At 55.8% G+C, this 127,577-nt stretch overlaps 3 protein-coding genes and 1 long non-coding RNA gene across 10 annotated transcripts in view; 2 read left to right on the plus strand and 2 right to left on the minus strand.

Annotated features, from left to right (window-relative positions):
- Positions 1-2,944, plus strand: part of LOC112545503 (uncharacterized) — an 11,896-nt gene extending 8,952 nt beyond the window's left edge. For 2 of the 3 annotated variants that reach the window (XR_012902426.1, XR_012902427.1), the window contains exons 3-5: positions 764-882; positions 1,483-1,561; positions 2,708-2,944. This is a non-coding gene — a long non-coding RNA (uncharacterized LOC112545503). Of the gene's footprint in view, positions 1-504; positions 649-763; positions 883-1,482; positions 1,562-2,707 lie in introns of those variants that run through there. The other variant, XR_012902425.1, reaches the window with a different exon arrangement.
- A 56,831-nt stretch (positions 2,945-59,775) lies between these two features.
- CTSB (cathepsin B) lies at positions 59,776-92,346 on the plus strand. The gene is made up of 11 exons (XM_075923233.1): positions 59,776-59,928; positions 60,627-60,735; positions 76,450-76,599; positions 78,581-78,666; positions 80,218-80,332; positions 80,948-81,066; positions 86,587-86,672; positions 87,944-88,090; positions 89,033-89,149; positions 90,972-91,100; positions 92,118-92,346. Exons 3-11 carry the CDS (start codon positions 76,474-76,476, stop codon positions 92,213-92,215), a joined length of 1,023 nt encoding a protein of 340 aa, XP_075779348.1. The 5' UTR covers positions 59,776-59,928; positions 60,627-60,735; positions 76,450-76,473; the 3' UTR covers positions 92,216-92,346.
- A 4,195-nt stretch (positions 92,347-96,541) lies between these two features.
- On the minus strand, positions 96,542-121,602 carry LOC102453483 (squalene synthase-like). 2 transcript variants are annotated; one of them, XM_075923232.1, is made up of 8 exons: positions 121,443-121,602; positions 117,543-117,640; positions 107,333-107,516; positions 106,998-107,126; positions 104,724-104,915; positions 102,900-103,076; positions 102,513-102,665; positions 96,542-98,707 (listed from the first exon to the last, which is right to left on the minus strand). In XM_075923232.1, the coding sequence occupies exons 1-8, from the start codon at positions 121,542-121,544 to the stop codon at positions 98,486-98,488; spliced, it is 1,257 nt and encodes a 418-aa protein (XP_075779347.1). In that variant the 5' UTR covers positions 121,545-121,602; the 3' UTR covers positions 96,542-98,485. The 2 variants fall into 2 exon arrangements, with proteins under 2 accessions (XP_075779347.1, XP_075779346.1); XM_075923231.1 differs by lacking the exon at positions 121,443-121,602 and having other exon boundaries at positions 117,543-117,933.
- Positions 121,603-122,993: 1,391 nt separating this feature from the next.
- NEIL2 (nei like DNA glycosylase 2) overlaps positions 122,994-127,577 on the minus strand; it is a 5,025-nt gene continuing 441 nt past the window's right edge. For all 4 annotated transcript variants that reach the window (XM_025181102.2, XM_006115825.4, XM_025181101.2 and 1 more), the window contains 4 exons: positions 126,320-126,516; positions 125,005-125,351; positions 124,407-124,603; positions 122,994-123,682 (listed from right to left, as the gene is read on the minus strand). In XM_025181102.2, coding sequence (XP_025036887.1) covers positions 123,354-123,682; positions 124,407-124,603; positions 125,005-125,351; positions 126,320-126,457 — 1,011 coding nt within the window. In that variant the 5' untranslated portion in view covers positions 126,458-126,516 and the 3' untranslated portion in view covers positions 122,994-123,353. The remainder of the gene's footprint in view (positions 123,683-124,406; positions 124,604-125,004; positions 125,352-126,319; positions 126,517-127,577) is intronic.

Genomic DNA, 127,577 nt, shown 5'->3' on the forward strand with positions numbered 1-127,577 from the left:
GCTAGAACAGCCGTTCTTATGTTCTTATGAAAGACCTATTCCGCATCTTTTGAGCAAGCCCATTTTTTTCGAAATAGAGCAGGTTTGGTATTCCGACACCCCTGTAAAGTTCGTTCCAGTACGGGATGTTTTGGAATAGTGCTCTATTCTGAAATTAACTCGAGATAAGCTACGCAATTTGCATAGCTCAAATTGCATCGTTTATTTCAAGCTCCGGGTGCAGTGAAGATGCACCCAGAGCGAGAATCGACGAGCACAATGGAGCCTTCCTGGCCTCAAAAATTATAACTATATAAGTCCAGGTGGAATATAGTTATCCCATCCAAGAAGCCGAAATACACATGTGCCGCCGAAAGGCCAATGGTGATGAAGTAGCACAGAACTCCCTTGCAGCCAATCAGCAGGGAGTCATTTACATATGCAATCTGATTGGCCAATGCTGCTCCGGAATGTAGCAGGAGGTAGTTTAGACAAACAATAAGAGAAACAAATCTAGACTTGCCCTCTGCCTCTTTTCAGCCAATCACAAGGCAGGATTGTGTTTGTCTCTGTGACAAGCAGGTTCCGAGCCGGTGGCTGGCAGAGGCGCCGTGGGCACTGCCGTGGGCACACCGCAGAGTGGGAGCCAGGCTGTGCTGGAGGCACCAGGTGACCCGAGGGCGCTAAGGCTGTGAGCGTTGCTGGAAAACGCTGGCTGCATTCAAGGGCCCTTGGCCTTAACCTAAGCCAGGCTCAGCATCTCCCTTGCTTCCCCTCCCTGCAGGTGTCTGGGGGTGGCCGCTGCCCCCGTAACCTGCCACGGCAGCTGGGCGTGGATCTGCTGTGGCCACCGGAGCCACTGGTGTGAAGCAAGTTGGGAGGGTGCTGAGCTGTGAGGACCAGGTGACGCCAGCTCAAGTCATCGCCTTCATCTGTGTGTGTGTCCCGCGCTGGTGGGGGGGGGAAGCACCCTCGGAGGGGCTCAGGGCTCCTGATCCCAGAGCTCACGGCCCCCCTGGGGACGGAGCAGGGGGAGGCGGCAGGGAGCAGGGGGGGCTGTAGGCAGGAGGACGGGGACCCTACAAGACGCCCGTAGGGGGCTCAGTTTGGGGACGCGAACGGCCGGGTGGGATGTGGGTTGGCGATGGGGGAGGTGCCGGCCTTTGCATGTAAACGGGAAACGGGCAGGTGTCAGACGATGACGAGGGTTGGCCATTGCTGGGGGGAATCAAGGCGGAGATGAGAGATCGTTACAATTAGTGTTACCATGGCGCCTGGGAGCCCACGTCATGGGCCGGCCTCTGTCATGGCTCCGGGTCCATTCACATCCTGCGCGTCCCTGGGCAGCCGGCGCCAATTGGGAGATCCGTCTGCATCTTGCCAAGCACCTCCGCTCCGGTTCCTGTCCGCCCGCCTGTCTCTGGGTCTCTCTGTCTGTCTGTTTGTACGGCACCGGGGAGGTTGTGTGGGGGCCAGTTTTGTCTTTATGTCTCTTCTCTCCAGCGTCCCAGCTGACTGCAAACCATGAGGCTTCTCCCCCTGCTGCTTGTGCTGCTCTTAGGGATCTGCCTGGCCCCTGCAGGTGAGATGTCCGTACTGGAGCCGGGTTGTATCGGACCCTAAATATTTCCACTGGGGGGTGACGGGGGAGGAAGAGGGTCAGCGGTGCAGCAGATCTGGCCCCGAGTTTCACGTTGCATAGCAGGTTCCAATGGAGAATTCCAGAGGATCTGTGAAAACCGAGGCCGTGAAATCCTGGCCCCATTAAAGTCAAATAACAAAATTTCATTTGACTTTAATGGAGCCAGGATTCACCCTCAGTGCTAGCTTGGGGCCGAGTGACCATCCCTCCGGATGGCAAGGTTCGAACCCAGAGCCACAATTCCTGCCCAAAAGTAATGGAGAGGGAGGCAGGGTGGGATTCCCTTGAGAATCTCCAACCTAATCTCAAACCCAGCCCCAGAGACAGGTCTATTCAAGTGCACAGTCATAAGAACATAAGAGCATCCAGACTGGGTCAGACAAAGGTCCATCCAGCCCAGTGTCCTGTCTGCCGACAGTGGCCAATGCCAGGCACCCCAAAGGGAGTGAACTGAACAGATAATGATCAAGTGATCTCTCTCCTGCCATCCATCTCCACCCTCTGACAAACAGAGGCTGGGAACACCATTCCTACCCATCCTGGCTAATAGCCATTGATGGACTTAACCTCCATGAATTTATCTAGTTCTCTTTTGAACACTGTTATAGTCCTAGCCTTCACAGCCTCCTCCGGCGAGGAGTTCCACAGGTTGACTGTGCGCTGTGTGATGAAGAAACTCATCTGGAGAGGAGTCGATCAGCCCAATCCAATGCCCCCTGAACTCTTCCCATTGACTGGAATAGGATCTTTGGTTTCCCAAAATTTAGGGAAAATATTTGGGCACCTGAGTAGTCCTGTTAAATTCAGGGCCCTGGGTCTCCTAATGCCTACGACAGAGCCCGACGGACGGGGTGAACCTTGCCTCTTGTTTCAGTCTCCTCTGGTGTGTACCTGGGATCTGAACGGTCCGCGTGTGGCTGGTTTTCTGACATGTGGTCATCTCCAGAGCCGCTTGGAGTCAATGGGGAAGAGTTCAGGGGACGCTGGCTCGACTCCGCTCCCCAGGAGTTTCTCGAGCACACGGACATCACGGTTGAGCTCGTCCTGCCTTTGCACCCGCAAACCCAAACTCTGCTCCTTGCACAGCACGTGGCCAGCGCAGGTCTCGGGAGCTCAGCCAATGCCTGGAGAGAGGCGGGACGTGCCGCTATAACGACTGTGATGATGGTGAGACGGAGATTGGCACCTGCTACCACCATATCATGATATGCTGCCGGGATTAGGAGGCGGTGCTTCCACAGAGACCTCCCCTTCCGGGATGTGCCCCTGCCACCAAAAGTTCTGCTCCTCGTCCTCTGTAATTAAAAATCAGCTGTTGTTAAATGACGTGTCCTTCATCATCAGAATTGAAAAGGTGCATGTATCTGGGGAGCACCCGGCTGGACCTGTGAGAACCGTGGTCTGGCTCATAGAATCGTAGAATCCCAGAACCCCAGGGCGGGCAGAGACCTCAGGAGCCATCGAGTCCAGCCCCCTGCCCAAGGCAGGACCAGCCCAACTCAGTCATCCCAGCCAGGGCTTGGTCCAGCTGGGACTGAAACACCTCTAGGGATGGAGATTCCACCCCTCCCTAGGGAACCCAGCCCAGCGCTTCCCCACCCGCCTAGGGAAATGGTTTGTCCTAATCTCCAACCTAGACCTCCCCCACTGCAACGTGAGCCCATCGCTCCTTGTTCTGCCACCTGCCCCCACTGAGACCAGCCTCTCTCCAGCCTCTTTGGACCCCCCGGCAGGGAGTTGCAGGCTGCTCTCAAATCCCCCCTCACTCTTCTCTTCTGCAGACTAAACAAGCCCAAATCCCTCAGCCTCTCCTCGCAGGTCATGTGCTCCAGCCCTGAATCATTTTGGTTGCCCCCCGCTGGACCCTTTCCAATGCGTCCACATCCTGTGTGTAGTGGGGGGCCCAGAACTGATTGCAATATTCTAGATGTGGCCTCCCCAGAGCCGAATAAAGGGGAATCATCACTTCTCTAGATCTGCTGGAAATGCTCCTCCTAATGCACCCCACTATGCCATTAGCCTTCTTGGCTACCAGGGCACCCTGTTGGCTCATAGAATATTAGGACTGGAAGGGACCTTGAGAGGTCATGGAGTCCAATCCCCTGCCCTCATGGCAGGACCAAATACTGTCTAGACCATCCCTGATAGACATTTATCTAACCTGCTCTGAAATATCTCCAGTGATGGGGATTCCACAACCTCCCTGGGCAATTTATTCCAGTGTTTTACCACCCTGACAGTTGGGAACTTTTTCCTAATGTCCAACCTAAACCTCCCTTGCTGGTGTTTAAGCCCATTGCTTCTTGTTCTATCCTCAGAGGCCAAGATGAACAAGTTTTCTCCTTCCTCCTTATGACACCCTTTTAGGTACCTGAAAACCGCTCTCATGTCCGCCCTCAATCTTCTCTTTTCTAAACTAAACAGACCCAATTCTTTCAGTCTTCCCTCATAGGTCATGTTCTCTAGACCTTTCATCATTCTTGTTGCTCTTCTCTGGACCCTTTCCAATTTCTCCACATCTTTCTTGAAATGTGGTGCCCAGAACTGGACACAATACTCCAGCTGAGGCCTAATCAGCGCAGAGCAGAGCGGAAGAATGACTTCTCGTGTCTTGCACACATCAACATATCCAGCTTCTCATCCACTATAATCCCCAGGTCCTTCTCTGCAGACCTGCCACCTAGCCAGTCGGTCCCCAGCCTGTAACAATGCTTTGGGATTCTTCTGTCCCAAGTGCAGGACTCTACATTTGTCCTTGTAGACTCTACTCTTGTCCTCATCCAATTGGTTGGTTGGTTACATGGTTATGTAAAAGAATAAACCCTGATTGGCTGCAGAGGAGAGTCGACAAGGAAGATTTGTCTTTCGACATCCTTGCTCCCGGAGTTTTCCTCTGAGGATGCAGCCACTCGACAATACTGGCTTATCACCTGACTCTTTGCAGCCAATCACAAGAGAAGATTTTGGTTCTGTAGTCAACAACTACCGAATGTGCTGGCTGTGTCTGTGGGCAGCACGACCACAGGTCCAGAGCAAGGCTGATGGGCGGTCACTGAGCTGCCATATTGACCGGGGAGAAACGAGTAACTTCAGGGAAAGCGTTGCTGTTTCCTGTTACCCACCACTTAATAAATATTAGTACATTGTGGCAGCAAGGATGTTCTCTAGGCCTCAGGATATTAGTAAACATAGGTCTGTCTCCACATCTGTTCCTTCCCGTTACTGAGGTATTCCACCCTCTTCCTCTACAATACGGCCCAGGCTGGTGGCTAACGAGCACTTCCAAAGTACACCGGCCGCCAAAGATGCACAGGGAACCAGCAGCTCCACCCAATTTTAGGCCGTCCGGCACGCTTGGTTGGAGATGAACAACTTTTTGTTGATTCTAGGGTTGCTACGTGTCTGGTTTTCTCCCGGACAGTCTGGTAATTGCGTCTTCTGTCCATGTCAAATGTCCGGTATTTTCTGTTTTTCTCTGATGGAGGGCGAGGGGAATGGTGAGCGCGGGAATTTAAAGACTTTTTTTGCTGTTGTTCAACAAGTTTGCTCCCCTAGTTTTTTTGGTTTTGTTTTGCTTTTTTCGCTCAGCCAATTTTTTCCCCCGCCATGTTCGGGATGTTTTGTGAACGTACCTGGCAACCCTCGTTGATTCACAATGCAAAACGTGGCCCATTTCTCCGCGCAAGGGAGTAGAAAGAGTATGCGCCGGACTCGGGGTTCCCTCTAATTTTTTTATGCCCATGTGCAGAAGGACTTTCCGTAGGGCAGGGGTGAGCAATAATTTTTGACGGGGGGGCCACTCCAAGATTTTGGAAAGTGGTCAAGGGCTCCACCCTTCCAGGATATGAATGAAGAGGTGCAGGGCCTGGGATGGAGGCTGGGTGCAGAAGGGAGCTTGGGGTAAGGTACTGGGGTGCAGGAGGGAGAGTGGGATCTGGGAGGGAGTTTGGGTGAAGGAGGCAGTTGTGACCTAGGGTAGGAGGGGATTGTGATCTGGGGCAGAGGATTGGGGTGCTGGATCTAGGAGGGGGTATGGGTGCAGGTGCGGGACAGGGGGGTCAGGTATGTTGAGTGGGGGGGGGCAGAAGGTTGAGGAAGGGGAGGGCTGAGGGGAGTCAGAGGCAGGCTCTGGCCAGGAGACTTACCAGCCAGCAGCCCAAGCAGCCTGCCTGACTGCAGAGCTTAAAACATTTCTCAGCCAGCCTGCCCTGCACCTACACAGACCGCACAGCCATGTGCTTGTGTGAATAACTGACCGGGGCGAGAGGGGCATGAGGTGCTTCATGTGCTGCCTGTTATTCAAACAGGCAGCTTGCATTGGTCGGTTTCTGACCAGAAAACGGCCAATGAGATTGTGCTGGGGGCGGGAAGTAGCACCTAAAGCCTTCCCCCCTCCCGTCTGGGCTTACAGTCCTTAAAGAGAAACAGGCCTGCAGCTGCTTTCCTGAGCGGTGTGCGGGGTGAGCAAGGGAGCCTGCTGGGGGCTCCCCGCTGCGTATTTGGCCCAGGTCTGTGTTAGGGGCACCACATCCCAAAAGTCATTCTGCAGCGTCAGACAGAGTGTGGAGGAGGGCGATGAGGGTGGAGGCTTTGAAGGGGGTTTGGCTCTAAATGGGGCGCCGGGCGGGGGCAGGTAGTTGGGGTGCGGGAAGGGACGAGGGCTCCAGCGAGGGGTGGGTGGACTCTGGAGAGGGGTAGGCACCAGTAGGCTCCGTCTGCTTTGTTATGAGGGTTTGCTTTGCATCCCCAGAGCAGTGCAGGGGCGCAGGGGGGCCGATGGGTAGAGAGATGCACATGTCCCATGCACTGATGAGCAGCTCTGTGCAGCACCCACAGTCTGTGTTTAGCTAGCAGCAAGGGTCAGGGGGTTTTACACCAGCTGAAGGGAAACTATTTACATTCAGTCCAAGGGGTGTCATGTGGGTGGAAACCACACGTTCCTCCCTGCCTCGCCGTGCAAGGGGGGTCACAAGGGTGAGAACCACACGCTCCTCCCTGCCTCGCCGTGCAAGGGGGGTCACAAGGGTGAGAACCACACGCTCCTCCCTGCCTCGCCATGCAAGGGGGGTCACAAGGGTGAGAACCACACGCTCCTCCCTGCCTCACCACACCAGGGGGGTCACAAGGGTGAGAACCACACGCTCCTCCCTGCCTTGCCGTGCAAGGGGGGTCGCAAGGGTGAGAACCACACGCTCCTCCCTGCCTCACCACACCAGGGGGGTCACAAGGGTGAGAACCACACGCTCCTCCCTGCCTCGCCGTGCAAGGGGGGTCACAAGGGTGAGAACCACACGCTCCTCCCTGCCTCGCCGTGCAAGGGGGGTCACAAGGGTGAGAACCACACGCTCCTCCCTGCCTCGCCGTGCAAGGGGAGTCACAAGGGTGAGAACCACACGCTCCTCCCTGCCTCGCCGTGCAAGGGGGGTCACAAGGGTGAGAACCACACGCTCCTCCCTGCCTCGCCGTGCAAGGGGGGTCACCAGGGTGAGAACCACACGCTCCTCCCTGCCTCGCCGTGCAAGGGGGGGTCACCAGGGTGAGAACCACACGCTCCTCCCTGCCTCACCACACCAGGGGGGTCACAAGGGTGAGAACCACACGCTCCTCCCTGCCTCGCCGTGCAAGGGGGGTCACAAGGGTGAGAACCACACGCTCCTCCCTGCCTCGCCGTGCAAGGGGGGTCACAAGGGTGAGAACCACACGCTCCTCCCTGCCTCGCCGTGCAAGGGGGGTCACAAGGGTGAGAACCACACGCTCCTCCCTGCCTCGCCGTGCAAGGGGGGTCACAAGGGTGAGAACCACACGCTCCTCCCTGCCTCGCCGTGCAAGGGGGGTCACAAGGGTGAGAACCACACGCTCCTCCCTGCCTCGCCGTGCAAGGGGGGTCACCAGGGTGAGAACCACACGCTCCTCCCTGCCTCGCCGTGCAAGGGGGGGTCACCAGGGTGAGAACCACACGCTCCTCCCTGCCTCGCCGTGCAAGGGGGGGTCACAAGGGTGAGAACCACATGCTCCTCCCTGCCTCGCCGTGCAAGGGGAGTCACAAGGGTGAGAACCACACGCTCCTCCCTGCCTCGCCGTGCAAAGGGGGTCACAAGGGTGAGAACCACACGCTCCTCCCTGCCTCGCCGTGCAAGGGGGGGTCACCAGGGTGAGAACCACACGCTCCTCCCTGCCTCGCCGTGCAAGGGGGGTCACCAGGGTGAGAACCACGCCGTGCAAGGGGGGGTCACCAGGGTGAGAACCACACGCTCCTCCCTGCCTCGCCGTGCAAGGGGGGTCACACGGGTGAGAACCACACGCTCCTCCCTGCCTCGCCATGCAAGGGGGGTCACAAGGGTGAGAACCACACGCTCCTCCCTGCCTCGCCGTGCAAGGGGGGTCACAAGGATAAGAACCACACGCTCCTTCCTGCCTTGCCGTGCAAGGGGGGTCACCAGGGTGAGAACCACACGCTCCTCCCTGCCTCGCCGTGCAAGGGGGGGTCACCAGGGTGAGAACCACACGCTCCTCCCTGCCTCGCCGTGCAAGGGGGGTCACCAGGGTGAGAACCACACGCTCCTCCCTGCCTCGCCGTGCAAGGGGGGGTCACCAGGGTGAGAACCACATGCTCCTCCCTGCCTCGCCGTGCAAGGGGAGTCACAAGGGTGAGAACCACACACTCCTCCCTGCCTCGCCGTGCAAGGGGGGTCACAAGGGTGAGAACCACACGCTCCTCCCTGCCTCGCCGTGCAAGGGGAGTCACAAGGGTGAGAACCACACGCTCCTCCCTGCCTCGCCGTGCAAGGGGGGTCACCAGGGTGAGAACCACACGCTCCTCCCTGCCTCGCCGTGCAAGGGGGGTCACAAGGATAAGAACCACACGCTCCTTCCTGCCTCGCCGTGCAAGGGGGGTCACAAGGGTGAGAACCACACGCTCCTCCCTGCCTCGCCGTGCAAGGGGGGTCACAAGGGTGAGAACCACACGCTCCTCCCTGCCTCGCCGTGCAAGGGGGGGTCACAAGGGTGAGAACCACACGCTCCTCCCTGCCTCGCCGTGCAAGGGGGGTCACAAGGGTGAGAACCACACGCTCCTCCCTGCCTCACCACACCAGGGGGGTCACAAGGGTGAGAACCACATGCTCCTCCCTGCCTCGCCGTGCAAGGGGGGTCACAAGGGTGAGAACCACACGCTCCTCCCTGCCTCGCCATACCAGGGGGGTCATGAAGGTGAGAATCGCATGCTCCTCCCTGCCTCACCACACAAGGGACAGGCAATGAAATGCCACCGAGGCAAAAATCAACTCCTCCAAGCAAGTGTTGTGGCTGTTGGAAGAGAGATTAAAAAGACGGGGACTTTTCAGCTTAGAAAAAAGGAGACTAAGTGGGGATAGGCTAGAGGCCTGTACAACCATGGCTGGTAGGGAAAAAGCGAATAAGGAAAAGTTATTTACTTAATCCCACAACATAAGAACTAGGGGCCACCCAATGAAATGAACAGGCAGCTAGTTTGAATCAAAGAAAAGGAAGTTTTTCTTCACTCAGTGCACAGTCAACCTGTGGAACTCCTCGCCAGAGGATGTGGTGAAGACTAGGACTTTAACAGGGTTCAAAAGAGAGCTAGATAAGTTCGTGGAGGTTAGGTCCATCAATGGCTATTAGCCAGGATGGGTAGGAATGGTGTCTGGGAATGGATGACAGGAGAGGGATCATATGAGGATTCCCTGTTGTGTTCCCCCCCTTTTGGCTTTTTTTGCATCAGCGTTGCACTATTGGCTTGTGTTTGACACATAGATGACGGTGAAGTGCTTAGATGCTGTGGCTCTAATGAAGGAGAGGGCTCATGTGGCATCCCACAGGTAGCGCCCCCCTTGGACGAGTGGCTCCCGGGCGGGAGGAATTGGTGACCTCGTGGGATGGAACGTGCCGTCGGCAGAGCGGCTGGGGCTTTCGGCCCCGATCCAGCCAAACCTCTGACTCTTTTCACGTGTAGCGCCTCAGAGGCACAGTCATGGAGCAGGACTCCCATGGTGCTAGGTGCTGTACAAATGGACAGTCCCCAACCCAGCGAGCCGGCAGTCTAAGCAGCAACCCCCTTGAATTTTTAAATGCGGGTGGGGTCTGAAGAATCAGCTCCAAGTCGTGAGACTTGTGATAAGCTCTTGAGACTTGGCCCCAGAGTTTATCCGCAGCGGACAATCACAGTTTGAGGTGGGAGGTGCTTATTAAAACTAATGGAGATTGCCTATCTCTTAGAACTGGAAAGGACCTTAAAAGGTCATCAAATCAAGTTGAGTCAAGTCCCCTGTCTTCACAGCAGGACCAAGTACAATCCCTGACAAATTTTTGCCCCAAATCCCTGAACAGCCTCTGCAAGGATTGAACTCACAACCCTGAGTTTAGCAGGTCAATGCTCAAACCACTGAGCTATCCCTGCCCCCAGGAGCCTGGAAGCCCCCAAAGGTTGGGGACCGCTGCAGTAGATGTACCTGTACCCTGACTTGGCTTTAAAAACGCAAGGCCATTCCTAAACGAGTGGTGTGGTTTTCCAACAGCAGGTGGCGATCTTAGCTCACGTCTCCTCACTCAACAAGCTAGTATGAGAAAGCTAACATGAGAAAATACCAGGCTTAAAAGCTTCTAAAACCCCTTGGCTACGTCTAGACTGGCATATTTCGGAAATGCTTTTAACGGGAAAGTTTTCCCTTAAAAGCATTTTCGGAAAAGAGCGTCTAGATTGGCACGGATGCTTTTCCGCAAAAGCACTTTTCGTGGAAAATAGTCCGTGGCCGATCTAGACGCGCTTTTGCGCAAAAAAGCCCCTGATCACCATTTTCGCGATCGGGGCTTTTTTGCGCAAATCAAATCTGAGCTGTCTACACTGGCCCTTTCGTGCAAAACTTTTGCGCAAAAGGGACTTTTGCCCGAACAGGAGCAGCACAGTATTTCCACATGAAGCACTGATTTCTTACAGTAGGAAGTCAGTGCTTTTGTGGAAATTCAAGCGGCCAGTGTAGACAGCTGGCAAGCTTTTCCGGAAAAGCGGCTGATTTTCCGAAAAAAACTGGCCAGTCTAGACACAGCCCTTGTGATTCCACAGACTTTAAGAGAAGGGGCCAGGTTTCCAGGGCTTAGGTAGCTGCTTGTGTTTTCAAAGTCCTGACCTTCACAGCAATGAGACAAAAGATTAGAAACTCAGCCCCGCTAACCACAAGTGCTCGAAAATCATGATCTGAAAAATCAGATGTTTTTTAATTTGTCTGTGTTTTCTGAGTCTTTTGGGGGCACACATTCTCCAGCTTTTTCCTGCAGCCACAAGAGACAGAACCTTTAAAAACAAAATGTAGCTGGCCGCTGAGAATAGCAGGGACTCCGGGAGGAGGGCTTTACGAAAGAAAACGAATCACCCCAAGACTCGTGATAAAATTACTAGGTTTGGCAACACTGCTTTCTAAGCTCGCGCACCTAGCAGGAGTTTGGGACTATTTTCCTTCCAACGCTGGAAGCCATATTTGTCTTTGGGGCGATTCAAGTTAAAAGGAAATTTGGGGTAGAGACTCAGCTATAAATCAGTGTAACGACAAGAATTTCAGCAGAGCTGGGCTGAGTTGTGACGCTGAGTGTCTGACCCCCATCTTCGAGCTGACGGGCAGCTCGGACTTCTTCTGTGTAAGAAAGGGTCTGTCTACACTAGCCCCCTAGTTCAAACTAGGGAGGCTAATGTAGGCATTCGAAGTTGCAAATAAAGCCCGGGATATTTAAATCCCGGGCTTCATTTGCATGTCCGGTCGCCTCATTTGCCTCGAATTAACGAGCTGATGTAGACATACCCAAACAGAAGAACCCCCGGAAGCAGATCCACCTATGTGCGAGAAACATATGCCCATCATGACTTCCTGGTGTCTGTCTGCAGGTGTGGTTACAGGAGGGTAGCTACCCAGCCCACTGAATTAGATGTCAACATGTCCTTGTTTATACCCACCAACAAATATTTGTGGACCCAGAACTGTAGAGGAAAAAGGTGTCTGTGTTAAATGTGCTTTAAAATTCAGGTTCATCGAATTATCTCGCCCGCGGACAGGAGAGGGGAATGGAAATTGGACTAATTCCAGGGGAAATGGTCTTTCCAGTAACCCCCAGCAAAATGTCCAAGTTCCCGACAGAACCGGGTAGGTTCCCCCGAAGGTTAGGGCGCCCCGAGAACATGCCACGTTCTTCCTGCCACCAGCGACGCTTGTGTCCCCTAAAAGAAAGCAATCGACTCTCATGCATCACGGTACAATGTGATCGTGGCGAGGGTGGGTCGGGAAGGCGCTTTGCCCTTTCATTTTCACACTGCAAGTTTGCCTGGGTGCATTCGGAGTGGTGAAGACAATGACTTTGCAGAGCGCGACTTTGCTTCCGCCCTGGGAGTAAAAGGAAGGCAGAATCTTTTCCCCGGGAAGGGAGAGGCATGGCTGACTCTGACAGGCAGAAACAGAACTAGGAGTGATGGGATGAAACTGAGACCGAGGCGCGGTGAAAACATCAAACCCTTAAAAAAACCAACCAATGATCCTGCAGCACCTCAGAGACGAACAAAACGTGTAGCTGGTTTCATGAGCTTCCGTGGGCGCAACCCACTTCCTCAGATGGCTGGAGCAAGGGGTCCAGAGGCAGGAATACACAGCAGAGGAGGCTTCCTGGCTGGGTGATGCATTCGGCTGTGAATGGGTGTGACCACGGAAACGCCACGGCCGAGAACTTTTAAAGCCCGGTCTGGACAAAACCCTGTAACATGAATCCTAGGGAGCAAAGGGCAGGGGGTGGGGGAAGGGGCGATGGACCAGTTACTATAAATTGGTTTCAAAGGAGCTACATCGGTTTGCACCCAGTGCGAAGAACATGGGCCTAGCTCCGTGGCAGAGCTATACTGATTTAGACCACCTGACAGTGGCATGGCGGGGGGTGGGAGTTGCCCCCGGGTGCCACGCTAGGGGGGTGCTCCCTCCACTCCCCCTGTCATCCTTCCGCTCGCCTGCTCCTCTTCCGCCCGCAGCCGCCAGCCGGACCCTCCTCTTAGTGCATGCAGGGGTCCGGCTCCAAACTAGATGGGGTGGGGGAAGACATGGTACAGCGTTCCCCTCCCACCTCCCCAGCTCCTCCCAGGACTGAGCTCAGCCGTGTGCCAGGTTCAGGGCTTTGCCACGTGGCAGCAGCAGCAGGGGGGATGCAAATTTTGCCTTTGCCCCCGGGGGCATAACACCTTCGTTATGCCTCGGCCACCGGAAGAGTCTCTCTAGAGCGGTGGCGTGTGGCCTGCCAGACATTTTCTTTACTGTTGCCCACTTTCAGGGTCACCAGAGTCCGCTGGTTTCGGTCCAGGCCGTTTTCCCCCTACCGCTGTGACTAAAGTGACGCGCACGTGGAGCAAGGGACGGGCTGATTGCGCACGACCCTGCCTGGGAGCGCCGGGCGCTCCCTCTGCATCCAAGCCTAGTGCTTCTACGGTTCCATCGCCCCCGCTGCGAGTTCTAGCATCACGAGCACAGTGAGCAAACCTGACCTATCCCGGGAGCCCGTCTTGGTCACGACAATCTTGCGCCCCACTGGGTTGGAAGAGGGTCCCTCGTTAGCCTAGGTTGCCCATCATCACTGGTCTATACTAGGGATGTGAGCGTAGAGTCGTGTAAACGATTAGCCGCTACGCCTGGTCTTATCGATTAATCCAAACAACTATATGCACTCCACCACTCCCTTGCTGCCTCTGATACAGAGGCAGCACCGCGGGATAGCAGGGGGCACCCCAGGAGCGCACTGGCTGCCAGCCTTGCCACTGGGGGCCATCGAATAATCGTGTAACCGCCAAAACTTTGTGCAGTGACACGATTATTTAATTCAACGACATCTCCCATCCCTAGTCTATACTTGCAGCTCTCAAAGCCAAATACGGGACTTGATTTCATCGGGAGGTGTGGGGTTATATCCCTTAGGCTATGTCTAGACTACGTCGAATTTTCGAAAGGGGATATGCAAATGCCACAGGAATTTGCATATCATTTTCTAACCTCACTTTCAAAAGAGGATCTTTTGAACCAAGGAGAGACTGTGACTGTGGGAATGAGTTTTCAACTTCTTTGCCTCCAGGGACCAGGTGAAGCAGGGGCTGAAATTAACACAGAGGACTTAGGGCACCTCTAAACTACGGGGCAGTTTTTCGAGAGAGGCTATGCAAATTCTGCGGGAATTTGCATATCGTCTTCCGATCTCACTTTCGAAAGAGGTTCTTTCGAAAGTGAAAGTATTCTGGACTGGTTTTTTTTTTCAGGAAAAAAAACCCTTTTTTTGAAAAAACCACTCTTCCTTTAAAAAGGAGGTTTACGTGGTATTTTTTTCAAAAAGGGTTTTTTTCCCCCCGGAAAAAACCACACATCCAGACTACTTTCACTTGCGAAAGATCCTCTTTCGCAAGTGAGATCAGACGAAGAAATGCAAATTCCCGCGGAATTTGCATATCCTCCTTCGAAAAAAAACCCAACGTCGTTTAGAGGTGCCCTAAGTTCGCTGTGTTAATTTCAGCCCCTGCTCCACCTGGTCCCTGGAGGCAAAGAAGTAAAAAACTCCTTCCCACCGTCACAGTCTCTCCCTGGTTCTGCTCGCGTCTTTCGAAGGGCTGTTGTGTTGCTGGGGGGACGGGGGAGCGAGCCAGGGGCCTGCAGCTCCCGGGACTCACTCAGAGGCAGATACGCCGCCCTTTGATGACAGGAGCTGCTGGAAAGAGCCTCCAGTTTTCCACCTTTTTGAAGTCTGGCTGGTGACGCTTTGCAGAACTTTGTAACCCTGCCGAAGTCACCAACCTGGGGCCCAGCTTTCGGGCGTCCTTCCTCCCCCGCGCTCTTCCTCCCGCCCCGCTCCGCAGGTCCCTCCGCCTGGGGCAGAGACCGGCGCTGAAGCACACGGATGATGTCATCTGTTGGGGGGGACCGTGGGGGTGCAGGCCTGGCTTACGCACGTCCGGCGCTGCCCATTCCGACGCCGGGAACAGCAGCGAGCCTTCCTTTCACCGGCCCTTTTGCGCCTTATCACCGCGGGGAGGACCTCGTCAGGCAGGGCGCGGCGGGCGGGCTGCCCGGGACGGGGGCCGCGGCTGGGAACCCAGGCGCGCCGGGGGGGGGGGAAGGCCAGTGTCCTGCCGCAGGACAAAGCCAAGTGTCCGCCAGAGCGAAGGGAGCGCGGCCACAGCAAAGTCAAAGCCCATCAGGACACACTGCTCTGACTCCGTTCCCATGGGACCCAGGTGGAAGCTCTATGCCACAGCCCCAGGCTGCCCCACCTGCCCTACCCCACAGCCTCTTAGTTCTAATGGCCTGCGGCCCCACGTAGCCACACCCCTTGCTCCTGATTGGCTGGACGGCAGCGCTCTCATTGGGTGCCCAGACTATATAAAGAGCCCAGCTTCCTGGTCGCTGTCTAGGCTGCCCTGCTGCCTGGCCTGACCTCCCCTCCCTAACCTGCTGGCTTGGCCCCATCAGGACCCCTCTGACCATTGCCCCCTACTGCCTCTGGTCCCGACTGAGCTCCCGGCTCCCCCGCTGCCCAGGCTGGACCCCGCGTGCCTTGGCCACTGGGCGTCACACCTTGAAGTCTAAGGGGGTGTCAATGGTTACGTCCCCCCACAAGGTGGAACAGCCAGGAACGGGCGTGGGATGGTTGGGCGGAGCACTCAGGAGAAGGAGCCAGGGCCTCAGAGCAGAGGGGAAGGATGCGTCCTGTCCCGTCCTCCCTCTTTGTGCCTGCTGCTGGCTGAGGGTGATCTCTGAGGCTGGCTGGGGGTTGTGAAGGCCAAAAGGATCCCTGGGTTCGAAAGTCCAAGGTCAGGGAGGGTAGGGCCACCAACGGCTGTTAGTCAGGATGGGCAGGGGGTCAGCCCCATGCTCTGTGTGCCCCTGAGCCGCTCTGACAGCCAGACGATGGGGCGGGACGCCAGGGGGATGGCCCACCTGGTAACTGACTTGTTTAGTTACTCCCCTTTGAAGCCCCGGGCATTGGCCGCTGTTGGAAGGCACGGCTAGTCCAGCTGTTCTGTACGCCGGGTTGGGACTGGTCTGGCAACGCCACGGTGGGTTTTCTTAAATTGTGGTTTTCACTGACTGACATTTTTGGCAGAAAAAAAGTCTGTTTTTTATGGAAAATGTAGATTGTTCTCAGGAAAAAAAAAACCCAGAACACTCCAAGACCACAAAAAAAAAAAAAACCCCAACCAAACCAACCACCAAATTTCCACTGAAAACAGAAATATCATACCCCAACCAGAAATGAACCAGACTTCATCTCCCGCCAAGCACGCTGGACATACAACTGCCAGCATGTGCGGTGTCCCCTCACCGAGGGTGCGTCTACACTGCGCCCGTACCTCGAAATAAGCGACGCAAAGAGCTGATTTCGAAATTCAGCATGGTCTCCACAGCGCCAAATTTCGAAATCAAGCGCCATTCCAACAAGTCCCTTCACCCCTTGCAGGGATGCCGGAATAGTGTGCCCGTTATTTCGAAAGTTATTTCAAAATAATGGGAGCATTCTGGTACCCCAAAATAGCCCTGCTTTCTAGAGGTAATCTAAGAGGCGAGACTCTGGTGTACCATGGGAAATGTAGTCTGACCAAGGAGCCTGTCCCATGGAGGATAAGGAGAGCACGAGGCATCAGAACTACATTTCCCATGAGCACCCTGGACACGTTTCAGAATTGAACTATTTTCAGAGGGAACACTTAGATCTTGGAAGTTTTACTGAAAACTCGAACATTTTCCCTGGGGGAAAAGAAGAATAGATCCAGCCCTGCTCTGGAGATTGTAGCCCGTGTTGGTCAGTCGAGCTGTTTTTTATTCTATATTAATTATACACTTGCTTTTCAGATAATGGCCCCTAAAGCATGGGCCTTTAAGGGTCTGGGTGTGGTGTTTGCTTCCCTTCCCAGGCTGGATAAGAGGCTACCAGCTCCCCTTGCCCTGCAGTATGCTACGTGGTTTACTGCAGCTGCACAAAAGCACAGAGATCATCAAAATAAATGCAGCATTTGGGGACAGAATCCTAGAACTGGAAGGGACCATGAGAGAGAATCTAATCCAGTCCTCCGCCCTCACAGCAGGACCAAGTGTAACCCACACATCTCGTCTCGTTCACTGTCCCATGGAGTGGCACAGACCACTTACAGCGAGTGATAAGAACAAGGGAGATCTACAGTTTAAGCTGGGAGCCAGCTGGTTTTATAGCTCAAGCCGTAGAGATTCCTACACTAAGCTCCAGAGATCCCAGGTTCAGGTCTGCCTGGTGGTGGTTACACAAGCACCATCTAGATCAGTGGTTCTCAAACTTTTTTGGATCATGCCCCCTTTTTGATTTTTGAGAAACCCTCATGCCCCTCACCCCACCAAAAGCAGGGCCAGCTCGAGCCATTCCTGCGTCCCGGGCAGCAGGCGTGCGACGCATGCGTGGCTCCACCCCCGGGCGCACAGCGCATGCACAGCCCCGCCCCCTGGCACGCTGCGCACCTTACAGCTGCAATCGGGTGCACGGCTCCTGATGGAAGCTCTAAGGGGTGCTGCGCAGCAGGGCACACAGCACCCCTTACAGCTGCCATCAGGTGCCCCCCATAGGTCGGTGTTCCAGGCAGCTGCCTGGCTAGCCCCCCCCCCCCCTTAATCCAGCTCTGCCCAAAAGAATAGCAGCAAAACTTGTTGAGAAAAAAAAAAGAGTGTTGCCCTTTTAAGAGCAGAGCAGGGATTGCCCTTTTAAGGCCCCCCAGTTTGGGAACCTATGATTGATCATCCCTGACAGATGTCTATCCAACCTGCTCTTAAATATCTCCTGTGATGGGGATTCCACAACCCCCCTAGGCAACTTAGAATCATAGAATCATAGAAAAATAGGACTGGAAGGGACCTCAAGAGGTCATCGAGTCCAGCCCCCCGCCCTCAAGGCAGGACCAAGCTCCGTCTACACCATCCCTGACAGATGTCTATCTAACCTGTTCTTAAATATCTCCAGAGAGGGAGATTCCACCACCTCCCTTGGCAATTTATTCCAATATTTGACCACCCTGACAGTTAGGAATTTTTTCCTAATGTCCAATCTAAACCTCCCCTGCTGCACTTTAAGCCCATTACTCCTTGTCCTGTCCTCAGAAACCAAGAGGAACAAATTTTCTCCTTCCTCCTTGTGACACCCTTTTAGATATTTGAAAACCGCTATCATGTCCCCCCTTAATCTTCTTTTTTCCAAACTAAACAAGCCCAGTTCATGAAGCCTGGCTTCATAGGTCATGTTCTCTAGACCTTTAATCATTCTTGTCGCTCTTCTCTGTACCCTTTCCAATTTCTCCACATCTTTCTTGAAATGTGGTGCCCAGAACTGGACACAGTACTCCAGCTGAGGCCTAACTAGTGCAGAGTAGAGCGGCAGAATGACTTCACGAGTTTTGCTTACAACACACCTGTTGATACAACCTAGAATCATATTTGCTTTTTTTGCAACAGCATCACACTGTTGACTCATATTCAACTTGTGGTCCACTATGACCCCTAGATCCCTTTCTGCCATGCTCCTTCCTAGACAGTCGCTTCCCATCTTGTATGTATGGAACTGATTGTTCCTTCCTAAGTGGAGCACTTTGCATTTCTCTTTATTAAACCTCATCCTGTTTACCTCTGACCATTTCTCTAACTTGCTAAGGTCATTTTGAATTATGTCCATATCCTCCAAAGAAGTTGCAACCCCACCCAGTTTGGTATCATCCGCAAACTTAATAAGCGTACTCTCTATCCCAATATCTACATCATTGATGAAGATATTGAACAGTACAGGTCCCAAAACAGACCCTTGAGGAACTCCACTTGTTATCCCTTTCCAGCAGGATTTAGAACCGTTAACAACAACTCTCTGACTACGGTTATCCAGCCAATTATGCACCCACCTTATCGTGGCCCTATCTAAGTTATATTTGCCTACTTTATCAATAAGAATATCATGTGAGACCGTATCAAATGCCTTACTAAAGTCTAGGTATATGACATCCACCGCTTCTCCCTTATCCACAAGGCTCGTTATCTTATCAAAGAAAGCTATCAGATTAGTTTGGCATGACTTGTTCTTCACAAACCCATGCTGGCTATTCCCTATCACTTTATTACCTTCCAAGTGTTTGCATAGGATTTCCTTAATTACCTGCTCCATTATCTTCCCTGGGACAGACGTTAAACTGACCGGTCTATAGTTTCCTGGGTTGTTCTTATTCCCCTTTTTATAGATGGGCACAATATTTGCCCTTTTCCAGTCTTCTGGAATCTCCCCTGTCTGCCATGATTTTTCAAAGATCATAGCTAAAGGCTCAGATACCTCCTCTATCAGCTCCTTGAGTATCCTGGGATGCATTTCATCAGGACCTGGTGACTTGCTGACATCTAACTTTCCTAAGTGACTTTTAACTTGTTCTTTGTGAATCCTATCTTCTAAACCTACCCTCTCTCTGCTTGTATTCACTACGTTAGGCACACCTCCAGACTTCTCGGTGAAGACCGAAACAAAGAAGTCATTGAGCATCTCCGCCATTTCCAAGTTTCCTGTTACTGCTTCTCCCTCCTCACTAAGCAGTGGGCCTACCCTGTCCTTGGTCTTCCTCTTGCTTTTAATGTATTTATAAAAAGTCTTCTTGTTTCCCTTTATGCCTGTAGCTAGTTTGATCTCATTTTGTGCCTTTGCCTTTCTAATCTTGCCCCTGCATTCCCGTGTTGCTTGCCTATATTCATCCTTTGTTAGTTGTCCTAGTTTCCATTTTTTATAGGACTCCTTTTTTATTTTGAGATCGTGCAAGATCTCCTTGTTAAGCCAAGCTGGTCTTTTGCCATATTTTCTATCTTTCCTACACAGCGGAATTGTTTGCTTTTGGGCCCTTAACAACGTCCCTTTGAAATACTTCCAACTCTCCTCAGTTGTTTTTCCCTTCAGTCTTGCTTCCCATGGGACCTTACCTACAAGTTCTCTGAGCTTATCAAAATCTGCCTTCCTGAAATCCATAACCTCAATTGTGCTGGTCTCCCTTCTACCTTTCCTTAAGATCATGAACTCTATTATTTCGTGATCACTGTCCCCTATACTGTCTTCCACTTTCAAGTTCTCAACTAGTTCCTCCCTATTTGCTAAAACCAAATCCAGAACAGCTTCTCCTCTGGTAGCTTTTTCAGCCTTCTGAAACAGAAAGTTGTCTCCAATGCAGTCCAGAAACTTATTGGATAGCCTGTGCCTCGCTGTGTTAGTTTCCCAACAAATGTCTGGATAGTTGAAGTCCCCCATCACCACCAAATCTTGAGCTTTGGATAGTTTTGTTAATTGTTTAAAAAAGGCCTCATCCACCTCTTCCACCTGGCTAGGTGGCCTGTAGTAGACTCCTAGCATGATATCACCCTCGTTTTTTACCCCTTTTAGCTTAACCCAGAGACTCTCTACACAGCTATCTCCTACATTCATCTCCACTTCAGTCCAAGTGTGTACATTTTTAATATACAAGGCAACCCCTCCTCCCTTTTTTCCCTGTCTGTCCTTCCTGAGCAAGTCGTACCCTTCCATACCAACATTCCAATCATGCGTCCCATCCCACCAGGTTTCTGTAATACCAATGATATCATAGTTGTATTTATTGGTTAGCAATTCCAGTTCTTCCTGCTTATTACCCATACTTCTCGCATTTGTATATAGGCATCTAAGATACTGATTTGATCTTATTCCAGTGTTTCACCTCCACTGGGGACTTTTGCTGGTTTGCAAGGAACAAAGCCCCACGCAGCCAGCGACAGGCTTCGGAACAAGGGATCTCATCTTTTCACAGCAGATATCTGAAAAACGACAGAACCGGAGAGACACCAGGCCTGCGGGTGCTTTCCATGACCCAAGAGGGGCATCGCGTCCACTCCCCTGACTTCAGGAAGATTGATCTCGACTCACGCAGGCCACAGGGGCGGGATTTGGCTCAGTGGTTGGGATCCGCGATGGGGTTTAATGGCATGAGGGTGCCCGAATTCCACAGCCTCATGCCCTACGGCTCCTCCGAAGATGCACAGAGTCTACGGAGCTGGGCGGGGGGGGTGGGGGCTGTGAGCCACCAAGGCTTCCAGCAAACACGTTGGAATCCAGGGCAAACCAAGACGCTGGTACTCCTAATCGTAAGGGTTTCCGATACAGGGCGGGGCATGGGGGTGGTTTTTGGGGGAGGGAGGATCTAAAATTTGCAGCTCAATCCAGGTTCGTGGTTGAAATATTGGACGAGGTCAAGGAAGCTTTGCGGCCGGTGCTGTGTGGGCCCCGCCTTGGTAGGGAGAGCTGTGATCATGCATAATAATAACCAGTTGTGTACCCACTAGGGATGCAAAGGGGTAACCGGTTACCCGGTAAGCATCACCTTACCAGCATGCTTATGAGAGTTACCAGTTAGCCAGCGCCTGGCCTGGTTGGAGCAGCCAGACTCAACCCCATGCTCCTGGCTGGTGGGGCCCACTCAGCCAAGCCATGGGTGGGGGGTGCTCCAGCGGCTCCCAGTGGCTCAGCATGGTGGGCTGGTCCATCAGTTAACCGGAGTTAAACTGGTGAACGTTTGGAACGGGATTTTGCATCCCTCGTTGCCGCCGCATCCACCAGCCCTCCTCGCAAACTCAGTCCCAGAGGGTGAGGCGCGCCGGCAGGCTGGTGCTAGGCACGGGACACAGGTGCTTGCAGTCTCAGCGTCGGGCAAGAAACAACAGGTGGATACGGACCGGCGGGGCGGTGCAAAGAGACAGATACAAAGCTGCTCCGATCCCTGCCCCTCGGCCGACTGCCCGTCCCCACAGCACCGAGGAGGCATTCGAAGACCCTGATGGCAGGGTGGCTGTTCGGGGAAGCTCCGCCCGAGCAAGAGGGACAGTCCGGGGCTTGGTGGCCAACGTAGCAAGTGGCCAAGCGAGGGCTGGCCTGATGGATCCGCCCGTGGGGGGGCACTGCTAGCGAGCCGGACGGAGCACCCCCCACCCTGTATCGGAAAGCCTTACGTCTAGGAGCTCCAGCGTCTCGCTTTGCCCCTGATTCCAGTGTGTTTGCTTGAAGCCCTGGGGGCTCACAGCCTTTTGAGTTTTGCCCCCCCACCCTTCGCTTGGCGTCTCCCCAGAGAAACCGCCAAAAGACGTGGCCGGGGAGACAGAACTGACCTCGCCCCTGGCTGAGACCACCCCTCCAGGTCAGAGGGAAAGCCCACGACCAGGGAGACCCTCAGCCCGTACTCGTCAATATCACATCCATCACCCCCAGTCATCTGTCAGGGATGGTCTAGAGCAGGGGTTCCCAACCTCTTTCGGTCCCCGTGCCCCCTTGGCTTTTAGTAAACCTTCCCGTACCCCCTATTCAACAGGAAAGGGAAGAAATTCTAAGGCTCTAGAATCCAGAACTTTTTTCACTCACACGACTACTTTGGGAATATTTCAATTAGGAGAATCTAGTTATTTACCAAATATTCCCTGTACCCCCTTGACAAGCTTCTCGTACCCCCTGGGGGTACCGGTACCCCAGGTTGGGGATCCCTGGTCTAGACCGTGCTGGGTCCTGCCGGGAGGGCAGGGGACGGGACTCAATGACTCTCGAGGTCCCTTCCGGTTCCAGTGCTCTAGGATTGTAGGAGGGGGGTGGGCAGGGCGGAGTGGGCTGGTAAGGGAGTTTGTTCCCCTCCACCGGTGAAAAGCGAGAGTCTGGACCCCTCAGAGATTCACATACCGCCCTCCGAGAGCAGGGCGCCCATTGGCTGCTCCCTTTTCCGGTTACGGAGACCAGCCCAGGCCACTGCGTGGCACCGAGCCGCCGCGGTCTGAGAAGGGACTGCCCTTGCAGGATCACCTTCCAAGACCACCCCGGGGGTGGTCCCTCTGCCACCTGCACAACACTCGGGGCGCTTTGATCCTGCCCGGCTGCTTCTGCGCAGCCACCTCCTCCCGGCATCTGGGACGGACGTGAAAGCTGTCAGGAGGCTTTATTGTCCAGATCTGCATCCCCCCCTTATCAGCGACTCCCACACGCTGGAAATGAGCGAGGCACCGCAGCAGTTTTCCCATGGGCCGGCTTATCACCGGGACAAAGCGGCTCAGGAGGGTTGGGGTGAGAAGGAAGCAGGGGCGCAAACATGCACCCGTCACCTCCCCAGTCCTGCGCCGAGATCTCCTGTTCTGCTCGAGCCGGCATTAGGAGAAGGGGCCAGCGGAATCGTAGGGTTATTTAGCTAGCTAGTCCAGCAGCTGTCCTGCTGGTCCGGACACCTTTGTCCCGCATCCCTTAGTGCTGAGTTTCTAACAACCAAGCCGGAGCCCATGTACATGAGGCCAGCCTCTGCCGCGACGCTCTCTGGACTAAAACAAGCAAGTTGATCCACCCTCAAGCTTCAGGGCTGGGGTCCAGCTGGGGTCAGGAATTAAGGCTTTGGCAGGCAGAACCATCTGCAGAACTGTTCATGATAAGCCCACAGAATCCATGGCCAGACAGCACTAGTGTACACACAGACACAGCACACGCCCATTTGCTGCTGTTAAAGTGGCCCCGTCTAACAACTTAGATACTGCCCCATGCCCGGCATCGTAGGAGGTGGACCAGGGGTCCCCTGATGGCATGAATAGGCGGCTGGTTTTAAACAAACCGAAGGAAGTTTTTCTTCACACAGCGCATCGTCAACCTGTGGAACTCCTTGCCTGGGGAGGTTGTGAATTGTATAACCAGCTTCAAAAAAGTATTCGATGAATTCACAGAGGACAGGCCCATCAACTGCTGTTAGCCGAGAGGGTCAGGGATGCAACCCCATGGTCTCTGTGTCCCTACTCTCTGACTGACTGTCAAAAACTGGGAATGGGCAACAGGGGAGGGATCACCTGATTATTCCCTGTTCTGTTCACTCCCTCTGGGACCCCTGGCACTGGCCGCTGTCGGAAGACAGGACTGGGCTAGATGGACCTTTGGTCTGACCCAGTGTGGCCGTTCTGATGAGCACTTTGCCAACGTCCACACGTCCATTCTCGACAGCCCAGAGAGACAGACGAGTGCTGTTATCCCTAGCAAGGATCAGCTGCACAGAGGTTACGTGGGTTTGCCTGTCTGTATCTGGATAAATCCAGCCATCTACACCAGCCGTGATGTTTGCGGCTACGTAGACCACACAGTGCACCCCCCTTACTCCATCCACGCCCCTCAGCGTCCCCTAAAGCTGGCAGCTGGGACCCCGCATGCAGGGAAGTGGCCAGGACTCGGAGTAGCAAGTGCAGTGTGGGTCACGTACAGCACTAGATAAGAACAAGAGATCTCTCCAGCGCAAGCTGCGCGGCAGCTGGCTTTTTAGCTCAAGCTGCAAAGAGGTTTCTCTCCTAAGCTCCAGGGGTCCCAAGTTCAAAGCTACTTGGTAGCAGTTACATGTGCACCAACCTCCAGTCACCAGTAGGTGTCACAATTCTCACACTTACCAACTGTAATAGAGAGGTAGCTGCTAGTCTGATCTTGCTAAAGGAAAAACTACATAGTATTTTAAAGACCATCAAGCTGGCTTAATAGGTGATGAGCTTTCATGGGCCAGACTCACTTCCTCCGATCATATTCTGGAAGAGAATTGGCATGACTGTATATACCAAAGGAATGCAATGAAAAAAGTGAACACATTATTAAACTGACAGATCAGATATAGAACAGAAGGTGGAGGGAGGGAATAGAATCATAGAATCATAGAATAATAGGACTGGAAGGGACCTCGAGAGGTCATCGAGTCCAGCCCCCCGCCCTCAAGGCAGGATCAAGCTCCGTCTACACCATCCCTGACAGATGTCTATCTAACCTGTTCTTAAATATCTCCAGAGAGGGAGATTCCACCACCTCCCTTGGCAATTTATTCCAATATTTGACCACCCTGACAGTTAGGAATTTTTTCCTAATGTCCAATCTAAACCTCCCCTGCTGCACTTTAAGCCCATTACTCCTTGTCCTGTCCTCAGAAACCAAGAGGAACAAATTTTCGCCTTCCTCCTTGTGACACCCTTTTAGATATTTGAAAACCGCTATCATGTCCCCCCTTAATCTTCTTTTTTCCAAACTAAACAAGCCCAGTTCATGAAGCCTGGCTTCATAGGTCATGTTCTCTAGACCTTTAATCATTCTTGTCGCTCTTCTCTGTACCCTTTCCAATTTCTCCACATCTTTCTTGAAATGTGGCGCCCAGAACTGGACACAGTACTCCAGCTGAGGCCTAACTAGTGCAGAGTAGAGCGGCAGAATGACTTCACGAGTTATGCATGAGTCAATGACTGGCTAATCAGGGGTGATAAGTGGGGAAGCTATCTTTGTAATGTGTACGGTAATTACTATCTTTGTTAAGGCCCATTCATAAAGTGTCAGATTTAAGCATGAATGAAAGTTCTGAAGTTTCTCTCTGTAATTGGGTGTTAAAGTCTCTTTGAAATAAGCTGCATGTAGTAAGAGTGTTAAGACTATGTCCAGGTAGGTTGAAATGAAAACCAACTGGTTTTTCCTTGTGAAGATATCTGATGTCTGATTTGTGGGCATTAATTCTTTGGCGAAGTGTCGGAGAAGTCTATCCAATATGCATAGCAGAAGGACACTGTTGGCACATAATGGCATAAATTATATTTCTGGATGAACAGGAATATGTGTTCTTGATCTTGTAACTGATGTGGTTAGGTCCAGGGATGGTGTCACCAGAGTAAATATGTGGACAAAGCTGGCAACGGGGTTTATTGCAAGGGAAAGTTCCAGGGTTGGTATTAGTGTGGTATGTCCTGTGGTCGTTGGTAAGACTCATCCTGAGGTTAGGTGGTTGTCTATAGGAGACTATGGGTCTGTCCCCCAGAGCCTCTTGGGCTATGTCTACACTGGCGGATTGTTGCGCTAGAAGTATGCAAATGAGGCTACGTGTGGAATATTGCCAAGCCTCATTTGCATACCTAATGAGCCGCCATTTTTGCAGAAGAGGCTCTTGCGCTAGAAGGAGCTGTCTACACGGCCCCTTCTTGCGCAAGAAAACCCCTCTTGCGCAACGCCGTTATTCCTGAAAATAATCAGCGTAACGGCATTGCGCAAGAGGGTTTTTCTTGAGCAAGAAGGGGCCGTGTAGACAGCTCCTTCTAGCGCAAGAGCCTCTTCCGCAAAAATGGAGGCTCATTAGGTATGCAAATGAGGCTCGGCGATATTCCATGCTTAGCCTCATTTGCATACTTCTGGCGCAACAACCCGCCAGTGTAGACATAGCCTTGGAGTGTAGTATCCTGTTCCAGTATAGGTTGTAGGTTATTGATAATGCCTTGGAGGGGTTGAAGTTGGGGGCTGTAGGTGATGACAAGTTCTGTTCTAGTGTTGGTTTTCTTGGGCCTATCTTGAAGTAGATGGTTTCTGGGTATTCGTCTGGCTCTCTCAATTTGCTTTTTTATTTCCCCCAGTGGGTAATTGAGATTTACAAATGCTTGGTAGAGATCTTGAAGTTTCTGGTCTCTGTCAGTGGGATTAGAGCAGATGCGGTTGTACCGAAGGGCTTGGCTATAGCCGATGGATCGTATGGTTGGACACTAGTGCTGGGTGATGGTAAGGTGGTTGTGTAGGTACACCATTCCTACCTGGACTGGCCTTACCATGAGGTGAACTGAGGCGGCCACCTCAGCTGCCAGACCGTGGGGAGGGACACCACTAGGACCCAGAGCATAGAAAATTGTGTGTTGCTGGTGAATTCTCTCTGCTCCAGATGCACAGAGATGGGGGGGTGCTGTGCTGGAGGACGGAGGCAGAACTGAGACCTTTCAAAGTTTGGGCCCAAGCGAGGGGACATGGGGGCGTCATTTGAGCTCCCCGCCTCAGGTGCCACAATGTTGCGGGCCGGCCTGGATTCCTACCGCCCCGTCATTCCCCGGGTCTGAGAGAGACAAGCTGGGTGAGGTGATGTCTTTTACTGGGCCGACTTCGGGGGGGGAGGGAGATGTGTTTTCACATGTACCCGGAGCTGAAGAAGAGCTCCATGCGGCTCAGTGGCTTGTCTCTCTCCCTGGCAGACACTAGTCCTATAAAAGCCATTACCTCACCCCACTCCCCCGCAACCCCGGTCTCTCGGAAGAGACGACAGTCGTAAGCTGGGCCGTGGGCAGTATGGCCAGTGCTAAGAGGGGGCAGCTGGTTTTCTTGGAGCACCGCGAGGCTCCAGCCACCTCCCCAAGGACTGGATCCACACAGCCTCCGCCCTGCGCAGCTCTGACTTTAAAGGAACCCGATAGGCCACGTTTGGAGGGGAAACAGAGGCACGGAGCGGGAAGCCAGGAGTAGAACAATCGCCTGACCTACAGACACACTCTCCCCACGGGCCCACGTGGCAGGGGACATGTTCGGGAGGCTTCCCCAACGTTGCTCCATAGCTGCAGCCCTATAAGGAAAGTTGGGGGTGTTTGCTGACCCCCCCTCCTGCCCACTTCCCTGCCCTGCGCGCCGGGGGGCGGGCAGGGCTGCCGGAGGCCGCTGTAGCCGGCTCTTTTCAAGCAAGGGGTGGGTTCAAAACAAACCAGCGCCCCCAAGCCTCTCTCGGCGGGCAAGAGAGAGAGGAAGACTCTTCTGGTTTCCCTCAAAGCCAGCCGTTTGGCTGCACTATCTCGGGGCCATTTGGGAGGGGCTCACAGAAATCAATAGCCTGTCTGGGAGCGCGGGGAGGGGGGGCTGGGGTGCTCCTGGCTGGAGCGGCTTATCTCCCTCCAGAGGACAGTTATGGATGGGCACCCTGAAGGGGGCTGGCCGGGAGGGGGGGGCTGAACGGTGCCAGCGGGGGAGTAAAGACAGGGCTTGTGTGGGTGGAGGGGGGGCTGTGACAAGGCACTCCCTCACACACGGGAGCGTCAGCCGTCTCCTCACACGGAGCCCACTGGAAGCGGGCCCAGAGGGGCGGCCGACCCAGGGCTTGAACGGGAGCGAAATGCCCGCGCAGGTGCAGCTGGAGCGCACAGTGTGTACGCTGGCAGGAATTCGGCACAGGCGGCAGCCGACCGACTCACCTGAGCGTGGGACCGATCAAGCGAGCCCCACCAGCCCCTCCGTCATGATGGCCCCTCTAGGACCGTGCGTGGGGCTGCGGAAACGGTCCAGTCCCGGGGGAAGCACCGTGTAGCACGTCCACGGGGCCGCCCACTGCGGGTCTACAAGCCTCATGCTCTGTGGATCAGGGCGTAGAACACGCACGGCCCTGTGGGCTAGGTACGCACCGGTGTGTGATACAGATTCCAAGCCCGGAAGGGGCCGTTTTCATCACCGACCTGCCCCCCCTGCTTAGCACAGGCCAGAGGGCTGCGTGTGGCCGTTTGCGTGGATTGGGTGCCGCGCTAGGGAGAGTGAAGGGAAGAAATGGAGCCTGCACGCTGGCTACGGCGATTCCAGAGGCTGAGAAGCTGGAGAGGAGTCAACAGGGCGCCCTGGTAGCCAAGACAAAATACAGGACTATGTAGCACTTTAAAGACTAACAAGATGGTTTATTAGGTGATGAGCTTTCATGGGCCAGACCCACTTCCTCCGATCAAGGTAGCCAAGGGTTCGGTATTTTTTCTGAAACCATCTGGCAACCCGAAGTGGGGCACTGAGGCAAGGTGGGTCTAGGGGAATTGCGGGTTCCTTGGGAGGGGAGGATGCCAGAGTGCCGCACCTGATAAACACCGTCCCAGAAGGGGGTCGAGAGACCCTAGAGTGGGCACTACCGGAGGATCGTGTCCTGAAGAGGACCCTGCGGTCTGAGAGTGACGTGGGTCCCAGCTGGAGCATAGCACAAGGACACGGAGGGGCACCCAGCCAGAGGGAGGCGCCCTGCAGGCTAACAAGCTAATTCCCGGGGCTGCCAGCAGGAGGCGCCGTGGTGCTGAGTGTCTGACACCCCCTTTTAGATACCTGGCCTGAGGGAATGACTTGGGGAATTGTTTCCACTCGGGTCGCTTTGCTCTGTAGTGTGTGATTTCTACTGACCTGTAGCAACCTCATGTGCAGGCCTCAGTTTCCCTGGGCACTGCACCCATACCTCAATGGGGATGGGACCGCCTTCCCCCCCTTATACAATGGCCCCTCTATCACCCTTGGCCCTGGGCTCCCTCTCTCCAATATGGATGTACCTGGCTGCTCCGGGTGCTGGTGCTAACATGTCTGTGCTACGCTGTGTCTCTGGGGTCTCATAACCCTGCTGGCTGAGTTACCTCTGACTTTGGATGGGGGTGCAGGGCCCAGGGGATCCTCCCCCCGGCTACGGGAGTAAAGAGCACAGGGCCAGGAGTGACTGGGGGGGGGGGAGGGCTCTTTCGCTGACCCACGGCGGGATCTTTAGCAAGCCTCAGGGGCACCACTTGCATGTCTCTAAAGCAGGGGTCACGACTGTTTAGGGAAAACTCCTCAGATGAAAGGAGCAACCCAAAGGCCAAGAGGTTTTTTTTTTTTTTTTTTTTGCAATTTGGCCTAAGTTACCTCTATACGGGGAGCTGGGCTGGTGGAAAACTTGCTGCCAGAAGACCGGGTGGACAGAAAACGGAGTCTTCCACCAAGCAGAAGTCTCTGCTTTTGTCAGAAAACTAAAAAAAAGTTGCCTGAAAACTATTTTTTTCCCCCTCTCCCTCCTTTTCTCTGCTGTAAATGTGGGAGTTTCTCTCCTTTGTGCTCCACACATCTGAGGAAGTGGGTTGTGCCCATGAGACTATCGATATATTTTTGTTCGTTTCTAAGGTGCTACAGGACCACTCGTTTAAGTTGCAGACTAACGTGGCTACCCCTCTGAGGCAGAACATTTGCCAAAAGTTTTCTGTTTTTTAAAGCACAGAGGCTGCGTCTAGACTGGCAGGTTTTTCCGCAAAAGCGGCCGCTTTTGGGGAAAAACGCAAACTATCTATACTGGCCACTTTGAATTTGCACAACACTAATGATCTAATGTAAGATTGTCAGTGTTCTTCTGCAAATACAATGACTCTCCCGTTCGGGAAAAAGCCGTCTTGCACAAATGCTTTTGCGCACGAGGGCCAGTGTAGACAACTGAGAACCGTTTTGTGCAAAAAGCCCCGATGGCGAAAATGGCGATCGGGGCTTTCTTGCGCAAAACCGCGTCTAGATTGGCCACGGACGCTTTTCCACAAAAAGTGCTTTTGTGCAAAAGCATCCGTGCCAATCTAGATGCTCTTTTCCACAAATGCTTTTAATGGAAAAACTTTTCCGTTAAAAGCATTTGCGGAAAATCATGCCAGTCTAGACATAGCCAAAGAGTTTTGATTTTTCATTTGCTACTGAAAATGTGGATAGAAAAAAATCAAATCACGTTCATGGACAGTGATATTTGCCAGGGGGGGTAAATACCCTTTTCCTAAGAAGTCCTCATGCGCTAGCACCCCTTCTGCACCCCCTTCCCCCCGCATGGCAGCCCTTTGGAAGATAAATTGCTCGAGAAGAATTAGCCATAGCCCCTGTAACGGCAGCGCCTGCAGACTGTCTGCCTGGCTCCCCACCTCTCCTTTTCCCTCCTCTCTAATGGGCCTGAGGAGGCCGTGGGAGCTGGGCTCCCGGGATCCGGTCCTTATCACCGCTAATGGGTAGCTTGTCACCGATCCCACTTTGCTCCGTGACCACGATACGACCCCGAGGTCAGGCCTGTCTCCAGGGGCCCGGCGCTATCTCTGTGACCGGCTGGAACCTTGGCAGGCGCTCAAGTTTGCTGGTGACATAGTCTCTTCCCCCTCCCTCTCGCCTTTATTCCCTCGGCCCCCGACTCCTCTCCGGTGTCTGGCACGGACCCGGGGAAGGCTCCGCGCGTACTTACTGAAATAGCAACACGGATAAGTGCCCCGGACAGAAATGCGCTGACGAATGGTTGTTCAGAAAACACCCCCCACCCACACACACACACACCCGCTGCTCGTCCCAGCTGTCTGTCAAGCTCCTGAAGGAAAACACGGCTGGCAGTGTGATTAGGACGTCCCTGCTAAGCCCCACCGCGGACTCCAGCCGGGCAGAATCAAGCCCATCCTACAGCCTATGTTCCCCGAGAACCTTGGCGCGCATGCAAAGAAGACACAGCATCACCTGGGGAAACTGAGGCACGGTGACTTGCCCAAAGTGGGATGAGAACCACAAACCCCCCCCAACCCTAAAGAGGCGGCCACCCAGCCATGTGTGGCTTCCTGTGGGGCTAAGACGCTCGCCCAGACAAACAGGCTGCCGTCCCATACCTTCCCCGCAGCATCGAGCGTTTTAAAAAAATGAGCCGTCCTCCCGCCTCTTAGGGTACGTCGATGCTGCATGGCTATTTTGGGACACCAGAGAGATCTCGAAATAGCTACCCTACATCTACATTAGTCGCCCGCTATTTCGAAATAATTTTCAAAATAATGAGCGCACTATTTCGCCATCCCGGTAAACCTCATTGCACGAGGATTAAGGGATGGCTTGAAATAGCGCCTTATCTCGAAATCTGGCATTGTGTCAATGCGCCAAATTTCAAATTAAGCTGTTGCAAAATAGATTCAAAATGAGATACACAATGCGCACTGCACAAATTGTGTATCTTATTTCGAGTTTAGGGTGCAGTGTAGATACACCCTTAGGCTGTGTCTAGACTGCCCACTTATTCTGGAAAATCAGCCGCTTTTCCGGAATAACTTTCCAGCTGTCTACACTGGCCCCTTGAATTTCCAGAAAAGCACTGACGATCTACTGTAAGAAATCAGCCGCTTTTCCGGAAATACTATGCTGCTCCCGTTCGGTCAAAAGTCTTTTTCCAGAAAACTATTCTGGAAAAGGGCCAGTGTAGACCGCAGAGATTTCTTTTCTGCAAAAAAGCCCTGATCGCGAAAATGACGATCGGGGCTTTTTTGCGGAAAAGCGCGTCTCGATTGGCACGGACGCTTTTCCGCAAAAAGTGCTTTTCCGGAAAAGCATCCTGCCAATCTAGACGCGCTTTTTCCGAAAATACTTTTAACGGAAAACTTTTCTGTTAAAAGCATTTCCGGAAAATCATGCCAGTGTAGACGTAGCCTTTGGGTATATATAGATTACATGCCTCTGCCCGACATTGCAGGAGGAATACCAGCTAATTTGAGTTAGGGCTTTATTTCGGAATCCCGTTTTACTGCCGCGTGTAGATGCGGGCAGTTACTTCAGGATAGTCAATTTCTAAAATGGCGACCGGCCGGGAACATGCAAATCAAGCACAGGATATTTAAATCCCGCACTTCATTTGCAATTTCGGTCACCCTCATTAGCCTCCCTAGATCGATCTAGGGGGCTAGTGTATGTCAACACAACTGAAATGTGGAGAAAACAGAATTTTTGTTTCAGTTTTACAGCGCTTTATTATTTCTGTGCTTTTTACACCCAAAAATTTCATCGCCCGCCTGGCTCCGAATACGTTGTTTAAACAAATGTGTCGTAATGGTAGGGAAAAAAATTGTGTGTCTGAAAACTGTAGGTACTGGGGGGACTTATAATTTTTTTTAAAGGGGGTACTTTATAAAAAAAAAGTTGAGAAACACTGGTCTACACCACAGAGATTTTTAGGAAAAATGGCCATTTTTCTGAAAACGCCACTTAACATCCACACTGCAATCGCATTCTTCTGAAAGAAAATCGAAAGAACAGGGGATTTTTCTGACACTGGTAAGCCTCATTCTACGAGGAAGAAGCCTTTTTCCGAAAGAGCTCTTTCAGAAAAAGGCGCGTGTGGATGGGGAAGAGGGAGTTCTTTCGAAAGAAGAGGAAAAAGCACAGGTGCCCCGGTGGCCACTCCGTTCGTAGTAATCACAGCTGAAATGTGAGAGAGCATCCACACTGAATGGACGCGCTATCTTTTGAAAATGCAGATTGCTGTTTCGATGCGCTTTGGCAGTGTGGACGCTTTCTTTCGGAAGAAGTTTTTCCGGATGATCTCTCCCGGAAAAGCTTCTTCCGAAAGAAGCCTGCAGTCTAGACTGAGCCTAAAGGTGCCACAGGACTACTGGATATTTTTGAAGTTACACGCTAACACACATCTGACGAAGTGGGTCTTTGCCCTCGAAAGCTTATGCTCCTACACTTCAGTTAATCTATAAGGTGCCAAAGGACTCCTCGTCGCTTAAGCTAACATAGCTTCCTCTCTGAGACTTTTCAACTAGGCTGTGCCTAGACTGGCCAGTTTTTTCGCCAAAGCAGCTGCTTTTGCGGAAAAACTTGCCCGCTGTCTACACTGGCCGCTTGAATTTCAGCAAGAACACTGACGATCTCATGTAAGATTGTCAATGTTCTTGCGGAAATACTGTGCCACTCCTGTTCAGGCAAATGAGTTGCGCAAGAGGGCCAGTGTAGACAGCGCAGTACTGTTTTGCGCAAAAAAGTCCCGATCGCAAAAACGGCGATCGGGACTTTTTTGCGCAAAAGCGTGTCTAGATTGGCACAGACACTTTACCGCAAAAAATGCTTTTGCGGAAAAGCGTCCGTGCCAATCTAGATGCACTTTTCCGAAAATGCTTTTAACGGAAAACTTTTCCGTTAAAAGCATTTCCAGAAAGTCATGCCAGTCTAGACGTAGCCCCTAGAGTTTGGTGATGTTAAAGCAGAGGCAGGCTAGAAAGAGAGGATGAGAACCAACCTGCTTTAGTGACTGAGATGTTTCATCTGGGATAACAGCTCAGGCACTGTGCCGGGGGGTATTTCCTGCCTCTGGGTGATATTTACCCCTCCACGGAGGCCCTGTTTGTACATGGCTGGATGCTACTTTCATCCCCTCCATGGCCAGGTCGGAAGCTGGAGGTGAGCCGTGCAGGGCGCTGGCTGCTCGCAGCCGGTGAAAGCTGAGGGGAGGGAGGACCTGTCTGTAAAGAGGGCGGGGCGGCAGAGGTCTCAGGGACCAGCAATCTGGAGGAGCGATGTCCCGGCGCCAGGCCGGAGCGTGTCAGTCTGGGTTGCTATGGGTAGAGCCAGATGCCCCACCTGCCCTGAGGGGCATGTTCCAGCAGGTGGGCACGCCGGCAGGGGGCTACTCTCGTGGCCCCCACCAGGACTTCCTTCTCTGCTGCTGCTGGATCCAGCCTGGGGGAAGCTCCACTCTGCCTTCAGAGCGGGGCAGCAGGAGAGGGGAAGCTACAGGGTGGAGTGGGGGGAACTAAGACATATTTTGGGGTGTCAGTAGCCCCCACAAGCCTCCCCCTCCTACCACCCCTGGTTTGAGGTGCTAGAGAAGGGGGAGCGAGGGGCAGGATGCAGAGAAGGGGGTGACAAGGGGAGCAGCCTGCCTTTGTCGAGGCCAGAGAGAAGGACATTACAGAAAATGGGACGTGAGTTAAGGACAGCAGAGCAGCCAGACTGGGTCAGACCAAAGGCCTATCTAGCCCAATGTCCTGTCTGCCCACAGTGGCCAATGCCAGGTGCCCCAGAGGGCGTGAACAGAACCAGGAATCCTCACGTCATCCCTCCCGTCACCCATTTCCAGCCCCTGACAAACAGAGTCTAGGGGCACCCTGCCCAGCCTGGCTAATAGCCATTGATGGAGCTGTCCTCCATGAATGTATCTAGCTCTTTTTGGAACCCAGTTAAAGTCCTAGACTTCACAACCTCCTCTGGCAAGGAGTTCCACAGGTTAACTGTGCACTGAGTGAAGAAAAACGCCCTTTGGTTTGTTTGAAATGTGATGATGAGGGCCAGGCCGAGAGTGTTAGCTGTGCAGACGAACAGGAAAAGCCGCACCCTAGTGATGTTATGTCGAAAGAGCTGGCAAGAGCCAGACTGCGCCTGGTGTGAGGACCTAGAGAGAGGTCTAGGTGGAAGACGATGCCCAGTTAACAGGGCGACGCCCAGTTTACAGGAGCAACAGGCGGGGCCCTGGCATTGTCCACCGTGATGGAAACAGGGGGTGGGTTCTGAAAACAATCTTGCAGAGGGCACTGTGGAAGGCCAAGGAGCGTTACTCAGGATGGAATCTGGCAGGACACTGGGCCTTGTCAGGGAGGTTTAGGTTGAATATTAGGAACAACTTCCTGCCTGTCAGGGTGGTGAAACACTGGAATAAATTGCCCAGGGAGGTTGTGGAATCTCCATCCCTGGAGATATTTAATAGCAGCTTAGACACCTGTCAGGGATGATCTAGATCAGGGCTACTCAACACACATCCCGTGGGCTGCATGCGGACTACGGCCTGTTTGCAGTCCGCAGTGCGGTTTGGGTTCACCCGGGGCTCAACACGCAGCCCGCAGGTGGAAGCCAAAACAAAAAAGGAGTCAATATCATGGTCTTCTGCTGAGATGCGTTTTAGTCTTTAAATTCCTGGACTGTCATTGCTCATTAAAAGTGCTGTCACGTGTGGAAATCGGGTGAATGCTGCAATTTATTAATAGCAGCAGAACTCACTTACATGGGGCCTGTGTGTTGTGTAGTCTTGCCTTCATCTTTGTATTCATGCCCGTTAGTGTGAAAGAAGCTATTTGCATAGATTTGCATATGCAGTAATTACTCGTTTAACGTGTGCCCGTAACACGTTTTCACAATAACACGATTTTTTTTTAGGGAACGTTTTTTGAATAACACGACCGTCCCCGAAATAACATGAAAATATTTAAGTGGAGGATTACTTTGTGCAGCGGTATAAGTCGGTGAAAACAGTGGTAATATGCATGAGCAGAATACTATTTCCGCAAGAAGCTCTGATTTCTTACAGTAGGAAGTCAGTGCTTTTACGGAAATTCAAGCGGCCAGTGTAGACAGCTGGCAAATTTTTCCGGAAAAGCGGCGATTTTCCGGAAAAACTGGCCAGTCTAGACACAGCCGTGGTCACAGCGCTCCTCCGCTCACTCACGTGTTGATCTTTGTGTTTTAACAAACTGCAGCGACTTGTGTTGCTAGATATCTAATGTTGACATTGACGACTCAGCACCAACAAAAAATTGACTTTACCACCACCACCTGAAATGCAACCCCCACCTTTTCCATGATTTTTAATGGGAAAATTGACCCCCCGCTTAGCACGTTTTCACTTAGCACAAACATTTTCAGAAACGCATCTAGGCTGTGTCTAGACTGGCAAGTTTTTCCGCAAAATCAGATGATTTTGCGGAAAAACTTGCCAGCTGTCTACACTGGCCGCTTGAATTTCCGCAAGAACAACTGACGATCTCATGTAAGATTGTCAGTGTTCTTGTGGAAATACTGTGCTGCTCCCGTTCGGGCAAAAGCCCTCTTGCGCAAATCATTGGCACAAGAGGGCCAGTGTAAACAGCACAGTGCTGTTTTCCGCAAAAAAGCCCCGATGGCGAAAATGGCGATCGGGGCTTTTTTGCGGAAAAGCGCGTCTAGATTGGCACAGATGAGTAGCCCTGATCTGGATGGTGCTTGGTCCTGCTGTGAGGGCAGGGGACTGGACTCGATGACTTTCGAGGTCCCTGCCAGTTTTAGGATTTTGAGTCTGACCCCCCCAATGGAGACAGTTTTGGATCTGCTTCTTCCAGCGACACAGAGTCTGCCGTGTGAGGAGTCAGGATTTCCATGGTCCCCTTTATTCTTATACCATCTCTTCCCGGCGCTTTCCCTTATCTCCTGCCTCTTTCCTGTTTTCCAGTCTGAGCTGGGCCCCACCGGTCTCGCAGGCCGCTCTGCCATTGGCCACTGTCGAGAAGTTTCCTTCTCGGACAAATGACTTCCCCAATATAGCCCAAGCGGCGTCGCGGGACAGGGACGGGGGTCGCCTCTGGCCTGCCGCTGGCAACCGCGCGGACCCTGGAGGAAGAAACGAGCCACCTCTCTCGGAAGCCAAAAGCGAGGAGGTCAAAAGCTTCGGAGTCCTAGGCTATCTGCACCAAGAGAGCTGCCCTGGGTCTACATGTCGGTGGAGATAAGCAAGGAGCATGCTGGGCCGGGTCAGGGCTGCTCCTTTTGGCTGCGGGTTCATGTTCCGGCATAAACAACTCCCCTTTCTTTCCCAGCACGTTCCTGCGTCTCCGTCGGGTTCTCGCCGAGTGTCTTCCAGCTGGCGAGCGCCTTCGGCCGGCAGGGTCAGCAGGGGAAAGATGCAATAGGGTGTCATGGGATGAAAGTGCTTTGCAAACCCTCCGGGCTAAGCTTCAGCCCCCAGCCTGCCCCTAAATAACAGCTTGCCAGAAATAGCACCAGGACCCCTTCTGAAGTAGGGCGAGAAAGGAAAGGAAACGAATCTGGCTCCACCTGTGAGGTATGCAAGATCCATTTTACAGATGGGCAAACAGATGCAAAACCTGGATTTTTAAGTGACTTGACCAAGGTCATGCAGCAAACCAGTGGCAACGTCCTGAATTGAGCCAGGAGTCCTGGTTGACATTTCCCAGCTTTAACCACTAGACCACACTCCTCCCTTCCATAAGAGCTAAACTTTATTTTCTGAACCGTCGTAGGTCATGGCTATGCGTGTCCTGGAGCCAGGGAAAGACACTCCTGAAGTTCCCAGTTCTGGCGGGGCTGGGAGGCAAAAACGCCAGACACTTTGTAAGTCACTCTGTCCTGTGAGATTCCCTACACCTTTCTGCAGCCTCAGAGCTGCTAATTTTATAATGGAGATTGCCTATCTCCTAGAACTGGAAGGGACCTTGAAAGGTCATCGAGTCCAGTCCCCTGCCTTCACAGCAGGGCCAAGTACCATCCCTGATGAATTTTTGCCCCAAATCGCCTCCGCAAGGATTGAACTCACAACCCTGGGTTTAGCAGGCCAATGCTCAAACCAGAACGTGCCTGCACGGTGCATGTTGGGTGAAATCCTGGCCCCCACAGAAACTGGGGACATCACGTGGAAACATACCACAGATGCTTGTTTCAAACCTGCAGGGCTGGATTTGGATTCTCCCTATGCCTGTGCAAATCCAAAGTAAGTCCATGGAAGTGGCCGGTGCGAGGAGGGTGGGAGGAGGGTGGGAGCGGGCACACGTGCGAGGAGGGTGTGCATGGGTGCATGTGCGAGGAGGGTGTGCGCGGGCGCACGTGCGAGGAGGGTGTGCGCGGGCGAACGTGCGAGGAGGGTGTGCGCGGGCGAACGTGCGAGGAGGGTGTGCGTGGGCGCACGTGCGAGGAGGGTGTGCGCGGGCACACGTGCGAGGAGGGTGTGTGCGGGTGCACGTGCGAGGAGGGTGTGCATGGACGCATGTGCGAGGAGGGTGTGCGCGGGCGCACGTGCGAGGAGGGTGTGCACGGGCGCACGTGCGAGGAGGGTGTGCGCGGGCGCACGTGCGAGGAGGGTGTGCGTGGGTGCACATGCGAGGAGCGTGTGTGCGGGCGCACGTGCGAGGAGGGTGTGCATGTGTGCACATGCGAGGAGGGTGTGTGCGGGCGCACGTGCGAGGAGGGTGTGTGCGGGCGCACGTGCGAGGAGGGTGTGTGCGGGCGCACGTGCGAGGAGGGTGTGCGTGTGTGCACATGCGAGGAGGGTGTGTGCGGGCGCACGTGCGAGGAGGGTGTGCGCAGGCGCACGTGCGAGGAGGGTGTGCGCGGGCGCACGTGCGAGGAGGGTGGGCACGGGTGCACAATGAGGTGCAAAGCAAGGATCTGTACCCCAGCCTGGTTTTCTTTTCTCTTCCGCATCTGAGGAAGCGAGTGGCTGCTCACGACGGCTTGTGCGCTAATACCCTCCTACGTGTGTTCGTCTGGGACGGGTCTCTGGACTCGGCTGGTTTTGCTGAAACCGACTAACTCGGCTCCCCCTCGGCAACCTCCCATCGCACCAGAAATCCCCAGCGTGGCCACAAGGTGGTGGGATATAGCAGGTTCGTAGCTGAGACTCCTTTTCCGGAGCACCAGCTGGAGGCCTGTTGCAACCAGCACTAAGAAAAAGCCAGCGGGACAGATTGACTTTTCCTTCTACACTTAAAGGCTTTGTCTACACTAGCCACTTATTCCGGAAAATCAGCCGCTTTTCTGGAATAACTTGCCAGCTGTCTACACTGGTCCTTTGAATTTCCGGAAAAGCACTGACGATCTACTGTAAGAAATCAGCCGCTTTTCCGGAAATACTATGCTGCTCCCGTTCGGGCAAAAGTCCTTTTTCCGGAAAACTGTTCCGGAAAAGGGCCAGTGTAGACAGCACAGTCGTGTTTTCCGCAAAAAAGCCCCGATCGCGAAAATGACGATCGGGGCTTTTTTGCGGAAAAGCGCATCTACATTGGCAAGGACGCTTTTCCAGAAAAAATACTTTTCCGGAAAAGCATACTGCCAATGTAGACGTGCTTTTTCCAGAAATACTTATAATGGAAAACTGTTCCGTTTTAAGCATTTCTGGAAAATCATGCCAGTGTAGACGTAGCCAAAGGGTATGTCTAGACTACATGCCTCTGCCAACAGAGGCGTGTAAAATAGGCTACCTGACAGTCAATGAAGCCGGAATTTAAATATCCCCGGCTTCATTAAAATAAAAATGGCCGCCGCGCTGTGCCGGCTCAGCTGATCGTCGGCACAACACGGCAGTCTAGACATGGATTGGTCGGCAGGGAACGCCTTTGTCGATCGCTCCTGCAAACCTCATTTTACGAGGCACAAGGGAGCAGTTGACAAAGGCTTCCCTTGTCGACCGAGCCGCATCTTGACTCGCGCGCTGTGCCGACGATCAGCTGAGCCGGCACAGCGGGGCGGCCATTTTTATTTTGATGAAGCCGGGGATATTTAAATCCTGGTTTCGTTGACTACATCGGGTAGCCTATTTTTCACGCCTCTGTCGGCAGAGGCATGTAGTCTAGACATACCCAAAGCGACGGGGAAGTGATCTTTAGGAGGATGGTGGGTTTTGATTGTAAATTACTCGAACAAGCAATTCCTGGCAGGGTAAAAGGATCGAGAGGCAGGAGCAGGTGTTCGCGTCTGTGGATCACTCGTCTATCTCAGAGCCCAGACTGCAGACGTGTGGGCAGTAGGGGTCAAAGGGGGGGCTGCTGCACCTCCTGCCTTGAAGCCGTTTCCTTTATATGTGGGGTTTACAGCAGGGGCGGGGAGCATGTTTTGGGCCAGGGGCCGCGGACCCACAAAAAAATCAGTCGGGGGCCACACACAAGAGAGAAGCAACATACAAACAGTCGTGGTCCCCGACTGATACAGAAAAAGACCCCTCCTCGTTCCTCCTTCACAACAGTCTCGGGGGCTGAGGCTAGTAGGGTCTGGGTGCTCCAGGGATGGTGGGAAGCTGGAGGACCAACGCAGGCTCCCCAGGGCTGGGGGGAGCCCTGAGCCTCGGGGGCTGGATCCAAGCAAGCCGGGAGTCGCATCCAGCCCCTGGCCCTGACGTTCCCCACCCCAGCTTACAGTTTGGTTCAGTGATTTTCCGTGCCCCCCCACTCCACAAATTGTTCTAGGTCCCCCCGTCAGACAGGTGAGAAGAGTCCAAGGCCACCCTTCCCGGTGCCCGCCGATGTCCCTGCATCCGTCTTTTCGTTTCCTGCGGTCCCTGGCTTTCCTCCTCCCAGCACTGGCTGCCGTTTCATTTTGAGCAGCAGCTGTGGACTCTGCGCTGCTAGCTCTGTGGGGCTGGTTTCTCCTTGCGCCAGCCGGCTGCTGTTGCACAAGCTTGGTCCTGCACGCAGGGGCTGACGGGGATGGTGCAAGAGGAGGAGGCTGGCTCAGGGCCTTTAGCCACAGGGGAAGGGACGTAGACAGAGGTTGCCGGCCACGGCCCCTCCCGTCCGGCTGGAAATTGTGTGAACGAGCTCTGTGAAGGGGAAGAAGAGAAGCTAAAAGATGCATTTGGCTGAGCTTGGTGGTTCAGCATCGCTCTCTTTCACTAGAGCACGGGGCCTAATTTTCCTCTGACGCTGGCGTAAACCAGGAGTTTACGTGGGACTGAAATCAGGCCCTGACTCTCTGTCCCCAGGATTCCACGGTCTATGTCCAACAGAACGTGTCAGACACAGAGGCCCAGATCCCAGCGGGGTTGGGCACCCAAAAATTCGGGGCACCGCCCGGTCTGAATGTCCACCCACCTCCTTCTTTCAGTGCCTCTGTTGTGGCTCTGCTTCCGCCGTGGAGGATCTAGCTCACTTAGCGGTGAAATAGCCTGCCCGAGCTATTAGCAAAACTTCAAAAACAACGTGGGGGCCTGTAGCATCTTAGGGTGCGTCTACACAGCACCCGAAACTTGAAATAAGAGATGCCATTTGCACAGCGCAATGGCATCTCTTATTTCGATTCTATTTTAAAATAGCGTCTCCACAGCACCACATTTCGAAATAATGCGCTATTTCGAGACATCCCTTAACCCTCGTGGAATGAGGGTTCCCGGGATGCCGAAATAGCATGCCCGTTGTTTCGAAATATTTTTCAAAACAACGGGCAGTTTGTTACGACGCGGGGTAGCTATTTTGGGATACTTCCAGTATCCCAAAATAGCCAGCAGTGTAGACGTACCCTTAGAGGCTCCCAAAAATATATAGATAGTCTCGTAATAGAGAGGTAGCCGTGTTAGTCTGGTCTAGCGGAAACAAAAGGCAGGACTATGTAGCACTTTAAAGACAAACAAGATGGTTTATTAGGTGATGAGCTTTCGTGGGCCAAACCCACTTCCTCAGATCAAATTGTGGAAGAAAATTGGCACGACCATATATACCGAAGGGATACAATCAAAAAAAAGTGAACACATATAAAAAGGCCAAATCAAATTTCAGAACAGAAGGGGGATGGGGGGGAGGAAGGTAAATGTCTGTGAGCTAATGATATTAGAGGTGATAACTGGGGAAGCTATCTTTGTAATGGATAAGATAATTAGCATCTCTGTTGAGACCCTGGCGTAAAGTGTCAAATTGAAGCATGAACGACTTGATTACCTGCATCCTGCTTCGAAGACATTTTAACACCAGCCTTGAAAGAGAAACCTCTGAACTGTCATTCATGCTTAAATTTGACAATTTTCTTCCACTATTGGATCGGAGGAAGTGGGTCTGGCCCACGAAAGCGCATCACCTAAGAAACCATCTTGTTAGTCTTTAAAGTGCTACATAGATAGTCTCGTGAGCTTTCGGGGGTGCAGCCCACTTCTTCAGATGATGCGCGGGGCAAGAGGGGCGCAGAAACCCAAAAATGTGACGCAGAAAAAGAGGGGCGAGGGGGAGGAGAAAACCCCCGTCAATTAAAGTGTCCCTGCTAAATGAGACTACTGGAGTGGGCTGAAAGTGTCCCATACTTAGCCTTTGCTGTCCTGGGGTGTTGAATATTACGGCCTATCCACACCCTGGGTAAACGTGTCAAATTTGCATATGAAGGCCAGGTCCACAGTCTGTCTCGCTAATTGGTTCCTGAGATTACTTTGTAAAGAGCGGGGCTACTTTGAAATCAGTGATTGCTGCTCCAGGCAGGTTACAATGTTCCCCTGCGAGTTTCTGTGTGTGACTGTTTTGAATATCTGATTTGTGCCCCGAGACTGCGGTTTGGCCAGTGTGCCTGGCAGAGGGGTGCTGCTGGCTCTTGATGGCGTACCTCACATTAGAGCAGGAAAGGGGAACCTTTTTTGGGTTGGGGGGGGTCATTGATCCCCAGAAAAATCTGTCGGGGGCTGCACGCAAGTGAGAAGTAAAAAAAAACCAAACCCAAAACACCCCCCAAAAACAAACCCCAAACGCTCGCTGATGTGGTTTGAGAGGGAGAAAGACCCTCCCCACATTCTCCTCGCACACTAGAGCCGGGGGGGGCCAGGCTAGATTTTGTGCGCTCCAGTCCCGCAGTGGGGGACCTGGAATGCCAGCACAGGTTGACCAATGCTGAGGGGGCCAGATCCAGGCAAGCTGGGGGCCGGAGGTTCTCCCTCCCCGCCCCCCCCCCCCTCCCCGCCTTAGAGGATGTGCAGTTGTATGAGCCTGTGATGTGCTGGTTTCTGTGGGTAGGCCCTCGGATGATGTGGTTTGTGGGGACAGAGCTGGCACCAGAGTTGATTGCAGGGGTGGGCGTGGACACCCTAGGGGGAAGGAGGCGCGTGTCCGGGAGACTGGAATGGAGGGCGTGCACATCGCCAAGGGGCGAGGGGACCACGCTGGCAGTAGGAGGTGTAGCCGGGGCAATGGGGCAGGATAAGGAGAGGTTAGAGGGTTTGTATTAGAAGAGCCAGCCGGGAGAGAGAGAGAGAGAGAGGAGATCACAGAAGCAGGACGGGAGGGCGGGGGGGGGGGATTAGCAACCATGAGTGATGAACATAAGAACGGCCGGACTGGGTCAGCCCAAAGATCCATCCGGCCTAGTGTCCTGTCTGCCCACAATGGTCAGTGCCAGGTGCCCCAGAGGGAGCGAACAGAACAGGGAATCATCCAGTGATCCCTCCCTTGTCACCCATTCCCAGCCCCTGACAAACAGAGGCTAGAGACACTATCTGGGCCCATCCTAGCCAGTAAGTATTGATGGACCTGTGCTCCATGAGTGTATCTAGTTCTTTTCTGAACCCTGTTAAATTCCTAGTCTGCACAACCTCCTCTGGCAAGGAGTTCCACAGGTTAACTGTGTGCTGCTTGAAGAAAAACATCCTTTGGCTTATTTTCAACCCCCTCCTTTGTGATTTCATTGCGTGGCCCTTTGTTCTTGGAGACGGGAAGGTTGGGGTGGGCAAAGGAGGCCTCCTCGCTTTGCCCTGCTGAGTTCAAGCTGGCAGCCTCCAGAGCGCGATGCTGCAGACAGGGTGGGAACAGGCTGGCGTGGGAGGGGTGGATCTGGGATTCGCGCTGCGGAGCTGCCCCTAGAGCCTGGGGAGCAGATGAGGGGACCCAGAGACCAAGCCAGGCCCAGGAGAGATGAGATGGCTCAGCGGGCGAGGAAGGGGAATGACTCGGGGCAGTGGGGAGATGAGAGGGAGAAGGAGCAGCACTCCAGGTTGGGAGAGGCAGGAGAAGGAGCCCAGAATTTGGCCGGGAGGAGATCACTGGCGGCCATGGCCAGGAAGAGGAGGTGCAGGGAGCAGAATGAGAACTGCGAGGCCCGCAAGAGCGGGAGCTCAGAGCACGTCATGCAGCGGAAGGAAGGCCACCAGCCCCCCCAGGGAATCACGCAGTGGCTTTTCGGGAGGGAGGAGAGTGGAGCACGGTCCAGCAGGGCCACATCCACAGGGCCCTGCGGTAGCTGGAGTCCCAAGACTCAGGCTTCCTCTGCCCCGGAGGAGAAAAGAACGTTTGGGCTTTGCGGTTATTTTTCAAACCGAGGGGGCCAGGTGTTGCTTGTGGTCCTTGGGTTGCACCAGCTGGCCTGGGGTAGGATTCGGCTGGGGGGCTTTTGCGCTGCTCACGGGCTCTAAGGCTGAGATGCTGGGATGGGGGGGGAGAAGCCTGCAAGGAAAATTCCATTGGCTGGAGCGTAACGATCCTTTATATGGGACAACCAATGCGAGGCCCCGAAAAGAGCTTTTCTTGACAAGACGGACGATGCGATCACGGCTGGGAAGGAGCCGCTGAGGCCTTGATTTCACAACTCAGCCACATTTGCACCCGCATGCGAAACGTCCCCCTTCTCTCCCACCTCCTCCCCTCCCCAACATCAGCAACGTGCTGCTCAGATGCAGCCGTTTATCGGAGCAGATGAGACGGCCGGGGGAGTGAGCGTCAGTGTTACGCTAATAAAGAATTTGCTTGGCCAACTTTCTGTTCTGTTATTCTACCCCTCGCGGGGCAAAGCATCTGCTTTCCGCTTGATTTCCTTTTTTTTTTAGAGTCAGGAAAACAGCCAGGGAAGAAAGAACAAAAGTAAAGTCTCCAGCACAGCAAGGTGGGAGCATGTCTTCTCTGTTACAGGACTGCTGTGACTGTAAGGACTAAATGGAAACTTTCGGAGCACACAGGGAGACCGGGTAGGAAAAGCGAGATGGTGGTTTCACAGCTGCACAGACTATCCAAAGTGCTTTTGGATAATTATGATCGTAATTAGAAACGGACCACAATGTTCAGACTCTGTGTTTGCCTACATTTCCATTCACCCCCCTCCCCTGAGGGGAAGTGGTGTGGCCTAGTGGATAGAGACGTGGTTCCATTCCCAGCGTAGCCACTGGCCTATGGGGTGATATTGGGCATGTTACAATGCTGCTCCGTGCCTCAGTTTCCCCCATCTGTAAAATGGGAATCATGCCACTGAGCCAAAGGCACCAGAGAAAAGGAGGCCAGAGGTACTCTGGAAGTGCAGTGTCCCCTCCTCTCCCCCCCCCCCCCCCCCAGCTGGTCCTGGGGATCCTCCAGACATGTCACGCTCCCTGCAGGGCTTGTGGGGCAGCCTTCTGACAGAGGAACGCAGGGGGCCATGTGCCCTAGGGCGGTGCTGCCTTGTCTAGGCACGATCCTGCCTCGTGCACTTTCTGCCCCGGCCGAGGGGGACCTGCTGGGCGGGAAAGGGGTGCTGGGCTGAAAGCGTGCGGGAAGCAGTGTGCCCACGCTGACCGAGTGGTCCCTCCGCACCCTGCAGCCGGCGCTCGTGTCACTCCCTGGTGGGTGTTTCTGACCCCCGGGGCTCTGCCCTGCTGCTGAGCTGAACCGGGAGCTGACGCTGCCCCGCCCGGCCCGGGCCGCGCTGGGGGGAACCGATTCTTGCTTGCGCCCAGGCTTCCTTGTTTGTCTCCTGGTGAGTCACCCCTTCCCTGAATCACATGAGTGTCACCAGACTGCCCCGGCCCAGGTCCCTGCCCGCCGCAAACCAGCTGATCACCGGAGGGGGGAGGGGAGCCGCTTCCTGAATGAGGGAGGGTCCCCGCATTTCCCAAAGGGGAGCCCCACTTGGTGTCCTGCATCCGAGGTACCGCTCCGGAGCTTCGTCGTACGGCTCCCTCCGCCGAGTGGAAGGAAGCCGGGACACACCCCACAACCATCTGCCCTGACTCCTGCACCCCCACCCCCTTCCCCATGTATTCCCCCCACACCCCACCCCCTGCCCTGACTCCTGCATCCCCCCACACCCCACCCCCTGCCCTGACTCCTGCACCCCCACCCCCTGCATCCCCCCACACCCCACCCCCTGCCCTGACTCCTGCACCCCCACCCCCTGCATCCCCCCACACCCCACCCCCTGCCCTGACTCCTGCACCCCCACCTCCTGCATCCCCCCACACCCCACCCCCTGCCCTGACTCCTGCACCCACACCTCCTGCATCCCCCCACACCCCACCCCCTGCCCTGACTCCTGCACCCACACCTCCTGCATCCCACCAAACCCCACCCCCTGCCCTGACTCCTGCACCCCCACCCCCTGCATCCCCCCACACCCCACCCCCTGCCCTGACTCCTGCACCCCCACCTCCTGCATCCCACCAAACCCCACCCCCTGCCCTGACTCCTGCACCCCCACCGCCCTGCATCCCCCCACACCCCACCCCCTGCCCTGACTCCTGCACCCCCACCTCCTGCATCCCCCCACACCCCACCCCCTGCCCTAACTCCTGCACCCCCACCCCCTGCATCCCCCCAACCCCCACCCCCTGCCCTGACTCCTGCACCCCCACCTCCTGCATCCCCCCACACCCCACCCCCTGCCCTGACTCCTGCACCCCCACCCCCTGCATCCCCCCACACCCCACCCCCTGCCCTGACTCCTGCACCCCCACCTCCTGCATCCCCCCACACTCCACCCCCTGCCCTGACTCCTGCACCCCCACCTCCTGCATCCCCCCACACCCCACCCCCTGCCCTGACTCCTGCACCACCACCCCCTACATCCCCCCACACCCCACCCCCTGCCCTGACTCCTGCACCTCCACCCCCTGCATCCCCCCAAACCCCACCCCCTGCCCTGACTCCTGCACCCCCACCCCCTGCATCCCCCCACACCCCACCCCCTGCCCTGACTCCTGCACCCCCACCTCCTGCATCCCCCCACACCCCACCCCCTGCCCTGACTCCTGCACCCCCACCTCCTGCATCCCCCCACATCCCACCCCCTGCCTTGACTCCTGCACCCCACCCCCTGAATCCCCCCACACCCCACCCCCTGCCCTGACTCCTGCACCCCCACCTCCTGCATCCCCCCACACCCCACCCCCTGCCCTGACTCCTGCACCCCCACCCCCTGCATCCCCCACTCCCCACCCCCTGCCCTGACTCCTGCACCCCCACCTCCTGCATCCCCCCACTCCCCACCCCCTGCCCTGACTCCTGCGCCCCCACCCCCTGCATCCCCCCACACCCCACCCCCTGCCCTGACTCCTGCGCCCCCACCCCCTGCATCCTCCCACCGCCTGCCCTGACTCCTGCGCCCCCACCCCCCTGCATCATCCCACACCCCACCCCCTGCCCTGACTCCTGCACCTCCCACCCCCTGCCCTGAGCCCCCACACCTCCCAACCTCCTGCCCTGACTCCTGCACTCCCCGCCCCCCCCCCCCACTCCATCCCACACTTACATTTCTGACCGGTCCTGTCCTAACAACCCCCCAGCCCCTTGGCCTCCCTCTGGGGCGGGGAGGTTGCAATAGGGCCGCACCTGTAAGTAATGCGAGTTACTTTCACGCCTGCCCCTCAGCCTGGCGGCATCCATGTCGATAACATGGCGGCCGGTGCCGGGCAGGGGTCTGGCTGGGCCCACCATGGGCGAGGGGTTACTTGAGCCCAGCCAATCCCCGGCCCATGGGATCCTGTTTAAGGGGTTAACCGGTTAATATTTAACCAGTTATCTGATTCAATGGGATAATCCCTCTCCTCAGGCCGGTATTGCCTTCATTTTATAGACAGGGAAACTGAGGCAGGATGACTTGGCTAAAAACAGCCTCAGTAGCCGGACATGAACTGGGGATTACCCATCCCCAAGCAAAAGAGCCAGGTGTGACCTTCCTGTCAGGCTGCATGGCCCGACACATTACCCTGGCATCAGTCTCTTGCCTCGTGGCGCGGCCATGTTGTGCTGGCAAAGGTTTAAACGCTAATTACGGCGGAGGGGTCGTTAACCAGCGCGGCGCTAGGCAGAGGGATGTTTTGCCCAGGCTGGGAAATGTCTGTGACGGGTGTGCCAGGCGCAGATCAAGGAGAGGCACGGTAGGAGCTGGCTGGGCTAGGGTGGGGCCGGGCATCTGAACGCCTCAGAATCTCTTGTGGCAACGTGTGCCACGCGCCCGGGCGGACCTGCCACTCCCTCTCCCTTACAGAGCCAGGGGCTACCACGCTCTCCCGGGTAGGCGCCAGGGCTGGGGGAGCCGCTGACCCACAGCAAAATCCGTTGGGGACTGCGGACAAAAGAGAAGCAAAGTTTAAAAAAAACCAGCCACTACCCTTCCCTGAGGCGGGTCCTGGCTGAGGAGAGAGACCCTCCGCACAGTCCCCTCGCACACCAGAGTCTAGGGAGGCCCAGGCGAGTGGATTTTGTGTGCGCCAGCCCCGTGGTGGGGCAGCAAGCTGGGGGGAGGGGCTAGAGCACCAGCACGGGCTCCCCAATACTGGGGGGATCCCCGAGTTTCAGAGGCCAGATCCAGGCAGCTGGGGGCCGCATTCGAGCCTTGGGTTCTCCACCCCTGCATGTCTCCATGCTGCGGACTAGGGGTGCGTCTACACAGCGCCTGTCCCCCGAAATAAGCTCTGTGGTTTGCTCGGCTTCTTTTGAGGTAATTTCGAAAACTGGCGCTGTTCCGAAATGTCCCTTAGCCCTCGACTAAGTATTTCGAAATAGCGGGGGGGGGGGCTCTTAGGCGGAATAGCTATTTCGGGAGAGCGCCGCGGGGTAGCCTAGGTTGACCCACTAAAGGGGGCTCAGGCGAGGGGCCATTCCTGCCAGGCTGGGCCCTCTCCGGATGCTGGAGCAGATCCTCCCTGGGGGACACCCCGGCCTGCCGTGGGCAAAGGCTGTTCTGGACGTCCATTTCGAACCGAGCGCCGAGGGCAGCCCGTGATGCGGACGCTGCAGCGTCAAGCGTAGAGAGATGCTCCTGCGCCAGGCCCCGGGGGACTATTTTGCGCGTGCTCATGACATGGCTGCGGCAGGATGCAGGTCAGTGGGATGTGTGTACCATGGGGCGCCCACATCTTGAATACTGCACACAGATGCAGTGGCCTCATCGCAAAAAAATGCACTGGCATTGGAAAAGGTTCAGAAAAGGGCACAAAAAATGATGAGGGTTTGGAACGGGTCCCATAGGCAGAGAGATTAAAAAGACTTGGACTTCTCAGCTTAGAAAAGAGGCGACTAAGGGGGGATGTGATAGAGAGCTATAAAATCTCATGACTGGTGTGGAAAAAATGAATTAGGAAAAGTTGTTTATTTATTCCCACAGTATAAGAACTAGGGGTCACCAAGTGAAATGAGTAGGCAGCAGGTTTAAAACAAACGGAAGTTTTTCTTCACTGAGCGCACAGCCAACCTGTGGAACTCCTTGCCAGAGGATGCGGTGAAGGCTAGAACTTTAACAGGGCTCAAAAAAGAGCTAGATGCATTCATGGAGGTGAGGTCCATCAATGGCTGTTGGCCAAGATGGGTAGGAATGGTGTCCCTAGCATCTGTTTCTCTGGAGGTGGGTGATAGGGGACAGATCACGTGCGGATTCCCGGCCGTGATCTCTCCCTCTGGGGCCCCTGGCATTGGCCACTGTGGGCAGACAGGACACTGAGCTAGATGGACCTTTGGTCTGACCCCGTCTGGCTGCTCTTATGTTCTTCGTTACAGGTTTCCAGATTGGTCTCCTCCGTCATTTTTTGGCGCCACCCGATCTCGCTCCTGCCAACTAGGCCCTGCGAATAACCCTACCCGATCCTGCTACATGTCCACACAGGCAGCTGCATGGCCCATGCACAGCCCCGCTGACCTCAACTGGTCTGTGCCCCAGGAGAGGGGTCTGCGTGGGCCACGCCAATTGCAGGAGCACGAGGCCTCAGGGCTTGTCCAGATGAGCAGTTAGGGGTGTGCAGCAGGTTGGGGTGTCTGGGTCCATCTAGCCCTCGTGCTGTGCACTGGGAGTGCCCGGCGGCAGAGACCACAGCGTGCTTAGTGCATGGCAAGCTGGCGCAAGGTGGATTTCCATCCCAGCGGGCCACATACAGCGGACAACACAATCCCCTCCATGGGGTAAGTCTCCTGAACACCAGCAAGCGAGACCAGACACTGAGATGACTCGGCAGCATCCGTGCCCCAGGCATGCTGACTCAGCAAGGGCTCACAAGCTGGAGTGAGTGCACTTTCAGGAAGATAACGCTGAGTCCACTTTTGAAAAGGGCTGCACTGGCAGATGGCAATTGGGTGGGCGTCGCTGGTAGACCTGTGAGTGTGAAAACCCCACCTCCCGGAGAGAATGTCTACACCACATGGGTATTTCGAAATGCCGTTTAAGCCCGTCGCGTGTTGTTCCAGCCTCAGAGGCCAAGGAGAACAATTTTTCTTCTTCCTCCTTGTGACACCCTTTTAGAAACTTGAAAACCGCTCTCATGTCCCCTCTCCGTCTTCCAAACGAAACAAGCCCAATTCCTTCAGTCTTCCCTCAGAGCTCATGTTTCTAGATCTTTCATCATTTCAAACTGCAGCAAGGGAGGTTTAGGTTGGACATTAGGAAAAACTTCCTGCCTGTCAGGGCGGTTAAACACTGGAATAAATTGCCCAGGGAGGTTGTGGAATCTCCATCCCTGGAGATAGTTAAGAGCAGGTTGGACAGACACCTGTCAGGATGATCTAGGTGAGTGTTTCCCGAACGGTGTTCCACGGAACCCTGTGAAAATAAGGGTTCCATGAGAAAATTCCATTACAACAACATTTTATGATTAAAAAAATGTATGTAAGCATTTATGAATGGTATTGAAAACAATTTTCGTTTGTGTTTGCCACAATAAGGGTATGTCTACGCTTGCACCCTTTTGAGAGAGGGATGCAAATGAAGACATTCGAAACTGCAAATGAAGCCGGGATTTAAATATCCTGCGCTTCACTTGCATATTTGCGTTATGGCGCTATTTCGAAATAACAGACACTGTTAAAACGCGGTTATTTCGAGAGAAAACCCTTCTCTCGAAATAACCCTTATTCCTCATGCAATGAGGTTTACCGGTTACTTCAAGAGAAGGGTTTTCTCTCGAAATAACCGCGTCTTAACAGTGTCTGTTATTTTGAAATAGCGCCATAATGTGAATATGCAAATGAATATGCAAATGACATTTAAATCCCAGCTTCATTTGCAATTTCGAATGTCTTCGTTTTGTACAAAGACTACTCCCATGGCATGCTAGGGACCACGATGGGGTACAGCCTGCCACACTGTGATCGCACACTGGTTTTTATCCAGGACCTCTGCCTCATTTAGTGCTCAGGATGGACTTGCTTGGAAATGAAGCAATGTTGTACCTCAAGTAGACTTGTTTTCAAGGGGATCCCTGCCTCATTTGTGGAAGCACTTGAAGGTGTGTGGCAAATGAGGCCTGGACAACTTTCATGCTGTCATTTCCTAATGTTTGAGCGCTTGAGTTTGCAACCTTAGCACCGATCTTGTAAGGGTTTGTGTGTGCGTCTGTAATGTAACTTCTGTTACGGAGGTCCCTTCCAGTCCTATGTTTACTACAGAATTCATCACAGACATGAAGCAATCCACCCTCTCAAGATGCCCATGAAGTATGGGAGTATTACTGTCCCGGCTTTCACGAGGGGTCACTTGGGCGCTCAATATCACGGTTCTTCTGTGTGACACCAAAATCCAACACTTCACAAGGGTCACTGGGGGTGGGGGGGTCTACGTTGAAAATATGAGGGCGGAGGTTCAGAGATGCAGAGCAGTGTTCCTGTTAATATTTGTCCATCCGCGTGTGGAATAAATTGTATGACTTGCACCTAGACATGCACAGATGTGCACCACCAGTAGAAACACATGCTGCCAGCTGTGGGCGCTCTGCTAATCAGCTAGGTGGCTCCTGAGTCTCTCCAGGGCTTGTCTGCAAGGACAGAGCAGCTCCGTGGCAAAGCTGAGACGAGATCCCAGGTGCTTTGATCTACAAGGCCCGGTGACCTGCCTGCACAGGCCTATATCAGAACAACGTCTGTCTGTCTGAGGCCTTGTCCTAAGCTAAGGCCTTCGGCATTCATACTGCTAGAAGGCACATTCCAACAAATTAGGGCTGTTATCTATGGCCTACAGATAAAGGACCGAGCCTAGAAACTTAGGTTGAGAGCTCTGTCCCCCAAGGACCCATTCCCCATCTGCTATTGTTTCATTGATTGACTCTGTCTCCTGCATGATTAATTGTGCTGGGTGTAAACCAATTAAGGTAGAGGAGTATCTGGAACTACTGCTCTGTCACGGGTGGGGAACCTAAGACCCGGCCCTCGGTTTGCCTGGATCCAGCTCCCAAGGCTCAGAGCTCTCCTCCAGCACTGGAGAGCCCTGCATTAGTGCTCCCGCCACCCCACCACACAAAATCTACTTGCCTGGGCCCCCCCAGGCTCTGGTGTGTGAGGGGAGTGTGGGGAGGGTCGTTTTCCCTCTCAGTCAGGGGCCACGTCAGGGAGGGACTTGGGGGGGTTGTATAGAATCATAGAATACTAGGACTGGAAGGGACCTCGAGAGGTCATCGCGTCCAGTCCCCTGCCCTCATGGCAGGACCCAGTACTGTCTAGACGAGTGTTTCCCAATTGTATTTGGCTGAGGAACCCTTTTCAGCTTTTCAAAATTTCAAGGAACCCCTAGGTTTGTCAAGCAAAAACAAAAAGGGGGGGCGCGGGGGAGGAGAGAGGGACCCACCAATTCATGACCCAAGACCCCCCCCCCATCTCCTTTCTGTGAGGCCTCATCCGCTCTGTTCCCCTCCTCTCCATCACTTGCTATCCCCAGCCCTTATACTTGTCTCAACTTAATGAGAGTGAGGTGTGGGGTGGGAATGAGGGATTTGGGTGTGGGAAGGGGTGAGAAGTACAAGCTCTGGGAGGGAATTTGGATGCAGGAGAAGGGGCTGTTGACTGTGGGAGGGGGCTCTAGGCTGGGGAGTGTTGGGTGCAGTGTGACAGACCGGGCCGTGTCTGGGCACAGCTGAGGGCGTCCGCTCAGGGCGAATTGCTCAAATCCGGGGCTCCTTACAGTCCCCCTGACTGGCGACCTCTCCAAACAGGCCACAAACCAGTCTCACAGAGCGCTTCAGCAGCCTGCCTGAAGCCTCCTGAGCAAAACCCCTCCGACACCCCAGCAATATCCGTGCCCCAGATGGCCCCGGGCCTCATACACAGGTGGGGGGTCCTAGCACCCAATCCCACCTACCCCGAACAAGTTCTGTCCGGTTCCAAGAAACCAGCCACAGATCCCTGGTCAATTTACCCTCTGGACCTTACCCACAAATCACGCTGAGCCAATCCTTTAGCATCTAACATCTAAAGGTTTATTATTACAAGAAAGAAAAGCATGAGAGTAAGGTTATTAAAGTACAGTACGTTACATGCACCGAATCTCCCAGTTCTCGATGCAGGCTCTAGCAGAGATGTTGCAGCTGCTGGTTTAAAAGTTCTTATTGCACATCCTACGATCAGGATGGGTTCACAGGTCTTCCGGGCTCTTCAATCCCTGCAATGCTGCCTCTGGGATGAAGTGCTGAGCTGAGAACAAAATGGCATCGACCACATGGCCTCTTTATACCCCCTCCCTGGCCTCTTCTTGTATGCAGCAAGTCACCTGGACAGAGGCCAATCTCTGTGTTTCCTGCTGGCTGCTCTCAGGTGACAGCCCCCATTCTTTGGGTGTGTCTTTGGCCCATTGAGAGCCATTGTTCCACAGGTAATTAGCATGTCCACAGGCTCGGCCCTGCCCAATGCTTAACCACATGCAGGGAAATCTTCAGTGTCCACACAAGTACATGCTAATAATTGCACACACACACATTATACAAACACATGAACAGCGTACATAGGATTATCAAATAATAAGCTTCTATTCAATACCTCACATGGCCCCCTCCTATACCATTTTTGGGGCCAACACCCCCACCTATGGGTGCATCAGGGATCTGGCTGCTCCCTTCAAGATCCAGCAACGTGACATGCAGGTGGAAGGTTGGGGTGCTGAGCAGCCAGGGCTTGTGGATATGAGGGTGCAGGAGTTTGGGCTGGATATGTGAGGGACTCAGGGCAATAAGGTTGTGAGTATGATGGGCTCAGGACACAGATTTGTGATGTGTGGATGGTGGAGGAATGTTGTGGCAGAGACTGAGGCTGTGGGGATGCAGGAGTGTGGGGATGTAAGAGGCTCAGGACGGGGGTTCCAGTGTATGATAGGCTCAGATTTGGGGTCAGGTGGTGCAGGAGTGTTATGATGCTGCAGTGAAATGGGGGTTTGGTCCCAATTGGGGGCTTGTTGGCCTGGCTTCATTTTTAAATAAAATATTCTGTCAAACTCAAAAGGTTTTAGCATTGCCTTTATATGTGAGAGGGGTGAGGAACCTGTTTTGAGTCAAAGGTCACTGACCCACAGAAAAGTCAGTTGGGGACACACAAGTGTGATGCAAAAAAACAAAAAAAAGCTCCTCCCAAAACCCCCAAGCCTCACTAATGTGGTCCCAAATGTGCTGGTGGGGGTAGGGGACAGGGTGCTAGTGGGTGCTGGGGAGAGGGTGCTGCTGGGTGGAAGGATGCTGGCTCAGGTGGCGGGGTGCTGGGGCAAGGTGCTGGGACAGGCAGGTGGCAGGGTGCTGGGGTCAGGGACATGGTCCTGCAGGGCACTAGAGTGACTGGCAGGGTGCTGGGACAAGGAACAGGGTGCTGCTGGGTGCTAGCGTGGATGGCAGGGTGCTGGGGCCGGGGCCAGGGCAGTGCTGAGTCCTGGTGTGTGAGGCAAGGTGCTGGGGCCAGGGCAGTGCTAGGGTGGATGGCAGGGCTGCCAAGGAGCGGGATGGGGTGCAGGATCTGGGAGGGAGCTGGGGGGCGGAAGGGGACAAGGTCCGGGTGGTAGGTAGGGTGCAGAAGCAGGCTGGATGTAGGGTGTCTGGCTACGAGGGAGGGTGTGAGGAGGGGACTTGGGTAGGAGTTGGACCTCCCTGATCTGGCACCCTCTAGACCTGACTGGTCCCAGATGAGGGATTTTTGGACCAGGGGAGGTCATTTCAGGGCTCCTGGTCCCTCCCCCTTCCCCACTAGGCTTCTTTGCACCTCTATCCCCTGCAATCGAACTAAGCTGCCCACCCCTGCTGGTTCCCTGCACTTCCCCCAAAACCATCCCTCACACTCCAAGGGAGCGCAGCACCAGTTCCCTGCAGCCCCTCCCAGCCCAGCTGAGCTGCCCGTCTGTTCTGCATGCCCTCCCCCATCCACCTCAGCCCAGCTGAGCCCTGCACTGGTTCCCTGCATGCCTCCCCCACAGCACAGCTGAGTCCCGTTTCCCTGCACCTCCCCCAAGCCCCACAAAACTGCTGAGCCAAGAGCCGATTCCGTCCCTCCCTCCCCTTGAGTCCAGCCCCGGTTCCCGGCACCTCCCTCCTCCTGCAGCCAAACTGAGCTCTGAGCTCCCACACACACACCCCCCACCCCACCCCACAGCCCAGCTCCCCAGACCTCCCCACTCTGCAACCCAGCTGAGCTCAGTTTCCTGCACCTTCCCCCAAACCATGCAGACATGCTGAGCCAGTGCTGATTCCCTGCCTCTGCCTTCCTCCCTCCCCTTGGCTGTGTCTACACTGGCTCGATCTTGCACCAAAGCGGCCGCTCTTGCGCAAAAATTTGCTGCCTGTCTACACTGGCCGTGTGTTCTTGCGCAAGTACACTGACGTTCTCATGTACGAAATCAGGGCTTCTTCCACGAGAACTACGATGCTCCCACTCAGGAATAAGCCCTTTTGAGCAACTATTATTGCGCAAGAGGCCAGTGTAGACAGGCAACATGAATTTCTTGAGCAAGAAAACCCTATGGCTAAAATGGCCATCGGCACTTTCTTGGACAAGAGTGTCCACACTGCCATAGAGGCTCTTGTGCAAAAGCACAGCTCGCACATGGAAGAGTGGACGTGTTCTTGCACAAGAAACAACCAGTGTAGACATAGCCTAAGAGGTTCCTCACATGAGCAAAATGAATTTTGTGTTGTGCACCAGTCCTGAGTTCATGTGGCTTGTTTGGATGTGCCACCCACGTTATTAAGAAATATTTTTAAACCTCGACCTTTTCCCTCTGCTGCCATGTCAGCTCCCCGGTGCCTGCTGCCCCCCGACTCCTCACCCTCCTCTGCTGTCCTGACTCCTGCTCTTCTCACTGTCCTCAGCCCTCCTGCAACCTGCCCCCCCCACCAGCCCTTCTCTCCCCACCATGCCCACTTCTCCAGTAGTCCCACTCTGATCATGTGAGCTACCCCTCCTCATCCCCTCTTCTAACACCTCCCTCTACAAACCTGCCCTGTGTCTCTCCTCTGATGGTGGTCCCTCCACTGGGCAGGTGTCTGCCCAGAATCCCCTGCACCCTCCTGGTGCCTCCCCCTTCCCTCACTTCCCCTGCCCCCTTTGCTCCATTTTTCCCTGATGCCCACCCCTCACCACCCTCTGTCCCTATTCTCCTCCTGCCCCTCTGTGCCCTCACACATGCCTTGCTCCATCCCTGCCTTCCCCATGCCCACCCCTTCTTTCAAGCCTTCTCCCAGCACCTCCCCTCACCCCTCTAGCCCCCAATGCTCTTACCCTCTCCCCTCCCAGCATCACCCTGTCCCCCTCCCACTGACACCTCCTCTCCCCTCCTGCTCTTTTCCTCATTGTCTGTGCTTGGCCCCCTGGCAATGGTCTCTCCTCCACCCCTGTCCCTTTGGTGCAGTGGTCCCCAATCACTGGAGGCTGCCGGGCGCCAGGGGGTGTGGCCGTTCGCCCGCCGGGCACCAGAGGGCAGGGACACTTGTGCGCCCTGGGCCGGCACCCCCCCCCAAGCGCCGCGAGCCCGGGGCTGGCGCCCCCCCCAAGCACCGCGAGCCCGGGGCCGGCGCCCCCCCCAAGTGCCACATGCCCGGGGCCCCCCTCCAAGTGCCACGTGCCTGAGGCCGGCGCCCCCCCAAGTGCCACATGCCCGGGGCTGGCGCCCCCCTCCAAGTGCCACGTGCCTGAGGCCGGCGCCCCCCTCCAAATGCCACGTGCCCGGGGCCTACCTAGAAACCTTTTTAATCATTACGAATGTTGAATGAAAACCGTTAGTTTCCAACAGGGATGGGAACGGGTAAATGGTCAATAACCGGTTAAATGATTCATCAGGATTTTACATTCCTCTGAAGTGGCAGCCTTGCTTAGAAAGACATGGTAGAGGAGGCAAATCTTTCATTGGCCCCGTTTCTGTTGGGGTATTCCGGGAGGCATCAGGAGCTGCTCCCTGCACTCCCCTTATGCAGCCCTGGCAGGGAAAGCGACCTGGGTGCAGGGGGACTTGGCTTCCCCCTCTCAGCCCCCTCGGATCAGTTTGGGCTCAGGATAGGGGTGCAGGGATGGGCAGAGGTTAGGAGTGCAGAAGGGAGCAGGGGGTGGTGTACGGGGGTGGAGGTGCAAGAGGGGAGTGCAGAGGTTAGGGGCACAGGAGGGGCAGGGGTTGGGGTGCACTGGGGACAGGAGGGAGTTAGGAGTAGGGTGCAGGAATGTTACCCACCAGCTCTATGATTCTTGGGGAACCAGAACATGGTCGCCTGTCAGCCTTGTGCTCTTGGGGAGTCAGGGAGTGACATTCATGGAAAACCATCCCCCTCCCTCAGGCCTCTGCTAGAATCAAAGACAAAGCAAAGAAAAGGCCAGGGAAGACACACCTAAACTGCTTCAGACAAGGGTGATACAATTAAGGAAACACCCCAGCCTCATTTACATTAAAGATGGAACAGAGGGACATCTCATTAGCATACAGAATGGAGAGCAGCTCTTCCAAGGCAGGAACCGCAGTGAACTATGGGACACCGAAAGCAGAGAAGCACTGCCTGATGGGAAATCCCTGCTCCAGATGCTAATGAACCCAGGCCTGCTCACACCTAGATTAGTCATTATCAGACCAATTCTAGTAACGATCCTATTGACATCCAAAATACTGAAACTGCCTAGTTGCATTGTGAGCTCGTTCAAGGAACATCACCCATAACCAGGGGTGATCAGTCTCTATTGTCTCTCCTCTTTCTCTTTGAACTATCCCTATAAAAACTCCTATCCTTGCCCCAAGAAAACTGTTCTGATACCTGGACTTAAACTGCATCAGTTCCATTGAGACTTCTTCATCTCCTGTCTGCTCGTGCTGGGGGCTCTGTCCTGCTTCTCTCCTGCCCTCTGGACCCCCGGCTACCATCATCATCTGGGAACCCCGATCAGTGCAAGCTCCGTGGAGTGGTGAGCTCTCTCTCTCTCTCTCTCTCTCTCAACTATCTCTCTAAGCATAGCCTCCTGACCCTGCCCTGTGTAAACTGTTATATGGTTACCTAACATGTGTAATCAGCTTCAATTTAGATTTAATATTGTAATTGTTAGATTTAATATTGTAACTGTTTGATATCTATTCACTACTCAGAAATAAATCACTTTCATTGTTAAGCTGGTTGCTTCTCTCTCTTTCTTTCTCTTTTGCTCACTCTTCCTTAAGGGGTGTTGTTTTGGCTTCCCCATTCGCTCTGCAACAACGCTTCTTGTACCCAAGCAAAAGATCCCTGTAGTGCCCAAAATCCTGTGGGGTTTGCTCATCGTGTGGTTTACCAGTGAATGACTGTGGTGTGAAAGTGGGGATAAGGGGTGCTGAACCTGGGGGCTTATGAGGATGGCAGCTTAAAGTGCTGTTTAATCCAGCCCACGGAGTCCAAAGGCACATGAGGGTGCAGTGTGGCATTGCTGTGAAACCCAGCCAGCTGAGTCCAGGGACATATGAGGGGGTCAGCTTGTGAGTGCTGAGTACCCAGTCCTCTCAGACGTGCTCTGACTAGTGTGTGTGAGTGTCTGTGTGTGTTGCCAAGGTGGGAAGAACCCCGTCCTGAGGAACCTAGTTCCTGCAGGAGAGCTCCAGTGGGAGGGGGAATTGGCAGCAGGGAGAATTCAGCTCCATATGAGAGCCCAAGTAAGCACCAACAGCACACTGATAGAACTGTTAACCTTCCCCCAGTCCCATAAGGGTATCCCTGATAAATGAGCATACCCCAGAGTATTGGGCAAATCTGATAACAGGAAGGAGGTGCTGGAGTTAGGGTTGAAAGGGCCACAGAGCAGGGGTTGGGGCCAACAGGGCACCATCCAGGAGTTCAGGGGGCCAAGGGAGGTGGGCTGCCCGTAGGAGCCAGAGCCAGTGGAGGGTACCAATGGGGCTAGGGTACAGGGGCATCGCTGCACCCCCAGGAGTCAGGGCACCAACATCCGAGCGTACCGGGGGCGAGTTGCCGAAGGCCGGCCCAACACTGCGCGATGTGGCAACGCCCCAGGCGACCCACCGCATCAGTGACTGTCAGATGCCCGGCTGTGCTCGGGACTGTCTCAGGGCATGCAAGCCGGGGCCGGCTCTGGCCTGGGGGGCAGGCAGGGGAGATGGGCTGCGGTGGGGACCCAGGGCTGCAAGACTCAATGGGAACTTGCTCCTGGCCTGGGGCAAAGGCAAGGCGGGGGCCTGGGAAATGGGGTAACAGCGGGGGCACTGCATCAACCACAGCCAGGCCCGCTGCGGGGCTTGGAGAGGGGGCAGGTGGGGGGGGGGTAGCTGGGATGCACCATTGCAGGGCCTAGAGGGGGGGTAGTGGGGGGTGCAGGGACACACCATTGCGGGGCCCCGGGGGGGGTGCAGGGACGCACCATTGCGGGGCCCCGGGGGGGGGGGTGCAGGGACGCACCATTGCGGAGTCTGGGGGGGTGCAGGGACGCACCATTGCGGGGCCCCGGGGGGGGGGGTGCAGGGACGCACCATTGCGGGGCCCCGGGGGGGGGTGCAGGGACGCACCATTGCGGGGCCCCGGGGGGGGGGGGTGCAGGGACGCACCATTGCGGGGCCCTGGGGGGGTACAGGGACGCATCATTGCGGAGTCTGGGGGGGTGCAGGGACGCACCATTGCGGAGTCTGGGGGGGTGCAGGGACGCACCATTGCGGGGCCCCGGGGGGGGGTGCAGGGACGCACCATTGCGGGGCCCTGGGGGGGTACAGGGACGCACCATTGCGGGGCCCGCGGGGGGGTGCAGGGACACACCATTGCGGAGTCTGGGGGGGGTGCAGGGACGCACCATTGCGGGGCCCCGGGGGGGGGTGCAGGGATGCAGCCTTAGGGCAGCTGGCAGCTGACGCGCCCCGCAGAGCTCGGGCAGTGGCCGCCGTCATATGACTCGCGGGGGGGGGGGGGGGGGTACGGTCACATGACTCGGCGGGGGGGGGCAATCACATGACCGAGCCTGCTGCGGGGTCAGGCGCTGCTGCAGCGGGAGGAGTCGGGGCTGAGTCAGCGCCGGGCGGGGCGGCTCATAAGGAGCCGGGCGGCGGCGCGGGGCGGCGGAGCGAGGGGCTCGGATCGGGTGAGGGGCGGCCGGTCACCGGGGAGCTGGGGCAGAAGGGGGGGCTCTGGGGGGGGCGCTGGGGCAGAAGGGGGGGGCTCTGGGGGGGCCGAGCTGGGGCAGAAGGGGGGCCCTGGGGGGGCGCTGGGGCAGAAGGGGGGGTCCTGGGGGGGCCGAGCTGGGGCAGAAGGGGGGCCCTGGGGGGGCGCTGGGGCAGAAGGGGGGCTCTGGGGGGCGCTGGGGCAGAAGGGGGGCCCTGGGGGGGCGCTGGGGCAGAAGGGGGGGCTCTGGGGGGCGCTGGGGCAGAAGGGGGGCCCTGGGGGGGGCGCTGGGGCAGAAGGGGGGCCCTGGGGGGGGCGCTGGGGCAGAAGGGGGGCCCTGGGGGGGGGAGCTGGGGCAGAAGGGGGGCCCTGGGGGATCTGGGGCCGAGCGGGGGGCTGTGGGGTTCCTGGGCTGGCCGTGGGGGATGGGGTTGGGGGGGAGACCCAGTGGGGGAGGGGGCAGGAGAGAGCTGCTGGGGCGGGGGGGGGGGGGAGATGTTTGGAAGTGGCGGAGGGGTGGGGAAAACCCCTCTCCTGTCCCTCCCTCTCCCAGGTGGGAAAAGCCCAGAGCCTGGGGAAGTCGGCTCAGATTGTGCCCCCCCCCCCCCCTGCCAGGAAATGCGAGGGGGGGGGGGGTTGGCGCAGGCCTGGCCTCTCACCACCTCTTCCTTTTTCCAGCTGATCTGCGAATCCGGATCCCCGCCGGTGTCCAGGCAGTGTCTGCGGCGCTGGAGTCGCCCCTCTGCTCCGGAGCCTGCATAACCGCTTCCCGGCGCTGAGCTCAGAGGTACGGCCCAGCCTGTGTTGTGGTTACGGGAGGCGACTTTCTCACAGCAGGCTTGATGGGTGGCTGGGGACGTGCCGCACAAAGTCATTCCCCTCGCGAGTTCGGTGTTGGCCTGTGGCAGGGTTTTCCGGGGGTTTTTAGGAGCAGCTCTCGGCCAAAAAGCAATTCTGTGTCCTGCCAGCGAACTGCAGCCTCATGGGCTTGTAGAACTGAAATTCTGGATATAGGAGTCAAATTCTTATCTCTGCTGGGCACGTCTGGGGTGACCTTGGGCCTGTCCCTTTGAGCCTGCTTCTCGGAGTTACCGAGTAGCTGCAGTGCTCTTCTAGGGGATCCAGCATCTCAGCCCACCTCCTCACAGGAATTTTGGCTCCAAATTTGCATTAATTTCAATGGGAGTGTGACATCTAAAAACCTTGCAGGGGAGGGGGACCTTGGCCACATCCCGAGCTTGCAGGGACACCGTGTGATGTGTGTTATGAATTCTGATTCTGGAGGGACCAGCGCCATGTGACTAGGTTGTGGATGGGCAGGGAGTAAGTTCGGATGCCTCCTAAATTTGCAAACTGGGCAGCCCAAGGAAGAGGAAATGTAGGGAGCGGAATTTATGGGTTTTTTTTTTTTAATTCGGTGGCCTTCAGTTAGATTCCTCTGTTTTGAGTGTTGTTTTCTGGCAGCAAGATGGTGGAAAGATCAATAAACTAAACCCAAAACTGCAGCAGCAGAAACTTCCAGAGTGAAACTCCAGCAATGAATCCCCCCCCTCTAGTGTGGCTTCTGAAAATCTTACCCTGTAAAAAGGAACATTTGGTATTAGTAAAAAAATCATAAGAGCTGTACCTGATTGTTTTTGCTGAGGTTGATACTGGCCGAGCGCCTTGCTTATAAATGCAACCCGCTCCTTTTGGTGCTCACACGCGAAGCTGTCCTTTTGGAAGGAACCTGAGGAGAGTGGTTCCCATGGTAGCTGAACCTGCTTCTGCCGGGCGGGGCTCTGCTAGCCTCGCCCAGGAGGGTGCTGCTTCCAAACCAAAGTCCCCTCTTGTGTGTGGTCACTTGACCTTCTGCTCCTTGTCCCGTATCCAAATCTAGCAGCCTGACCGAACTGCCCGTCTCCCCCGTTGCTAAATATCAGTGCTGCTTGTAAAGCAGGGTGGAAGTCCACTTTCCAGTCTGGTGCAGTAAAACCCGGTTCCAATTTGGAGACTCCACTCTGGCAGATACTGGTTATCTTGTCTCTTTAAGAGAGTTCACTTGCACTGAGCAGGGAACCTCACTGCTCCTCCCGCCCCTTTTTAATTACCTTCACGTGCCCACGGCCTTGGCATTACTCCCACCGGGTGTGGGCTGAAAGGGGTGGCTGCTGCTTTGTGCTGGAAGAGTGAGCAGCCAAAACACTTTCTGCAGCCAATGGGACATGCCCAGGGATGGCAGCTGTGCAGTTTCTGCCCCTGGAGTTAGGTCTGCCCTGCTGCAGGAATCCCGCTATTAAAAAGTGGCATAATTTGAAGCCAGGCCCATATGGGGCCTTCAGTCACTGCTGTAGTTGCCGTGGTACAAAGACCCTAGTGCCCAGGGATGTGTTGGACCACCCAGGTGACCCCCCTGTGGCACCTCTGCCTATTGGGGCTAGCACGAATCCAGTTATCCCGGAACGTCGACGAGGCCCGAGGAAAGGGAGGGTTAAACACCGGATGGGTGGTGTGTTTTCAGTCTATCATAGGAGCTGCTAAGAAGGGCCCTCTGGGCAGTCCCAAATTGACTGTGCACAGCAGATCAATAGGTGTCAAAGGAGGAGGGAGGAAAAATTGTTCCCCTTGGCCTCTGAGGACAGGACAAGAAGCAAGGGGCTGAAACTGCAGCAAGGGAGGTTTAGGTTGGACATTAGGAAAAACTTCCTGCCTGTCTGGGTGGTGAAACACTGGAATAAATTGCCCAGGGAGGTTGTGGAATCCCCATCCCTGGAGATATTTCAGAGCAGGTTAGACAGACACCTGTCAGGGATGGTCTAGACCAGGGGTGGGCAATCGTTTTTGACCGGGGGCCACTTCAGAATTTTTTTAAGTGGCCCTGGGCCACCCCAGAAGGGGCGGGGACAGGGCACTTCTGTGGTGGGAGGAGACTTTGCATGTCCGTGTCTCTCTCCCCCCCCCCCCCCCGCCCCCGGTCAATCAAGGCCTCAGGAGGGGGAGCATGTGATGTCTCTCGCTCCCTGCCCCCACCCTGCAAGGGGTGCTGTGCTCAGTCACCCATCAGCTGAGCAGCAGCTGGTGGTTGACTTTAAGTGCTGAGCCCCTTCCAGGGTGGGAGGAGACTTTGTGTGCTCCTGCCCCCAGGACCTGATTGGCCTGAGGGTGGAGGGAGCATCACTTGGCAGGCTGGATCCAACCCTTGGAAGCCCATGAGGGCAGGGGACTGGACTTGACCTCTCGAGGTCCCTTCTAGGTCTGTGATTCTATGAATAATGCAGCATCTTTTGGGGCTGATGCATCCCAAACACAGGGATCTTCTTGGCGGGAACGTGAGACTTCACTATCCCAGGGTGACTTTGCCAAAAATGCCAATCGGTGCCGAAAACTAAATCTACGTTCGGCGTGCTCTTGCTGACATGCTGGCAGCATGCTTCTGGCATGGACACTGCTATACTGGCAAAGCTGGGCTTAGGACCTATAGGGCAACCTCGTCTCCCCCCCCCCCCCCTCGCCCCCGCAAGCTAAATGAACTACACCGGTAAAGCATCACTGTGATTAGTGAGAACCGTGCCTAACACTAGGGGCTCTTGCTGGCCCCGATGCATCTGTCAATGATCACACCTGACGGGTGTAGCTGTGTCTGCAAAACCTGCAGTGCAGACCCAGCCTGAGAACGGGGTCAGCTCATGATTCTGCTCCCCGAAAGCTGCTCAGACCACAGGGGCACTTCTTCTAGGCCAAGGCTCCAACAGCTTATGAAACCGCTTGAGCTGAACTCGCTTGGAAGCTACTTAACTTTGGAGGAAGGCGGTGGGGGGGGGGGGGGAACAAGCAAACATCAGTGTCGCCAGACATCTGGGGCCTTGCTGGAGCCCAGAATTGCATCTCTTAAACCAGAACTCCCCTAACTGCTGCTGCAGGATGGAGTTTCTAGAGTCACATGCTTCAGTGTTCAGGTTTTCTTAAGATGTGGGGCCTGAGGGGACCCGGATCAACAGACTGGAAAGAGGCAGTCTCCATTCTTACCCAAGGAATATCGCTTCCGGAGCCTTGAGTTACTGCACAGCTCTCCTTAATTAATGTGTTTAATTTATTTGAAATATTTTTACTCCGCCTCTCTTTCTCAGAGTTGAGGTGGCTTACAACGTTTGTTTAAAACACACACAGCCTTGTGTATGCATGTGTGTGAAATACAGAACCCCAAAGGGGGGGACAACCTGCTAAAACACCTCAAGGCAGGGAACACACACACAGATATCCCACCTCTAATATCATCAATTCACAGACACTTACCTTCCTTCCTCCCCCCTCCCTGCATCCCCCTCCTGTTCTGCAATGTGATTTGGCCTTTTCATATGTGTTCATTTTTTTTTAATTGTATCCTTTGGTATATATGGTATATATCCACTATTTGATCTGAGGAAGTGGGTCTGGCCCACGAAAGCTCATCATCTAATAAACCATCTTGTTAGTCTTTAAAGTGCTACATTGTCCTGCATTTTGCTACAGACGTGAGGGCATTTCTTTTGCAAGCTTTCCAGTTTGTACTACTGGCACCTAGAATCTGGAGTGGAACTTCTTTTGTCAACAGCCCTAGTGAAAGAAGCCGTTTGAAAGAGAAGCAGCTTCTTAACACCACACAAAGCAGCCTCGCTCTCTTTTAGACAAAGCACTAGGAGTGGCTGATTAATCAGCTAATCGAATAGTCGATGGAATTTCCATCGACTATTTGAGTCGATAAGGGTGCTTCCGTTTGAAATGAAGCAAGAGCCACCTGGCTGTTGCTCCATTTCAAAGGTGGAAGTGCTGTGTGGCGTTCCACTTTCGAAATGTACAAGAGCCCCAGTAGGGTCTCTTGTACGTGTTCCAATCTTTGAAATGTGCATGGAGCCCAGGGCCAGCAGGGGGTCTCTTGAGTCCCCCGGCTCCATGCGGCGCTTCTGCTTTGAAATGTACAAAAGCCCCCACGGAGACACTTGTACATTTCAAAGGTGGGGTGCCGCCGCTGCACCCCTACCCCTTCCCAGTGAGGTGGAGCTGGGAGGAGCCAGCTTTTAGGCCGGCTGCCCCCCGCACTCCCTCCTCATCCCTGCACCCCCTTGCTGCCTCTTTCTGATAGAGGCAGTGAAGTGGGGAGGAGCGATTAGTCGACTAGCTTGTCAACTATCTGACGAAGCTTTTGTTTATCGGATAGTTGATTAGTCACTTACATCCCGAAGTGGCATCAGATTTTGCAAGTATTTTTGCTAACTTTCTAGCCTCTGTAACAGGGAAACTCACCCTGTTCCCGGAGAAGAATGGGTGCTCTGGCTGGTGTGTTGAAAACCATTAACCTTTGGCGCTGATCCAGTAACGGATACAATACATCGGGCTTGGTAGCTGCTTTAGAACAGAATGAGAGACTAACAGCTAAGCAAGCACAGTCCGGTTTCTTTGTGTATATGCTGCTTGTGGTGACGTCAGTGTCCTGTCCGAAGCATTGGCAGCTAACGCAATTGAGGGGGCAAAGTTCAGATTTGTGGGGTTTGGGACAAATAAAGTCCTTTTGGGAGAGAGCAGGCTTTATTTTCCAGTTCCTGTGCAAATAAACCAAAACGGTCAGTTTGGGATTGTATTTCATCTCCGACATTAGAATGATTTATCTCCACCTCTTGATCAAGGGTATAAACATGTTTTCTGCCTGCTGAGGGCGAGCTTTGCGTCTGCCTACGGATGGCTAAACTAAACCACTGGCTCAACTGCCATGGGTCAGAGGCAGGGACAGAATCAGGAGCCGGGGTGTCTCGTTTCTGCTGTGAACTTTCCCACCCTCTGTCGTGGGAAAGTTTTCTGGTTGTATCTCGTGGGTGAATTGCTAAAACTCCAGCATCTAAGGTTGTTGTGATAATGGCTCCAAATGGGAACAGAGTTGATTTTTTTTTTGGATGGGTCTTCCAGGCATACGCTTTTGTGGCGGGTGGAGAGAGGTGTGTCTTCTCCGAGTGGTACAGCCATAGGGGGGTGGGACATGCATTTTTCAGTTCTCTAAATCTCTAGCATGACACGCAGGAGTCATTGACTCCCTCCTTTGGCCTGGCTAGGCAGGGATAATACACTTGGATTTGTCTTCACTTTCCAAATCTTCTTGTCAGTTGGGGAGCTAGTTGAAATATGAACATAAGAACGGCCAGGCTGGGTCAGAACAACGATCCATCCAGCTCTGTGTCCTGTCTGCCAACAGTGGCCAATTCCAGGTGCCCCAGAGGGAGGGAACCCAACAGGTAATCCTCACGCGATCCCTTTTCTGTCACCAATTTCCAGACATACAAAGGCTAGGCCCACATGGATTCCCAAACTGGGGGAGGGGGGAGGAGGGGTGCACCCCCTTTGGGGGGGCATGAAGAAATTCCAGGAGGGGCACGAGGTGACCCAGCTCTGCGCCCAACCCCCCCCAGTCAGGTCCCTCCCCCCCACTCCAAGTTTTGCTGCTATTTATATTTTTCTGTCTCGGTCAGTTCTTCTCTTTGTTCCCCCTCTTAACAAGTTTCGCTGCTGGGTTTTTTTTTGGGGGGGGGGCAGGCGTGAGGGTTTCTCAAAAATCAAAAAGGGGGGGCATAGAATCATAGAATAATAGGACTGGAAGGGACCTCAAGAGGTCATCGAGTCCAGCCCCCTGCCCTCAAGGCAGGACCAAGCTCCGTCTACACCATCCCTGACAGATGTCTATCCAACCTGTTCTTAAATATCTCCAGAGAGGGAGATTCCACCACCTCCCTTGGCAATTTATTCCAATATTTGACCATCCTGACAGTTAGGAATTTTTTCCTAATGTCCAATCTAAACCTCCCCTGCTGCACTTTAAGCCCATTACTCCTTGTCCTGTCCTCAGAAACCAAGAGGAACAAATTTTCTCCTTCCTCCTTGTGACACCCTTTTAGATATTTGAAAACCGCTATCATGTCCCCCCTTAATCTTCTTTTTTCCAAACTAAACAAGCCCAGTTCATGAAGCCTGGCTTCATAGGTCATGTTCTCTAAACCTTTAATCATTCTTGTCGCTCTTCTCTGTACCCTTTCCAATTTCTCCACATCTTTCTTGAAATGTGGCGCCCAGAACTGGACACAGTACTCCAGCTGAGGCCTAACTAGTGCAGAGTAGAGCGGCAGAATGACTTCATGAGTTTTGCTTACAACACAAACAGTTTTGGTTCCCCTCGGGCATGATTCTGAGAAGTTTGAGAACCACTGAGCTAGGGTTTGGTGGACAGAAATGCTACAAAGGTACACTTGGTCATTGAAGACTAGTTCCTGGGTCCAAATATTTGTTCCTGTCTTCAGCTCATAGAGGCTTCTGATTTCGAATTGGACAGTATTACGGGAAATGAAACCCTGGGTCACATGTCTGAAGCGTCCTTAACAGAAGTGGTTATTTCACTTCCACCTTGGAGGCTTCTGACTCTCCTTAAACGCATGATCAGGGTTGAAAGCCAGGGGAGCCGCCTCGGAGTCTGCCGGGTCCGGTTGGTGTTGAGCCGTTTGGTTCCCCTCGGGCCTGAATTGTGTGTTTTAATGTGAGGTTCTTGCTTTGGGGCCTCTCGAGCCGAATGGTGAAATTCTCAACTCCCCGTTCTACTTTGGCTCCTTTGCAGAATCCGGCCTCAGGATCTTTCCCAGTCTGAAGGCTTTCTTTGCCGACAGAGGATCTAGCCGTTTAAATCCATGGAGGAGCTCCTCTGTATTTGTACTGTGGTCACTTAAAAAACCCAATGACTAGTTCTGCAGCACCTTGGAGACTAACAAAACACAGCGATGGTCTTATGAGCTTTCGTGGGCACAACCCGCTTCGGATGAATGGAGTAACGGGTCTAGGGGGGACAAATAAATAGCCGAGAAAGAGAGGGGGGATGGGGAGGGAAAGAGAAGGAAAAAAAATTGTAGGAAAAAATTCTTGTAAATTACTGTCCCTGATAAATGAGGCTAATCGAGCAGGCCCTAAGTACCCAGTACTTGGCTTTTGATGTCGTTAGGGTGCGGAATGTAGTGGCCTATCCAGAAGATAGCTTCTCCAATTATCACCCCTAATATCATTATCTCATAGCCACTAACCTTCCCTCCTCACCCCCCCTCTGTTCTAAACTCTGATTTGTCAATGTTAAATGTGTTCACTTTTTTGATTGTATCCCTTTGGCATCTATGCTCATGCCGATTTTCTTCCACAATTGATCGGAGGAAGTGGGTCTGGCCCAGGAAAGCTCATCCCCTAATAAACCATCTTGTTAGTCTGTAAAATGCTACGTAGTTCTGTCTTTTGTTTCATCCAGGTCAGGTTTTTGTTCAGACCCTGATTACAGGTGTCAAGCTTGTAAATGAAACCAAGTTCTGCTTCTCATTCCAGCTGGTTTGTAATAGTGGAGCCACTTCTAGACCCATTAGTAGGGGCCCTGGGCAAGTTAAAATGTTCCCCAACTGGTTTCTGTGTGTTACCATCTGATTGGTGTCCATTAAGCCGGGGGTTTTCAAACTGGTGATACTGCAACCCCCCTCTCAGTTGCTCACGACCCCCCCACATCTAGTTTGTTTGCGATCCTCCTCTAAGTTGCTCACGACCCCCCACCCCCGGGGGTCAGGACCCACAATTTGAGAAACGCTGCATTAATCCTTTCTTGCATGTACTGTAAGAGTTCATAGATCTGGTGGTAAGGGGAGCATATACATCCGATGCCACTATTGTAAAGCAGGGCGCATCTCGTACAGAGCTGGCCGTCCTAAGACAAGGGGTGAAATGTTTAGACACTCCAAAACGTAGGAGCCCAAACCCCCTTTTCAAATGTGATGCGAACCCTTTTGATGGTTTATGCCAGGTCTTTCCTCCGTCCTCGCCTATGCGGGTCACAATTTGGGACATCCGCAGTTGCACAGGACTTGCAAGGGTTAAATAGCCTGTGGGTCACTTTCTTCTAATGCTATCTTGTAGCAAGAAACTTGCAGGAAAAATCCACTGCTGCCCTGGGACTTATCTGTAAAACCTCCAGCGGCGTCTGTTGCCGCTTGCGTCTGGCCCTGCACGAACGGCATAAAGGCCGGGTGCAGCCTACTTAGCTGGCTTGCGCAAAGCACGACCGCTGCAGAGCGCGCGACCTGGCTTTTTAAAAGATGGTTTGGGACGAAGTCCAAGCAGAACAGGAGAGCCGATCTGCATGGCGGCGTTCTCTCGGAGTTAGCTGCTCCGAAACTCCGTTTCCCTGGCTGTAAACAGGGCGCGACCATGTTGCAATCCTGCTGAGGAGGAGTAGTGTGTTGAACAGGCTCGTCCGAAGCTTTGTGTAGCGCTGTGTGCGGGACACCCCCGACCTTGTCAGGGCTTCCACCCCAGATGCAGGCTGTGCGTTTCCGGCTCGCAAGGAGGCGGTGCAACTGATGCAAGATGAGCCGATCAGCTGCTGCGGAGAGGAGGAAGGGACAGGGGCAGGGCAGAATGCTGGCAGTCACTCCCCTATGTAATCCGGCCATGGGCAAACCGAGACGAGAGACCCTCCCCCGTCTCAGCGGGCTGCATGGCCCACGTAAAGTCGGTCTCTCGGGAGAAAGCGCTCTTGCTGACTGCGCTTGCGTGCTTGGAATCAGCGGTGCCCTTGGGGAACCGTCCAGGGCTTTGATGGGCTGCACGGTAGGGATGTAAGAGTAGAGTCGATTAACCGATAAGGGAAAGCTGATGGGTTAATGCGATAGACCAGCGGTTCCCAATCTGTTGGATACTGGGGACCAGTAAACCCATTCACAAGCTTTTGGAGGACCGGTAACATTCATTTGCGTATTCATTAAGCAAATGATGAATATGCAAATACAGTGTGTTGCTGGCCCCGGTGGGTTGTTCTGCCCTCCTGGCTCCAACCCCGGCTACTTTATCGGCTGACACTCGCTCCCCCGGCTATGTCCGGTGCCGAGCGTTCTGCGTCGGTGCGCACAGCCTTCTCCCCCTGTTCTGGGTCCTAGCGCCCGCCGGATCTAGCCCTGCCCCCTGGGCGCATGCCCGGCAGAGATGCCGCGGCGGCAGGCTGTCTCCTAAGAGGGCTGTACCACCGCGCTCAGCGGAGTGGGCTGCTGCTACCTCATCTCACAAATTAATAGGATTGTGCGCAATAATTTTTCTAAGGACCGGTACTGGGCTGCGGACCACACTTTGGGAAACACTGCTGTAGAAGACACACATTTCTCTCCCCCCCTCCCCCCCTTTTTAGCAGGCTGGCCAGCAGCCCAGCTCAGTTCTAGCTCATGCCGGGTCCAGGAGCTCAGTCGTGTGTCCCGCCCCCGGGCAGCCACCGTCAACTTGGTGATGGACGGACCTGGCACCATTGGGACATAGGACGGATAAGGGGGGCCCAGAATGTAGGGATGTTAGGGAGTGGCGCAGTGGGCAAGGTACCCGCCTCGGGAGCCACAGGTCGAGGTCTCAAGCCTGGCCTCCCCCCAGGTCACCCATCACCAACTTGGTGATGGATGGACTTGGGATGTAGGATTTTTTTCGTGGGGGGGGGAATGACATGGGCAGAAGCCAGCTGAATCTGGTAACTCCCTGCAGTGAGCTGCCCGGGCCCCACCGTGCACGTCATCCAGCCGTGCCCAGCTTGATGAGGGGTGGGGGGAATAGAGCACAGAAATGGATGCTTAGCTATCTCCTGCCTCTCCCCTTGAGCACGGTTAAAACCTCTGGGGAACCCTTGTGCCCCCAGCTAGCCTGGTGGGAGCGGGCGGGGAAGGCTCCGTTTGTCGCCCCCTTGGCCAACGTTCAGCTCCTGGATTCTTGTGTGCAACTTCGCAGCAGCAGCGTCTCCTCGCTCCGAGACACTCGGGCTGCCTCTTACTCGCCCAGCCGGCCGTGGGAAGCCCTTGACGGCTTCGCCGAACGAGTAACGGACGTGTCGGGGGGGTTGGAGCCTGCCCGGCGCTCTGGCGAAGGCCGGCGGTGAAGCGCGGAGAGCCTGTGTTTGGTTCTGGCTCAGTGGAGAGGTCTCGGTGTCTCAGGTTGCAGAATCTGTACAGTGCTGGCTGCGAGGCCTGAAACGCGGCAGCGTTCCCGTTCCCTGCCCCACCGCCTGAGAACACAATCCCACCGTTTCCAGAGAGCGTTGAGATCGGAAGTGCCGGACGCAGGCCAGGCGCGTCTCCTGACCCTCTTGCCGAGGGCACAGCACTGCCCTCCTCTCGCTGCAGCCGGTCAGTTACCCGCTCAGACAGCAGCGGGAATATTAGATTAGAACCAAGTTTTAGTTCGGGGGGGGGGTGAATCTAAGGCCCAGGGGCTGCATCCAGCCCCCAGGTTGCTCAGATCTGGCCTCTGATGCTCAGGGCTTCCCCCCTCTGCAGAAGGGTCCAGCCCTGTGCACCTCCTGTGATCCCCTGCAGGGCTGGAGTGCCAGCTCCCGCCTGGGGGGCCCTGAGCCTCACGGGCAGGAGTCAGGCAAGCCTGGGGCTGGATCCAACATCCGGGCTCTGCCAGGCAGGGGATTGGAAATGGCTCTGTGCGCGCCCCCCCCCCAGCTCTGGAGGCTTTTCCCTCGCCGCTCCCATTGGCCGTAATCATGGCCAATAGGAGCAGCAGGGGGCGGTGCCTGGGAGCATCAGGGGACATGGATCCACGTACGTCCCTCCCACCCAGATATGCCCCCCCCCATCTCCCTCCAGCACCTGCCCTCCGAACCCCAGGCCTCTCCTGCACCCTCCCGCACACTGAACCCCTCATTTCTGGGCCCCCGCCCAGGCCCCTCCAGGCTCTGGTGTGCGAGGGGAACATGGGGAGTGTCTGTCTGCTTCTCAGTTGGGCCATGTCAGCGACGTGGTGTGCGGCCAATTGACTTTTAAACCTCCATGGGTCAGCAGCCCCCCACCCAAAAAAGGTCCCCGCCCCCGTTCTGAGCTAACAGACGTGCTCTGGGCTCTAGGACCCGTCTTCCAAAGAGCTCTGCGCTCGGCGCGTTCAGTAACGCGATCAGGGCCTGGAGTGGGAGAGGAGCTCTCGAAACGCTAGCCCAGGCTGCATGCACAGTGGGCGCCCTTGGACAGTCTGGCTCTCAGACGGAGTCTCTTTCAGCTAAGAATTCAGCAAGAGTTGGCTTGTTCCGGCAGCGCTTCTGTAGAATGGCGCGACATCCCACCGCGTCCGAGCCAGGGACGTTACATAGCGGTTCGTTGGCTAGTCGAGTCGCGGATGGAATTTCCGCATGGAGCCCCGGGCCAGGGGGAAGCTGGGGGCTCTCGTATGTTTCAAAGCTGGCACGGAGCCAGCTGAACCCGGGCTCCAAGCGGCGCTGCTGCTTCGAAATGCCGCGCAGAGCCCAGAGTCCCCAGCTGATCCTGGGCTCTGCGTGGCATTTCAAAGCGGCAGTGCAGTATGGAGCCTGGGATCTGATCCCGAGATCTGTGCGGCGCTGCCGCTTTTAAGTACCCCCCTCTTCTTCTGCCTCACTGCCTCTATCTCATCGGGGCAGCGGGGAGCGAGTAGTCAAGTAGTCCTTTACATCCTTAGTCCAGACAATGTCTGCTAGCCTACATGGCACATACTGGCCTGGCCAAACCCTGCCACCCAGGAAAACTGTGAATCGCTTCCCAGGTTGGAGCAGCCTTCTGCATGTGTTTGTGACCCATCGTAGAAGCTAAGATTCAGCAGAATTTGATATTTGGCTTCAGATTTTAGCCCTTGTGACTGAAGAAAGCCATCGGGTTGTGATTCACTGTTACCCCATGTGGCCTAGCCTCTTACGTTAGTGGTGAGCAAGTATAAAATGACTTGCTAGTGAGAGGCTCACTTTCCACTGACCTATATGGCTACTTGAGTCACAGGATAATAAGCTGAATATGTGTATATTAAGGCTCAGTGCATGTTCACTCTGAAACCTAATGACAGCATTGCAGGCTTGCTGAAAGTTTCTGCTAAAATGAATACGTTGAAATGCTTATCGATTAACAGCAGATCTGGCATATGAGGCAGCTCCCTTGGTGCTTCACGAGGGTGAGCGGAGGTGGGTAGAAATGAGCCCTGTGTAGCTCGCTGTTGTATTCAGCATCACTCGCCAGAGAAGGGGTAGCAAAGAATAGAACCTCAGAGTTACGAACACAAGCATTGCACACTGATCCGTCGGCCACAGGCCTCGTGTAGAGCGGACAGTATGCACTCAGGCAGCAGCGCAGACCGAAAAAGCAAATCCGATACAGTGCGGTGTGAAAGTAGAACTACTTTAAAAAAAAAAGGGAAGGGTTTTTGGTCAAGGGAAGAAAATTGTTTCTGGGCTTGTTCCATTTATGATGGTTTAAAGCAGCATTTTTCTTCTGCATAGGAAGTTCGCCGCCATATTGTGTCACTATACTGGTGTCGACTCTTCAAAGACCTAACATTTTGTTGAGCCTTACCGCTTCCGTCCCGCTTTGAATTCCTCCTGTGGTTAGACAAGGGCCGCCGTATGCAGGCTGCAAGTGGAGGTTGGAGGAGGCAGCTGGCGTTAAAGATTTTAAAAAGCGGGTAATTAGGTAACGGCTGAAAATCTCAATAGTTAGCAGCTAGCTCTCCAGGAACTCGGTGTAGCTGTGTGACCTTGGTGCAACATTAATAGAGGCTCATTGCACGGCGCAGCACCAGATCACACGTACATAATCTCAAAGATTTGGTCAAAGTATCCCCCACGCTCAAGGTCTCGATCCTTTTTGTATAAGGTGGGTTTTGGGAGGAGGGAGGGGGACAGAGGATGGAGGGAAGTGAATGTTGCATCTTCAGTGGCTACCGGGAGCGGCGGTGGGTTTCGAATCGCTGCGTTTCCTCTCCCTTGTGGTATAATCTAAAAGGGAAGGATGAGGATTGCTCCATAATACCGCTGGCTCCTTTCTGGGCACTGGGTAAGATTCGTACAGACTAGCCTCTTGTTTAATCCCGTTAACGGTGTGTAATGAAGGGCAGGGATGTTGAATATCGGTTAATTCAATAGTTGATTAATCTTATGAATTCTTATCGGTTACTCGACTATTCTATAGTCCTCAGGGGCGGGGCTGGCTGCTAGTGTGCTCCAGCCCCACTCCTGGGGAGACCTCGGCAACTCTGCTGCTGCCTGTGATACAGGGCAGGGTGGTAGCAACCCCTGTCCTGGGGTGAGGATGGGTGGGGGGCACACAACTGAACTCCCTGAGCCGGGCTGTCTGCCCACCTGGCTCCTAATACACTTTAAATGCAGAGCTGCAGCGGGCGTAGGTCCTGGACTGAGGTCCAGGACTGAGCTGGGCTGCTGGCCAACCTACTAAAAAATGTACTGGCAAAGGGTGGGGAAGGGACGTGTCGTTTAAGCATTAACCTATAAGCTTTTGCTTATCAGTTAATCGACTCCACTATTCCAACCCCAATGAAGGGGGTGTTCTCAGCTGAAAAGTTCCACCAGTGTCTGCCGGGTCCCCGCAAGTCATTCCCAAGCGCCTGAGAGCTACAAGGGGGGAGAGGAAAACAGACTATTCTGTCTGTTGCTATCATTTTTGTATTTGACAGTGTACGTCAGTTTCACTGTCCCTCCACCCACACCCTTCCTCCATGTTAGTCAGTTTCCCCTCTGTGTGTAGGCAGAAAGGGTGCGGGGAGAAAGATGTTTGCTGTACAGAAAAAACGTGACTGAAAACCGCAAACAAGAATGTCATCTAGGGGCAGCCTCGGAAACATCAGACTTCTCTGAAACGGCGCTTAGACACCTCGTTTCCCTGGCAATGCTGGAAGAGGGTTAGACTGGAGGGTGAGAACGTTGACTAAGTCAAACTTCTCTTCCAGGGGAGTTCTTAACACCTCTTTCTCCCCCCGCCCCCAAGAAAAGTATGTGTAAACTCCAGCAAGGGCCGGAGTAACGTTAGCCGTAAAGATCACCCAGCTGCCCACTGCGCTGGCTCCCGTCCGTCTTCAGCAGAAAGTAGGATGCCTCTGTTGGCAAGTGTCTGGGAACTTAGTCTTATGTGGGAGGTGGAAATCGATGCTCTGGGAATGCCCTTCACTAGAACAGCGTCTGTGGAAAGGATGCCTCGGCACCTCTAACGCTGCTGGGCAGGCCGCTGACCCCAGGCCTGCATAAAAGGGAAGATCAAATCAAGATGCGCAACTCCAGCTACGTTAATTACTCCTTGCACAAGCAGGAGCACCGGCCAGTCCCCCGACAGGGGTGCCCTCTGAGTTGGATTTAGCAGGCCTTGACTAGACTCGCTCAATCGAACTCCGGAACATCAATTGCAGCAGCGTCGAGGGTGTGTCTACACCATCGTTAAAAGCCTGCAGTTAAGGGGCTGTTGAATTGCAGTGCAGCTGTTTGGACTGGAGCCTGGCGTTTAGGGCCCCTTGAGGTGGGAAAGGCCAGCCGAGCAGCAATCTGATCCCAGATGTCTGCACAACCGGTAAACAGCCTCCTGGACTGAGTCCAAGTCAGCCGGCCGCGGGTGGCTGCCTGTCTACGGGTGCGTCTCTGCTGCAGTTTTCAGTCTGTCTGGCCAGGGCGTGCAGGTACAGGCATGAGATTCCTTGCCTGGACTGTGCCCTGGAATTAGGCGCAGCATTGTGTGTTCCTTGCGAGGTACCAAAAAGGCCAAGCCAGCGTCGCTGCAGCTACCTCTGGGGTGGAACAGGGGACAGTTCACCAGTGCCCCGCCGCACTGTACTGGAGGCAAAGAATAATGTGGCTAATTAAAGTGTGTGTTTGTGTGTTTGTTTTGAGAGAGGGAGTCTGGTAAACAATGGGATTTCCAAAAGCGACGAGGAGTCCTGTGGCACCGTATAGACTAACGGATGTGTTGGAGCATAAGCTTTCGTGGGCAAAGACCCACTTCCTCAGATGCGTGCCACAGGACTCCTTGCCACTTTTGCAGATCCAGACTGACACGGCTACCCCTCTGATACTGGGATTTCCGTAGCTGGGATCTTCCTAAGGCACCCAGAGGTTGCCTCTCCGTCTCTTACGAAAAGGCTTTTTTAAGCCCTGCCTGTGCTAGGGGATTTCAGCCACGGTTTCCTGCTGCTGCTGAAATTCCCAAGTGTGGGCAGGGCTGTCATGACACAAAATCGGACCTCAGAGGCCATCGCCAGCAGCCCAGGGTGCCGTGCTGGGGCCCTGGTTCAGAGGGTACAGCACCGGCGAACCGATGCGCCATCGAGCATGGGGCTGTCCGTCTGGGTTGGCGTCCGGATTTGGGGCAGTCCTGTTGCCTCTCTTCTCGTGAAAAGAGGAGGCCGCTGCTTTCACGCTGATCCTTGTGCGTCCCAGAGAACCGGCAAATTGCTTGGCTCCCTGCCCCCAACCTGAGCGCAGGTTTGGGCATCTCTGCGTGGCCGGGGAGACGCTGTGAGTCTTAACACAGCAGCACGGGGCCTCTACCTGCAACATCCTTTTCTGCTCTCTTGGGGTGCGCGTTCTAACCGCGTGGCCGGCTCGGCCGACCGGTGCCTGGCGCCTGTCCCTCCGCGTCCTTGCCAGGAAGAACGCCGTTGGGGAGGCGTGAGCGGTGTGCCAGGCGTGGCTGACGTGCGGCTCTCTTTCCAGGTGGGGTCCTGCTCCCTGGCCAAGATGTGGCCGTCCGTCGCTGCCCTGTGTGTCCTGGTGGCCCTCGCGAGCGCCCGCAGCGTCCCCCACTTCGCTCCCCTCTCGCCCGACTTGGTCAACTACATCAACAAGCTGAACACTACGTGGCAGGTGAGTCGCGACGCTTTGCTCTTTGCATGCGCCGTGCTGGTGGCAGGCGGAAAGCAGTGGCCCTGTGCCTGTCCCTGGGGATGACACCCATCCTGCCCGCCCGCCCCTGCGTGCAAGCATGTTCCAGCCCTGGCTTAGGGGACCGCCTTGCAGAGCCCAGAGAGCGGTGTCGAGTCAGATTTGCCGCCAGGGAGGTTGCCAGCTGGGGCTGTGGGTTTCGTTAGCGGCTGGCCGCTGGGGTTAGGAATAGGGATGTTAAATCTCGGTTAATTGAATAGTCGAGTAACCGTGTGAATTCTTCTCGGTTACTCGACTATTCTATGGTCCCCGGGCGGGGGTGGGGGGAGCGGTGGCAGCCAGTGGCTCTGGCCCCACTCCCAATTAGCCCCCTGCCACTCCGCATTGCTGCTGCTGAATCTGGGCCAGGAACGTGCCCGCCGCAGAGCAGTGGCTGTAATGAGAGGGCTGGGCAAGCCGTCCGCTAGCCGCGCACACCCAGCGCCTGGGAGCCGTCAGGCCAGACTTCCTGCATGAGGGCGGGTTGGCACCAGGTTGCACAGGCAGGGAGGGGAGTGATAGGCTAACGGTGCTGGGATGGGAATGAAAGGGACCCAAGGGACAGTCACGTGGGTGTCTGAATCTTCCCTGCTTGTGTTACCAGGCTCCCTTTGGCGCCGTCTCCATGGTGAGCTGGGTGTGACTCCCAGCTCACATGGACGTACTCGTGTGAGCTCAGCGAGTCGCACGGGGAGAGACGTTAATGGACATCCGAGCGGCCAGACTGGGTCAGACCAAAGGTCCAACTAGCTCAGGGTATGTCTACACTACCCCCCTAGTTCGAACTAGGGGGGTAATATATGCATACCGAACTTGCTAATGAAGCCCGGGATTTGAATTTCCCGGGCTTCATTAGCATAAAGCCGGTGCTGCCATTTTTAAAAGCCAGCTAGTGCGAACCCCGTGCCGCGCGGCTACACGCGGCACGGACTAGATAGTTCGGATTAGGAAGCCTAGGGGCCTAGGGGGCCTAGGGGGGTAGTGTAGACATACCCTCAGAGTCCTGTCTGCCCACAGTGTCAGGTGCCCCAGAAGGAGTCACTTTCCAAGGTCCCTCCCCTCTCACCCATGCTCAGCTTCTGACAAACAGAGGCTAGGGACACGAGTCCTACCCAGCCTGGCTAATAACCATTGATGGACCTAACCTCCATGAATGTATCCAGCTTTTTTTTTTTAAACCTTGATAAATCCCTGGTCTTCACAACCTCCTCTGGCAAGGAGTTCCACAAGTTAACTGTGCCCTGCATGAAGGAAAAACTTCCTTTCATCTGTTTTAAACCTGCTGCCTATTCATGTCATTGGGTGACCCTTAGTTCTTATGTTATGGGAACAAGTCAATAACTTTTCCTTATTCACTTTTTCCACCCCAGTCGTCATTGTACAGACTCTCTCCTACCCCCCCCCTTAGCCTCCTCTTTCCCAAGCTGAAAAGTCCCAGTGTAGGCACGTAGCCAGTCTGTCTGTCTGCCGGTGGTGTTGCAGGCTTATCCTGGGCGTGGCCAAGCTGCGCGTCTGCTGTGACCAGGAGCTGGGAGTCACACCCCTAACTTGTACTGTACTGCTGACATGCCCCTAGCGTGTGACTCCGGTAAGGGGTGATGTGTGAGCCTACGACTTGGATTTGGAGCTTTTCTCAGTGGCAGACAAAACCCAGATCCCAGGAGTGGGCCTCAGTTTCCCGTCTGTAAAGGGTGAGGGGGTGACAGGCCCCTTCTTCATGGGAGCGCTGAGATGCACTGAAGGCCGTGCGGTGCGGTGCGGTGCTCCTGCAGGCTGGAGAGGCCCCTGGGTAGCACCAGGGGGTGTTGTGTTGGTGTTTGAGCCCCTCCCTCACTGGCAAGAGCCCTTCAGACACTTGGCTGGGGGACATGCTCTGCCGTGGCAGGTTTTTGGCAGGTTTTTAGGTTCCGTCTCCTCTCCCCAGGCTGGGCACAATTTCCGCAACGCCGACTTGAGTTACGTGAAGCAGCTGTGTGGCACCTTCCTGCATGGGCCCAAGCTGCCAGTCAGGTGGGTGCTGGGGAAGGGGCGGGGACCCACGCTGGGGGGCTTGTTCCTTTGGGGCTGAGCATGAATTGTGGGGCAGGAGGGGAGGCGTTGGGGCTGGAAACTGCTCCAGTGCTTCATGTCGCCCTCTTCCTCCTGGCCACGGCCAGCTGGTCCCCCACGAGAGCATGGAGAGGCCTTGCTGGCTTCAACCCTTGGCCACCTGCTCCGTCAGCACCACCTTGCCCTGCACTTCCTTGGAGGGGAGCCAGCTACATCCCTCTGTGAGCTGGGGTGGCTGCCTCCAGGGCGGGCGGGGCTTGAGCCCTCAACCTCTGGCTCCGGAGGCATGTTGCTTGTCCACTACGCCACTGGAGGCTCCCCCCTGCCTCCTTACCTCTGGGCTCCCCTTATCTTTCCTGTGTTCCGGGGGCTGCCAGCTACCTCCCGTGTCGCTTGCGATGTGCCAGCGTTGGGCAGTTTGGGAGAGATTCCAAGTTGAATCGCGGGGGCCAGCTGAGAATCCTGGAACACTAGAATGGGAAGGGACCTCGAGAGTCCTCGAGTCCAGTCCCCTGCCCCCACGGCAGGACCAAGCACCATCTAGACCATCCCTGACCGGTGTCTGTCCAACCTGCTCTGAAATATCTCCAGGGATGGAGATTCCACAACCTCCCTTCTCTGTCCAAGCCTCCATAATCCTCATCCTTCTGTGCCTCCGTCTCCAGCGCTCTGAGCTCTCGGGTCCCTGTATCGTACGGGAAGGGAACTGAAGCGGGGTCCCTGTATCGTACGGGAAGGGAACTGAAGCGGGGTCCCTGTATCGTATGGGAAGGGAACTGAAGCGAAGCAACTCGTCCAGCATCCTACAGGGAGTTGGGCCGTGCAGGGAATGGAACCAGAACGGATGCCCAGTCCGGGGCTTTCGCGCCCCTGCGTGTGTTTACACAGCCAGCGTCCAGCCAGCTTTATGGGCTGGATACGGGAATCCGTGGTGGAGTCTTCCAGCCTTGGGTTTCCAGGAGGCCGGATGAGTGGCCTCTTCAGGCCTTGATCTGTGTCTCAAACGCCAGTAGAACCGTCTTTCCAGTAGGGATGTGCACAGGAACCAGTTCCCAGACCTGGGAGCAGCCTGCTGCGGGGAGAGGGGTGCTCCCCACACGGGGCTGGCAGGGCCCCCCACCTGCTGCCCTCTTAATCGGTTAATCAGTTCCACGTCGCGTTTCCCGGGATATTGAACTCGTTAACCAACGAAACGGGTTTTCACATCCCTACTTTCCAGCGCGCCGTGTGTGCGCCAGTCCGAAGGCGGGAGACCTCACTTGTGGCTGCTACATGGGGCTGGCACCTTCCTATGCTTGGGAGTATCCGAGTTTGCTCTCATGTGGCCCCAAACCTAGTTAGGTGGGCTCTGCTGTACCGTGGCCTGCCCCGTCCTGCGCTGGGACTCTTGTGCCCTGGCCCCACCTCATCAGCGGCTGTCTACGTGTTCCAGCTTAAGAGCTTGCTGGCGAGCGCTGAGTTTGCGAACCTGGCCGCAGTCCCCCCCCCGTAACCTGTCGTCTTCCCTCCCAGGGCGGAGTTTGCTGGAGACCTCAACTTGCCGGACAGCTTTGACTCCCGGAAGCAGTGGCCAAATTGTCCAACCATCAACGAGATCCGTGACCAGGGCTCTTGTGGCTCTTGCTGGGTAAGAGGAGGGGGCTGTCCGAGGGGGGGCCTGCAGTCAGAGCTGCGGCTGCGCCAGGGCAGCGCTGCCAGAGCCAGCTAGATCCAAAGCTTTAGCCTCTCCAAACTCCGGGAGGGAGACGTGCACTGCTAGGCAGCCCGGCGCAGCGACCCGCGGCCCTGCTGCTGGTTCTACAGACCGTACCTCCTCCACCAGGACATTCTGGTCCGGATCCTGGATATTCCTGGACCAAAGAGCAGGGAGAGTTAGCGGGGCTGGGGGACTGGTGGCAGGAGACCTCCCCTGATCCGGCAAATTCCCTTCATCTGGGACTGGTCAGGTCCTGAGGGTGCCAGACCAGGGAGGTCCGACCTGTAGCAAACTTCCCAGCCCCCTGCACTTGGCTCTCGACACTGAGGGCTCAATTTGCAGACTGGGAAAAACGTCCGTCCTTCCTGCTTAGCTCAGCCTTGCCCACGCGCCCCTGGGGCCCAGCTAGCAAGCCGCACAGTGGGAACAAATTCCCCAAGTGCCTGGTCCAATTGCGTGTCTCCTTGGCAGCAAACACGCGGGCCCCTCCTCTCCTCCGGGAGGGTGCGTGACGCTCTCCCCCCTCGGGGGGCTTGTTTGTTGTAGGCCTTCGGGGCCGTGGAGGCCATTTCGGACCGAGTCTGCGTGCACACCAACGGCAAGATGAACGTGGAAATCTCGGCGGAAGATCTGCTGTCTTGCTGTGGCTTCGAATGTGGGATGGGGTGAGCAGCTCCAGCGTGGTGCGCGCCACAAACCACGCCCTGCGTGGACCTCCCTGGACTCTCCAGCCTGGGATCGATAAACGTCACCACTCGGCGTGGCCCCCAGGCCGGGAAAGGGAGACCTCCGCTCCGTAGCGGCGTTCCCTGGGTGGCCCACGAGGGGCAGAGGGCAAACCCAGGACACAGCCCTGCTGGGTTTACGCTCCCCGCAATTTAAAGATCTCAAACCCCCCACTGCGGAAATGTCTGGCTTCTCCCAGTTCAGTTTCAGTTTTCGGTACCCGCTGTGCCTCTGAGCGGCACAGACCCCTGGACGCTAAGACGCGGACACGGAAGCAGGCACACCGGGGAGTTCAGACCCTCTGCAGCCTATTAGGAACTGGGGAAACTTTTGGGATAGGGAACACCTATACAAAAAGGATGGGCTCCACCTACATCAAAATGGAGCCAGACTGCTGACACGTCACATTTAAAAAGGTCACAGAGCAGTTTTGAAACTAAGGACTGGGGGAAAGCCAACTGGTGCGGAGAAGCGCATGGATTGGACAGGCATCTCTTGGGGGAGGGTCTATGAATAGAGATGCTCTAAGTTCTAGTCAGGCGGAGGTGATGGGAGTATGGGTCCGATCAAATGAGAATCAAACGAAAGAGTCTAACACATCAGGGAATGGCAGATCAATCGTGACAAATTATTGAAGTGCTTATATGCCAGTGCTAGAAGTCTAAATAGGAAAATGGGTGAACTGGAGTGCCTAGTTTTAAAGGAGGATATTGATACAAAAGGCATCACAGAGACTTGGTGGAATGAGGACAATCAATGGGGGACAGTCCTACCCAGGTACAAAATACATCGGAAGGACATAGCAGGTCATGCTGGTGGGAGAGTGGCACTATACGTGAAAGAAAATGTAGAATCAGATGAAGTAAAAATCTTAAATGAGCCAAAATGTTCCATAGAATCTCTATGGATAGAATCATAGAACACTAGGACTGGAAGGGACCTCGAGAGGTCATCGAGTCCAGTCCCCTGCCCTCATGGCAGGACCAAATACTGTCTAGACCATCCCTGACAGACATTTATCTAACCTGCTCTTAAATATCTCCAGAGATGGGGATTCCACAACCTCCCTGGGCAATTTATTCCAGTGTTTCACCACCCTGACAGTTAGGAACTTTTTCCTAATGTCCAACCTAAACCTCCCTTGCTGCAGTTTAAGCCCATTGGATAGTAATTCCATGCTCCAATAATAAGAATATAACTGTAGGGATCTATTATCGACCACCTGATCAGGACCGTGATAGTGACTATGAAATGCGAAGGGAGATTAGAGAGACTATCAAATTAAAAAACTCCACAATAATAAAAACAATAGGGGATTTCAACTGTCCCCGTATTGACTGGGTACCTGTCACCTCAGGACGGGATGCAGAGATAAAATTTCTTGAGACATTAAATGACTGCTTCTTGGAGCAGCTGGTTCTGGAACCCCCAAGGCAGAAGCAGTTCTTGATTTAGTCCTAAGTGGAGCACAGGATCTGGGTCAGGAGGTGACTATAACTGGCCCGCTTGGAAATAGTGGCCATGATGTGATAAAATTTAACATCCCTGTGGTGGGAAAAACCCCTCAGCAGCCCAACACTGGCATTTAATTGCAGAAAGGGGAACTACACAAAAATGAGGAAGTTAAACAGAAGTTAAAAGGTACAGTGACAAATTTAAAAGCGACAAGGAGTCCTGTGGCACCTTATAGACTAACAGATCTATTGGAGCATAAGCTTCGTGGGCAAAGACCCACTTCGTCAGATGCATGCAGTGGAAATTTCCAGAGGCAGCTATAAATATGCCGGCCACAATCAGGCTAGAGATAACGAGGTTAATTCAGTCAAGGAGGGCGAGGCCCACTTCTAGCAGCTGATGTGGAGGTGTGAATACCAAGAGAGGAGAAACTGCTTTTGTAAGTGGCTAGCTGTGACGTAGTGGGGGTACTTGCTGGGCTGTGGTGACCTCTGCTGTCTGGAGCAAGACCCAGCAGGGAAAACCTCATTATGCAAAGGTGACTCAAAAACCTGTCTGACCTGCGGCCCCCCATGGGGAGAAACAAAGGGAGGTAGAATGCTGCCCTGGCTGGGGGGCAGGGCTGGAGGAGAGGGAGTTAGTTCCTGGCTGGAAAGCAGGGGAGAAGGAACTGGGGAGGGGGCTGGGATTCCCCTATCTCAAGGGGGGCACTGAGGCCTCTTAGCCCCAGTTCCTGTAACCAGATTACATCTGTGCTGTGCTGTATGGTGGAGAAGCAATAAACCACCCTGGTGAAGTCGGTTCGTGCCATTCCGGGGCTGCAGGAGACTGGGGAACCCCAACGTGCCGTCACACTAGCCATTCTCAGTCTTTGTTTAATCCTAAACGGATGGTATCAAATTTGCAGATGAACTGTAGCTCAGCAGTTTCTCTTTGAAGTCTGGTCTTGAAGTTTTTTTTTGCTGCAGGATGGCTCCTTTTAAATCTGCTACTGTGTGTCCAGGGAGATTGAAGTGTTCCCCTACAGGGTTTTGTATGTTGCCATTCCTAATAGCTGATTTGTGTCCATTGATTCTTTTACGTAGGGACTGTCCAGTTTGGCCGACGTATATAGCAGAGGGTCATTGCTGGCACATGATGGCGTATATTACATTGGTAGATGTGCGCGTGAATGAGCCAGTGATGTTGTGGCTAATCTGGTTAGGTCCTGTGATGGTGTCGCTGGTGTAGATATGAGGGCAGAGTTGGCACCGAGGTTTGTTGCAGGGATTGGTTCCTGAGTTAGTTACTGTGGTGCGGTGTGTAGTTGCTGGTGAGAATTTGCTTCAGGTTGGCGGGTTGTCTGTGGGCAAGGACTGGCCTGCCTCCCGAGGCCTGTGAAAGTGAGGGATCATTGTCCGGGATGGGTTGTAGATCACTGATGATGCATTGGAGAGGTTTTAGCTGAGGAGATGACCAGTGGTGTTCTGTTGGTTTCTTTCTTGGGCTTGTCTTCAAGTTACCTGCCTCTGGAAATTTACATGCATCTGACGAAGTGGGTCTTTTCCCACGAAAGCTTATGCTCCAATACATCTGTTAGTCTATAAGGTGCCACAGGACTCCTTGTCGCTTTTGCAGATCCAGACTAACACGGCTACCCCTCTGATAAGTGACAAAAGTAAAATCTCTGCAAGATGCATGGAAACTTTTCGAAGACACCATAATAGAGGCCCAACTTAAATGTATACCCCAAATTAAAAAACACAGTAAGAGAACCAAAAAGGTGCCATCGTGGCTTAACAATCAAGTAAAAGAAGCAGTGAGAGAAAAAGACATCTTTTAAAAAGTGGAAGTCAAATCCTAGTGAGGAAAATAGAAAGGAGCATAAACTTTGTCAAATTGTGTAAAACTATAATAAGAAAAACCAAAAAGGAGCTTGAAGAGCAGCTAGCCAAAAACTCAAAAAGTAATAGCAAAATGTTTAAGTACATCAGAAGCAGGAAGCCGGCTAAACAACCAATGGGGCCCTTGGATGATCGAGATGCTAAAGGAGCCCTCAAATGGGAAATTGCGAAACTATTAACTGTGGTTTGTAACGTAGCCTTTAAATCGGCTTTCGTACCTAATGACTGGAAGATAGCTAATGTGACGCCAGTATTTAAAAAGGGCTCTAGAGGCGATCCTGGCAATTACAGACCAGTAAATCTAATGTCAGTACCGGGCAAATTAGTTGAAACTATAGTAAAGAATAAAATTGTCAGAGACATGGATGAATATAATTTGTTGGAGGAAAGTCAACATGGTTTCTGAAAAGGGAAATCCTGCCTTACTAATCTGCTAGAGTTCTTTCAGAGGGTCAACAAACATGTGGACAAGGGGGATCCAGTGGATGTAGTGTACTTAGATTTCTAGAAAGCCTTCGACAAGGTCCTCACCAAAGTAAGTTGTCATGGGATAAGAGGGAAGGTCCTTTCATGGACTGGTAACCGGTTAAAAGACAGGAAACAAAGGGTAGGAATCACTGGTCAGTTTTCCGAGTGGAGAGAGGTAACTAGTGGGGTCCCCCAAGGGTCAGTCCTGGGACCCATCCTATTCAACTTATTCATAAATGATCTAGAGAAAGGGATCAACAAGGAGGTGGCAAAATTTGCAGATGACACCAAATTGCTCACGCTCGTTAAGACCCAAGCAGATTGTGAAGAGCTTCAAAAAGATCTCAGCAGACTAAGTAACTGGGCAAGAACATGGCCAATGAAATTGAATGTTGATCTATGTAAAGTGAAGCACATAGGAAAACGTAATCCCAACTATGTACACAGTATGATGAGGACGGTAGGCGGCTCCCTGGGAGCCGGACCTGAGCTGCCTGTAGCCATTCGGGTAACCGCTTGGTTACCCGTTTTAAACAGCTACACTGTGACATCCCTGGGCTGGACTTGCCGGCTCCCTGCGCCGGAGCTGTGGCCGAAGTGGGATGCGTTCCGGCTCTTCGTTTAGGAGTGGAAGCGTCCGTGTTGGGCCCAGCCATGCTGGCCAGTGACCCGTCTCCAAACGGGACCGTTGGCAGAAATGCGAAATCCCTCCGGCCGGGGCGGCGCGTCCCTTCAGCGGCCGGCGTGGAGACCCTGCCCGAGAAGGGGCTCACGTGTAAGGCCTTTACTCACAAGTAAGGGGGGGAGGGATAGCTGAGTGGTTTGAGCACTAGCCTGCTAAACCCAGGGTTGTGAGTTCAATTCCTGAGGGGGTCATTTCAGGATCTGGGGAAAATCTGTCAGGGATGGTGCTTGGTGCTTGGTCCTGCCGTGAGGGCAGGGGACTGGACTCGATGACCTCTCGAGGTCCCTTCTAGCTCTGAGACAGTTATCTCTCCATATTATAAACAGGTCTTCACCCTCCCCTGGGCTGCAGTGGTTGAGCTAAGCATGGGGTGGGGGTCGGCAGGACCAGGGTCTCACAGCACCCGTGGGGTAATGAATTTCCCTGTCTCCCCTCAGCACCAAGCCGTCCCTGCCTGTTAGACCAGGAGCTAGGGAGGCAGGACTCCTGGGTTCCCTGCAGTCCCTGCCTGCTGCATGGCCTAGGATCTCTTGGCCTTCCCTTGGTGCAGCACTTGGCTTGCGGTGCACCTGAGGAAGAGGAAAAGGCCACACAGGCAGCAGCTGCAGGTGGCCGGCGAGGAGGCAGGGCAGCCTATGGCCAGAGAACTTCCTGGGGGCTTGAGACCTGCTTTCAGCTCTGAGACCAGGGGTGTGAGTCACTTCCCCTTTCTGTGCCTCAGTTTCCCCTCTGTAAACAGGAGCTGCGTTTTGCTGCCCTCCTTTAAGCACAGACATCGGGGGGAGCCCCCAGCTGCAAGTAACCCCCTCAAGCCCCTGGCGTCTCCAGACGGCATGTGGGAGCCGGTGCCCAAGGCACGCCCACACGCACGAAGCGTCTTGGCTCTCGAGGGCGCGAGCGCCGGTGTTGCTAGGTGACCTGGCTTGTGTGGGAGGATTGTGACTGGCGGGCGCCTGTGGCTCTTGCAGGTGTAACGGCGGCTATCCCAGCGGCGCGTGGCGGTTCTGGACCGAGAAAGGCCTGGTGTCTGGCGGCCTCTATGACTCCCACGTGGGTAAGTCCGCCAGGGGGGCCACGGTCACAGGGCTGCCTGCGTGGTGGAGCCCGTCTCTGCTCTGAACCCCCTCACCCCGAGGCCTGCGGGAGGCCTTGTGCCGGCTCCTTTCCTGAGGTAACATCCCATCGTTTGCCCGCCTGTAGGTGGGTCCTGGCATGAGCCTGGCTTGCCCCGCAGCCCGTCGGGGGCAGCCCAGGTGCCTGAAGGGGCCATGGGCGGAGCAGCCGCTGGGACAGAGCGTACAAACTGGGTCTCACGCCGGGTGTCTGTCCTGCCTGGGCCTGGGGGGGCCGTCCGGGTCCAGGGGGCTCTCCTGCCCTCGAGGGACCTCCCGGCGTTCTCCCTCGGCTGGCCCCAACGGCAACTCTAGGGTCGTGTTTGTGAGACGGGTCTGGGAAGGCCGTCTCTCCCCACATGCGTCAGCCCCAGAGCTGGCCTGGCCATAGGAGTGTTCGGGGTGGCCAGCCCAGACCCTGCGCTTTGGGGGAGCCCTACGGCTGCTGCCTCAACCTCCCGCAAATGTTCACCGCGTATCTGCGCACGCCAAACGTCCTTACCGCGCGCTGCGCTCGTCACTGCAGAGCAGCCAGTGCTCCCCCGGGGACCGGCGGGTAGTCACGCACGGCCCTGGCAGAAGCACGTCGGGGCACCAGGCCCGTCCAGAGACCTGGCTCGCGCGGCCGTTTCTCTGCCGGTTGCTCCGGCCAGCGGGCGTGAGTCCGTCCCGTCCCGCTCACCGGGAGGCTTCTGGAGCGTGATGGCGCAGTCCTGTGGTCCCCCCTCCGAAGGGCCCTGGGTTCTGCAGCAGCGTCCAGTCTCCCTGCATTCTGAAAACACGTGCGAAGCGTCGTTCCAAGTTTGCTGTGGCCTCCCCTATGGACAGCCCAGCGAGACTTGGGGGGGGGGGGGGTGGACGTGCTGGTAGCTGGGTTTGGGGCACTTGGCTTCAGGGAAGCATGAGGGAGAATGTGGCGTAAGTGCATTGGCTGGCTATTGCGCCCCCTGCTGGTGGATGGAAATGTTGGTGGGACCTGGCTCATCATTAGGTTTCAGAGTGAACGGCCTGACAGCTCTCTGCAGAGGGGGCCGTTCCAGGCCGACGGCGAAAGATACTGGTGCGTCGCTTCGCGCTGAGGGACTCGAGAGCACAGCCCTGGGGCAAAGGGCTGTGTAGTGATGGGGTGTGGGCAGGGGACTGTAGGGGAGAAGCCTGTTTGAAAGAGATTGGCAGGTGGAGGAGCCCTTTGACCGTCTGTCTCACCCCGCAGGCTGCAGACCGTATTCCATCCCTCCGTGCGAGCACCACGTCAACGGGTCCCGGCCCCCGTGCACTGGGGAGCAAGGGGACACCCCCAAGTGCGACCAGCACTGTGAAGCAGGCTACTCCCCGTCCTATGAGACTGACAAGCACTTTGGTAAGAGGAAGGCGCGTGCGGGACCCAGGGCTGTGGGCTCGCGGGGGGCTTTCGGAGTTCCAGGGCCTGAGGTACTCGGGGCGGGCGGGGGGAGCCTCCCATGGATCCCCTCAAGGAAGGGGTGCGTCAGACCCACCCTCCTTCCTGTGCCGAGGTGGAACGTCCCTCGGCAGCCGGGTCTCCCTCTGGCATCCCCTCACGTTGACAGCACCCGGGTGCCGTGCTCCAGTACCCAGCCCTGCCCCGTGGCGCTGCGCAGGCAAACAACCCAGCAGGGCGGGCGCCGGCTCCGGGAGTTGCCCCGTTCCCAAGGAGCGCTTGACTCCAGTCCCCCTTCCCCTGCTGGCTTAAAAGCACACGGGGCTTGTTTCTCATCCACGGAGGTCAGCGTCCTGCCTGCCAGCGTGACCCCCCAGGGGAAGTCCCTCCAACGCCCTCCATGAGCACTGGGGCTCAGCTAGATGGTGAAACTGAGGCACGCGCTGCTCTCTTGTGCTGGCCACTTTCGGCCTCGCAGGCGGCTCGGTCTCATTGCGCCTCTGGAAGAAGCCAAAGGTCCCACCTCTCAAAGTGCGTCTGTCACTGCCCTGGCAAACGGGGACCGAGGGGGACCGGACGCGCCTTTTGCTGCTGTTGCAGACGGCGGCTTCCCAGGCCCGGGCGGGAGAGTTAAATCGGGGAGGCGGAAGCAGCTCGTTCCCTGCCAGGAGCCAGCTGGGCCGATTGGCTCTTGTCTGACGCGGCTTCACGTCAAACAAAGCAAGAGAGCGAGTTCATTCGTGGCTGCTACTTTCACACCCTCCAGCGCTGGGGGGGCCCTGCCCGGAGCGCCGGGCAGACGCGCTCCCTGGGAATAGGCTGGCAGCTATCCACAGCTGCTCCCCCCGGGGCGACGCAGGTTCCCCTCGCTTCGGCTGAGCCGTGTCTGCTTCTGCCCTGCAGGCGCCACCTCGTACAACGTCCCCCGCAGCGAGAAGGAGATAATGGCCGAGATCTACAAGAACGGCCCGGTGGAGGGCGCGTTCTCCGTCTACGAGGACTTCCTCATGTACAAGTCCGGTAAGCGTGGCAGGGACGTGCCCGGAGGGGCAAGGAGTTGGGGGGGAAGTTCTCCAGGTGGGGTTATGAGGACGTTTCAGGCTGGTCATGGGCAAACGTAATGCGCCACATCCCCCAAGGCAGATGCTGTTTGGGTACATGCCTGGCCCTCATCTTGGAAGATTATCATGAACATCTGGTCGGGGTCAGACCCAAGGTCCCTCCAGCCCAGGGTCCTGTCTGCCCACAGTGGCCAATGCCAGGGGCCCCAGAGGGAGGGAACAGAACAGGGAATCATCAAGTTAATCCCTCCCCTATCGCCCATTTCCAGCCCCTGACAGAGGCTAGGGACACCATTCCGACCCATGCTGGCTAATAGCCATTGATGGACCTAACCTCCATGAATTTATCTGGCTCTTTCTTGAACTCTGTTGAAATCCTGGTCTGCACAACCTCCTCTGGCAAGGAGTTCCGCAAGTTAACTGTGCTCTGCATGAAGAAAAACTTGCTTTTGTTTGCTTTAAACCTGCTACCTATGAATTTTATTTGGTGACCCCTAGTCCTTAGGTTATGGGAACAAGTAAATAACTTTTCCTTATTCACTTTCTCCACACCTGTCATGATTTTATAGGACCTCTGTCCTATTCCCCCCCCCCCCCCTTAGTTCTCCTCTTTTCTAAGCTGAAAAGTCCCCTACTTTTTAATCTCTTCGTAGGGCACCGTTCCAAACCCCTAACAATTGTTGCCTTTTTCTGAACCTTTTTCCAATGCCTCGTATTGGGGAAATCTCAGGCAGGGGTTCACAACCCCATTTTGACGGGGAGCCTTTGATATTTTTTTGGAACGCCGAACACAGGCACGGCTTCCCGAGGCTTTCAGCCCCAGCGTCTGCTGCTCCCTCCCGGAGTTGTGGGCGCTTCGCGCCTCAGGAAACCAGACTTAAGCCGGGCACCCCATACCAACGGGGTCAGCACCTTCAAAAGGGCGACCTTTCCTCCCCGTTCACACCCCTCTTCCTCGGCCCCCTGCGAGCAGGGCTGGAAAATGGCGGCTGCTTGCTTTGGCGCTCAGCTGTGGGGTGTGCAGAGACCGCCAGAACGGCCTTGGGGCTTGGGGCTTCGTGTGTCGCGGGGGCGGGCAATTTTATTTATTTATTTTGGGAAGTTTTTGAAGGGGCGGGGCCTCAAGCGGAAGGGGCGGGGCCTCAAGCGGAAGGGGCGGGGCCAAGATACTTCCAGGTCCCCACCCCCAGACGACGATTGGTCTGGCGGTGAGGGAGTGCCTTTGCCCCGCCCCCGCCCCCCCCATGTTTCCCATGCCCCTGGCGTGGGAGATTTCGAGCGCTCCCCAGCCCTTAGGCCAAATGGGGCCTGGGCAGCACGGGATGCCTCCTCCGCTCCCCCCCGCCCTGTGAGCGGTGCCATGTGCTCCTGGCAGGGCAAAGGGGGCTTCGCGCTCCCCCAGGCCCTAATTGACCCGGGGGCAGGGGAGCAGCAAGGCCTCCGCGGACCAGATCCACCCGCTTGACGGGCCAGATTCAGCCCCCGGAGGCCCTTTTGCCCACCCCCGGTGTGTCGGGCCATCCCAGGGAAGGCAGCTCGGGTCCCTGCTGGGGGGAGGGTCACGCACGTCGGGTGTGTTATGAAGACGCTGATTTTGTAAGCTCATCTCCACCCCCCTCCCCGCGCCTCCTTCCCCCCTTGCGGTGCCGCCGCCCTCAGGCCTTGCAGGGGAACGGGCGTCGTTTTCATGCGTTCCTAAGTCCCCCGGTGGCGTCCGAACCTGGGGCCCCGGACCGGCCTGGGTGTCTGACGCCTCCCCTGGCGTTGCCTCGCCCCGGCAGGTGTTTACCAGCACGTCTCCGGCGCCGAGGTGGGCGGCCATGCGATCCGGATCCTCGGCTGGGGCGTGGAGAACGGCACTCCCTACTGGCTGGCGGCCAACTCCTGGAACACGGACTGGGGGGACAGCGGTAAGCTGCCGGGACGGGCTGTGGAGGACTTGATGTCCCGCCACCTGGGTTGATCTCCCCGTCCTTGACCTGAGAAGCAGGCCTCCAGCTGGCCTCCTTGTGTAGCAGGGCCGCCCGCCCCTAGCCAGCTGAGCGGGTAGCCAAGCCCGACACCGTCCATGAGCTTGTGCCCTGGGCACTCCGTCTGGGGGAGGACATGGGTGATGGGGTGTCCCCTGCAGGGCTCTCCAGACACCCCAGGGTGGCGGAGCATCTCGTGTCTGTCCTCGAGACCCCCTTTGAAACGGGGTTTCTGCCTCCGTTCCCCCCGAAAGAGGAGGAGGAAGAGGTTCCAGGGGGACCCAGCCAGCGGCATGTGCGAGTCCTGGGAAGTCAAGTCCCTTGGGTGCTGGGGAGCTTCTGGCCTGAGCTGCCCCATCCCCTCGGACCAGGGAGATGGAAGTAGCTTCCGCCGCCTTCGGGCCCTGGATTGAGGACACCAGAGGGCAGAGGGAGCTGGGGCTGGGGCACCGGGCAGGGGGCCCAGAGAGCGGGGTTCCGTTCCTGGCTCGGCACGTGGCCCAGGAGGCCTGGCTTTAGCTCCTCTGACAGAGCTCAGGCCGGTGGCGGGGAGGGGACGGCAGCTCCTACCGGCCCTCAGACCTCACCTGGCCTGCCCTGTGTTTCCACAGATGTTGCTGGGGGTGGCGCAAGCCAGAGGCGAGCCGGGGGCTAGAACCGGGGGCGGGAGGGGTGATGCCAGGCTGGAAAGTAAGAAAGGCCCCCGGGGACGTTAGCGCTAAGCTGTGCTGCTGCTCAGGAGAGATTGCAAAGCCACCCGGCTGAGTCAGAGCGCCCCCTGCTGGTGTGTTAAGGTGGTGCACATTCACACCTGCCTCGGCGCATGTTTTTATTCCACCCAGGGTTGGGGGGAAAACCAACCTACGCAGGGCTGGGAAAGGGATCGGAGGGAACGCTGAGGGAGCCTCTCGGCTCTTTCCCGGGCCAGGCGTGACTGTCTCTTTCCAACCTCCTCAGGCTTCTTTAAAATCCTGCGAGGGCAGGACCACTGCGGGATCGAGTCGGAGATCGTGGCGGGCGTCCCCAAAACAGAACTGTACTGGAAGAGGATCTAACCCCGGGGCTGGGGGCAGCTGAGCTCACACCACATAATCATGCCTCTGATTTAGCCAGGAGCTGGCCGGCCCCAGGGCCTCCCACTGGGGACTGAGGAAACCACTTATTAAAGCCTTTTCTCTCGTTTTAATCGCGTGGTGGGGATGAAGATGCGGCGGGAGCCACGTGCGAGCGGCTGTCTCTACTGGATCTCCACTCCCAAGCCAACTTGGGGGGGCCCTTCCCTCCCCTCCCCCTGCCACGGGCTCCCTTCTCCAGGAACTGGCGGTAGGGGGCTTGTTCCCTATAGTGCGGGGGGGGGAAGGGATGGAGGGACCCTGGCTCTTACCAGCCGGGTTCCAGGCCCCCTGCTGCCGCGGCCTGGGAGAAGCCATCACTCCATTGTTGAAACACCCCAGCCTAGGCCCAACGGCCGGTGCTAGCTCGGTGGCAGGACGCGCTGGCCACTGGGGTCTCCCTTCCATCTTGAAGTGACACAGGTGAGCGCAGTGGCTGCCCTCAGCCCAGATGCCTGGCTTCCCGGGGGGGGGGGGGGGGGCACACATGCACAGCCCTGCCTGGCAGGGGGGGCCTGGCACGGCTGAACTCAGGCTGAAGCTGATGGGTGAACCTCGTCTCCTGACGGGGTTGGGGGGGGGGGGGGTCTTCAACTGCCCCTACTGCCATGGGCTGGGCCGTAGCAGCTTTTCCTCTCTCGGCTCTGCCGCTCCGGTTAGGAAACTCGGCTCGGAGCCTCGTACAGCTGGGCCGAGGGGGAGGGGGGGAGGGGGAAACGCTGCCGCTTGTGCAAAAGCATTTGAGCAAGAGGGCTTTTGCCCGAACGGGAGCAGCACAGTATTTCCGCAAGAACACACAATCTTCACGAGATCGTCAGCGTTCTTGCGCAAATTCAAGCGGCCAGTGGAGACAGCTGGCAAGCTTTTCCGCAAAAACGTGCCAGTCTAGACGCAGCCAGGGTGGGTGTGGTGTTTCTGAAGAGGGGAGGGTGCTCCTGCAACTGTTGCAGTTTGGGGAGGGGTGGGAAGGAGGCCGACTGGGCCGGTAACCGCCTCGGGGAAAGCCCAGGGCCGGTACCCGCCTCGGGGAGAGCCCAGGGCCGGTACCCGCCTCGGGGAGAGCCCAGGGCCGGTACCCGCCTTGGGGAGAGCCCAGGGCCGGTTTTCTTTGGTGGAGGGATCCCACGTGCCCAGAATCAGCTGGGAGTAGGAGACCCCCCCTGCTTCTGTGGCACTCCCCCCTCCCACCAGGGCTCCAGAGTGGCTGGTAGGAAGGGTGGTGCCGATAAGATTTCTCCCAGGGCCTGGACCGGGAGGCAGGAGGTGCAGCCCAGGCCAAAAGGGCCGAGTGTTTCCACCTGGCCGCTCGGGCCCCTCACCCAGGCCGGAAGGTTCCTGTGGCCCCGTGGCTGTAGCGAGCACTGGCCACACGGGCTGGCCAGAGCCCTGGGGAGTCGCGCACTACCTCCCCCCCCCCCCTGCACTGCAGGGGCAGAGGTGAGCGAGCCCCTCGGCTTCAGCCCAGGCCGTGTGCGAGGGGGGGGGGGCAATGCCTCCACTAGGGCCCGGCAGAGAGCTCGGCCCCAGCCCCCCAGCCGTTTCAGCGCTGGGCCTGGGTCCCAGACCCCTGCTCTGACCACCACACCCCTCCCCCATCTCACTGGCCCTGGCCCGTGTTCTGGGCTTGTGTGCTTGGGCCGGCCGGGCGCTCAGGCCACTGGGGGAAGGGAACCCAAATGCCCCTGGCACTGAGGTGGGGCAGCAGCTTTGGGCTCTTCCCTTATCCCCCCCCTCCCTGCAGTCAGCCCAGCCGGCCTGCCCTTGATTTCTGGCAGCCCTGGCTCAGCAGCTTGCTTAACCAGGGCTGGTGCTGGGGGTTTCAGAACAGCCTCCTTCCCCTTCTCACGCCCTCTCAGCCACCCTGCCCCAGAGCTTCCAGGGAGCAGCCAGCCCAGAACTGAACCAGAAGACTAGGTCCAACGAAAGGTCCATCCACCCCAACGTCCTGGAGAGAACAGCACAGGGAATCATGTCACCCCTGCCCAGCCCCTGATACACTGAGGCTAGGGCCACCCTTCCTGCTCAGCCTGGCCAATAGCCCTGGATGGACCTCACCAGCATGAACTGAGTTCTTTTTTTGAACCCTGTTAAAGGCCCAGTCTTCACAACCTCCTCTGGCAAGGAGTTCCACAGGTTGTGCGCTGTGTGAAGCAGCTAGGTGGACACCCCAGCCTCCTGCTGTAAGCTCTGGCTCATCTGTGCCTGTCTGCTACTGTAGTCACACACTTCAGCAGGAGGCAGTGGCATCTGGTACAGAGCCAGGTGCCTCCACAGCTTGAACGACTGGGCCGGGGCAGTCCAGTACAAACAGCGGGAGTTAGGACAGCTCCTGATCAAAGAAAACAGCAGGGATGTAGGGCCCGTTGGGCTGCCCTAGAGCAGCAGCTGCCTCAGAGCCTGCCCCAGGGCTGGGAACGCCCAGCCTCATGGTATAGCGAGGGAAAAGCAAAGCCGGAAGGGAGCCCAGCTCTGTACACACGGCTCCCAAGTCTTCCCCCGCCTCCTGCTTGCTTGAACGACAGCCACATGGAGGCATCCTGTGATTCATAGAATCATAGGACTGGAAGGGACCTCGAGAGGTCATCGAGTCCAGCCCCCCGCCCCCAAGGCAGGACCAAGCTCCGTCTACACCATCCCTGACAGATGTCTATCTAACCTGTTCTTAAATATCTCCAGAGAGGGAGATTCCACCACCTCCCTTGGCAATTTATTCCAATATTTGACCACCCTGACAGTTAGGAATTTTTTCCTAATGTCCAATCTAAACCTCCCCTGCTGCACTTTAAGCCCATTACTCCTTGTCCTGTCCTCAGAAACCAAGAGGAACAAATTTTCTCCTTCCTCCTTGTGACACCCTTTTAGATATTTGAAAACCGCTCTCATGTCCCCCCTTAATCTTCTTTTTTCCAAACTAAACAAGCCCAGTTCATGAAGCCTGGCTTCATAGGTCATGTTCTCTAGGCCTTTAATCATTCTTGTCGCTCTTCTCTGGACCCTTTCCAATTTCTCCACATCTTTCTTGAAATGTGGCGCCCAGAACTGGACACAGTACTCCAGCTGAGGCCTAACTAGTGCAGAGTAGAGAGGCAGAATGACTTCACGAGTTTTGCTTACAACACACCTGTTGATACAACCTAGAATCATATTTGCTTTTTTGGCAACAGCATCACACTGTTGACTCATATTCAACTTGTGGTCCACTATGACCCCTAGATCCCTTTCCGCCATGCTCCTTCCTAGACAGTCGCTTCCCATCTTGTATGTATGGAACTGATTGTTCCTTCCTAAGTGGAGCACTTTGCATTTCTCTTTATTAAACCTCATCCTGTTTACCTCTGACCATTTCTCTAACTTGCTAAGGTCATTTTGAATTATGTCCCTATCCTCCAAAGAAGTTGCAGCCCCACCCAGTTTGGTGTCATCTGCAAACTTAATAAGCGTACTCTCTATCCCAATATCTACATCATTGATGAAGATATTGAACAGTACAGGTCCCAAAACAGACCCTTGAGGAACTCCACTTGTTATCCCTTTCCAGCAGGATTTAGAACCGTTAACAACAACTCTCTGACTACGGTTATCCAGCCAATTATGCACCCACCTTATCGTGGCCCTATCTAAGTTATATTTGCCTACTTTATCAATAAGAATATCATGCGAGACCGTATCAAATGCCTTACTAAAGTCTAGGTATATGACATCCACCGCTTCTCCCTTATCCACAAGGCTCGTTATCTTATCAAAGAAAGCTATCAGATTAGTTTGGCATGACTTGTTCTTCACAAACCCATGCTGGCTATTCCCTATCACTTTATTACCTTCCAAGTGTTTGCATAGGATTTCCTTAATTACCTGCTCCATTATCTTCCCTGGGACAGACGTTAAACTGACCGGTCTGTAGTTTCCTGGGTTGTTCTGATTCCCCTTTTTATAGATGGGCACAATATTTGCCCTTTTCAAGTGAGCAGCGTGCACCCGCTGCCCTTGCAGCCTGGCACAAAAGGCATCAGCGGACCTTGCTTCAGCTCCCAGCCCCGGCTCTGCCATTGCCTACGACCCAGGAACAAACAGTCCCCAGCCCCCCTCCGCTGCTTACCATGCTCGAGCGCCCACCACCTTGGCAGTGGCTGCTGCTTTCTACGTGCAGAAACGCTCGTCCCCGGCCCCGGGTTTGTCCACCCTTCCCCGGGTGCGAGTTGCTTCTTCCCCCTGCAGACGAGAGGGCGCCGGCGCACGCCGATCCAGCGGAGTAACGGCAGCCAGGGACGGTTTAGCAGAAATCCGTTTATTGTTCCAGCAGGCTGGGAGCCAAAGGCCTCTGACTTCCCAGTGAGCAGGCCCCCGGTTGCATGAACACTGAATACAGCTATGTACAGCGGGAGCTGTGGGCTGGGTGCCCCTAGCAGAGCTGGCCACGGGCCTGGCGCCCCACTGGTCTTACCCAACCAAGGGACTGAGAGCCCCTGGTCGACGCTGGGGGCACGGCTACCACCCCAGCTACATGGGAGCAGCCCTATCGAGCTTGACCTGGAGACCGGGAGGTTGCAAGGGGGAAGCTACTCCCCTGGACAGCACGGATGGTAACTCCCAGCCTCTACCCCCCATGTTAGGCACCCACTGCCCCACAGGCCGGGGGGAGATGAGCAGCAGCCAACACACCTACCTCTCTACTCAGCGTTAGAACGGGAGCTGGCGTAGCTTAAAGACGGACGAGGGGAGAGGGCTGCCGCCAAGCCCGAGCCAAAACCCAACGCGGCCACCTTGCTTGAGTGCAACCCTAGGCTGCACTCGCGGGAGCCAGAGCCCATGACAGCCTGCCAGAGGGGTTTCCTCCAGCCAGAGGGGCCGGAGGCTGCGTTTCTAAGCGGAACTCTTAGCAGCCCCCGAGCCGGACACGGGCTGAGCAGGTCCCACGGCCGGGCACGTGGCGTCTTCCCAGAGCCGGAAGCCATCCACACCTCGCCCGGGACACTACTCGCGGTGCCAGCGGGCAACCCCCCGAAAGCACAGTCCCCCTCCACCGCGGAGAAAGGAAATGGGATGGGGTTCAAGGGGCGACGAGTGCTCAGGCAAGTTACACAATCTCCTCCGGCCCCAGCCAGCTCGTTACCAGCCCGAGGACACGGCCCCAAGCTGCCGGCAGGAGCCAGGGCCCGAACGAGAGGGATGGGGGCGTGGCTCCAACAAGCCCCTCCTCCTCACCAGGATTGGCGGACTCAAGATCTGCCTCCTTTCGCTCCACTACCACCCAGCTGTCTCCTGCTCCTGCTGCCCGCGCCGGAGGGCTCGCTACCAGTGACCAGCGCATCTCCTGGTAGCAACGGCCCCTCCCTGCATGGACTGATGGGAAAACTACGCCCCAAGGGGGATCCGGAGCAACATTTTCTATCCCAAGGTGCCCACCGGGGGGGGGGCTTGTTCCTCACCAAGTCCCGGGGGGTTCTGCACTGCTGCATTCGGAGCCAGAGACGTTGCAGCGCCCCCCAGTCTGGGCAGCAGACTGCAGGGTCACTGCTCAGGTAGGAGCCTCCAGCCTCCCCCCCGCCCCCCCCCCCCCACACACACATCCCTCCCCCTAACAGCTGCTGAGCAATAAGCTCTGTACTTATCATAGGGACCAGACACGGCCATCGGGAGACAGAGCGCCTCTCCCCGCCTCGGAGCGCTCTGAACCACACAAGCGTCTCTCCGCAAAGCGAGCGCCAGGGCACCCGCACAGCTCCAATATCATGGCTGCGGTCTCGGCCCAGTTGTTTAGGATGGGGCGGGCCAGAACGGACGCACCCCTCTCCGCCCCGGGGGGATCTCCAGCCATTAAGAGAGGGTCAGAACACAGCCCCCGTGAGTGGCAGATTTACGGCCTCGCAGGCAGGGCCCGAGCGAGGGGATCACTGAGGGCAGGACACGCGCAGGGCAGGTGGGGAGGCCGCCGAGTTTCCCGTCATGCTGCTCTTTACAGAAAGGAGGGGTCCAAACTCCAGGCGACGTCTCCCGGCCGGAACGCAGGGAAGTCTCCCACAAAGGGGACGAGCGAGGCTCAGCCCATCTTCCTTGTCCCAGTCCTGGCTGCCAGGCGCTAGCTAGGAGCGGGACAGCCATCCCCCGCCGCTCCCTCCACAGCGTCCCGGCCCACGCCAGTCTGGGGTCCGCAGAGCCGCCGGGGAGGAGGCCAGAACTCGGTTCCCAACATCCGGCCGCGCTCCGCCGCGACCCTCAGTTCTCGCTGGCCTGGACGTACTCCTCGGAGGCCTTGGACACGGCCCGCAGGTACTGCCAGCTCAGCGCCGCCAGCAGCATGGCGCACGAGAGGTAGATGGGCGAGTAGTGGGCCCGGGACACGGCCACGCCCTCGGGCAGGCTCATCGTCCGGATGGAGACGATGATTTGCTGGGTCCGCTTGGCAGACGGGTCGGTGCTGGGGACCTTGCGATAGATCTGGCGAGAGAAAAACCCAGAGGAGATCAGGGAGCCCCCAGCACTCCCGGGACAGGGCGACACTCTCACAGCAATCCGGCCAGGAGAGCCACCGTGGGAGCAGAACTGCCCCGACTTGGCCTGCTCTGGCCCCACGGCCCTGGCTGGAGGTAGAGGCTGCACCCCCAAAGTCAGTCTGCAACAGCGTCCAAGCCCCAGTTTGGCTTAACAGCTACTAACCAGGGATGGGAGCACTGGACTACTTGGTCCTCCCTCCACTGTGCTGCCTCTGTATCAGAGGCAGCAATGGGGGGGCAGGAGCCAGTGCAGGGGGAGCCCATGTAAAAGCCAGTCCCCCCCCAGCACTGTCTCTGCCATGACACCTTTCCCCACCCCGCAGCTGCCTCTAACAGAGGCAACGGGGTTGGGGGGGGGAGGGGATAGGGGAGGCAGGTCTGGAAGCAGCCCCTGTCCACAGGTCCCAGCAGGGAGCTGCCTCCTTCCCCCCAACAGGGGCTGCTGCCCCTCCCAGAACCGAGCCCTGGCTGGGGCCATTGTGGGGGACCGAAGGCTGGAGACTGGCCACGAGCCGTGGGGGCAGACGCCCAAAGCCCAGCTCTGGGGTGCTGCAGCACAGAAGGGTGGGAGCCCCACGCTGCACATGGGGTGGGTCTGACCTCCGTCCCATAATGGCCATGCAGGGCAAGGACACGTTCTCTTCCTCCCCCGCCCGGCCCACCCAGCGGATTTGGGGGAGCTCTGATTTCCAGGACACGGGGTCAGGGGCTGCTCGTCCCCTCTGCGCCGCTGCGTTTTAAACGTCGTAAGAGCCACCGGGCGCAGCAGCTCCGGAGCGAGCCTCCTCGTCACGCTGCGCCGCGTCGTCGATACAAGTGCACCAGCTACACAATTAGCACCCGTTCCTCAACGCCCTTGCCACTAGCCCCGCTGGCGTTTCCACGGGACGGCCCCAGACGGGAGTCGGTTACATAAAGAGCAATCGACCAACGTCACACGGGAAACGTGTCCCGGAAATCGGAGCTCCCCCAAATCCGCTGGCTGGGCCGGGTGGGGGAGGAAGAGAACCTGCCCTTCCCCTGCATGGCCATAATCATGGAGGTCAGACACACCCCCAACAGTGTGGGGCTCCCGCCCTTCTGTGCTGCAGCACCCCAGAGTTGGGCTCTGGGCTTCTACCCCCACAGCCCCTGCTGGGGGTCAGGGGGGTCTGGGCTTCCTGCAACGCCTGCCGGGGCTCCAGGTATATGGGGTTGGGCTTCTGCCCCCCACAGCTCATGGCCAGACTCCAGCCTTCAGTCCCCCCCAGTGGCCCCAGCCAGGGCTTCTCTGCCCCCATGCTTCCTGCCAGGGCTCGGGGCTTCCACGCTTGGGGCAGCGGGGCTGGTCCAGCAGGGGCTCAGAGCACCCGTGGTTCAAATTGGCTGGGCCCCTTGGCACAGGCCCCAAAGGCCTGCGCATTGATCCGCCGCTGGCCACGACCACTGGCTGCGCCCTCCCGGCTGGGGCGCTCCCAGCAGCTTGGGACAGATCGAATCCCACCTCCCTGAGTCTCCTCCAGCCGCAGGAAGCTTCCCGACAGCTGCCTTCCGGAGCCTTGCTCTGCAGACCGCGCACAAGGGAGAGTGGCAGTCCTGCAACCCGCAGCCCCGGGACCCCTCTAGTTACAACACTGTCCAAGGTCGGCTGCCCACACCCGGAACCGTGAAACTGACCAATTTTACACCCTCTGGCCATGAAACTGACCAACACGACGCCAGGCCCCCTCGAGCTAAGCGCACAAACATTCGAATTGCTTTTCGCTTTGAAACCCTTGCAAAGCGGATCCCAGGGAAGAGGGGACCTCGACGTGTTCCCAGGAGAACGTTATTCCTCTGGCTAGGCCAGAGCTCCGAGGGATTTGTACGGCCATTAGGAGCGGCCTGACACTGGGATCTGGAACAATACTTGCACCGTGTTAGCGATGTCTATTGAAGAGGTAACTGACAGAGAACCCAGGGACTTCCTGGCACGCACAGACAGCTCGGTCTCATATACACTTCAGACTAGGGATGTTAAATATCCAGTTAATTGGATAGTCGAGTAATCTCGTGAATTCTTAGCGGTTAAGGGACTATTCTATAGTCTCTGGGGGGCCGGCAGCCAGTGTACTCTACGCACTGCTGCCTCAGTATCAGAGGCAGCAGCACTGGGTGCCAGGCAGGAGCTGCCAGCTGCCTGTCGCCTGCGCTGCTGCTTCTGATACAGCAGCAGCAGCGTGGGGTGGCAGCAGCCCCTGTCCGGGGAGGACTGTGCTCCGAGACCTGGCTCGAGCCGGAAACGAGACAGGCTGCCTGCCCACCCAGCTCCTACTACACTTTAAATACAGGGGGGTAGGTCCCGGACCTGACGGGAGCCAGGCTAGCCTGCTAAAAAATGTACTGGTGGGAGGGGAATGCATGTAGCCTATAGCATTGACCCGTCAGCTTTTGCTTATCAGTTAATCGACTCCACTGCTCCATCCCTCCTTCAGACAAGCGTCCCATCCACCCCGTACACGGAAATCCTGATGGAAGGGCGCCAGCGTCAACCGGACAAGTGTAGCGAGCCCCGCCCACGGGGATGTGACTCCGCCCTCAGCGTCTTCCAAGAATCAGGCTTGAACAGAATTCCTGCTCTCTGCTTCGGTACGGAGGGTGAACTCGGGACGCTGGGTCCAGTTTTGCCCTGGACCATACCCGAGGCAGGATTCTCCCCCCACATCCCCGAACGTCAATATTTACAAGGGGATTGTTTAAAGAGATTCCGCATCTTGGCAAGGGGCTAGGAAATAAACCAGCTGATTGTGTCCAGCTTCTGGCACTTGCCCTTTTGTGCTTTGGCTCCACTCCTCTGAAGAAGTGGGCCGTGCCCAGGAAAGCTCCCGACCCCGCCTATCGCGTCTCCAAGGGGCTACGGGACCACTCGTTTCTTCCGCCAGCCGAGGGAAGCTCCCCTCTAGTGAGCTGCCCAACAAACGCGACCTCCCGGCACCGAAGGCGGCTGGTTGGCCTGTGGGGGAGACACTCGGTTTCTCCGTGTAGATCTGATGAGGGACACAGCATAGCGGGTTTGTGATCAGCCCGTTCACACACCGCACAGCCGCATCGTCATCCAGTGTCTTGGTGAGACGGGGGATCTAGGCTATTTTTGTAACTCCTTCCCTGCCTCTCCCTTTCCCCATCTGCTGTCTGCCGGTCTCACTTGGGACAGGAGCAGGGCGAGCCAGGCAGCTGCCCAGGGCGCCAACTGACGGGGGTGGGAGGGCACCTGATGGCAGCTGTAAGGGGTGCACTGGCATACAGATGAGGACGCCTCCAATAAGCGTGCTCAGCAGAACACGGTACAACGCTTAACGCGAATCAGTGCATAACTGAACTCCTTTCCTGCCCTACGCTTCCGCAGACACTCTGGAAGGGGGGCAAGGGACAGAGGCTCACGCTAGTGGTTAATCTGTCATCCCCTGGGGCTTTTGCTCCTGCACAAGCCGTCCTAGCCTTTGCGAAAAGAGAAGGGTGGCTCTGCTCATCCATTGGGAAGCGCCGACCCTTCTGGAGAAGGGACTCTGGACTAGACACACGTGTAGCATCGGAGAAGGAAGCTGCCGCTTTCCAGCTTTTTCATGCTGCCGTTCCTAAAATCTCGTCCGCAGCTGGAGCTACAAGCAAAATGGCAGCTGCTGAGCCAGGGGATCACAGCAGAAACCCCAGCTTAGCCCCCAAGTGCCGAGCTTGCACGTAGGAAGAGTTCTGTTTGAAATCAGCCTTTCAAAGCGAGCTGCCGGTCCTACCTCTTCCACGTACTGATACATGATGGCCTTGACCGCCTGGATGTTGGTGGCATCCATCATTAACGTGACCGCTTGTCCTTTCCGAATCTTCACCACCCCCCTGAACACCTGCTTGTTGTTGTAACAGGCAGCCAGTGTGGCCACGGCCATCACCTAGGGAGAAAGGACAGGGAGAATGTATTCTGTACGTGCAGGCGCTGTGGAGGTTAGTGAGACTGGCACGTCTATGGAAGAGCAGAGCCACGTCACGGGGCCCAGGGCATAACAGCCCGCGTGGTGATCTGCGTGAGAAACGGAGTTCGTCGCCGAGAGGAAAGTCAGGCTTGTATTAAGGGGGCAAAAAGGGCAGGGGAAACGGCCGATCACACATCCCAGCCACGCACCCACCTGCGGAATAGCGCAGAAGTTGAAGACGCTTTGGTTCTTCAGCCTCGATAAGTAGGTGAGGACATCGGGGACGTGGTGCAGAGCGTTTGTGATCAGTTCGTTCAGGCACTGGACGGCCACGTCTATGTTCTCCGGCCTGGCGAGATCCGAGAGCTTCTTGGCGTACCGGCTCCAGACCTGGACGGCGACAGTGCGGAGTAACCCCGCCCAGCAGTTAGCTTGGCTGACGTTCGCAAACCCACCTGGCTACAGCGCGAAGCGAGACCCGGGACACACGGTTCATTCTGGACTCCACTCCCAGTACAGCGACCCGTTCACTAAGGCGAGAGGGGCCAGCAGCTGGATTGGGCCTGACTAAATGATGACGTTGTGGACAGGCAGGCAGGCGGATCCCATGCTCCTGGGAAGAACTGGACCCTGCCGGCACCTGTGAACTATCCATGCCTCTGATCCAGAAAGGCGTTTCTACACACAACTTTAAAGCACGGGGAGTAACCGCGCTGACCTCCTGTGTGTGGAAACGCTCTGCTGCACGGGGGCGGGTACAGCAGGGCCCTGTGTTATAGACGGTCAAAGGCGGTCTCCTGGCCTGACTGGACCCCCACCCTCCCCAGATTATAAGAACATGGCCATATCCTCTCCAGAGTGGTGGTGCAAGGAGCAGAGCAAGAGCATCCAGCATGGGGCCAGCAGAGTCTTCTCCAGACACTCTGCTGAACGGATGCATGATCGGTGTTCCCTGTCAGCCGGGAACTTGGGCAGCTGCTCAGAAGAAATTCCAGTGCCAGCCAGCTGATTAACAGCACCCATGGCTAGGATTCGCGCACCATGGTGCACCGCCGCGCACCATGGTGCACCGCCGCGCACCATGGTGCACCGCCGCGCACCATGGTGCACCGCCGCGCACCATGGTGCACCGCCGCGCACCATGGTGCACCGCCGCGCACCATGGTGCACCGCCGCGCACCATGGTGCACCGCCGCGCACCATGGTGCACCGCCGCGCACCATGGTGCACCGCCGCGCACCATGGTGCACCGCCGCGCACCATGGTGCACCGCCGCGCACCATGGTGCACCGCCGCGCACCATGGTGCACATAAAATGTATTCCACCATGGTGCACCGCCGCGCACCATGGTGCACATAAAATTTATTCCACACATGGACTAGAGAAAAATATGCACATGAATGGAGAAGATTCAAGGGAAAGTTGTGCATGACCAATAAATCTATTAATATTAATAAGAAACAGGGTCTTATCAGCACTGCTTTGTTCTACAATCAGACCCCAAAGCCTCTCCACTTTCTCCTGGATGTTTGTTTTCCCGGACAATTGAAGGGGGAGTTTGGGTTTTAACAGTGTTTCTGCTACTCCTTTCCACCCACTCCATGATGCGCAAGGCTTATTAATCCTAGCAACAGATGTTACCCACGGGACAGGCAGGCTGGCAAATTGTGACTTTCAGCTGTATCATTGCACAAGATCTAGGAGAGCCGAGGATTCCCTAAAGTTGAATTTGTGCAACTTCCTTTGAAAAAGGCCAGAAACCGTTGATACCAGAATAAGAACCGAATGAGAAATTCTGTGAAGTTCATCTCCTCACTCGCAGGCCTGGCCAACTCCAGAGCCAAGCAGCCACTGTATCTCACGCCCCTGTCTGCGTCGCACCTCTGAACACTTTCTAGTGACACAGAGGGGCAGCCGCCTTAGTCTGTATCTGCAGAAACAGCAGGGAGTCCTGGAGTTCCTACAGCTCCTCGATTTTGCTTGCTAATGAGGCCCAGCTAGTTCAAGTTCTTATCTAGAAAGAACGGTTCCGTTACCTCTCTGGGCCAGAACTCTCTCCCCTCCAGCTGGTCCTCCAGATAATCCCGGATGATGTTGGTTTTCTGAAGAAAGAGGCCCATGGAATTTGCAAGCGCCGTGTCCTGCCCTACGACAGGGTCTTCCAGCTGGGAGGCAGAGAACAGGCGGGACAGGCCAATGCCAACCAGCCCGGCCACGTAGTGACAGTACTGCAAGGAGCGGGAGAACACATCGAGCTGTGAACAGCGTCTCTGCTAGTGCAGGTGGCTACATCCAAATCCCCCCGGAGGTTACTGAACGTGCCTCTTGCGGGTCTGGAGGGGGCGTCCCCCCAAGCAGGCCAAGCCCATGTGGACGGCACGGCCGTGGGCTTTGGGCTCTGTCTGTGAATACAGAGCCACGCCGAGTGAGGGCTCCCTGGCCGGGCTCAACAGGAAACATCCGCACAACAGGCGTGCGCGACTCCCGGGGTGAATTCTCCACCCGGGGAAGCAGCAGGCGGGTCGTTTGCAGCTGGCAGCAGCCCGGGATGAAAGACCCACACGGGAGCAGCTGCTCATGCAGCCCGGCAGACACGCTCCAGGCCAGGGTTTAGGGCAGGGGTGGGCGAGAGGCTGCCAGCGAGCTCGATCCGCCCGCCAAGCCACCAGATCCGGCCTGCGGCCCCCTCGCTGCAGCCCTTAGGCCAAGATCAGTTCCCTTTTAGAAAGCCAGCTGATCTCGGCCCCAAGGGCATGGGGGGGGAGGAAGGAGACTACTCATGCTGCTCCCGCCCCCCAGCAAAATCTCTTCGCTCCCATTGGCCAATCTCTCAGTTTCCGGCCAATAGAAGCCAAGGATTTTTGCTGAGCACAGAGGCAGCATAGGAAGCTGTCTCCCTCCCTCCTCCCCCTCCTCTCTCATGGCCGGAGTGGAGCCTGCCTCTGGCACTCCAGCCCCTCCCTTCCCCAACCCTCTGTCCCCCACCCTGCACCCATACACCCCCTCCCAGATGTGGCACCCCAATCTCCTACCCCAGATCACACACCCCTCCTAACCTAGGTCACATCCCAAACCCCTGCACTCCAGTCCCCTGCCCTAGATCACACCCACCTCCTTCCCCCAACCACCCCCCCCACACTCCTGCACCCCAATCCCTTCCCCCAACCACCCCCCCCACACTCCTGCACCCCAATCCCTTCCCCCAACCACCCCCCCAGACTCCTGCACCCCAATCCCTTCCCCCAACCACCCCCCCCAGACTCCTGCACCCCAATCCCTTCCCCCAACCACCCCCCCCAGACTCCTGCACCCCAATCCCTTCCCCCAACCACCCCCCCAGACTCCTGCACCCCAATCCCTTCCCCCAACCTCCCTCCCAGACTCCTGCACCCCAATCCCTTCCCCCAACCTCCCTCCCAGACTCCTGCACCCCAATCCCTTCCCCCAACCTCCCTCCCAGACTCCTGCACCCCAATCCCTTCCCCCAACCCCCCCAGACTTCTGCACCCCAATCCCTTCCCCCCCCAGACACCTGCACCCCAATCCCTTCCCCCAACCCCCCTCCCAGACCCCGCACTCCCTCCACCAGTACCCTGGGGAGCGCAGCCCTCGGCCACTTTGCAAATACTGCGAGTGGCCCCCCCCCCCATCAAAAATTATTGCCCACCCCCATTTAGGGCGCATACTTGGCTTTGCAAGAAGCTGGCTGGGGGCCAGCGCCAGGGACGACAGTACTTTGGGTTCTGAGCCAAGGAGCCCCGGGCTCAGATGGCCCAGGTACCACGCGGCACGGCGGTTTCAATACGCTTTACCTAGCCGTGCACGTGGCTGCTCTCCCCCACAAGGCCAGGGACCAAACAGCTCTTCGGACTTTCACAGGGGCCGGAAAAGCACTCGACATTCATGGAGGTGAGGTCTGCCCATGGCTGAGAGCCAGGCTGGGTAGGAATGCTGTCCCTACTCCCCGTCTCTCAGAGGCTGGGAGTGGCTGACGGGAGAGGGATGGTTTGAGGATTCCCTGTTCTGTTCCCTCCCTCCGGGGCCCCTGGCATTGGCCACTGTGGGCAGACAGGCCCCTGGGCCAGATGCTCTGACCCAGTGCGGCCGTTCTTACGCGGACGCCTTGGGCGATGCACCCCGGGCAGCCTGCTTCTACGATGAGATCCCATCGAACAACAAGCTGCCCAGTTAACGCTCTGTCCTCCGCTCCTCGTGGGTACGACGCACGGCCAGGGCGAGCTGGACAACTCTCCCCCGCGTCACGAGGGAGCGGCAAGCGCAGGAAGCCGACCCCAAACTCGCGTTCTCACCTTATCCCACTCGTGCTGGGAGTCCACCTTCTTTTCCAAGAACTCTGCCATCCCAGCCCCCATCTTGTGGCAAATGTCCGCAATCACGTCTCGATACACCTTTGCCAGGCTCCTGAACTCCAAGGAGATCTGCAGCAGAAACCACAAGGACATAGACACTGGGCAGAAAGTGGCCTCTGTCAGTAGACTCAGGAGGGAGGAAAAATGTTATAGGCGCAGGGGTGTGATGTGGCTGCTCCGACAGTAGGGCCTGGCAAAATCCTGTCTGTCTCTAAACGGGAGCAGAGTCAAGCCCCACACCAGGAATTAGACAGACAAGGAACTGAGCGACTCACCGTTGGGAAGTCCTCCAGCACTTGCTTGTCCTTCTCCTGGCTCTCCGTGTATCTCCAGTCCGGCTGATACAGGTAGGAGTGGAAATCGTGCAACATGGGGACCTTGGTTTCTAAACTGATGGTCATATCATCCTCCACGGTGTCCAGGGCTCGGAGAACCAGGTAGAAGATGCACACAGCATGGCTATGGCGGGAGGGAAGGATTTCCTGTTAATTGAGGTTTTCTATTCATAGAATCACAGAGATGGAGGAGACCACAGGAGTCATCAAGTCCAGCCCCCTGCCCTAGGCAGGACCAATCCCAACTCAATCAACCCAGCCAGGGCTTTGTCAAGCCAAGACTCAAAAACCTCTGAGGATGGAGATTCCACCCCCTCCCTAGGGAGCCCATCCCAGGGCTTCCCCACCCTCCTAGTGAAATAGTTTTTCCTAATATCCCACCTAGACCTCCCCCACTGCAACTTGAGACCATCGCTCCTTGTTCTGCCACCTGCCACCACGGAGAACAGCCTCTCTCCATCCTCTTTGGAACCTCCCTTCAGGAAGTTGAAGGCTGCTCTCAAATCCCCCCTCACTCTTTGCTTCTGCAGACTAAACAACCCCAAATCCCTCAGCCACTCCTCGTAGGTCATAGGCTCCAGCCCCCGAATCATTTTGGTCGCCCCTCCGCTGGACCCTCTCCAATGCGTCCACCTCCTTTGTGTAGTGGGGGGCCCAGAACTGGATACAATACTCCAGATGTGGCCCCACCAGAGCAGAATAAAGGGGAATAATGACATCTCTGGATCTGCTGGCCATGCTCCTCTTAATGCACCTAACATGCCATTAGCCTTCTTGGCTACAAGGGCGCCCTGTTACACAGGTGAGCAGCTAAACATGAAATGAAACAAAGACATTTCTGATGCTGCACCCTGCAATGTATTTCTAGCTCTGCACACAAATCAGAGATGGGCCCAAGCCATAGCCTTCAGACCACTATTTCTACCACCACCCACCTCCGGGCACCGCAGAACCACGGCTCTGCTCCGGGCCATTCCTTCCAGAAAGGGCATTTACAACTACAAAGCCATGAAGCAAAAATGTTATTTCCCACCATCATCTGTCTCTGCAGCAGTGATGCCAGCGTTAAAACGGGAGTCCCTCTGAGAACAATGTAGCGGCCACCCCTGCAGACATAATTCCACCAGCTTTACATACCACATCTGCTCACACCAGGGGTGGACAATAATTTTTGGCCAGGGGCCACTTCAAAAATTTCTGAATTTTGACCACTCTGGAAGGGGCGGGCCCGGGATACTTCTGGATTCCCCACCCCCAGACTATGATTGGTCTGGGGGAGCGCCGGCCCGCCTCCCCTTTCCTCTAGGTGCCCATGCCCTGGTTGAGAGGAGACGTCCCACGCCCCCCCACCCAGGCCAATCAGGGGGAACGTGCGAAGTCTTCTCCCGCCTGCCAGGAGCGTGCGGCACTTCTAAGGGCGGGGCCAGGGCGGAGGAAACTTTGCACGTTTCCCCACCCCCGAGTCCCTGATTGGCCGGGGGAGCGGATCCCAAATCTGGCCCACGGAGGCCCTTTTGCCCACCCCGGCCTAGACTAGGGGTGGGGAACCTCCGGCCCCTGTAACACTTTGATACAGGCCGTGGACGGCATCCGGCCGCTTTCTCTTTCTATCCTGCTGCCTGTGCCACCGGATTTCCCGGCAGTGTCTCAGGCAGCAGGAGCCAGTTGAAATGGCTTGCGGCTGCCTGTTGTGGCGCTACCCCATCGGCGCAATGAGCTCTTTAAACAGCCGCAGCGACGCCGGCACCGGGGGAGCGGCCGGGGCTAGGAGCTGGGAGCCTTTTGCTGGGTCTTTAACTCAAAGCCTTTAACCCCAGACAACTCCAGGGGAAGGCTAGTTCCCAGACCCTCCCCTTCCACCCCAGGCCCCTCCTCTTCCTGGGTGAAGCCGGCCCGAGACCACCTACCAAAATACATTAAGCAGCCCCCCTGCAAAAATTATTGCCCACCTCAGCCTAGGCAGAGAATCAATAAAGGCCCCACTGTAGAGACCGGGAATTCCTGCTTCCTTATAAGCGTGGGCTAGGCCTTAAGATGCTAGAAATGAAGGATGGTCCAGTAGCTAGTGCGCCAACGTGGAGCCTGGCCTCAATTCTCTGCTCTGCCACAGACTTCCTGCATGACCTTGGCACAGTCCCTTAGCAGAGAGGGACTATACAGCACTGTCCTACCTCAGGGTGGTTTGAAGGGTGTGAGGAGCAGGAAGGGACGTCATGGAAGTCCCGCCGATACCCACACAGCATTTCCTGCGACCGAGGCTGGCCATTCCACTCCCACTCCACCCTTCCCCTCAGCCCAAAGGTGGAAGGAAAGGGCCTTGAATCTTTACACTGTGAGACTGGAGTGCATTTTATGTGCTCGCAAGTGGAATCTTAGCCCTACAGGGGCAGACTCTTCAGTGGCTTGCAACACACCCCAGTGCCGTTAGACACGCACACACACTCCTCCCCCTCCACTTCTCCTTCAAACTGCGTTTTGCTGGCTTGCTTGCTGCCGGGGTAGGCGAGGGAACGTGGAGTTTCCCATCCAGGGGCTGCCTTCTCCACAGACAGATGCAACACTGAGCTCAGAGAGATCCAAACTAGCAACAACCCTACACAAGAGCCACACAAGAAACATCACCAAACCCAGCAGGCACAAGGGCCCGGGAGAAATACGACTTTCCAAGGGGGAAGGCTAAACTCTTCTCTGCCAGCTGACCCTTTGCTGCAGCGGCTTTTCTCCCCTCCTGCTCTGCGGCAGCCGGGCCCTGGGATCCAAGCAGGAAAGCCCGGGGCCGGGATCTTGGCATGCAAGCAGACGTATTCCCGGTGTGATTTCAAGCACCGAAATCTACGAAGATTTCTGTTAGCAACGGCCGATGCAACACGGTGCCTGAGTTTGACTCCTCTTCTCTAGCCTGCGGTGGGGTTTTGATCAAGAAATCGTTTCTCAACGCTCTGACATTTGGGGGGTGCAAGGACTGCAGGGGCCTGCTCGGGATGGACACTCATTTAATTAGTTAACCGGTTAAACAGACCTTTAAATGGTTAACTGGCTAGACAGGGCGGGGCGGGGGGGGGGGGGGGGCACTCCACCTCAGCTGGGCCTGAGCAGCCCCAGGCCCTCAGCAGGCTGTTCCAGCCCCTCAAGTTAACCCTTCACATCCTTAGTTCCAGCCCTAGCATCAGGGATGAAAGTAACATACATTTCTTACAGGTACTGGGGTACTGGGTTTGTTTAGTTTAGAAAAGAGAAGATTGAGGGGGGACATGATAGCCGTTTTCAGGTATCTAAAAGGGTGTCATAAGGAGGAGGGAGAAAACTTGTTCATCTTGGCCTCTAAGGACAGGACAAGAAGCAATGGGCTTAAACTGCAGCAAGGGAGGTTTAGGTTGGATGTTAGGAAAAACTTCCTAACTGTCAGGGTGGTCAAACACTGGAATAAATTGCCCAGGGAGGTTGTGGAATCCCCATCTGTGGAGATATTTAAGAGTAGGTTAGATAAATGTCTAGCAAGGATTGTCTAGACCTGTGGTCACCAACCAGTAGATCGCGATCTAGCGGTAGATCTCAGGGGCTCTAAGAGTAGCTCTTGAGCCCACTCTGAACTGCGCGCCTGCGCATTGCATTTACATTAGATTTCCTCATTTGAGGAGCAGCTACTCACTGATCAACAACACAGGTGAGTAGCTGCGAGGAATGGTGGGAGCTGGGAGGTCTGGAGGGCTGAAACACCCCAGCCAGCTGACTGTGGCTTTCAGCTGAAAGAAGCTGCCCCACACTCCAGCTGATTGGCGGCTTCTCCTCTGCGCCTGCACACGTGGAGCTTGGTGCACCCTGGCTGAGCGCCATGGCCAGCTGGCCAGGCAGCTACTTCTCTTCCCTCCAGCCCGGATGCCCTGCGCTCAGCCCAGGGAGGCTGCATTTAGCTCCAGCTGTGCTGGGGCAAGCTTCCCAGGCTGAGTGCAGGATCACAGATGCCCATCTGATGGACTGTATACGACTAGCAATCTCAGACTACCACCCAGACTTCAAGACACTGGCAGATATTGTTCAGTCACAGGTGTCACACTGAGACTTTGTTATTGGAAGAAAAATATATAATGATCAATCCTTGATTTTAGATTTACAAAATAGCAGAGAACAAAATGTATAATTGTAAATGCTTCATTTGACATTTAAATAGCATGAATTAAAAACAGACCATTTATTTCATAACTATAAACATGTGATTTTAATTTTATATATTGCATCATTTAAAAATAAACTGTTTAACAGAGTGTATAAGGGCTGGGGATAGCAAGTGATGGACAAGAGAATAGAGAGGGCGGGGCTTCAAGGAAGGGGTGGGGCGGTAGATCTTCGCCTGTTCTGAGACTTAAAAAGTGATCTTGGGTGTAAAAAGGTTGGAGACCACTGGTCTAGACAGTATTTGGTCCTGCCACGGGGGCAGGGGACTGGACTTGATGACCTCTCGAGGTCCCTTCCAGTCCTAGTGTTCTATGATTGCAATCCGTCGGGTGCGGGGGCAGCAACAGGACAGGACCTGTAAGAAATGTAAGTGTGGGATACAGTGCAGGGGGTCGTGTTATGGGGGTGGGGGGAGGGTGGCCGCTCAGGGCAGAAGGCTGGATGCAGGGGCTGAAGGCTCTAACTGGGAGTGCAGGCTTTGGGGTGGGGCTAGGGATGAGGAATTTAAGGTGCAGGCTGCCCCAAGGCAACAGCAGGGAGAGAGGACTCCCCGCAGCAGCACCTGGGTTGGGGCTAGGGAGGAAAGGTGCCTCCCTGAACTGAAGAGCTCTGGGGTGAGGCCATGGGATAGGTGCCTCTCCCCCAGGCATGGCAAGTCCAGGCCCAGGGTAGGGGCAACTCCCCTGTGGTCGCGGCAAGTCTGGGGCTGCACTGAGGCCAGGCAAGGGGCATCTCCCCCTCCCTGGCAGCAGGCCCGGGGCGGGGATCAAGGCAGAGGTGCCTCTCCCATAGCAGCCCAGAGCACCTGTGCTTAGATAATGACTGCTTCAAAGAGATCCCGCAACGGTTCATTAAGTCCTGTGCGTCTGGCGCTCTGGAGAGGTTTCCGAGCTCCCGAACAGCGATGAGCTAAGACAGTAATGAGCAGGGATAGATGACAAAGCAACAGGAAAGGGAGGGGATCATTTAGCTATTCGTGATTACACTTCACCTGGGCTCCGTTTTATTCAAGGAGGATTTTTGTGTGTGAAAAAATTGTAAGTATTCCGCAGTGCTAGCCAAGGTCTCACGGAACACACTTCGGGCGGGCCGGGGGAGGAGGATAGAAAGTTTGGCTTTTGTTTGGGAATAATGCAAACCACATGCATGCTTACACTTATCCAGACCTGTTCTTATCACCAGGGGCGGCCCGTCCATATAGGTGAACTAGGCGGTCGCCTAGGGTGCCAAGTTAAATGGGGCGCCAAACAGTGGTGCAATATCGTTGAGGGGTTTGGAGGTGGGGGCGCCAATTGCCTGGTTCGCCTAGGGTGCCAGTTGCTGGCAGCTAGTCTAGGGCCGGCCCTGCTTATCACACAGTATTTTTACATAATCTCTCCTATCCCCTCTTTTTTTAAATTCCCAAAAGGAACATTGGGAGCTAGGAGTTAGATATAGATATAATGGAGATTGCCTATCTCCTAGAACTGGAAGGGACCTTGCAAGGTCATTGAGTCCAGTCCCCTGCCTTCACAGCAGGACCAAGTACCATCCCTGATGAATTTTTGCCCCCAATCCCTAAATGGCCTCCACAAGGATTGAACTCACCGCCCTGGGTTTAGCAGGCCAATGCTCAAACCACTGAGCTATTCTGCCCCCCAGGAGTTGTACAGGAGATGTTTACAAAAGGTTGCTACCAATCCCAGAGGCTATAGGCTTAATTGGCGCGGTGCCTTAGCTCTGGGCTATAACTCACGTTGCAAAAGATGCCAAGCAAAAACTGTCCAAGATGTGCTAGTTTCCGACAACAGTAACCGGGGGCACTCAGAGTGATGACGGGAGCTCTGCCCTTGACACCCCCAAGACGGGTGTCTATACACTGCAAGGGGCATGAACACTTCCCCACCGTTTCGAAAGCCCCGAGATAAATAGCTATTGGCTAAAGTTAAGAAATACAATCAAACCCAGGGCTACTCAACTCTGGAAGCCCTGTGGCCCATGATGATACTCACAGCACATGCCGAGGGCCGCAACTTAAGTTGGTTGAATATACATGCAAATATATGCAAATAGTGTCTTTCACACTGACAGGCATGAATACAAAGATTAAGGCAAGACTACGCAACACGCAGGCCCCATTTAAGTCAGTTCTGCTGATATTAATAAAATGGAATAGTGACCCGATTTCCACTCACAGGACAGCACTTTTAATGAGCAATGACAGTCCAGGAATTTAACGACTAAAATGCATCTCGACAGACGACCATGATATTGACTCGCCATTGTGGAGTGTGTTCCCTGTGGAGGCCACGTTCAAAGGATCGTATCTGCAGGCTGCGTGTTGAGCCCCGCGTAAACCCAAACCACACCGCGGGCCGCAAACCAAACAGGCCGCGTGTTGAGTAGCCCTGATCAAACACATCCCAGCCCACAAAGCGTAGCTCTGAATTCCCAGGCTGCTTATTATTAGAGACTGTAGCGTCTTTGAGCCCCAGGCAAGAGCCAAGGACTCCTGGGGTTACAAGCTGTATAAACAGAAGATGAGGACCAGCCTGCCCCCAAGGCCTTAACATCTAAAACAAGACGGACACAGCCCGACGGAAGGCGGCGCGTAAAAAACACAAGTGAGCCCAACCGGCTCAGTACACCAGGCACATAGCATGTATTTGTTTTCAGCGCATGGATCTGCGCTAGCTACGCCGACCTGTCCCTCAGAGGCTCTCTAAACACTGCTGTAACGTGCAGGGCACAGAAACAATTTCGGACTTTCATTCAGCACCACGAGGGGTTTTAGCATGTCCAACGTCACTGCAAGCTGAGCAGAGATACCGCTATTCAGGATTATGTCCCCGCGCCGCTAATAAAAAGAACCCCCAACGCTAAAGCCTTTGCTACTTCAGTTCCCAAAAGTCCCATGCGACTTTTACAAGAATGACGATGATATCCATGTTGGAGCGATCATTCTTTCTACCCTACGCTGTTAAGGAGCGTCGAAGTGCAATGTTCTATAGCTGTCTTGATCCATTTGTGTTGGCGATAGTACAGAGCCAGGAGAAGCAATCCCTCTAACAGGGGTTGCAAAGTTTTATACTGGTATGCACTATGACTGATGAAAAACTAAGGGCCAATGACACTGGGCCTTTGTACAAATATGCTATGCCCAGAGCACCTGCGATCTAGGTAAGACCACATGGCACAGGCGAGCTCACAGCAAAAATGAAGCGGGGATGGAAAAAAAGCAGCAATAGAATGGCAAAGTCACAGACAACTCCGGGCATACATGGCAATTTCAAAGGGTCTGGCTACACTCATGATGTTGTTCGCCAGGGGGAGGGTGTTGAAGCACCTGTGAATGACAAGGTTTTGCTGTGTCAGATGAAAGTGCAGGAGCTGCTTCAGTGAAACCCCCTCTTCGTGGGTGGCAGTATTTTGTCAGCAAAAGTGCTAACACGGCGTTTACGCAAGCGGACGTTGAGCGATACGGCGGCGATGACACAGCCTTGTCACTGAAAGCTGCACAGTGCAGACATACCCACACTAAGAACATAATATAAAAATGGCCGTACTGGGTCAGACCAAAGGTCCATCTAGGCCAGTATCCTGTCTGCCGACAGTGGCCAGCACCAGGTACCCCAGAGGGGGTGGACCAAAGACAATGATCAAGCGATTTGTCTCCTGCCATCCATCTCCAGCCCCTGAGAAACAGAGGCCAGGGATACTATTCCTTAGCCCCTGGCTAACAGCCTTTTATGGACCTAACCTCCATGAATGTATCTAGCTCTTTTTTAAACTCTGTTATAGTCCTAGCCTTCACAGCCTCCTCTGGCAAGGAGTTCCACAGGTTGACTGTGCGTTGTGTGAAGAAGAACTTTCTTTTATTAAAGCGACAAGGAGTCCTGTCGCTTTTGCAGATCCAGACTAACACAGCTACCCCTCTGATTTCTTTTATTAGTGTTAATGCTACCCATTAATTTCATTTGGTGTCCTCTAGTTCTTATATTATGAGAGCAAGTAAATAACTTTTCTTTATTCACCCTCTCCACACCACTCATGATTTTATAGACCTCTATCATATCCCCCCTCAGTCTCCTCTTTCCTAAACTGAAAAGTTCCAGTCTCTTTAGCCTCTCCTCACATGGGACCAGTTCGAAACCCCTAATCATTTTAGTTGCCCTTTTCTGAACCTTTTCCAATGCCCAAAATATCTTTTTTTGAGGTGAGGAAGCCACATCTGTATGCAGTATTCAAGATGTGGGTGTTCCGTAGCTTTATATAGGGGCAGTAAGATATTATTTGTCTTATTTTCGATCCCTTTTTTAATAATTCCTAACAACCTATTTGGTCCCGTCCCCCCACACACAAACACACACACACACACAGCCTGTTCATCACTACAGGAAGTTAATGTTCCTGGAGCAGACCAAGGGAGGACCAAAACATCTCTCCTTTTCAAGGCGCTGCACTAGGTCTCCAGAAAGCTAGTTTCAGTTCCTGGCTCCGCCACTGCCTTCTGAGATCATCTTGAGCAAGTCACTTAATCCCTGCATACCACTTCTGTAAAACAGCAGCAGTACATCCTTGCCTCTCAGGGGCACTGTACAGGAGCTCAGTTATGGATTACAGCAGGGGTGGGAAACCTTTTTTGGGTCGGAGGTTGCTGACCCACAGAAAAATCAGCCAGGGGCCAAATACAAGTGAGAAGCAAAAAACCCCCAAACAAACCCTCACCAACATGGCCCCCAACTGAGGAGAAAGGCACTCCCCACATTCCCCCTCGCACACCAGGGGGGCCAGGCTAGTAGATTTTGTGTGTTCCATGGTGGGGCAGATGGAGCACCAGCATCTGCCCCAATAGTGGGGTGGGGCCCTGAGCCTTGGGGGTGGGATCCATGCAAGCCAGGGCCACATCCAACCCCTGGATCTTAGGTTCCCCACCTCTGGATTACACGCACAAGGGGCACAGAAGTACTAAGGCAGACCCTTGGCTAAGAAGTACCAAATATCATAGGTACGTTTAACTAGTGCACTTTGTTCATTACTTAATTGGATCCCTGACATAAATACTCCATATTAAAATACATGGACCCCATAAAAGCTTAAGCCCTGTCCGTCTGCATCCATCTGTTATTTCTTCTCCTACATTTAGACTAAACTGCTGGGGGAACAGATGATCTTTTTGTTCCATGGTCAAAAGACCAAAAGATTAGGGCCGGTCCAGCACAAGGGCTCCTAGGTGGAGCGGTAACACAAACAACAAACAACTCCTTGGCACTCAAGATCACAGCCCCGGCAGCGTGAGGTTGACACATCCACATGGACCCTGTCACCTGTACCCCGTGCGGTGCGCTGCTGGCAGGTGGTAGCTGTAGAGACAAATGCTGGGAAGGCGCTAGAGGGAAACTAACTTCGCACTCCGGCTGCACATTTTCACACAGCTCTGGGGAGCCTCCTAGCAGCAGGAGACAAACGCCCAACTGAGAGCAGAGTGGAGGCCCATGGCCCTAGGGCCTCATCCCCCAGGGTGGTACACAGGGCCAGCCCCCCCACCTGGGGCAGGGCAGCAGACAGGGATCCGGGACCACGCCCTGCAGCCAAGCAGGCTGTGAGAAGGAGCACCTACCCCGGCTGTGGCCAGACACGTGGGCGGGGGTTTAACCCGCAGCTCCCCCCCCGGGCTCTCCCCGCAGCTCCCCCCCCCCCCGGCGCTTTCCCCGCAGCTCCCCCCCCCCCCCGGCGCTCCCCCCAGCTCCCCCCCCGGCTCTCCCCGCAGCCCCCCCCCCGGCTCTCCCCGCAGCTCCCCCCCCGGGGCTCTCCCCGCAGCCCCCCCCGGCTCTCCCCCGGCGCTCCCCCCGCAGCTCCCCCCCCCCGGCTCTCCCCGCAGCCCCCCCCCGGGCTCTCCCCGCAGCCCCCCCCCCCGGGCTCTCCCCGCTGCCCCCCCCCCCGGGCTCTCCCCGCTGCCCCCCCGCACTCACCGCAGCTCCCCCCCCCCCGCACTCACCGCAGCTCCCCATCCAGGGCCTGGATGACGGCGGCGAAGCTGCGGCTGGTCTGGTCCAGGTGTCGGTAGCAGGCGCGGAGGCTGTCGCTGAGCGCGTCCTGCGGGCAGAGCAGAGGGGCCGGGGGCTGGAAGCGGGGCGAGGCGGGGCCCGGCCCCGGGGGGGAGCCCGGCTGCGGCAGGCGGGTGGCTCCGCGGGGCCGGGCCCCGGGCGGCGGCAGCGGCGAGGCGGGTCCGCGCGGGCCCCGCGGCGGGGAGAGGGCCAGGGTGCGCTTGAACAGGGCCACGGCCTTGGTGCTGGCGGCCATGGGCGGGCGGGGCCGCGCGGGCCGGAGCGACACAAGGAGGCGCCCCCCAGCCCCGCCAGCTGCACTCCGCCCCCCCAGCCCCGCCCCCCGCCAGCTGCACTCCGCCCCCCCAGCCCCGCCAGCTGCACTCCGCCCCCCCAAATCCCGCCCCCCGCCAGCTGCACTCCGCCCCCCCAGCCCCGCTAGCTGCTCTCCCCCCCCCCCCGCTAGCTGCACTCCGCCCCCCCAACCCCGCCCCCCGCCAGCTGCACTCCGCCCCCCCAGCCCTGCTAGCTGCTCTCCCCCCCCCCGCTAGCTGCACTCCGCCCCCCCAACCCCGCCCCCCGCCAGCTGCACTCCGCCCCCCCAGCCCTGCTAGCTGCTCTCCCCCCCCCGCTAGCTGCACTCCGCCCCCCCAACCCCGCCCCCCGCCAGCTGCACTCCGCCCCCCCAGCCCTGCTAGCTGCTCTCCCCCCCCCGCTAGCTGCACTCCGCCCCCCCAACCCCGCCCCCCGCCAGCTGCACTCCGCCCCCCCAGCCCCGCCCCCCGCCAGCTGCACTCCGCCCCCCCAGCCCTGCTAGCTGCTCTCCCCCCCCGCTAGCTGCACTCCGCCCCCCCAGCCCTGCTAGCTGCTCTCCCCCCCCGCTAGCTGCACTCCGCCCCCCCAAAATCCTGCCCCACTGCCAGCTGCACTCCGCCCCCCCAGCCCCGCCCCCCGCTAGTTCCACTCCTCGCCCCCCCAGTACTGCTAGTCCCGTTCCGTCCCCCCAGCTGCACTCCGCCCCCCCAGCCCCGCCCCGAGCAGTGCCCCCAGTCCCGCTCCGCGCCCCCCCCCGCTAGTTCCACTTCTCGCCTCCCCAATCCCGCTCCGCCCCCCCCAGCTGCACTCCGCCCCCCCCCCCCAGCCCTGTCCCGAGCCGCGCCCCCAGCCCCGCTCCGCCCCCGCTGGGAACCGCCCCGCGGACACCGAGCCTCCTCCTCGCGTCCCGGGGACACTGCGCCGCCTCCTCCCCCGGCCCCGCTAGTCCCCGGGAGAGCGCCCCTCCTCCCGAGGTCCCCGCCCCTCTGCGTTTCGGGCGCCCGGCCAGAGACCAAAACGCCCCCGCGCTCCGAGGGACGGAGCCTCCCAGCGGGGCGCCCCAGCGCACCCCCCCTTCCGTCTGAACCAGCATTGAGCCTCCCCTTTCTCCCACCCCCAGCTCCTTAACCCTTCGTGCCACCCCCCCCCCCCATGCGTACAGGTGCTGGGGACGAGAGAACTCCCCCCCCCCCAGCAAGCGAGAGGCGCTGAGGCACCCGCATCCCAAACTGCCCTGGACACTTGCTCAGACCCCCTCAGCTTCCAGCAGCTCCTGCGATCATCCTCTAAACTCCCTCCCCCATCTCTCTCCCTAACATGCTGCAGCCTCATCGCAGATCTTAAATGCCAGGGCCCCCTTCTCTGTGCTCTGCTGGAATTACAGACTGGCATTGGCCACCGTGAGCAGACAGGACCAGGGTTAGATGGACCTTTGGTCTGACCCAGCCTGCCCCTTCTTAGATCATCTCAGCATGATCAGCTGGAGATTTAAATGGACAAAGACTTGGAAGCTTGCTTGGGAAGAGCAGGAAATTTTTAAAGATTTTCCTCAGGGTGAAGGACTCACCTCTCATAGAAAGGGGCAGAAGTGTGAAGACAACTGGTTAATTAAACCTGGCACTACCTACCACTCAAGAGTAACTGCTAATGGGCACCAATTTGGGACCACAAAGTAAGGTATAGATCCCGCTAGCTGATCAAAATAGAGGGAATGAACTCTGGTCCTAAAGAATCCAGAATCCAGTGCTGTATTAATCACATCATCAGTTACTCTTGAAACTCATTTTACTTGGGATCCTAATACTCCAAGTCACCCTGTTTGGAGGCAGGGCATCTGCAGATATAGATGCAAATATCCACCACTCATTTTGGTGGGTCCAAATTTTGTATCTAGGCAGGACTCCAGATCTGTGGGGCTGGATACAGGATGCTCTGTGCTGTGCTGACTTCATTGGGGTTCCCCCTATGCTGTTCAGCTTTTGTGGGCCAAAATTGGTGACTATTAGCAGTTACTCTTCAGACGGATGGTGGGGTCTTCAAGACATGAGCACGAATGGTGATTTATTTATCACTACTGTACAGGTCAACATTGACCTGATCTTTCTACAGGCACATAGGCAGGTGCCTGGATGCACCTGTTTTTTCTCCATGAGCACTGACCAGAGATATAGGAGAGAGAATTTCAGGGATAGGAAAGGACTGTGGAAATGCTGCTTCCCCATCTTTGGTCCTAGAGAAGTCAAAAAGGAAACAGGCCCCATCTTTCAGAGCCTGGGAAGGAGCAACTCCCAGGCTACGTCTAGACTGGCATGATTTTCCGGAAATGCTTTTAACAGAAAAGTTTTCCGTTAAAAGCATTTTCAGAACAGAGCGTCTAGATTGGCACAGACGCTTTTCCGGAAAAGCACTTTTTGCAGAAAAGCGTCCGTGCCAATCTAGATGCGCTTTTCCGCAAAAAAGCTCCGATCGCCATTTTCGCAGTCGGGGCTTTTTTGCGGTAAACAAATCTGAGCTGTCTACACTGGCCCTTTTGCACAAAAGCTTTGCGCAAAAGGACTTTTGGCCGAACGGGAGCAGCATAGTATTTCCGCAAGAACACTGACAATCTTACATGAGATCATCAGTGCTTTTATGGAAATTCAAACGGCCAGTGTAGACAGCTGGCAAGTTTTTCCGAAAAAGTGGCTGATTTTTCCGGAAAAACTGGCCAGTCTAGACACAGCCCCAGGATTTGGGTCTGATGAGACCATTCCTGAGTCTATTTGTCTTACAGACCCAGCCCCCTCCCCAGCAAAAGGGAGCAGGTGGCTAACAAAGAATGGGCCATACTGAGTCAGACCAAAGGTCCATCTAGGGAAGTAGTGGAATCTCCATCCCTAGAGGTGTTTAAGTCTTGGCTTCACAAAGCCCTGGCTGGGTTGATTGAGTTGGGATTGGGCCTGCCTTAGGCAGGGGGCTGGACTTAATGACCTTCTGCGGTCTCTTCCAGCTCTATGGTTTTATGATGCTATGATTCATCCAGCCCAGTATCCTATCTGCCCAGAGTGGCCAATACCAGATGCCCCAGAGGGAGGGAACACAATAGGTAATCCTCACGTAATCCCTCCCATCACCCATTTCCAGCCAAACAACGGCTAGGGACACCATTCCGACCTGTCCTGGTTAATAGCCATTGATGGACCTAACCTCCATAAATCTACCTAGCTCTTCTTTTAACCCTGTTAAAACCCTGGTCTTCACGACATCCTCTGGCGAGGAGTTCCACAGGTTGACTGTAATCTCTCTTCCTAAGGGACCCGGTCCAGACCCCTCCTCATTGCTGAGCCCTTGTCCCAATGCCCAGAGATCTCGGCACCCAGGAGGCTGGTGCAATCCCCCCCGTGCAGCACCCAGGAGGCTGGTGCAATCCAGGAGGCTGGTGCAATCCCCCCGTGCAGCCCGGAGCTGATTTTCCACCCGCTCCCTGCAAAAGGGGCTGCTTCCCGGGGCGGCAGCGCCGTGCACGGGCCGGGTCCCCGGGAGCGCGCGCTGCTCACCTGCTCGGGCCGGGCCATGCCGGGCGCGCCGCCGCCCATCCGGAAGCGCAGCAGGTTGTAGATCTCGCGCGAGCGGCCCAGCCAGCTGCCCAGCCGCTCCATGGGCCGCCGCGCGCGCCGAGCTGCCCCTGTCCCTGCCCCTGCCCGCTCCGCGCGCGAGCATCTTCCCTGCGCGGCGCTCGAGGCCGCCGGGCAAGCCCCGCCCCGCCCGCCGTTCCGGCCAATCGGTGCGCGGCGCTCGCGGCGGGCGGGGCTCTCATAGGTCGCCCCTTTCTCGCACCAGGAAGACGCTGGCCAACGGCCCGGCTCCCGGGCTGGTGTGACGGATGAGGCCCGGCGCTGATTGGCTGAGTGGGGGGCAGGGCGCCGCCCCTTCGTCCCTCGCGAGGCGAGCGGGTGAGGAACAGGAGCCGGGTTTCTTAAAGGGACCGCGACCGTTTCCCCTCACTCCCCCCCCCCCCGACACTGACCCCCGCCCACCGCGCCCATCCCCCTCACGCCCCCCCCACGGCCCCCACTGACCCCCCCTGCGCCCATCCCCCTCACACCCCCCCACAGCCCCCACTGACCCCCCCTGCGCCCATCCCCCTCACACCCCCCCCACCACGGCCCCCACTGACCCCCTCTGCGCCCATCCCCCTCACACCCCCCCACAGCCCCCACTGCGCCCATCCCCCTCACACCCCCCCACCACGGCCCCCACTGACCCCCTCTGCGCCCATCCCCCTCACACCCCCCCCACAGCCCCCACTGACCCCCCCTGCGCCCATCCCCCTCACACCCCCCCACCACGGCCCCCACTGACCCCCTCTGCGCCCATCCCCCTCACACCCCCCCCACAGCCCCCACTGACCCCCCCTGCGCCCATCCCCCTCACGACCCCCCCCCGCGCCCATCCCCCTCACACCCCCCCACAGCTCCCCTCCCTCAGACACTGACCCCCCCTGCGCCCATCCCCCTCACACCCCCCCACCACGGCCCCCACTGACCCCCTCTGCGCCCATCCCCCTCACACCCCCCCACAGCTCCCCTCCCTCAGACACTGACCCCCCCTGCGCCCATCCCCCTCACAGCTCCCCTCCCTCAGACACTGACCCCCCCACAGCTCCCACGTCCTTGACACTGACCCCCCTCACAGCTCCCCTCCCTCAGACACTGACCCCCCCTCACAGCTCCCCTCCCTCAGACACTGACCCCCCCTCACAGCTCCCATCTCCTTGACACTGACCCCCTCACAGCTCCCCTCCCTCAGACACTGACCCCCCCACAGCTCCCATCTCCTTGACACTGACCCCCCCACCCACTGCTCCCCTCCCTCAGACACTGACCCCACCACCCTCCGCCAGACACTACCCCCCCTGCTCACTATTGACAGCGTTTCATCACACATTGGGTGCCACGTTAGGAGAGTGATAAACATGCGTAATCACCATTAAGCCAGCTGGACTCGAATCGTTGCTTAAGAGCGGAAAGTTCCACTTCCCCTTACTTCCTCTTCATGGTCTGTTGGTTTGGCAGGAGGCTGGCAAAGCTTTCAAACAACCAAGACAATCAAACCCAAGTTATTTTTATTGTTTCTCTGGCAGAAGAAAAAAAAATAACATTCAACTTTGTATATCAAATCTGAGGCGTCCAGTATTCCAGTGACCACAGTTTGTCTTCTGGAGGAGATTTAGACCCGCTACTGTTTGCTTTCTTTCTCTCCATAGTACAGTAGGGGCTTCGGCGCGTCACAGAAACATTCCCTCTCTTTTTAACGGAGCTCTGTTCTCTTCACCTTTCTCTCCACGGAGTTCTGACCGTCTTCCTGCTCGGAACAACTGACGGCATGTAACCAAAAGGCCAGAAGGCAACATTTGGTGAGAAAGGTGCGTCTGCTCCTTTCCGAGTAAGGGTGGCAAGCATATTTGCTCATTCAGCGCTTGGTGATTTGGGGTGAGTGGACTTGTTCCCTTCAGGTGGTACTTGAGGCTGGCACTGAGGACACCACCAGCTAAGCCTCTGAAACCCATCAGGGGGTCCAAAGGTTCCTTTCATCACCTCATGCCCAAGGGGACATTTTTCTTTCAGGTAGATCTGATAGTGTAACCCTTTTCCAGCCAGCTTCTTATGCAGCCAGTCTGTACTGAACTGAACGGCATGGTCCAACAAGGATTCAAGATCTGAGACAGCCAAAAGTGAGCCTTGGGACAGCGGATGGATCCTTGCCAAATACAAGATCTCGTTCTTAATGATGTTCCCTGGAACATGGGGTCAGAAGAGACATTCTTAAACATAGATGCAATAACAAGACAGTGAGAACCAATAACATAAATCAGGGGTGGGGAATCTAACGCCCGGGAGCCGGATGCAGCCCGACTTGCTTGGATCCGGCCTCCTTGGCTCAGGATTCTCTCCCCACAGCACTGGAGAGCCCCCACTGACACTCCACCCCCTTGCGGGGCTGGAGCACACACAATCTACTAGCCTGAGACCCCCTAGGCTCTGGTGTGCAAGGGGAATGTGGGGAGAGTCTTTCTCCTTCTCAGTCAGGGGGCACATTAGTGAGGGTTTTTTCTTTGCTTCTCACATGTGTGCAGCTCCCAACTGATTTTTTTGTGGGTCAGTGGCCCCCGGACCAAAAAAGGTCTAATGGCCTGACTGCTTGTCCAAGAAAAAGGAGCTATTGATGTCTCTTTGTGCCTATGATCCCAACTCCCTCTGTGGCCTTGAGTAAGCCAGGTCAACTCACTGTGCCACAGGGGATTATGAAATTTAAGAGCTTGATTCCCAGAGGTGCTGAGCAATCACAGCTCCCACAAAAACTGGCACCCAAGAAAATTAAGTCCTAGCAAGTTTGTTTTCATAAAGAGCTACCAGCGAAGAGCCAGAATAAGAAGTTACTAATACATCTGAGAACCATCTCTCTCTGGGCCAAAATATCACTTATTCCTGGAGGCCATTGCCTTCTCTGATGGGACATACCCAGACCGGAGAAATATCTCTGGTCCAGAAGGGTGCAGCAGATGGGCGTCGGCTGGCGAAGGGCTGCCAAGGCCTGCCCACGATGGAATTCGGGAGACAGGATGTCAGCAGCAGGCTCCACAGCGGGAGAGGTGCACCAGCGTATCTGGCAGTTGTAAAAGACGAGGAAGCCCGTGGTGTCGAAGTGCAGAACCAACCTACAATGAGGAGTATGGAAATTAGGTGAGCATGGGTGGAGGTGGGGGGAAGGGTGGATTGGGAAAAGCAGCCTTGTTTTTCCTCATTTGCAGTTGTGGATCTAGTTAACTTGCCCTGGGTTAGCTCTTCCAAAGTTGTTTACCCCCGGGAGTTTACATCCCTATTTCCATTTGAGCATAACTTGACTTATTTCTTCTCAGCTTGAGAAACTTATTGGTTTCATGGGAACATTCAGCAGGAACAAACACATGGACTGTCCTGTTGAGCCATTAAAGGAGCAAGCAAAAATGAAGCCCCATTGACTTTTGCCTCTTTAGAAACTTGGCACTGGGAGAGGGAGGCGGGCAAAGGGAGACGGAAGAGAATCCGTGCTTGCCGCAACAGGGGAATCAATCAATACCTGGGCACAGGATCCTTCCAGTCCCCTCTTTTGTTTGCCTTATTAGCTCTCGCAAACTCATTCGCTCGGATGCTGCCGAACAAGCCAAAATGGAAACGCAGCCATTTCCAAGCGTCCCCTGGTGCTTCTGAGCCTTCAGGTTCCTGCTTCCTCTGCACGCTGTGTTCTTCAGAGCTTCGCAGAGAGACATCATCCACTTCTCTCTCCCGAGCCTGGCGAAGGGAGCATGCCCCGCTGTCAGCTTTTCCTTGGGGGGTTGGCCCTTCTTCCACTGGGGATGGGCTTCCCTTCATGGGCTGGGCTTCCAGAGCAGCACAGAATGCCAGGAATAAATTCTTTCCAGACACCTAAAAATGAAGGGCAGAGGAATCGGCGGAGGACTTGAGCATTTGCAAGCAGTGAATGTTTTACGATTAGGGGCCCTCACTGCCCACAGGGCAAATGTGCAAGGGATGGGAGGGATCTGGAGGACTTTCTGGGAGATAGGAGCCAGCTCCGTCAGGGCAGAAGCCCACATCCTGTGAAGTCTTATTCGCTTTGCCAGTCTTGCTACAGCAGTGGTCTCCAGCCTTCTGGAGCACAAGATCACTTTTTCTATTTAAAGGCAATGTAAGACCTACCTCAAACCCAAATACCCTTGCCCCACTTCCTTCCCACCCCTTCTTTGAGGCCCGGCCCTTGTTCCATCCCTTCTCCAAGGCCTCACCCTGCTCGCTCCATACCCTTCCTCTTCCATCCTCACTCACTTGCACCAGACTCGGATAGGGGGTTGGGGTGCAGGCTCTGGTCTTGGGCCAAGGGACTTGGACTGTTGGAGGGGCTCCGGGCTTAGCCCAGGGTGGGAGATTGGGGTCCAGGAGGGGCTTCAGGGTGCAAGCTCTGGGAAGGAGTTTGGGTGTAGGAGGACTCACATCTGGGGCAGGAGGTTGGGTGCAGGAGGAGGTTCAGGGTTGGGACAGGGGTTCAGGAAGCAGGCTGTGCCTGGGCCCGTTTAACTGAGATGGCTTCCGGATGGTGAAGCAGTGGAGGTAAGGCAGGGGCCTAGACTCGATGACCTCTCGAGGTCCCTTCCAGTGCTCTAGGATGAGTCCTGGAGCCATGTGGGTAGTGTCTAAACCTGCCTATACAGCACTTGTTCAGAGCCACAAACGTTTCACAGAACATGTTTCCCACTGAGCACAAGAGGCTCTCTGATGTTACTGTGGTTGGCCCAAATCCAACACCACCATCTCCGCTGCACCAGCACTGCGGTTCAGGCAGGACTGGGAGGCTGGGCTGACGTGTCCCGACAAGGCTGCCTTTTAGCACAGCTCACCTGAGAGTCCTGGAGCCTCATTGCTTTCAGATCCTGCAGGCTGCTCTGCCTGCTGCTTCCTCCCACCTTGGCCACGACCTGCCCCACAAAAGGAGCAGTGAGCAACTGGAACCTCTTCACCGACGGGCCTTCAGGCATCTCCGGCTGAAGTCAGTGGGAGCTGCAGATACACACGGCGGGGGCTCACCCTGGGTAACCTAGAGCCAAGGTGCACACGATCAGTGACTGCAACAAATAGGCCACTGTCTTTGGTCCCCACATCTTCCACACCCATGCCTCTCACCCATCGGCAGGAGGGTGGGGTCAGAGAAACAGGGATCATTTCCAGTTCCCCACTGAGGAGTAAAAGTCTGAAGTGGGAGCTCACTGACCCCTGCTCTAAGCACAAGGACTTGCTTCTGATTAAACAGCAAAATAAAGTTAGTGACACTTGAGTCTGAACAAACTGATACAACCAAATCCAGATAACAATGCACATGAGATCACAAAACAAGTTTGTTTGCTTTAAACATACCACCTTAAGAAGTGGATTTTACCAACAAAAGCTCTTGATAACACACACACACACACACACACACACACACACACATTTTGTTAGTCTCCAAGGTGCCCCAGGACTACTCATTGTTTTTAAAGCTACAGACTAACACAGCTATCTCCAAGACAGCTTAGCACAGCTATTGTGTTCATCCCTCCCACACAGACCTCGTTTCAAGGGGCATCACTCCTCTCACCCCCGAAACGCCCTACATTCCGAAAACCATCCAGTACCCCTCCTTTTCACTGCTGAGAATTATTCACAGAAGAAATACAGAATCCCAGCACTGAGGGGAGAAAGCCGTTAGCACCGTTCCCTCTAATTCTTTCTACTCATGTGTGGAATACATTTTATTCGGTGCCCGGAGGCATGTGCGGATGTGTACCAGCAGTAGAAACACCTACTGGGGGAGCTCTGCTAATCAGCTGGGCAGCATGCGAATCTCATAGACTCATAGACTTTAAGGTCAGAAGGGACCATTATGATCATCTAGTCTGACCCCCTGCACAGTGCAGGCCATAGAATCTCACCCCCACCTCTCCTAGACTAACCCTCTCACCTATATCTCAGATATTGAAGCCTTCAAATACTTTGAAGGCCCCAAGATGCAGAGAATCCTCCAGCTGTGACCCGTGCCCCATGCTACAGAGGAAGGCGAAAAACCTCCAGGGCCTCTGCCAATCTATCCTGGAGGAAAATTCCTTCCCGACCCCAAATATG

This window comes from Pelodiscus sinensis, chromosome 3, assembly GCF_049634645.1.
Source record: "Pelodiscus sinensis isolate JC-2024 chromosome 3, ASM4963464v1, whole genome shotgun sequence".
Classification (NCBI taxonomy): domain Eukaryota; kingdom Metazoa; phylum Chordata; order Testudines; family Trionychidae; genus Pelodiscus; species Pelodiscus sinensis.

Excerpts from the sequence above, each read along its gene's own strand:
- CTSB (XM_075923233.1), top strand. The coding sequence starts at position 76,474 with ATGTGGCCGTCCGTCGCTGCCCTGTGTGTCCTGGTGGCCCTCGCGAGC. Across the intron at positions 80,333-80,947 it reads GCTCTTGTGGCTCTTGCTGG|GCCTTCGGGGCCGTGGAGGC; the intron begins GTAAGAGGAGGG and ends TGTTTGTTGTAG. Across the intron at positions 81,067-86,586 it reads GGCTTCGAATGTGGGATGGG|GTGTAACGGCGGCTATCCCA; the intron begins GTGAGCAGCTCC and ends TGGCTCTTGCAG.
- LOC102453483 (XM_075923231.1), bottom strand. The coding sequence starts at position 117,847 with ATGGCCGCCAGCACCAAGGCCGTGGCCCTGTTCAAGCGCACCCTGGCC. Across the intron at positions 103,077-104,723 it reads GAGAGTTCTGGCCCAGAGAG|GTCTGGAGCCGGTACGCCAA; the intron begins GTAACGGAACCG and ends GTCGCCGTCCAG. Across the intron at positions 102,666-102,899 it reads ACTTCTGCGCTATTCCGCAG|GTGATGGCCGTGGCCACACT; the intron begins GTGGGTGCGTGG and ends CTTTCTCCCTAG.